The sequence below is a fragment of the Entelurus aequoreus genome, linkage group LG02 (genome assembly GCF_033978785.1).
Source record: "Entelurus aequoreus isolate RoL-2023_Sb linkage group LG02, RoL_Eaeq_v1.1, whole genome shotgun sequence".
Lineage (NCBI taxonomy): Eukaryota > Metazoa > Chordata > Actinopteri > Syngnathiformes > Syngnathidae > Entelurus > Entelurus aequoreus.
The window spans coordinates 73049256-73193434 of record NC_084732.1 but is presented as its reverse complement, the minus strand read 5'-3'; the positions used below and the strand labels follow the sequence as shown (position 1 = coordinate 73193434).

Below are 144179 nucleotides of genomic sequence, written 5' to 3'. Positions count from 1 at the left end.
GCTACGGAGCGGCGGCGGCGGCGGGCGTTGTAGCTTTCGAATACACCCCGGCCGCCATCAGAGTCGGCAAGAAACATATATTTCCCCAAAGTTACGTACGTGACATGCACATAGCGACACGCACGTACGGGCAAGCGATCAAATGTTTGGAAGCCAAAGCTGTACTCACGGTAGCATGTCTGCTATGCATCTCAAAGTCCTTCTTGTTGTGTTGCTGTAGTCCGCCGCTAATACACCAATCGCACCTACAGCTTTCTTCTTTGCAGTCTCCATTGTTCATTAAACAAATTGCAAAAGATTCACCAACACAGATGTCCAGAATACTGTGGAATTTTTCAATGAAAACAGAGCTTTTTGTATGGTGACACATTGGGTACCAATACTTCCGTTGCCGCCGTGACGTCACGCGCATACGTCATCATACATAGACGTTTTCAACCGGAAGTGTGGCGGGAAATTTAAAATTGCACTTTATAAGTTAACCCGGCCGTATTGGCATGTGTTGCAATGTTAAGATTTCATCATTGATATATAAACTATCAGACTGAGTGGTCGGTAGTAGTGGGTTTCAGTAGGCCTTTAAACAGTAGGCCATCTGTGACATCACAGATTGACGGATGTACTAATGTGGCCATTTCTAAGCACCTCTTCTATTGTGCCAAGATTGTTTACCAATGCCTGGAGCCTCCAGTGTCTTCCCTTCTCGTTTAATGCTTCCCGCCTGCTCTGATGTCTATATAATAAATAAGTTTGTGTTTGCTTAGTTGTCCACGACATTCTACACAAGACTGTTTTGTCAACATGGATCTATACTGTGCCATTGGGACATTCCTACTTGGTTTGAGGAAACGCAAGATGGGTTATGAGAAAGTATTATTTCGTATCATGTGCATATTGACAGTGATGGACGCTCTGACCTCCCTCCCTCCTCAACAACACCAGAGAGTTAAACTTTGCTTGCACTGCCTGGAGAACGGCTCCAGGCCTATAGACACAACAACACTACACCCTGGACAATGGGCATATGCACACACACACCCCTAATCCCCACCCCACGTCTTCACCATCACTTCATTCCCCTTAGGGGCAATGGACGGCTGAGTAGCGCTTATACAGCAGCAGCCAGTCTCCGTAGCTCCCACTCCCTCCCCTCTGTTGCAAGTTGTGTTGATTCTATGTAACACACATTATATGTGTGCTATGGCTATGAGGTTTATTTCCTTGGCCTCAGTCTGGACCCCCTTACTGGAGTCCAGCCTTTTACTGTTTCAAGGGGCGCTGGAAGTTGGCAGACCCGTCAGCGATCCTATTTATGTCTCCCTGTAATGTTTGTCTGATCTTGAATGGGATTGTGCTGAAAATCTCAATTTCCCCTCGGGGATTAATAAAGTACTTCTGATTCTGATTCTGGTGTCACCAATAAGAAGATAAATGCTGGCTGTTTTTTTTAAGCGGCTCTGTTTCCATTCAAGAGTGTGCAGGTATACTTAATGTTGTGACCAGCAAACCTATATTATAAAGTTTATTTTTCGACTGTGACCGGAAAAAAAAATTGCGATGCCGTTCGTCTTTTAGATATATATTTCAAAAGTGTACATTTTTAAAAGATAAATAATGATACTTTTGGAGAAGGTGGAGCGTGTTTTCATTTGCAATCTGGGACCGCCTCCACGGATCATTCGTTTGCAGACATACACCAAAAACGGGTTTTAAATGTGACTATGGAGCAAAATTTAAACCAAAGCATATCTAATAAATATTAATAATAATAATGGATTAGATTTATATAGCGCTTTTCTATCAACTAGATACTCAGAGCGCTCACAGAGAAGTGAGAACTCATCATTCATTCAATCCACATTCACACTTAGGTGGTGGTAAGTAGGGCTGGGCGATATGGCCTTTTATTAATATCTTGAGATTAAAATCATCATTGGTCGCCCTTAACAAGAAGATAATGATAATATCCTAAATTAGCGATTAAATAAACATACGGAAAGCAAGCTACCAATTCGTGTAACAGAAGAAGGGAAAACTTGCAGAAAGTTACACGTGGTAGAGTAACAAAATGACATCAATGAATGCCCTGTGAATGAATGCACATCAGTTTAGGCATAAAGTGTAAAACCTGCCTGGTGTCATGACCAATCATGACAATTATTATCAGTTTCTTGTATTTATTTAAAAAAAAATTCCTCCCTTTTGCCACTACTCCTGCCAGATCGCTGGTTCGCTCACCTGTCCCTAACTGGCAATCAAGATGCACCTGTTCTTCATTGGCAAACAGGATACACCTGTTCTTGGTTGCCAATGATGACGTACAATTGCAGCAACTTAAATACAATAAAAATACTGTTGTAGTGAGTAACTTGGACCAGTGTAAACTAGGGTTGTACGCTATACGAGTATTAGTATAGTACTGCGATACTAATTAATCATTTTCGGTACTATACCGCCTCTGAAACGTACCGGTACCATAACCACATGAGGACTTTGAATATGACCAATGTATGATACTGTACTACTTGGTATCATTCATTCATTCATTTCATTTATTTATTTATTTCAGGCAAGACATAAAAAAGTACAAAGTTGACAACACATAATAATTGATTGATTGTCCAGTTTTGCCTGAAAGGGAGTGCGAAGAAGATATCGGATTGATACCCAAATATGTGGTATCATCCAAAACTAATGTATAGTATCAAACAACAGAAGTGATTATTACATTTTAACAGAAGTGTAGATAGAACATGTTAAAAGAGAAAGTAAGCAGATATTAACAGTAAATGAACAAGTAGATTAATAATCCATTTTCTACCACTTGTCCCTAATAATGTTGACAAAATAATTGAATGAGAAATGACACAATATGTTACTGCATATGTCAGCAGACTAATTAGGAGTCTTTGTTTGTTTACTTACTAATAAAAGACAAGTTGTCTTGTATGTTCACTATTTTATTTAAGGACTTAATTACAATAAGAAACATATGTTTAGTGTACCGTAAGATTTTTTGTTCAAATAAAGCCAATAATGCAAATTTTTTGTGGTCCCCTTTATTTAGAAAAGAACCGAAAAGTATCGAAATAATTTTGGTAACGGTACCGGTACCAAAATATTGGTATCGGGACAACACTAGTGTAAACACAGTGTTAGATCCTTGCATTAAGATGTTTACCTCTTAAAGGCCAGTGTCCACTGCAGTGAGCATCTGTATTTTGCATAACAGGGTTGTTTTTTTCAGAAATGTGTAACTCTGACAGAAGAAATAGATGGAAAACAATTGTCCACTACAGATAATTATGGTTTTGAAAAGAGGAATAATTGTGAAGGGAGAGTCCGGCTTCCTGGTTCTTAGCTTTTTGGAAATGTGGCCCCCAGAACAATTTAACAAATAGTCATGATATAGTGATATTATTGTAGTATATTAATATTAACCTTGATATGTGGGGATTTTGATTCAATTGTCCATATAATTTGCCAGCTCTATTGGCCTCCTCATCAGTACATCCTGTGTAATAATGAGGATGAGACAATAAAAATAGATTAATAAAAACAAATCATATTATAAAATTTCACTAACGGTCTAAATAGCAGAATCTTCCAGTCAAAAATCCCAGAAACTTGTTCCTGTGGCAAAATAAGAACTATTGCAGCCAAGCTGCGACGCTTCCTGTGGAAATGAACAAGAAGCCAATTTCCCACTGAGAGAACATTTGGCCGAAAGAGAAAGAATGTCTTTCTTTTTGTGAGATCTGCTCCTCGCAGCGGTGGGAAGTCACAATAAATGACTGTCTCGTGTCACAGTGAGGGGGACCAGGAAAGAAAAAAACATGACAGGATGGCTTGACTGGATCTTTCTGTCTTTATGTGGCATGAATTGTAGCCGCCCTGTGGATTTGAAGATGAATGTTAGCCCAAAAGGGTCCATGTATTGAAATAGCTTGACACTTTTTTGTGCCTGTTAAATGAGCCAATCGAGTCTATTAAGCGTATACAAACCTACAGTATACAGTACCTACAAACATACACTTATCATTAGAGATGTCCGATAATGGCTTTTTTGCCGATATCCGATATTCCGATATTGTCCAACTCTTAATTACTGATTCCGATATCAACCGATACAGATATATACAGTCATGGAATTAACACATTATTATGCCTAATTTTGTTGTGATGCCCTGCTGGATGCATTAAACAATGTAACAAGGTTTTCCAAAATAAATCAACTCAAGTTATGGAAAAAAGGAGAGGGTAGCGGGGGTGTATATTGTAGCGTCCCGGAAGAGTTAGTGCTGCAAGGGGTTCTGGGTATTTGTTCTGTTGTGTTTATGTTGCGTTACGGTGCGGATGTTCTCCCGAAATGTGTTTGTCATTCTTGTTTGGTGTGGGTTCACAGTGTGGCGCATATTTGTAACAGTGTTAAAGTTGTTTATACGGCTACCCTCAGTGTGACGTGTATGGCTGTATGCCTTGCAGTCACTTATATGTGTGAAAAGCCGTAGATATTATGTGACTGGGCCGGTACGCAAAGGAAGTGCCTTTAAGGTTGATTGGCGCTCTGTACCTCTCCCTACGTCCGTGTACACAGCAGCGTTTTAAAAAGTCATACATTTTACTTTTTGAAACCGATACAGATCATTTCCGATATTACATTTTAAAGCATTTATCGGCTATAAATAATAATATATATATATATATATATATATATATATATATATATATATATATATATCGGATATCCCTACTTATCATGGCTGCTGTCAAATGATTAATAAGATTATTCATGAATAATCACAGTAAATTACTTGCTTAAATAACGTGATCATGCAATGGACCGTACATTTTTGCCCGTTTTCATCGCCGTGTGGTGGTCGGTAACCTGGGGTGTAGGATCATTTGTCTGGTTTTGAATTTTGTATTATTCTTATGTTTGTTGTCTATCTGTTGTCGGCGTGCCTTCATTTGTTTACTGTGCTGGTCTCGGAGCGCAATTGATTTTACTCCTGCCTCTGATTAGTGATCAGGACACTCAGTTGCTCCTGATCGCTAGTCAGAGAGCTTTATACACCCGTTTCACCCTGCCTGCCTTTGCGAGGTCATTTTACGCTGTTGGTGACAATTTATCATCAATCAATGTTTATTTATATAGCCCTTAAATCACAAGTGTCTCAAAGGGCTGCACAAGCCACAACGACATCCTCGGTTCAGAGCCCACACAAGGGCAAGGAAAAACTCACAACCCAGTGGGATGTCAATGTGAATGACTATGAGAAACCTTGGAGAGGACCGCAGATGTGGGTGACCCCCCACCCTCTAGGGGAGACCAGATGCAATGGACGTCGAGTGGGTCTAGCATAATACTGTCAAAGTCCAGTCCATAGTGGATCTAACATAATAGTGAGAGTCCAGTCCATAATGGGGCCAGCAGGGGATTTTTTTTAACACTATACCGTATAGTGTTCTGTGGTTACTTTTTGGTTGGCCAACGGTTTACGTTGTATTGCGCACCCCGCCTCCTCTCCCCTCCCCTCCCCTTCCCACACCCACACCCAGACACACACAGAGCGCGCCTCTTGTGACACAAGAGATTCAGAAGGACGACACTGCAGCGCTGCAATAAAACACACTCAGATCTTCTGTTTCTAGCCGATACTACATAAAAAATTACGTAAAATAACGCAGTAACACATCATGTAGTAACGGTAACTGAGTTACTGAATATAAAAAATAACGCGTTAGATTAATAGTTACCGCCGAAACTAACTTACTTTGTAACGCGTTAGTCCCAACACTGGTCTTGACCACCGCGGCGGAGGCTCCGCCGAACCCCTGAGGCCGAGTCACCGAACCCCTAGGGTTCGATCGAACCCAGGTTAAGAACCACTGATCTAACCCTATATTTACAGTTTACAATCTTGTCAAATGATATGAAACCATCTTTTAATCACAAAATAAATTATTAATTTTAACACATAAGCCTAAGGCTGAGGTCGACTGATTAAAAAAAAAAAGTACTAACCAAATATACTGCATTAAAAGGGACTCATAAATACCTGACAAAAAATTAATTTACATACAATTATGTTGCACTACAATATATAAACCAAATTAGTAATGAACATGTTTAACTAAACTGTCAATAAAATTTAAGTGTACATGAAAATACAGCTTCACCACTTCCGTCATAATTTTTGCGCTTAAGAAACCTCTCTGACTTTAGCTGCAGACCTCTTCTGTTGGTTTGATATTGTCATTACTGCTACGAGCGGTCAAAAAGTGTATTACTGATTACCGCTGCGGCCCATACGGACCAGAGCTGAGAAAAATATTTTGTTGGCGTCCTTTGAGGGTGCGCTCGCGGCCTAACAATGGGCCAACGGTCAATAAACACTATTAGCCATACCCCACTGCTTCCGTGTAATTCTATACTGTGTATAGAATCAGTCTGTGTGAGAGTTGGTCTCATCTCTAAATATGTGTGATTTGTTTTGTCCTTTTTGTATCTGTGGTTTTGATACCTATTCAGTGAAAAATGATAATTCACTTACATTTTGGAAAAAAATTGGAATTTCAGAAGTGGGGGCACAGAGTTGGCTTTGCATACAAGGGGGTGTGGTTTGAAGGGATTAGATGCGTGTTGTGGAGTAATAAGAATGTGGAACAAATTGTTCAAAAATCAGCTGGGATAGGCTCCAGCCTCCCGCGACCCCAATTAGGACGAGCAGTAGGAAATGTATGGATGGAAGAATTAATTTTTTATACGAAATAAAAGGAACAATAAAATATGTAACTTCGCTTTGGTTTTTGAAGATTGCATTCTGATTTGATTTGATTTAACTTAATGCTTACTGCATATGTGTCACGACGGGGAGGTCGCAGCTTGCTGCGAGGTTTGTTCTTCCAGGATGCAAACGGACTATTCCGTACAAGGCGTGCAGGTAGGAACATATTTATTCCCCAAAACTCAAAACGGTACAAAAAACAGAAAACAACCCAAAGGCAAGCGTGCCTATCGCACGCGGAAGCAAAGGCAAAAACTTTGGACATGAAACTATAGACATCAACCTCACGAAACTGTGGCATGAAACAACTAGCATTAACTATGGCATAGAACAAACACAAAACTGTGGCATGAAACCAATAAGACTTACTTGGCAATGCATGAGACAAACAACTAATGACGCCAGGACGACTGACTGGCAAAGGCAGGCTTAAATAGTCCTCTGATTAGCAGCAGGTGCGCGTCCCGAACACCAGAGGCAGGTGAAAATCATAAGTAGCCATGGTAACTAAAACAAACTCAGGTGTCAAACAGTAACTAAAAGAGTCCAAAACTAACAGAAAATAACAAAAACATGATCCGGACCACGGATCATGACAATATGTCCTGGTTAGGAATCAAACAATGTCTGCTTGAAAAAAGGAATAGCAAAGACTTTGACTATGCAAGTCTTACTCAAAAACATAACTACCTTTTTGAATGGAGCACTAGACTTCTTTTGTTTTTATTTGTCTTACTTGTTCATAATTCATATTGCCGTGTGGAGGCCAACTTGCTCCTATTTCGCATCTGACCGCTGATTAGTCAGCCGCTACATGCTGTCAATCATTAAGAGAGAAAGCCAATCAATGAGCTTGTGGGCGGTCATAAAGGTCAAGCTTAAGCCCGCGCGACCGTTTTCCGCTTGATGCTAGTGTTTGACTTGTCTCTATTTAATATCGAAACATTATTTTTGGACATTCAAAAGTGCAGAAGACAAAAAAACTGCTTCCCAAATTGCATCCATGCCTACATTCCCTGACAGTAACAAACCTTTAGGAGTAAAGGAGGTAGAAAGGGAAAGATTGCGTGTTTGAGAAGAAGTGTTACTCTTGAGGCAAGTTATAGAACAACACTGTTAAAACAAGCCTCATGCTCTCTAGAGCAGTCTGCCTTACAGCCATCAATGCTGTTGTGAAAAAATGTTTCCCAGGGGTCCAGACACACTTTAAACACACTAGACCAGGGGTGTCAAACTCATTTTAGCTCAGGGGCCGAATGGAGGAAAAACTGTGGACACGCGGGCCGGACTATTAAAATCATGGCATTACAACTAAAAAATAAAGACAACTTAATATTGTTTTCTTTGTCTCCGAAAATATAACATTCTGAAAACATAACAATAACAATATAGAAAAAAATACAGGCAGCGGCAAAGTTTAGATCCATGAAGGAAAGAAGAAAGTGAATGAATGTGTGTAACTAAATACATTTACATATGCATAAAAATGTGTTTTCTTTTGTATTATTTTTTTTTTAATGAATTAAGTAACGTTTATGACAACCTTTTTCCAAAACACAATATAGAATGTGAGATACAACAAGATAATGCATACATTTATCATTTGTTTTCCAAATGGTTACAAAAAAGTGGGACCCCAAAAATTTACTGTGGGACCCCATGTTAATGACTTGATGGGGTCCCTGGGACCCCATTTTGAAAATTCCTAGCGCCAACACTGATGGAGTATTGGTGCGTGCAAAACAGCAGCAGACGGCTGTGGCCTGCGGGCCGGTTCTATAACTATATATTTATATACATTTACAATACTATACAATACTATACTTTATTGATATATATATCATCCCGGGGGCCATAGATAATTCATTCGCGGGCCTTGACTTTGACATCACTGCACTAGACAATCATTTGGGGATGGTGTTTTTTTGGGGGGTTTGTTTTATTCTATTTACCAGCGCCTGCTTCTACAACACTATAACCGCAGGTTGAATTTTAAATATTAATAAAACAGAGTAATATGTAATATGTCACTAGGATAGCAAAATAATATATATAGCTTTTTGGTATTTTCATGAATATATTTACATTTATTACAAATAAATCTGGGGTGCCTGAGTTTTAAGACAGTTTTTTCCAGGTTTTGAAGGGGCTTTTATAGGGGTGTAAAAAAATAGATTTCCGAATGAACCACGATTCTTACTTATAACGATTCTAAATCGATTAAACAAAAATCGATTAAAATATATATATATATATATATATATATATATATATATATATATATATATATATATATATATATATATATATATATATATATATATATATATATATATATATGTATATATATATATATACACATTTTAATTTAGTCATTTATTTATTTTTTTATCAGTCCTGTCCAGTCACTCAGGCAAATCACACTGTTGACTTAGATCCCCATATCTGCTGTACATATTTGGCGAAGTTGGTAGAGTGGCCGGGCCAGCAATCGGAGGGTTGTTGGTTACTGGGGTTTAATCCCCACCTTCTACCATCCTAGTCACGTCCGTTGTGTCCTTGGGCAAGACACTTCACCCTTGCTCCTGATGGCTGCTGGTTAGCGCCTTGCATGGCAGCTCCCGCCATCAGTGTGTGAATGTGTGTGTGAATGGGTGAATGTGGAAATACTGTCAAAGCGCTTTGAGTACCTTGAAGGTAGAAAGGCGCTATACAAGTATAACCCATTTATCATTTATTTACTTTAGGAAAGAGAAGTGCGGGATACTCCTCGCGTTGCCTTAATTGTATTTGACTTTATTAAATATTTGAATATAATTTCCATCAAATAAAATTTATATTTTTTTAAGTAATATATACATTTATCAGAGCGGTTATCTCTTTTATGGAGAAATGTAGTTAATTATAGAAATGACACCCAATGTTATTTTTTTTTAAAAGTATGGATTTTGAATCAAGAATCGTTTTGAATCGAATCATTACCCCAAACAATCGAATCGAATCGTGTGGTGCCCAGTGACGTGCAGTGAGGTTTGAGGTTGGGGAGCCACTGACCCACTAGTCAGATTTACAAACATACAGTATGATGCTAAGTCGCTAACTCACAAGTCAGATTTACAAACAAACAGTATGATGCAATGGCACCGGCTCAAAATCACAAAAACACACAGTATGATGCTAGAATAAAACATTTCAACACACTTAGCACACAATTAACACAGCAACTGCAAGCAGACAACTTTTTGACTTGGGGGTCGCATTGGGTTAAACAATTTGGCCGGGGGCCGGGCTGTATGTATATGTATATATATATATATATATATATATATATATATATATATATATATATATATATATATATATATATATATATATATATATATATATATATATATATTCCTCACGCACTAATTGACTAAAAGAGTGTGCACTTGCTGCATGCTTGCCCGACACTGCGGCGCGAGCGCGATGATGTCACGTTATCGATGGGAAAATGCATTTTTAGACAACATGATTTGCCTCAGCGGCTAGGACCCCCCCCCCCCCCGAGAGTAACAAGCAGTAAAAAATAGATTAGAAAGGACAGTTTTCCTTCCATGCGGCCCCTGATCTAAAATGAGCTGGACACCCCTTATGTACAGTATAACAGTATATGTAACAGCTGCAGCAAACAAAAAAAATGGCAGCATAAAATCGAGAGTAGATCCAGCAGAAAATAGACATTATAAACAAAGAGAGGTAGCTAACATAGAAGCGGTTGGACAAATAAAAAAATTAAAACTTGAGACTTCCCGCGGGCCGGATTTTTGTAATATTTTCAGAAGGTGTTTGTTCTATTTTTGGCCAAAGACAAAGAAAACAATCTGAAGTTGTCTTTATATTTTTAGTTTTAAGTTAAGTTAAAGTTAAGTTAAAGTACCAATGATTGTCACACACGCACTAGGTGTGGTGAAATGTGTCCTCTGCATTTGACCCATCCCCATGAATTACCATGAATTGATTAACTTTGACCTCGACCTAAACAAGTTGAAAAACGTATTCGGGTGTTACCATTTAGTGGTCAATTGTACGGAATATGTACTGTACTGTACAATCTATTAATAAAAGTTTCAATAAATCAATCAAACCCTTGTTCACTCCCTGGGAGGTGAGGTGAGCAGTGGGCAGCAGCGGTGGTCCCGCCCGGGAATCATAATGCCATGATTTTAATAGTCCGGCCCGCGTATGCGCAGATTTCCTTCCATGCGGCCCCTGAGCTAAAATGAGTTGGACACCCCTTATGTACAGTGTAACAGTACATGTAACAGCTGCAGCAAACAAACAAAAAATGGCAGCATAAAATAGAGAGTAGATCTCTATTGTAACATCGAAGCGGTCGGACAAATAAAAAAATTTAAACTTTAGACTTCCCGCGGGCCGGATTTTGGACGCTGGCGGGCCGCATTTGGCCCGCGGGCCGCAGCTTGGGGACCCCTGCACTAGACAGTATATCTTACCTTTACTTGTAAATGAAGTCCATTCGCCTTTCCTTCTGGACGAAGATCTCTATGACTTTGTTGTCGAAGTCCTCCCTTTTTCTCTTTTTCTTTTGAGTTTTAAAAGTCTCTCTTTCTCAATTGAGATAGTTGCCAGCGAAGAATCTTTAATGTCATTTCTGATCACATCACCTCCTGCTTCTATCGAATCATTCTGTATTCTGTTTGATGTGCCAGTGAACACAGTGGATGTTTCCAGGTGTTTAGCTAAACCTTCATCTTTCTCTGTATAAAATATGCAATAGTTCCACATAATTCCCACGATTGGAGAAGCATGGTTACCACCCAATGCAAGCTTACTTCCTCACAAAGCAAGTGGCGTTTATCAGGTATTTTGATATCTCACCATGTTCCTTTACATCGGCAATGTGGATGCTGATATTTAGTCTCATTTAGAGCCAGATCAATACGTGATAGTCTAAACGTTTTGAAATAAATCTGACCTTGAATGTGGGCAGATGAGCTTTCATGTTTTTCGAGGCTTCTTGGCAGCTTTTTCACATCAGTATATCCCATTTGGGTCCAAACTCGTTGAGAATAAAAGGCAGGGAAAGCAATAAAGAAGTTTTTTTTTTTGTAGCACAGCCACAAAGTCATTTCTTTCCAGTATGTCAATCTTTTTGAAATGGACGCGTTATTTTCTGTCCTCGGACCACACACCTTTGAATCAAATCTGGCAGCTCTGGCGTTGGTCTCCTAGTATTTAATGACTTCTAGCTTTGATTGAAAGTCCAGTCTTGAAAAATTCCTTATTTTAGAAATCAAATCCTCCATTTTTAAGGCAAAAAAAAAGTGTCACAGTGTGCGGGAAGCTTAGCAGTTATTGTCTGTTGTTTTCTTCTTCTACTTCTCAAGGGTTAACCAGTGTTGGCAGTTCATGAACTTTTGATGTATCGCCCCCTACCTTGAGGCGGAGGTACTTGCTGCCTCATGGCCTGCCTTTTCCCCTCGCACCACTTGTGTTTTTTTTGATTGATTGAGACTTTTATTAGTAGATTGCACAGTACAGTACATATTCCGTACAATTGACCACTAAATGGTAACACCCGAATAAGTTTTTCAACTTGTTTAAGTCGGGGTCCACGTTAATCAATTCATGGTAAATTCATGGTGCCTGCCTCACTTCTCGTTCGCCGCGTTATTTTTATCAGGAAACACGGAATTTCTGCGATTTTGACCATGAAAATGATCAAAATATACAGGAACCACAGCAAAATCACAAAGACCAAAAGAGATATATTAAAACTTATTTTATTTTGTTACTTCGTTTTTCAACATTTCATGGTTAATTAAGCCTGGCAGCACAACGGAGGAGGGGTTAGTGTATCTGCCTCACAATACGAAGGTCCGGGGTTCGATCCTGCGCTCGGGATCTTTCTGTGTGGAGTTTGCATGTTCTCCCCGTGACTGCGTGGGTTCCCTCCGGGTACTCCGGCTTCCTCCCACCTCCAAAAACATGCACCTGGGGATAGGTTGATTGGTAACACTAAAAAATTGGCCCTAGTGTGTGAATGTGAGTGTGAATGTAGTCTGTCTATCTGTGTTGGCCCTGCAATGAGGTGGCGACTTGTCCAGGGTGTACCCCGCCTTCCGCCCGAATCCAGCTGAGATAGGCTCCAGCACCCCCCGCGGCCTCAAAAGAGAAAAGCGGTAGAAAATGGATGGATGGATGTGGAACTAAACAGCTTAAATGCCCAGAGTTTGTGTAATGTGTGAGGATGTTGTAACAGCTCGAATCGGTTAAGAAAAGTGGCGATTTTTGTACATTGTCCACTAATTTTCAATGGGGCGATGATTCCTGGTAATTCCGGGTAATCGGGGAATATTCTGAACCGAGAAACATGCTGGCTTGAATGTCCAAGGCGAGCGAAGTGTGTGGATGTTGGAACAATTCAAATCGAATGAGATTTTATAATGCCCATTCATTGTCAATGGGGAGAAAATTCAGGGAAATTCCAGGAATTTTGCGATATGGAAAACATGTTTAGCGTTCGATATATTGGAAGAGTAGTGTGGGGGGATTGTTGAAAGGTCGGAATCAGGTTTAAAAATGGCGCAAAATTTTGAGAATATAGGGCATTGCAGAACTATGAATATGTCCATTATTTTGAATGGGATTTTCCTGGAAATTTCGGGACTTGTCCAGGGTGCACCCCTGGACAAGGCTGTATAGCTTGGTTGGTAGAGTGGCCGTGCCAGCAACTTGAGGGTTCCAGGTTCGATCACCGCTTCTGCCATCCTAGTCACTGCCGTTGTGTCCTCGGGCAAGACACTTTATCCACCTGCTCCCAGTGCCACCCATACTGGTTTTAAAAACTTAAATATTGGGTTTCACAATGTAAAGCGCTTTGAGTCACTAGAGCAGGGGTGTCCAAAGTGCAACCCGGGGGCCATTTGCGGCCCGGAGCTAATTGTTTACCGGCCCGCCACACATTCTGCAAAAATTGCAAAATTGATAATATTGCAAAAATTTAAAAAAACATTTTAAAAAAGTGGAATGAGGTGAAATCTAACAAGAAAAAGTTGCAATGTTGACACAAAGCTGCCATGCAGGCTGTTTTTTTTTCTTTTGTCTTTGTTTATTTTTCTTTTTTTTGCCATTGCTAAAAAAAAAAAAAAAGACTAAAAATCTATGTTATAATGAATTATTACTTAAAAAATATCACTTTAAAATGTTTTATGTGGAAAAAATATTGAAGGGAATAAGCGGCATATATTGTGTGGTTGCCATAAAAAAAACATCAAAGTTTTTTTTGACAAAAGAGCATAATACAAACAAAATAATAGTTCAAACGTAAAATCGACAGATACATCTGAAGTTGATCTCGTAATTTAAGTGTTAAAAGTTAAAAAAAAAAACTAATAAAAATGTATCACTTTATGAGTGGGGGACCTTTTGGATCCCAAATATATTTAGTTGGATTTTATTTAACATTTCACTGTGATTACTCAAAAATATTAAAGAATTAAAATCAGTGGTGTCCTGCATTATTGATCTTTTAGGGCTCTAATTACTAAATACTGCATATTTCAGTTTTACTATAAAAAACAAAGTTGTCTTTGACAGAAAAGGCATTTTTTTTTTTTACTTTATATCAACCTGAAGTTGATATAGATATTTACTGTAAGCGTTAAATAAAAAATAATAATAATTTGACTTATTTTTTACATTTTAATGACTGAGACCCTTCATGGTCCCCGGGAGCCCTAAAGGTTAAAAAAAAAAAATCCATATATTTTGTTAAGGTTTGAAAATGAAAAATATCAAAATGGCCCCCGCATGCTTAAATTCTTCTGTGTACGGCCCTCAGTGGAAAAAGTTTGGACACCCGTGAACTACAGAAAAACGCTATATAAAATATAATTCACTTCACTAATTCACTACCCCCCGAATGCAGCTGAGATAGGCTCCAGTGACCCCAAAAGGGACAAGCTGTAAAAAATGGATGGATGGATGGATGGTTAAGCCTTTTACATATTCACATTATGGGGGATTGAACTAAGAACCACAAATCATCAATCTCTCTTTCCAGAGAAAAATGTGACAAAATCTCAGAATTCATTAGGATTCATGCAAAAAATGCGATGTGCTGAAGGAACTGCATCGTTTAATACCATTTTAATGGAGGCATTTGTTTGTGGACGTCTGGTAATTGGAAGATTAGTGGTTCATCTTTCCGATTGAGTGTGTCATTTTGAAGTACCAACCCACACATGCCATGAAATTTAAGAAAAAGGGTTGGACTGCAGAGTGATGAGAAGTGAGAAAACACTTGGTACTGCAGTGGTATCACAACAAGGCAAGCAGCAGAGAGGGTGAAGACCGGGTAGGAGCAGGAAGACAGAGGGTGTGACAACACGCTGAGTGCTGACTGAGGATGGGTAAGTAGAAGGAGGGTGGGGGTGTTGTCTTTCATAGTCTTACAGCTGTCAGTGGGAGGGGAAGGAGGGAAGTGTGAGTTTACAAGCAAGGGATGGCAACAAGATGAGAGGAGAGGAAGGATGGAGGCAGGCTTTCTGCTTAGATGTGGATGGGAAAGGAGGGAGTGAGGATATCCTGGTGAGTCTTTTTTTTTTTTTTTAAAGGTGATTATCACAGCAGCTCTAAGACGGCAGTGTCACTGGAGGGAAACCACCACTATGTAATTATGACCTCATCATCATTGTGAGAACACAACCTCCACACAAATGGTCGATTCCTTGTGGTGGCAGCAAACCCAGCATGGAACGTCATCAAAGCTCACCTTTGAGGCTTTCACACACAGCGCCAACGTTTTGGGGAACCAGGGTGAGGCGATAGAAGAAGAAAGGTCAAAAATACGATTCATCTATTTGTGGCAGCATCGAACAAAATGATGTTTAGGTTTCCCGTTTGCGTCTCGTAGCACATAACTGTGGTGCATTCAAGGAACCTTGGTTAAAGTTCGAAACAGACGCATCTAAGGCTGCAACAACTAATCGATTAAATCGATTAAAATCTGTCATGATCCGTGGGCCGGATCATGTTTTTGTGTTTTCTGTTAGTTTTGGACTCCTTTTGTTATTACTTGTGCACCTGTGAGTTTGTTTCGTCACCATGGTTACTTATTATTTTCACCTACCCCTTGTGTTCCCGACGCGCACCTGTTTGCCATCACTGACACTATTCAAACCTGCCTTTTTGTTCACTCGTCCTGTTCTCCTTGTTTGCGGTAAGCATCAGTCAGGTTTTTTGTATTTCATGTTCCCGACTCTTGTGCTAAGTGTTAGCCTTAGCTTCCCGTGCGTTCGGCACGCTTTTCTTTTGCTTGTTTTTCTGTTTGGCTATGATTTATGTTAATTAAACCATCTCTTACCTTCACGTTTTTGTCCGGAGTGTTCGTGTTGCACTGGAGGAATGATCCCGCACAAGTATGCGACCCCCACGTGACAAAATCGATTATAAAAATAGTTGCCGATTAATTTAGTCATCGATTCGTTGGATCTATGCTATGCTCATGCGCGGAGGCTATTTTTTTTATTATTTTATTTTATTTTAATTCATTTTTTTAAACCTTTATTTATAAACTGCAACATTTACAAACAGCTGAGAAACAATAATCAAAATAAGTATGGTGCCAGTATGCTGGGTTTTTTTTCAATAAAATACTGTAAAAGATAGAAATGTAGTTTGTCTCTTTTATCCGATTATTAATCGATTAATCGAAGCAACAATCGACAGATTAGTCGATTATTAAATTAGTTGTTAGTTGCAGCCCTAGACGCAACATTCGTTTTTTAAAATCAGGGGAGGCGTAATCCCCAGTGGATGTTTTAATCATTTTAGATGTAATAATAATAAATGTATTATTATGATTATTATTATCCACTAATGATATTAATCAGACATATAGATAGATGTAACATTTTGGAAACATTACAAGCTGAATGCATGTGTTTTTTAAAAGCTAGTTTCAACTGATTTAAGTCAATTAGTTTTTGAGTGAATTCCCGCATTCTTATTATGCAAACCCTCATGAGATGGCATTAGTGACCTAATGCAGTGTTTCTTAACCATAGGGCAGGGGCCCATTGTTGGGCCAAAAGGGGGCCCTCTAGAGCAATGTTTTTCAACCTTTTTTGAGCCAAGGCACATTTTTTGCGTTGAAAAAATCCGAAAGCACACCACCAGCAGAAATCATTAAAAAACTAAACCAAAAAACGAAACTCAGTTGACCGTAAAAAGTAATTGTCGCAATTGTTGGATATGACTTTAAACAGTAACCAACCATGCATCACTATAACTCTTGTCTCAAAGTAGGTGTACTGTCACGACCTGTCTCATCACGCCATGACTTATTTTGAGTTTTTTGCAGTTTTCCTGTGTGTAGTGTTTTAGTTATTTTCTTGCGCTCCTATTTTGGTGTTTTTTTTCTCTTTTTTTGGTATTTTCTTGTAGCAGTTTCATGTCTTCCTTTGAGCGATATTTCCCGCATCTGCTTTGTTTTAGCAATCAAGAATATTTCAGTTGATTTCTTCCTTCTTTGTGGGGACATTGTTGATTGTCATGTCATGTTCAGATGTACATTGTGGACGTAGTCTTTGCTCCACAATAAGTCTTTGCTGTCGTCCAGCATTCTGTTTTTGTTTACTTTGTAGCCAGTTCAGTTTTAGTTTTGTTCTGCATAGCCTTCCCTAAGCTTCAAAGCCTTTTCTTTTCTTTTGTTTATTTTCGATTTAAGCATTAGACACCTTTTTACCTGCACGCTGCCTCCCGCTGTTTCGACACCTATAAAGCAATTAGCTACCGGCTGCCACCTACTGATATGGAAGAGTATTACACGGTTACTCTGCCGAGCTCTAGACAGCACCGACCACTCAACAACAACACATCATTTGCAGACTATAATTACTGGTTTGCAAAAATGATTTGAACCCAAATAGGTGAAATTAGATAATCTCCCACGGCACACCAGACTGTATCTCATGGCACACTATGTCGCGGCACAGTGGTTGAAAAACCCTGATGTAGAGGGCAGCCAAAAAAAAAAACGATTCTCTGCTGTGGCCCGTATGGGCCGCAGCGGTACTCAGTTGTAATACACTTTTTAAACCACTTGTGACAGTAACGAAAATGTCAAACAAAAGTCTGGAGCTAAAGTCAGAATTTTCTAAAGCGCAAAAATGATGACTAAAGTGGTGAAGCTGTGTTTTCATTTGCACTTTAATTATATTGACAATTTAGATAAGATACATGTTCATTATTAATTACGTTTATACATTTTAGCACAACATAATTGTATGGAAATTAATTTTTTCGTCAGTTATTTGTGAGTTCCTTCTCATGCAGTATATTTATATTTATATATATAATCTCAGAGGGGACAGAGCCTTCTCTGTTGCGGGTCCCAAACTCTGGAACGATCTCCCTCTCCATGTGAGACAGGCCCCTTTTTTGGCTATTTTCAAGACCCTTCTTAAAACCCATTTTTATTCACTGGCTTTTAACCCAGCATGAGACTTTAAACTGTTTTTAACTTTTAACTTTTTTAATGGTTTTTAACTTCTTAACTGCTTTTTATCTAACAAATTGTTTTTAGGGTAATTTGAATTTACTTTTTGAATGTGTATTTTACTTCTGTTTTAAATGTTATTTTTTAGTCTGTCCTTTGCCTGTATTTCTTTGCGGTGCACAGCCCTTTGTTCTTCAACTGTGCTTGTTTTTAAAGGGCTTTATAAATAAAGTTGGTATGGTATGGTATATTTCTTAAGTACCTATTCAGCCTGACCTAAGCCTAGGTTTATATGTTAAATAAATAATATATTATTTGTGATTAACACATGGTTTCATATCATTTGACAAGGTTGTAAACTGTAAAAAGGTTAGATATAATTACTTAAAACAATCAAAATCAAGAGTTAGATTACTAATTCAGTGTTAATATTTGCACGGGCCCCGGGAAAAATTGGGTCCTTAGGTAAAAAAGGTTAAGAACCCCTGACCTAATACATGAGCATTCTTGAAAAGAAAAGCTCAAAGCAAATGAGTCTCTCATGCACCCTCTTCTACACATTTGAATATAAAAAATAACAGAAACAAACATTGCGTTCAGTTTTGAGATTAGGCTGACGTGACCTTTTGTAAAATTATTAATTCGGTGTGTTTGTACTATGTCAATAATAGTTGAATCAACAATAGTGTCAGGCAGTAAGTGCACGGTGATACTGGTGGATACCATTTCCTGTCTGGTATGAGACCAGGCTTGTGCACAGACAAATTATTCAAAACATTATTATTATGGTAAAAACGACAGCATAATATTTTGAATTTATATGCTAACCAATACAAACCCAAATGATCAAATGGGTACTGTACACACATGATTGTACTGTTTTCTGAAGCTGTTGAAGCTTAAGAAGTAAAGATGTCAAAAAAATGTTTTTTTTAAGGAATCGCCACACTTATTTGTAACAATTATTAATCGATCAAAAAAAATCAAATTGATTTCAACTTTTTTTGTTTTAATCTGTCCTGTCTAGCCACTCAGGCAAATCCTATTGTTGATGTAGATATTTACTTTTAAAAAGTGAAGTGTTGGATACTTCTCTTGTTGTCTTATTTGTATTTGACTTTATTAAATCCATCCATCCATTTTCTACCGCTTATTCCCTTCGGGGTCGCGGGGGGCGCTGGAGCCTATCTCAGCTACAATCGGGCGGAAGGCGGGGTACACCCTGGACAAGTCGTCACCTCATCGCAGGGCCAACACAGATAGACAGACAACATTCACACACTAGGGCCAATTTAGTGTTACCAACCCACCTATCCCCAGGTGCATGTCTTTGGAGGTGGGAGGAAGCCGGAGTACCCGGAGGGAACCCACGCAGTCACGGGGAGAACATGCAAACTCCACACAGAAAGATCCTGAGCTCACGACTACTCAGGACCTTCGTATTGTGAGGCAGACGCACTAACCCCTCTTCCACCGTGCTGCCCACTTTATTAAATGTTTGACTTTATTAAATGTTTGGTAGTGTTGTCCAATATTTTGGTACTGGTACCGGTACCAAAATTATTTTGATACTCTTCGGTACTATTCTAGATAAAGGGGACCACAAACAATTGCATTATTGGCTTTATTTTAACAAAAAATCTTAGGGTACATTAAACATATGTTTCTTATTGCAAGTTTGTCTTTAAATAAAATAGTGAAATTACTAGACAACTTAGCAAACAAAGGCTCCTAATTTAGCTGTTGACATATGCAGTAACATATTGTGTCATTTTCCATTCTATTATTTCGTCAAAATTATTAAGGACAAGCGGTAGAAAATGAATTATTAATCTACTTGTTCATTAACTGTTAATATCTGCTGACTTTCTCTCTCAACATGTTCTATCTACACTTCTGTTAAAATGTAATAATCACTTATTCTTCTGTTGTTTGATACTTTACATTAGTTTTGGATGATACCACAAATTTAGGTAACAATCTGATACCAAGTAGTTACAGGATCATACATTGGTCATATTCAAAGTCCTCATGTGTCCAGGAACATACTTCCTGAGTTTATAAACATAATGTAAATAAAAAAAAAACGAAAGATGTTGTGATGCCAAAAAATATTGACGTAATCATAGTAGTATGGACTAGATACGCTCATGTACTTGGTATCATTACAGTGGATGTTAGGTGTAGATCCACCAATGGCGTTTGTTTAAATTTTGACATTGAAACATTATTCAGAACTGTTTATTTTATGGAGGAAATGTGGTTAAACATAGAACTGGCACCAAATGTTATTAAAAAAAAAGTATTGATTTTGAATCGTGAATCATTTTGAATCGAAAATCGATTCTGAATCGAATTGTTACCTCTAAGAATTGAATCGAATCGTGTGGTGCCCAAAGATTCACAGCTAGAGGTGTAACGGTACGTGTATTTGTATTGAACCGTTTCGGTACGGGGGTTTCGGTTCGGTTCGGTTCGGAGGTGTACCGAACGAGTTTCCACACGAACATATTAAGTAGCCGCCTCCGCTTCCTTCTGCTTCTGTCTCTGTCAGTACTCTACACAGCACCCAGCATTGTGCCACCCACACAACCATCTGATTGGTTACAAACAGAGCGGCAACAGCCAATCAGCAGTGCGTATTCAGAGCGGTAACAGCCCATCAGCAGTGCATATTCAGAGCACATGTAGTCAGTGCTTAGCGTTTAGCAGGTAAACATCAGGCTGCGGACTCTCCCCAAATTATAATAAACTCCTCCCAGTCAACTACTAGTAACATTACTATGAGCCCGTTGACCTTCTAGAAATATAAAAGGCAGCTCAGCTCGCTCGCAGTCCTGGCTTGAGGTGAAGGTTAATTCGCTTTTAGCGTAGCGTTAGCTCATTTTGTGGTGTGTGTGTGTGTGTGTGCGTGTGTGTGTCTGTGTGTTACGGACAGCAAAGCCCTGTCTGTCTGTTATTTCACTTTACCTTTTTCTGTGTTGATTGAGCTGTGTTGAAGCAGCAAAAAAAGGACATTATGTTAAATGAAGAGTTTCTGTCTCTGATAGTTGATATAATAATGTAACTGCATCATTAAGCCTACATGAACTCCATGGTGTTCAGGGATGAATAGTCTCTCCTATTGCTATTGTACCATTTTTGCAGCTATAGTTACATTAATCATTAGAAATGCAGCAGCCTATTTTTGAATGGCAGGGTCCCTGCTATCACATGTTGATAAAAATATAACATTTACATAATAAAATTCAACTACAGGCTTCCCAAATGCTGTAATAAATTAAGCATGATGAGTTGACTTGAAACTGTTTAATGTTGCACTTTTTATGTGAAGAAGAAAAGTTTTGTCATTTTATTTAATCTGAGCAACAACTTTAGGCAGTTTAATGTTGATTTAACGTGGGCAGAATTATTATAGTGTTCCCAATGTTAAAAGTATAAAGCCATTGTTTACAAATTTGGTATATAAATAACCCAAAAATGTATATTTTGTTGTTTTCTTACTGTACCGAAAATGAACCGAACCGTGACCTCTATACCGAGGTACGTACCGAACCGAAATTTTTGTGTACCGTTACACCCTTATTCACAACCCTAATAAAAAGCATTACACAATACACAATACAGTTGTCCCTCGTTTATTGCTGTTAATTAGTTCTGGACATGACTGCGATAAATGACCTTTCGCAAAGTAGGAATCTTTAATTACAAATCAAATATGTCCATAGCTAGAGCAGAACATGAAGAGAGAAAGCCAATCAATGAGATTGTGGGCGGTCATAAAGGTCAAGCTAAAGCCCGCGCGACCGTTTTCCGCTTGATGCTAGTGTTTGACTTGTCTCTATTCAATATCGAAACATTATATTTGGACGTTCAAAAGTGCAGAAGACAAAAAACTGCTTCCCAAATTGCATCCATGCTTACATTCCCTGACAGTAACACACCATTAGGAGTAAAGGAGGTAGAAAGGGAAAGATAGTGTGTTTGAATAGAAGCAGTACTCTTGAGGCAAGTTATAGAACAACACTGTTAAAACAAGCCTCATGCTCTCCAGAGCAGTCTGCCTTACAGCCATCAATGCTATTGTGAAAACATCGTGGTCAGGAGGCTGCAGGGGTCCAGACACTTTTTAAACACACCAGACAATCATTTGGGGATAGTGTTGTTGGTTTTTTTTTGGTTTGTTTTATTTTATTTACCAGCGCCTGCTTCTACAACAGTATAACCGCAGGTTCTATTTGAAATATTAATAGAGCAGAGTAATATGTGTGTCACTATGTTAGCAAAATTATATATATATAGCTTTTTGGCTTTTTCATGAATATATTTACATGTATTACAAATAAATCTGGGGTGCCGGGGTTTTTAATACAGTTTTTTCCAGGTTTTGGAGGGGCTTTTATAGGGGTGTAAAAAATAGATTTTCGAATGAACCACAATTCTTACTAACAATTCTAAATCGATAAAAAAAAAAAAAAAAATCGATCATAATATATATATTTTTTCATTTAGTTATTTATTTACAGAAAATGTTTTTCAACATTATGTGAGCACTCTAGGCATGAAATAACACCCTTTTAGTCACCTTTACGCCCTTTTAATCCAACATAGTAATGCTGGATAAATATATCTGAAAATATCTGATGGGGCGAAGCCGCAATATTTAAAGTACCTCAACTGACAACCTACATTTCATCTCAATAACTAAGATTTTAAATGAAACAATAAAATAAAATACATTTGCGGAATGGTAAAATTGTCGTTAAAATGATTTGCTTGCCTGAGCAGCTCTGACTCAAAATGGATAGTTCAGTAGTTATGGCGCTTATTTATGAAACAAGGCACATGGGTTCGAAGCCCGGCGATGTCAGGGAGTAATGTGTATTCTTGAATGAATAAATGCGGAATAAAAGGGCAGGTGCTTGAGCATCACGAGTGATCCGCAGAACGAAAGCAAATTAATAGTTGCCTGAAGTCATCCACTCAACAGCAAACAAAGGTAATAATCCTGGACAGGAGTGCCCATTCATTAACATGTACATGCTAGTAGCAGTTGATTAACAAATTCCTACCCACTTCCATCACTGTCTCTCTGTCCCAGTGTCCAAAACACTAACGTTTCACTCCTTTAAATTTGAAAGTTCATAACATGTCTCACCACTTCATGTGTGACTTTCATCAGTCATGTAACAGGGGCTTTGTTCGATAGAAATGTGACCCAAAAAAAAAAAATGCTTAATTCAGCCTGCCATGTCCACTGAGACGTAATTTTCCAAAAAGAGTTGCATTAAAAGTTCTGGGGCAAAAAAAACAATATGCATGCATGTCACCTTTAAAAAAGAACCTATGGTCATTTAAATCTGCATTTCAAGTTTCAAGTTTATTATTCTTCGGTCAATCGTCAACAAAATAAACAAACAGTTGTACATTCTTAAATTGAAAATGAAAATGTTGCAGACCGAAAGGGTTTAGGCTGAAGTTGAACACTTATTGCGCCTAACCCTATAAACAATGTCAAGTACAAAATAAACTTCCGAAAATTATTGAATGTCCATTGTACAACATATTATAAATACACATTATACATAACATAAACACAGTTCAATTATATACACAGTAAAGGCATGTGAAATATCCTTGTAGACATGTTAAACCTTTGTACCAATTTATATACTATATACAAACAATTGTACTTCCATTATTATTTATAACCCACATTTAGTATTTGAATTAACATTGATCATAGTATTAACTACTGTGTTGATTCTAGAGTGATATATTTTTTCAAGACATTGGTCTTAAAGTGTTTTTTAAATGTGTGAATAGAACTGGAACATTTTAAGGAATAATCCAAGCTGTTCCACAGTTGAACCCCCCTGACAGAAACACATCTACTTTTTAAGCTTGTTCTTATCTTAGCTTTCTGGAAGACAGCTGAACCTCTGAGGTCATAGGGATTCTCTCTGGGTTTAAACCTCTCCTGTAGACACCCAGGCAGCATGTGGTTATGAGCTTTGTACGTCACAATAGCAGTGTTGAGGTCAACAAGATTGTGCAGTTTTAATGTTTTTAATTTAATAAACAGAGCATTGGTATGGTCATGATAATCTGCATAATTTACAATTCTAATCGCTTTCTTTTGAAGTAAGAATATAGATTTGATGTGTGTTTTGTAATTGGCATTTAAAACAACTTTCTTGTGGTCTAGATTAGTGATTCTCAAACTCCTATATTTTCCTATATATTTAAACACAGTGTCACTGATCAAACTGTGTGTAATGTTATAGTGGCTAAAAAGATTATATGAAATAAAACCTCTGAAATTTTTTTAATGAATACTTAGGCCTAATACGCTACTGTATTTTCATGTTGGTCATTATGGTGGTACTTGGAGAGCCAGGTGTTTTATGAGGTGGTACTTGGTGAAAAGAGTTTGAGAACCTCTGGACACTAATATGTATTGGGTATGCTTTGGTGTAAATTTTGTTTCACAGTCACTTATATCAGCAGTTTTTTGAGTCTGCGTGCAAGACGTTTTATACCCGCATAGCAAATGAAACCACGCCCCATCCTCTACAAAAGTATCATAATTAATCTGTCGAAAATGTTCACTGTTTAAATATATATCTTGAAGCTATTTTTTGAAGGACACGGTTGAAAATAAACTTCATAAACATTATATAGAGTCACCCGGTCAAAAAATTAGGTACACCTTCACACTCTTGAATCGATTCAGAGGCTGCATAAAAACACCTTTTTTTGTGTTTCCTCAAGTCTCCCCACCAGGCTGGTTACCCACACACTAAATCAGGGGTGTCAAACTCCTTTTAGCTCAGGGGCCGCATGGAGGAAAATGTATTCCCACGCGGGCCAGACGGGTAAAATCATGGCATAACTTAAAAATAAAACTACGACAACTTCAGATTGTTTTCTTTGTTTCACTTCGGCCCAAAATAGATCAAGCACATTCTGAAAATGTACATATCATATATAATGCTCTTGACAAAACACAAAAGTTGAAAATTCTGAGGGGAAAGTTGGTGCAGTTTCAAAAACACCATGAGAACACAATGAATTTAGACTTAATCTCAGTGTATCTACAAAGCAATTACACTTTAAGTCACAGCCCATCTAGGATTGAACAAAAAACTAATTAAAGCATAAATAAAAACTCTTATCTATCAACTACTTAATTTGTCATTTCCACATATTAATCCTGTGCTAACTCAGCAAACTGTCACGGGATGCGTCGTGGAAGACGACGGGACTTATATTGATTTTAAAATGCAGACGAACGAGGTGGCAGCGTGCAGTAAAAAAGGGGTATTTATTGATTAAACGAACAAAAAAAATAGCGAGCGCAAGAGGGAAGTGCTCTGAACAGACAGACTATGAGAGGAGCAAAAAAAAATGCTGGAACACAGCAAAAACACTTACGGGGAAGGTGGAGCAGACGGCGTCCAAAGTACGTGCGTACTAGAGCTCAGCATTGAAAGAATCCTCAACAGTCACCAGAGAATCGTGACACCAACCAATGGTGTCGAAAGCTCAACTTAAATAGTGGTAATTACAAATAGGAAACAGGTGAGGGGAAAAGTGCTCAAAGGAAGACGTAAAGCTGCTGCAGGAAAGGGGAAAAAATTAATTTGGAAAAACCACAAAATAAGAGCGCAAGACAGAACTGCCCCATGTACCAATGGTTGTAAAATTGCCATTGAAAGTTGTATTGACTATTTGTGAATTGGTGTGCATTACAGATCAAGATACTCTATATATAGAATGAGTAAAAACTAAAGAATTACAATATAAATTGTTTGAATACAACATTATTGCATTGCATGTTTTTAATGTTTATTACTTTCATTGTCAGATGTCATGGCGCCCGACCTACCGAAGCTCCAAGTTTCGAAATGTCTATGGGAAGGTGGCCAACCGGGAGCACTGCTACGACGGTATCCCCATTACCAAGAACGTCCATGACAACCACTTCTGTGCCGTCAACTCTAAGTTCTTGGCAGTGGTCACGGAGAGTTCCGGGGGTGGCTCCTTCATCATCATTCCTGTTTCTCAGGTAATACTTGTTGTAAAATATTAAAACTACTTCTAACAAGTTATGTAAAGATTTGTATTTACTATAAATAATTACATATGGACGTATCATCCATCAAAGTTTATTTATATGGCCTTTAACCAGAAGTTGTTTTACAGTAGTAAACGTTTTCCTTGCAAGAAATTAAACTAAAACAATTTGTTTTTCCTTTTAAGAAACAAATTATTTTCTTTCTTTGCAAAACATTTTTATTCAAGCTGATGTGTTTTCAATCCCATTCCATTTTTGTGAATAATCTGTAGAATGTAATAATCAGTTACTTGTTTCAAAATTATACAAATATTTAGATAAAAGCTTAAGAGAGCAATAATTGTGCATTTGAAGTAGAAGGTGCAATGAAACATGACTTACCGTATTTTTCTGACTATAAGGCGCACTTATAATCCTTTTTTTTTTCTCAAAACTCGACAGTGCGCCTTATAACCCGGTGCGCCTAAAGTACGGAATAATTCTGGTTTTGCTTACCGACCTCGAAGCAATTTTTTTTTATACATGGTGTAATGATAAGTGTGACCAGTAGATGACAGTCAAACATAAGAGATAAGTGTAGGCAACACCAAAACTTTAAATGTGCCATTGAAAATATAGAACATTACACACGGCGCTCAAAAATCTGTCAAAATGTTTTTAGTATGACTTTGGTAAGCTATGAAGCCACACCGCTTGATGGATTGTCAACACATTAAACATACGAGTATTATTATGGTGTGTGTATAAGGTAAGACATATTATCTGGTGTTTTGTTTCGCAACATTATGCAAAATCAACTTTTCTTACCTTCTGGTACCTGCTGATCTGTATTTGGGATATGCATAAATCCTGAAAAATTGCGCGCTTCCGCCTTTGTAGTCCGTGCCGAAAACGTAGTCAATAAGCTTCTTATTTTTCGCTATCTTCTTGTTATGGGGTATTCATCCTCTGCTGTTGCCATTTCCAATATAAAGTAGTGTAAAGTTCTTACTTATGCCCGTCAGTAAACTTACCATGAAAGCGCTAAAACATACCGGCGTGGTGAGTTTACATTATTCACCCAAGGAACTTTAGTTATTAGAGAGTTCTGGCGGACGGTTTTTCACGGGACATATTGTTGTTTCCGGATGAGAAGATGCTGCTCCGTTATTGATTTAAGTAAAGTCTGAATGTCAATAAAACAGTTAGCGCCATCTTTTGACATTTTTTCCACTCCCGTCCTTGCACGCTACACCGCTACAACAGAGAAGACGCTGCCGAAGGTGAGCCATGTAAATAAGACCGCCCACAAAACAGCGCATCCTGAAGCGACTGTCAGAAAGTGGCTTGAAGATGATCTTTAAAACATAATCTATGCAACATTTTGACCAAAGAACCACCATTACATGTTATGTAGACCACAAGGAAGTAATTTCCATTTAGAAAAAACAAAATTATAATATTACTCCTTTAATGAGCCCTATAATCCGGTGCGCCTTATATATGAAAAAGATCAAAAATAGACCATTCATCAGCAGTGCGCCTTATTATCCGGTGCGCCCTATGGTACGGAAAATACGGTAGTTTTTGTCAAAATTGCTTGGCCCTACTGTGGGCACTAGTACATAAAATATGCCCAACATTAAGAGATAACACTATCTTGCAATTAGGTTCCGATTGTGCACCTCCAGGCAGATCCAAACCTTGCATGGACATCCCAACAAATGCTATTTCTGCTTTGTTCTTCACCATACTTTGTGGTTCCAACTTCTCGTACCATCGACCACTGAATCGCTCTCTTCTGTGAGATCCATTATGGTAAATGTAAATGGTAAATGGGTTGTACTTGTACAACGCTTTTCTCATTATCTCATTATCATCCAAAGGACGCAACCGGCTCCAAGTGGCGCTTAAAAGCATTTCCTGGCTGCTATTGAGTCGATGACATCAGCGTTTACTTTAATCCCGTGTCTGTGCAACGCAGGCGACGACCTCTGTCAGATGATGGCGGCTTTGCGATGCTAAGCTCCAAAAAAAAAAAAAACATTGGATATGAATTTTGCTTGAATAATATGTTTGCTATTTCTGTTGTTTTGTGACATGCCCACTATTTTCTGCATAGCGTGCAGAGTGGCTGTCAAAATTAGTATGAATAATCAAATTAATCCAGCATCATTATTAAGATGATTTTTTTAAATGATGCAACAGCACAGATTGACTCAAAATCCTTGAAAGGAGCATTTTGTCCCTGCAGGCCTTATCAGTGCATCTCTAATATCATCAGTCCCTCCAGGAACTTGCTATTCACGGAAATGCCACCAAAGCCCTGTGAATTACTGTATTTTCCGGACCATAGGGCACACCGGATTATAAAGCGCATTAAAAGGAGTCATATTATTTAAAAAAAATTCTAAAATAAAAACACTTCCTTGTGGTCTACATAACATGTAATGGTGGTTCTTTGGTCAAAATGTTGCATACATTATGTTTTACAGATCATCTTCAAGCCGCGTACTGACATTCGCTTCAGGCTGCGCCGTTTTGTGGGCGGTCTTATTTACGTGGCTCACCTTCGGCAGCGTCTTCTCCCCGTCATCTTTGTTGTAGCGGTGTAGCGTGCAAGGACAGGAGTGGAAGAAGTGTCAAAAGATGAAGCTAACTGCTTTAATGACATTCAGACTTTACTTAAATCAATAACGGAGCAACATCTCCTCATCCGTGGCTCACTAGTGCAACAACAACAAGGCCGGAAATGTCACCCGTGAAAAACCGTCCGCCGGAACTCTCTAGTAACTAAAGTTCCTTGGGTGAATAATGTAAACTCACTACACCGGTATGTTTTAGCGCTTTCATGGCGAGTTTACGGACATATATATGTTAGAACTTTACACTACTTTATATTAGAAATGGCAATAGCGGAGGATGAATGTCCCATAACAAGAAGATAGAGAATAAGAAGAAGCTTATCGACTACGGCGTCGACACAGACTACAAAGGCGGACACGCGCAATTTTTCAGGATTTATGCAGATCCCAAATACAGATCAGCAGGTACCAGAAGGTGTCAAGACGTGGTCTATGGGTTGTTTGTTTTCCCGAGTTACAAGTAAGGTTGGAGTGGACAAGACGTGCAGGTAAAGACATATTTATTTTAACACTAACAAAAGGCGCGCACAAGGCAGAAGTACAAACTTGGCTAAGAAACAAAACTAGCACTTGGGCAAGAAACTATGAACATGAAACAAACACTTACTGTGACAAGAATACACAAAACTCACGTGGCAAGAAACGAGCAGCATAAAAACGATGGCAGCATGGCAATGGCATGAGTAGTAAGGATATCAGATAGCATGGGTGTCAAGGAGGTAATGTCGCCAGACAGACTGCCTGGAAACTGCAAGCTTAAATAATACCGACATGATTAGTGACAGGTGTGCGAGTGCAAAACGCGAGACAGGTGAAACTAATGAGTAGTCATGGAAACAAAACAAGCAAGAGTGCACAACCAGGAACTAAAAAGAGTCCAAAAAACAAACAGCACATGGCCAAACAAAAACATGATGAAAAGACATGACAGAAGGTAAGAAAAGCTGCTTTTCCATAATATTGCGAAACAAAACGTCAGATAATGTCTTACCTTATACACACACCATAATAATACTTGTATGTTGAAGCACAGTACAATCCATCAAGCTTACCAAAGTCATGCTAAAACATTTTGATAGATTTTTGAGCGCTGTGTGTAATGTTCAATATTTTCAATGGAACATATAAAACGTTGGTGTTGTTTACTTGAGTCATATTGCAGTCTACACATATCTCTTATGTGTTACTGCCATCATTTTGCAGTCTACACGTATATCTTATGTTTGACTGCCATCTACCGGTCACACTCATCATTTCACCATGTACCAAATAAAATAGTTTCGAGGTTGGTAAGCAAAACCAGAATTATTCCGTACATTAGGCGCACTGTCGAGTTTTGAGGGAAAAAAAGGATTTTAAGTGCACCTTATAGTCCGGAAAATACGGTATGTGTGGCCTCGTAACGTTGTCCAAGCCCTGCAACTTCCTCAATCAGCATTATTCTCGCCAATTGAATTTGTCCCTGAGCGGGGCTCAAACCCGCACGTCAACTCTCTAATCAAAACTTCAGTTTTTGTCATGTGTAGACGGATGAAGAACAGCATAATGTAACAATAAATAAACTATTTATTACTGCTTAACTTACACTTATTTCCGGATCCTGTCTACTGCACAAAGTCTTTTACGTACCATATTGTAGTTTATAAACATTTAGCAACACACCAGCGTGCTCACGTCCCAGTTTACATGTACTTATATGTTTATTTACCTTCAATTAGTCAGGTAAGCCAATTAGAACAGAAAAAAGCAAAAAGGAAGCATTTACATGACAGAGACGTTGAGGAGTGATTGCATTTCAAATCTTATTTCTCACTTACCAGCAAAAATGACCGCGATAGATCGCATAATGAATGTTTAAAACTTTTCAAGCATAAAACATACACAGAGAATGTCTGCAACTTGTGGGCAACAGAGCAGACAGTTTCTTGCTGTAATAACAGTTACTTGGGACGGCCTGGCTCAGATGGTAGAATTAAAACGAATTAGTAGACTAATCAGGAAGATAGTCGATAACTATTTGACTATCAAAACAGTTACAGCAGTAACTTTTATTGCACATGTTGACCGAAATAGGAGGAGAAAGCAATGTGCTGTATGCATGCTGACACAGTTGTATACAGGTGTTAATGTGCTACATCCGACCAATCACAGGCTTTGTTATTTAGATGTTTTTGGAGTTTTGATTGATTAATTAATTGAGACTTTTATTAGTAGATTGCACAGTACAGTACATATTCCGTACAATTGGCCACTAAATGGTAACTTTTCAACTTGTTTAAGTCGGGGTCCACGTAAATCAATTCATAGTACAAATAAATACTATCAGTCATCACACAAGTTAATCATCAGAGTACCGTATTTTCCGCACTATAAGGCGCACCTAAAAACCTACAATTTTCTTAAAAGCTGACAGTGCGCCTTATAATCCGGTGCGCCTTATATATGGACCAATATTGAGCCACAACGGGTCTCGCAACTACGGGATGCATAAAGTAACCCCAGCCTCTACTGTAGCATCTATTCTATGCGCCTTATAATGCGGTGCGTCTTATATATGAACAAAGTTTTAAAATAGGCCATTCATTGAAGGTGCACCTTATAACCCGGTGCGCCTTATAGTGCGGAAAATACGGTATATACATTGAATTATTGACATTATTTACAATCCGGGGGGTGGCATGTGGAGGGGGGGGGGGGGGGGTCGGACGTGCGGGTTAGGTTTGGATGATATCAGCACTTCAGTCATCAACAATTGCATCATCAGAGAAATGGACATTGAAACAGTGTAGGTCTGACTTGGTAGGATATGTACAGCGAGCAGAGAACATAGTGAGTTCAGAAAGCATAAGAACAAGTATATACATTTGATTATTTACAATCCGGGGAGGTGGGATGTGGAGGGGGGAGGGTGTTAGTCAAGGGTTGAAGTTGCCTGGAGGTGTTCTTTTAGTGCAGAGATGCACGTAAATCTCCGCAAAAGGAGTTTGGAAGGGGGAGCAGCGAGCCAGTGTAGCATAAACCAGGCTTTATGTGATGCCGAAACAGCAATATTACTGTGAATAAGCCGCTACTTTTTTCCTACACTTTGAACCCTGCGGCTTGTAAAACGAGGTGCATAAATTATGGATTTGTCTTCGCTGACGGCATTAATACAAATATTTGTATTTAAAAAAAGTGTTATTGTTTGTGCTATGGCGCTATCTTTTGGATGTATTCACTCACTGCAGGTGCTGCAGTGTCCCATTTATTGGTACTACTTTTTTTGTGTTGTTAAATCTTCCATAACGTCCATAACGTATTTACTTGTATGGATTCTTCATTCATCACTCCAAGCAACAGTTTTAGTCACTGTATAACTAAAACTGTTTATACGTACTAAACCGTCCCATGCGTGATGTCTGTAGGAGTGTTTTCATGCATATTTATACGTGCTATCGTAATGTAATGACGCTAACGTGGTTAACATTAGCTAATATGCTAACACGTTTACGCGTGTCTGCGTTAGTATTATTAACTTACAACCCCATTTTTTTTGTATTGTTCCAGTTTCACAAATACCTCAGTAAATTCCCCAAAACATGATCGTGTAGTTGAGTCTGTTTCGCTGATTGGAGAGCTAGCTTCCGCAGCTAGTGGGTCCATGACGATGACTTCTGTTTTGTTTGATCAGCCGTTTTACTGCCGTTTGGAAACAATTATGGTATGAAAATTAACATTTACAGAATCGTTCTGTTTGAATACCTAATTTTACAACGTATATGTCTGTGGCTTATAGTCCGGTGCGGCTAATATATGGAAACATGTTTTCTTTAGTGGGTGCGGCTTATATCCTGGTGCGCTCTATGGTCCTTGAAAATACGGTATATCCGTTTGACAGTTTCATGCTTTCGCAATCCCGATGATGCCGTTGTATACAGTCATGCGTACATGAAATATGTGACATTGGGAATACAATACAAGAAAAGGTACCCCCCGCAACCCCGAAAGGACAAGCGGTAGATAATCGATGGATGGATGGATGAAAAGCCAACATACTATATATGAGAGGATAAAACTCGAAGTTTGGATGAGATTTTCTATTTAAGTTTCAAAGAAATATTATTTAGAAATATAATAATACGGGGGCAGCACGGTGGAAGAGGGGTTAGTGCGTCTGCCTCACAATACGAAGGTGCTGAGTAGTCTGGGGTTCAATCCCGGGCTCGGGATCTTTCTGTGTGGAGTTTGCATGTTCTCCCCGTGACTGCGTGGGTTCCCTCCGGGTACTCCGGCTTCCTCCCACCTCCAAAGACATGCACCTGGGGATAGATTGATTGGCAACACTAAATTGGCCCTAGTGTGTGAATGTGAGTGTGAATGTTGTCTGTCTATCTGTGTTGGCCCTGCGATGAGGCGGCGACTTGTCCAGGGTGTACCCCGCCTTCCGCCCGATTGTAGCTGAGATAGGCTCCAGCGCCCCCCGCGACCCCGAGGGGAATAAGCGGTAGAAAATGGATGGATGGATGGATAATAATACGGATAGTAGCTTGAAGGTACATGTCTCATTTAGACAGCAGCTCTCTTTCCTTCCCTGATGCCTCCAATACACCAAGGTTAGATCCTCGGTCACAGCTGACATATTACAGTGACGGCTACACGACTGCCCCCGGACAAAGCTATACTAGCAGGGGGAAGAGCTACCGCCGGTACCACCTGGCACACAGACGGGCCTATGACACATGGCTTCACAAACACCTCAGACACAGACACTGAGTCTTTGTGATTCATCGCTGCTGCCTCTCCCTCTGTCTTATAATGTATCTGAAATGGAACGTGCATACAAAAAATATTCCAAACAGAATACGAGTCTGCTCTGTACAATGTAAAAAAAACCCAACTATGCACAAAGTGAAACTACCGTGTCATCAGCCAGCACGGAATATCATTCCACTGCTATGCCGATGACACTCAACTCTACCAAAAAACAAACCCAACCCCCTCTGCAGCCCTGCCATGATCCACACTTACCAACTGCCTGGAGGAGATAATTGCGTGGATGAAACACAATTTTCTTCAAATGAACAGCTCCAAAACCGAAGCCATTCTAGTCGGCACCCCACATCAGACTCAGTCATACACCATCACCAGCATCACCTTCTCCGGCCACGACATTCACCTCTCATCCTCAGTCACTAATCTGGGTGTTAGAATGGACCCTCACTTGACCTTTGAGGCTCAAATAAAACAACTGTGCAAGACCTCCTTCTACCACCTCAGGAACATTGCTAAACTCTGCCCCTCACTCACTCTCTCTGATGCCGAGAGGCTCGTCCAAGCCTTTGTCTCCTCCAGGCTAGACTACTGCAATGCACTTCTTGTCGGGATCCCCAGCAAGAACATCCAGAAGCTACAATACATACAGAATAGTGCTGCTAGGATCCTGATGAGAGTGTGGAAATATGACCATATCACACCAATACTCAAATCCCTTCACTGGCTTCCTGTTCCACATACAAAGTCTCCCTACTAACCCACCAGTGCCTCCATGGAAATGCCCCTATCTACCTCAAAAAACTACTCACCCCCAAATCCTCCACACGACACCTCCGCTCCGGACAGGCTAACCTCCTCCAACCTCCGAGGACAAAGCTACAAACAATGGGAGACCGGGCTTTCTGCTCTGCCACTCCCAGTCTGTGGAACGCTCTCCCTGACCACCTGAGGGCACCACAGACTGTGGATGATTTTAAAAAAGGCTTAAAAACCCTTCTTTTAAAAAAAGCCTTTTTTTAGATATATGCATACTAGTTCTAGCTATTTGGCTGTTCTAATTTTTATTTATTTTTTGTTATCTTTTTATTTAATTTTTTTAATACACTGTAGCACTTTGAAGTTGTTTACTCAATGTAAAGTGCTTTTTACAAATAAAATCTATTATTATTATTATTACTGTCGGTAGAAAAGCAGCTGGTGCTGCATGCATGTGTCTGTCTGATAAACTACACCAACAGAATAGCAATTAGCATACATAACGATGACTCAGCATGTTGTATTGTGTCTAAGGAGTAAAAGGCTGGCCATGTGGGAGAATGGGCAACAGAATATTTATAACCTGCTCTGTAAAAGTTGTTCCTCTTTTGCAGAGGCGTACGTAAAAACATTAGATTGCTGCTGTTTCATAGAAGAACCTGGACCACTGTAAACACATTGGCAGATCTTTGCATTGACATTTTAAGCTTTGTTCGCAAACATATAAACACTGGGTGTCACGACCTACCTGTGCAGGCCGGACTTTGTGTTGAGTTAGTCTCAGTGCTCCTTCCTCCTTGTTCTTTCCACCTCCTGTGCTTTTCTCCTCCCTCGTCAATCAGAGTGGAGCACTGAGCCATGCTAAAAAAAACTCATACTAAATGATAAATGCAGTTTATATGTCCAGAGGCCCAGCACCAAATTCTAGGCCTCCATTCTGAAGGGCCACTCTTCCCACCCCTTAATCCAACGTCGCCGCCCCATACATACACTTTTACATGCAATGAAAAAACAAAAAAACAATTGCATGAATTTGGTTGAACCCATCTTTTTAAAACACATGTAAAAACCTTAATTGGGTTGTGGATTTTTATAAATGGGATTAACATATCTAGACAAGATTATATCTCGATAAACCACCCTAAACAATGTTGTCGTTTTTTTAATGGTTTGATTGTCATGACTCGATTTCCCGGGTCATGTCTTGTTTTGGGTATCTATGCAGTTTAGTGTTCGGTTTTGTCCTCCGCGCGCTTCTCTTTGTTGACTTTTGTTGCCATGGACACGAAATTAACACACCTTCAGTTTACGATTAGTAGTCCCACTCCCTTTTATATTCCTCAGTGACCCAGCATTAGTCGTTGGATCAATGTTTGCTACACGCGACATGTTACGTTCTTGATTTGTTTGGTTTGCCTTTAAGTGTATGCTATGTGCTACAGCCTTTCGTTATTTTTTGCCTCTCGTAAAATTAAATATTCTTACCTGCACTTTGCCTCTTGCTAGTCCTGAGAAACGCAACCTTTGTAAACGCGACCAGATTGTGACATTGTTTGTTTTTTACAAAAAAGTGCCAACAAATACATTATAAAGTATAAATCTAAATAGTCATTATTCACTTTGATAAAACTACAAATCCGTCAAGTTTTCCTTTTCTTCAGAATGTAAAGTAGAGATTTTCTTACTCATGTACAATTATCATAAGCGGGTAATACGAATCCTAATAGTACATGAATATTACTATGAACATATTATCGTGTTACTTGTGCATCTCTTGGACGTTAAGCTCCCCCTGTCTTTAAAAGTTAGTGACTGTTTCTAACTTTATCGAGGGTCCTTGAATGCACCACAGTTATGTGCAATGGAATGCAAACGTGAAACTTGTAAATAACTTTCTCCTATGCGGTCACTTTTTTTCTCATCACTTCATCCTTATTCTTCACATCCTTGTGAATGTTTAAGTGAGCCTTTGATGATGCTATAACGTCCGTGTTGAGTGAAGTGTCCAAAGTTAGGGTTGCCTATCCAGCTCGAACGAAACATTTCAATTTGTTTTCACATTGTTGATTTGTTTCAAGCAATCCCATTATTTAACTTTCACAACTATATTTATTTTATCTCAGCATTTCTAATGTTTCTGTGTTGTTGTTTTTTAAGTCAAATATCAAAATTTTACAAAAGTCCAATAGAATATCCCCACTTTCCCTTCCAATGTGTATGAAGTACACTCTATTTACAGTACGGTATATTGAATTCTATGTCCTCAGATTTGCTCATGTTTCCCGATATTATTTAAGCCTACATCACTGCTCATTTCAATTTTTTCAACATTCCATTAAGTACTTTTTTTCTAGGTGCAGATCATTGTCTGGTTCTCGAGTGCTTTAATCCATTCATGTGTCAGAAATAAGGGGCACAGGAAGTCTTCATCTTTAGAGTTGACTGAGGACGACAAATTAATCAACGCACACATTAACCCTGAACACATAGGGCGGAATTCACAGAATGTGACGTAACACAAATCTCTTAGGCATTAAAAAAAACGAGGTCATTGAACTGAAGTGACATCAAACAGTCATGACATCATAGTTTATTACTGTTTGTTATTGTGAGACAGCACCCCCATGTGGACAAATGCGGTTATTGCAACAACACTCCTCTGGTGTTTTTCTTTCTCTTCCATATTGGTTTAAATATGAACAATAACCTAATTTTCCTGCAGTTAATCTGTTTTAAAGTTGTTAAACGGTCCATGTGTATGCACATATCCTTTTTTAAAGACTTTAAATTTGATCAGACTTTTGGACAATGCATACAAATCCGGAAGAGAAACAAATGTGCATCTGTCTCTATTGCAGACAGGCCGTCTGGACTCTCACTACCCAAAAGTATGTGGCCACCAAGGCAACGTGCTGGACATCAAGTGGAATCCCTTCTTCGAAAACATTGTAGCTTCCTGTTCGGAGGACACTTCGGTAAGTGACACCATCGACCTTCATACCCCAGCAGGTTGTCATTTTGCAACAAACGCACTCCTGTCCAGTCAACAAAAGTCCTGACGGAAGCCACTGATCTGTTTTAGGTATTTTACTTTAGACAATGTTTGATCTATGCCAAGGTTGTCCAAAGTAAGGCCCGGAGGCTATTTGCAGCCCGCAGCAAATATTCTACTGGCCAGCTGCACATTCTCAAAATACAAACCCCAAAACCAGTGACGTTGGCATGTTGTGTAAATCTTAATAAAAACAGAATACAATGATTTGCAAATCATTTTCAACCTATATTCAATTGAATAGGCTGCAAAGACAAGATACATAACATTCGAACTCGAAAACGTTTGTTATATTTAGAAAATATTAGCTAATTTGGAATTTGATGCCTGCAACATGTTTCAAAAAAGCTGGCACAAGTGGCAACAAAGACTGACAACGTTGAGGAATGCTCATCAAAGACTTATTTGGAACATCCCACAGGTGAATAGGTTAATTGGGAACAGGTGGGTGTCATGATTGGATATAAAAGCAGCTTCAATGAAATGCTCAGTCATTCACAAACAAGGATGGGGCAAGGGTCACCACTTTGTGAACAATCAATCAATCAATGTTTATTTATATAGCCCTAAATCACAAGTGTCTCAAAGGGCTGCACAAGCCACAACGACATCCTCGGTACAGAGCCCACAAATTGTCGAACAGTTTACGAACAATATTTCTCAACAAGCTATTGCAAAGAATTTAGGGATTTCACCATCCAAGGTCTCTAATACCTGTCTCGAGTGAAGGTAATGTAACCTTTGTAAACCGGACTTTCAAACCAAGGATGGCAAAGCACGCAGTTGTAAACGGTTTACAAACATTTATTTAAACCCCAAAGTGTCAAAGGAGAACAATACTCAACAGGAAACCAAGCACCAAAATATGCAATATTAATAAATTAGGTAATATTAGTATAGTATATATAGTAAATATATGTATTCTAAATCAAATTCAAAGTTGCATGCATTAAATCAAATATGGGCCTAAATAATTAATCAAAATAAGCATATTCAAATTTAATCAAATAACTTCAATAATCAAATCATTAAAAAGATAAATCATCCATTATAACAAATGTATTCACAATCCAATGTCAATAGTCAAATATGTCAAAGTAAAGAATTTAATAATCAAAACAGATTTAGCAAAATCAATTAGCAAAGCAACCAAATTCATTTAACCGGTTATAACACAACAGAATCTCATTATCAATATAATCACCTCAGTAGATGTTTGGGGGGTCAAACTGTCACATCGCCTCCCTCCTCTCTAGCGACAGCAAGTTCAGGGAGACGAGACATGGAGTTGATCCAGTTCAATGCCTGGTGGGCCATTTCCAGATCAAAGGTCTGTCCGAGAAGGCAATAACATAGGCTGTCCAACGCCCACTTGATGGCATGACATTCCTTTTTGATCGCAGAATACCTAGTTTCTCTGGGATGCAGTTTACAGCTCAGATTGAGAAGCGGTTGTTCCTCGACCTCCTTTCCTTGGGCCCACACCGGAGGCATCAACTTGAACAAGGAATCTCTGGTTGAAGTCAGGACTTTGTAAGACCGGGGAAGAGCATAGAATAGCTTTGACCTTCGTGAAGGCAGTTTCACATATTTTTGTCCATTTGACTGGATTAGAAGATGCTTTGGTTGTCAGTTCGACAAGAAGAGCTTTGATGGTAGAGAAGTGGGGCACAAATCTTCTGTACCACCCGGAAAGCCCTAAGAATGACCGGACTTGCTTCTTTGTCCGGGGTCTAGGACTGTCTTGGATAGCCTTCACCTTGTCCACCTGAGGATGTATCTGCCCATTGCCAAAGTGGTAACCTGGGTAGCGCACCTCAGTTTTGGCCCACTCACATTTCTGGGTGTTAAGAGTGAGCCCGGCAGAACGGATCCAGAGCAGGACTTGACGCAGGTGAGAGAGGTGGTCTTCCCAGGAAGTGCTGAAGACCACCACATCATCGAGATAGGAAGCAGATAACTGGCCACACCCCTGCAGAGCGCGATCCATTAGCCGCTGAAATGTTGCAGGGGCTCAGTGGAATCCAAACGGCATAACCATGTAATGATAGAGACCCTTTGGGCCACGAAAGGCAGTGTACTCCCGTGACTCCTTCTCTAAAGGCACTTGCCAGTAACCCTTACACAGGTCAAGGGTGGTGCTAAACACAGCTTTGCCCAGCTTGTCAAGAAGTTCATCAATACGTGGCATAGGATAAGCTTCAAATTTAGAAACTGCATTCACTTTGCGTAGGTCATTACATAGTCGTATCGTGTTGTCTTTCTTAGTAACAAGGACAATGGGGTTACCCCACTCACTGTTTGAGGGTTTGATTACTCCTAGATCCAGCATGGTTTGGATTTCATGGTTGAGGGGCTCCACCTTCCGCTCAGGCACTCTGTATGGGCGCTGACGGATAGGTGTTGGGTTCTTTAAGCGAATGACATGCTCAATTAGTGGAGTTTTTCCTGGCTTTGCACTGAACAAAACTGGGAATTCTTCACATACTTGCAAGAGTTCAAGCGCAGAGTGTGCAGACAAGTGACTCACATCAGGTTTCTGTGGTGTAGTGAGCATGGACAGATCAGTCTCCTCCACAGCATCCTTCATTTCCACTTCACGTGCCACATCACCTTTTCCACTCACAACTCCTTGCTTTGAGTAGGTACTTGACTGGCCTGGACATCTTTTCCTTCCACAGAGGATTTCCTCTCCTTCCATTCCTTCAGAAGGTGGATGTGGTACACTCGGGATGCCTTTCTTTTATCCGGATGTGAGATCTCATAGGTGACTGGACCAGCTTGTCTGGCCACGTAAGGACCTTGCTATTGGGCCAGCAGTTTATGGCTTGAGGTTGGAAGCAAGAGCATGACCTTTTGACCTGGCTGTAGCACCCTTTGATGTGCTTTCTGGTCATACCAGGTCATCTGTTTCAGCTGGGCCTTTCCAAGATTTTCTCTTGCCTTAGCTCTGTATTGCTCTAGCCAGTCTCGCATCTGCAGCACATAAGAAAGAACCCTTTGTGGTGCAGGTGGTTTAGATTCCCAGGATTTATTCAAGAGGTCCAAGGGACCTTGAACTGGGAACCCATAAAGAAGTTTAAAAGGTGAAAACCAGGTAGAGGCTTGGGGTACCTCTCGATAGGCAAAGAGCAAGAAGGGAAACCATTTCTCCCAGTCTCGGCCGGTGTCATCTGCAAACTTTCTCAGCATGGACTTCAGCGTTCCACCAATCCGTCGGTTTGTGGATGATAGGGGGTGGTGTGAATGCAGTGTCATGGAGCTACCTGTGTCCAACAGTGCTTGCACTGGACGGCCATTAACACAAGCTGTCACTGTATGTGTATACATATACATGTATATGTATGTATATACATATATATATATACATATATATACATATATACAATATAATTTTTCCAAGATGGCCGCGCTCCAAGGCAGCGGCTTCTTGCGAGCGCTCCTGGAAGTGTAGACCGATTTGGCAAAAACACCCGTCAATTCAGTCAATTTCATGGCTGGCTCACAGCGTGTTCACTCCGTGATCACTTACGACCGACTTACGATTCTGGATGTGGAGAGATTGGGCCATTTTGGGCTGAAAGATGCGTGTACGGTGGACCTACTCGCTAGCTTGGGAATTCTTCGCGAGCTACATCCAGCAGTGGCCTTTGAAGCAGCGGCGTCCACTACCAGCGGAGACCGTCAACAAAAGAGACGTAGGCGATGCGCTCGGAAGCAGAAGCGGGGGTGTCGGGCGGGGCTAACAACAAAGCTAAATGCGTTGTTGTTAGCGGGGCTAACGAAAAAGCTAAATGCTAATCCACAAAGAAGCGCTAATAAGGAGTCTGTTAAGCTAGAACTAGCCAGCGCCAAGCTGGATAATCCCTGCACACATAGCAATTCTCTTAGAATAATATACAACTCACATAATGTTTTTTCTGCGTCAGAGGTGGACATGCATTTTACTGAGGTGGCAAACAATCTAAAAATTCCTGTCATATCAATTCCTAGATATAGTCGAAATTATTTAAAGTGCACTACGCATAATAAACGTAACATTATTAATATTGCTACTACGGATACTTTCAACAAAAACTCCTCAAAACAGCCCACTACCTATAATATGGGCTTTTTAAACATAAGGTCATTGTCTTCCAAAACGTTATTAGTTAATGAAGTCATCAGAGACAACAATCTTGATGTCGTTGGTCTAGCCGAGACCTGGCTCAAACCAGACTAATTTTTTGCGCTGGGTGAGGCGTCTCCTCCTGGCTATACGGGAACGCATATTGCCCGTCCCATTAAAAGGGGTGGGGGTGTTGCACTAATATACAACAAAAACTTTAGCCTTACCTCGGACCTAAATAATAAATATAACTCGTTTGAGGTGCTTACTGTGAGGTTTGTCATACCGCTGCCTCTGCACCTGGCTGTCATCTACCGCCCCCCAGGGCCCTATTCGGACTTTATCAATGAATTTTCAGAGTTCGTTGCTGATCTAGTGACGCACGCCGACAATATAATCATAATGGGAGACTTTAACATCCATATGAATACCCCATCGGACCCTCCATGCGTGGCGCTCCAGACTAAAATTGATAGCTGTGGTCTTACACAAATAATAAATGAACCCATGCATCGCAACGGTAATACGATAGATCTAGTGCTTGTCAGGGGTGTCACCACCTCTAAAGTTACGATACTCCCGTACACTAAAGTAATGTCCGATCATTACCTTATAAAATTCGAAGTTCTGACTCATTGTCAACAAACTAATAATAATAATAATAACTACTATAGCAGCCGCAACATTAATGCTGCCACAACGACGACTCTTACTGACCTACTGCCTTCGGTAATGGCACCATTCCCAAATTATGTGGGCTCCATTGATAACCTCACTAACAGCTTTAACGACGCCCTGCGCGACACCATTGATATTGTAGCACCGCTAAAGCTAAAAAGGGCCCCTAAAAGGCGTACCCCATGGTTTACAGAAGAAACTAAAGCCCAGAAATTATCATGTAGAAAGCTGGAACGCAAATGGCGTGCGACTAAACTTGAGGTTTTCCATCAAGCATGGAGTGATAGTTTAATAACTTATAAACGCATGCTTACCTCAGCTAAAGCTAAATATTACTCAAATCTCATCCACCTCAACAAAAATGATCCTAAATTTTTGTTTAGTACAGTAGCATCGCTAACCCAACAAGGGACTCCTCCCAGTAGCTCCACCCACTCAGCAGATGACTTTATGAATTTCTTTAATAAGAAAATTGAAGTCATTAGAAAAGAGATTAAAGACAATGCATCTCAGCTACAACTGGGTTCTATTAACACAAATATGACTGTATATACGACGGACACTGCCCTCCAAAATAGTTTCTCTCTCTTTGATGAAATAACATTGGAGGAATTGTTAAAATGTGTAAATGGGACAAAACAAACAACATGTTTACTTGACCCAATTCCTGGGAAACTTATCAAGGAGCTTTTTGTTTTATTAGGTCCATCAGTGTTAAATATTATAAACTTATCACTTTCCTCTGGTACTGTTCCCCTAGCATTCAAAAAAGCGGTTATTCATCCTCTACTCAAAAGACCTAACTTCGATCCTGATCTCCTGGTAAACTACCGGCCGGTGTCCCACCTTCCGTTTATCTCGAAAATTCTCGAAAAAATTGTCGCACAGCAGCTAAATGAACACTTAGCGTCTAACAATCTCTGTGAACCTTTTCAATCCGGTTTCAGGGCAAATCACTCTACGGAGACAGCCCTCGCAAAAATGACTAATGATCTATTGCTAACGATGGATTCTGATGCGTCATCTATGTTGCTGCTTCTTGATCTTAGCGCCGCTTTCGATACTGTTGATCATAATATTTTATTAGAGCGTATCAAAACGCATATTGGGATGACAGACTCAGCCTTGTCTTGGTTTAACTCTTATCTTACTGACAGGATGCAGTGTGTCTTCCATAACAATGTGACCTCGGACTATGTTAAGGTAACGTGCGGAGTTCCCCAGGGTTCGGTTCTTGGCCCTGCACTCTTTAGTATTTACATGCTGCCGCTAGGTGACATCATACGCAAATACGGTGTTAGCTTTCACTGTTATGCGGATGACACCCAACTCTACATGCCCCTAAAGTTGACCAACACGCCGGATTGTAGTCAGCTGGAGGCGTGTCTTAATGAAATTAAACAATGGATGTCCGCTAACTTTTTGCAACTCAACGCTAGAGAAAACGGAAATGCTGATTATCGGTCCTGCTCAACACCGACATCTATTTAATAATACCACCTTAACATTTGACAACCAAACAATTAAACAAGGCGACTCGGTAAAGAATCTGGGTATTATCTTCGACCCAACTCTCTCGTTTGAGTCGCACATTAAGAGTGTTACTAAAACGGCCTTCTTTCATCTCCGTAATATCGCTAAAATTCGTTCCATTTTGTCCACAAGCGATGCTGAGATCATTATCCATGCGTTCGTTACATCTCGTCTCGATTACTGTAACATTTTATTTTCGGGCCTCCCCATGTGTAGCATTAAAAGATTACAGATGGTAAAAATGCGGCTGCTAGACTTTTGACAAAAACAAGAAAGTTTGATCATATTACGCCTATACTGGCTCACCTGCACTGGCTTCCTGTGCACCTAAGATGCGACTTTAAGGTTTTACTACTTACGTATAAAATACTACACGGTCAAGCTCCTGCCTATCTTGCCGATTGTATTGTACCATATGTCCCGGCAAGAAATCTGCGTTCAAAGAACTCCGGCTTATTAGTGATTCCCAGAGCCAAAAAAAAGTCTGCGGGCTTTAGAGCGTTTTCTATTCGGGCTCCAATATTATGGAATGCCCTTCCGGTAAAAGTTAGAGATGCTACCTCAGTAGAAGCATTTAAGTCTCATCTTAAAACTCATTTGTATACTCTAGCCTTTAAATAGACTCCCTTTTTAGACCAGTTGATCTGCCGTTTCTTTTCTTTTCTTTTCTTTTCTACTCTGCTCCGGGGTGGACCGCTAGCCTGTTCATCGGATGGGGACATCTCTACGCTGCTGACCCGTCTCCGCTCGGGATGGTTCCTGCTGGCCCCACTATGGACTGGACTTTCGCTGATGTGTTGGACTTTCACAATATTATGTCAGACCCACTCGACATCCATTGCTTTCGGTCTCCCCTAGAGGGGGGTGGGGGGGTTACCCACATATGCGGTCCTCTCCAAGGTTTCTCATAGTCATTCACATTGACGTCCCACTGGGGTGAGTTTTCCTTGCCCGTATGTGGGCTCTGTACCGAGGATGTCGTTGTGGCTTGTACAGCCCTTTGAGACACTTGTGATTTAGGGCTATATAAATAAACATTGATTGATTGATACATACATATATATATGTATATATATATATATATATATATATATATATATATATATATATATATATATATATATATGTGTGTGTGTGTGTGTGTGTGCGTGTGTGTGTGTATGTATGTGTGTATGTATAAATCAAAGACTCCGCTGCTCCTGTAGGTATTTCATCAGTTGAGTGTCTACGTATGAAACACACCCACAGTTTCTATTTCTATGTGTACTGATTGGCGTGTTTATAAGTGTACATGTGAATTTGTCAGGTGCGGGTATGGGAGATCCCAGATGGCGGTCTGAGGCGTAACATGACCGAGGCGGTGCTGGAACTGTACGGCCACAGCAGACGTGTGGGTCTGATTGAGTGGCACCCCACTAGCAGTGGCATCCTCTTCAGCGCTGGCTACGACTATAAGGTAACACTTCAGTAGATATCTGCTTCACTTCCTCCAACAGTCAAAAAACATGAACGTTTGGCAATTGTAGGCTCTGAATTGTCCACAGGTGTGAATTCGGAATGGGCGAAATGGCCTAAAATCTATATCGCGATATGCATTGCAGCCTACTGCGATATCAATATATATCAAAATATATTATTTGGTATATAAATGATAATACAACCATTTCAAAATGGGTTACAAAGGCTCCTAATTTAGCTGCTGACATCTGCAGTAACATATTACGTCATTTACAGTTGTATTATTTCCTCAAAGCTATCATTATTCTACATGTAATTTTACTGTTTATTTCTGGTTACTTTTTGCTGTAACAGGTTTCTATCTACACTTCTGTTAAAATATAATAAGCACTTATTCTTCTGATGTTTGATTCTTTAAATTAGTTTTGGGCGATACTGCACATTTGGGTTTTGAATATCAATCAAGTACCAAATAGATACAGGGGCAGTATTGGCTATACAAATGTTGATACTGATAATTCAAATTTTCTAAATCAGTGAATGATTACATTTTTATCACAATTCTAATCAGACAAAAACACACGATGGCAGTGTAGCTATCAATATCTATGGAATATTTGAATTATGTTGTACTATTGCTCTGATTTAAATCCTTTGGTTTTTGCCCTCCTGTGTCCACGGACTTATCTCCTGAGTTTGTAAACAATAACAAAAACGGCAAAAGATTTTTTGATATTAAAAAGTATCGATCTAACCACTGTAGCATCCACCTGATACTTTACTACCGTACTTGGTATTGATACTGATAATATCTGAATCGATCCGCCCACCTTTGTTTACATTCAAGAGCTCTAGCTTAGCGGTTAGCATATCCTCCTATAATGTGTAGTGTAGCATGCTTAGCTATTCTTCATCATTATAAAACATCATTAGTTGTTTATCAAACTATGCACATGTGTGTGTAAAAAGGCATATTTTGTTAGATATGTTAAAATTATGTTATTTTTCGGGATTAAAGTTACAAAAAAAATTAATTGATAACAAATTCATCAAATATCAAGCAGATGCAATGTTATCGGAAAAAGGCTTCAAAACATCACCACTTCTTTTTTAAACACTGCTAAATCAGTCCTTAGTCTGCAACACTCACAAAAAACTGCAAAATTCTGGAGTGATTTTAAAATACATTTTGTAGATATTTATCTGTGTAGACTAAAGTTGGCTGGGATAGACTGTAGATTACCCGGGACCCTGGTCGTAGATGTGTTGCTTTAACAAAACCCTCTCCAATTTTAGCCATTCAAAATGCAAATCACTGAATAAAATGTTTTTCAATGTTTTTGCAGATCTGCATGCCTATAAAACTGGAAGAAAAAAAAATGTCACTTGGGGCACATGCAGACAAAGGAAAAAATGCAAGGGGCCACTCTGATACATTTTGCACACTAAAGATTTGCTAAAACCAATCAGGTCAATACATGCTAAGCTATACTGTAGTAGACACCACTGTCCTGGACAAACATTGAAGACACTTCATTTGGTCTTTTGCCTAATGCCGAGAATTCAACAACAAAAAACTAACAGCTCCACTCACAAAACCTCTCTTTTTAAGGTCCTGATTTGGAACCTGGAGATCGGCGAGCCGGTAAAGATGATTGACTGCCACACAGACGTCATCCTCAGCATGTCCTTCAACACAGACGGCAGTCTGTTGGCCACCAGCTGTAAGGACAAGAACCTGCGAGTAATAGAGCCACGTTCTGGGAGAGTCCTTCAGGTTAGACACAAATACGTTTCTGATTCTCGTATGCGATTTGAAGCATAATTTAAAAAACGTTTCATTGCATTACGGCATAAAGCTGTGACCTAAATTACTTCTTGGACTTCAGGTATGATCCAGGATCAGATCTCTCTGACCATCTTTAATAACGTATAATAGTGGACTTCGGTAGTAGTATCTTCAGCAGTCAGACTGTAACTTTTTCACTTTTAATACAATACCGATATTGGAGCCGTTTGTTGTATACAGCAGGGGTGTCAAACTCATTTTAGCTCAGGGGCCACATGGAGGAAAATCTATTCCCAAGGAGGCCGGACTGGTAAAATCATGGCATAATAACTTAAAAATAAAGACAATTTCAGAGTGTTTTCTTAGTTTAAAAACAGACCAAGCACATTCTGAAAATGTACAAATCATAATGTATTTTATTTACACTTACATGCTGCGGTTAATAGTATTCTATCTTCCATTTGTTGTTATTTATACTTTCTGAATAAATTATGTGATAATGTTAATCAGTCAAATGGGTGCAAGTGAGTCTGGCAGAGGTTTAAAATGCTCCCATTGGTGTTCATTTTAATCTATCAGAAGGTGAAATAAATAATATCTAAATCAAATTACAGGATATCATTCATGTAATTTGCCTATTTTCCTCAACTGATGTACTAACATCATGTGGTTTATTCTGTACAAATGCTGCATCTTCTCTAACAAAACTTGTGAATATGGCATACTTGCCAACCCTCCCGGATTTTCCGGGAGACTCCCGGAATTCAGCGCCTCTCCCGAAAACCTCCCGGAAGAAATTTTCCCCCGAAAATCTCCCGGAAGTCAGCCGGAGCTGGAGGCCACGCCCCCTCCAGCTCCATGCGGACCTGAGTGGGGACAGCGGCGACAGTCTGTTTTCACGTCCGCTTTCCCACGATATAAACAGCGTGACTGCCCAATCACGTTATAACTGTAGAATGATCGAGGGCGAGTTCTTGGTTTCTTATGTTGGTTTATTGTTAGCCAGTTTCATTAACGTCCTCCCAGCACGGTAACAACACACAACAACAGCAGTCACGTTTTCGTCTACCGTAAAGCCGTTTGTCTGCCGTAAACAGCAATGTTGTGCCACTCTTAAACAGGACAATACTGCCATCTACTGGATAGCCTCCGAAACACTGAAATTCAAGTATTTATTTTATTTATAGGTATAATAAAATAAATAAATATATATATATATATATATATATATATATATATATATATATATATATATATATATATATATATATATATATATATATATATATATATATATATATAGCTAGAATTCACTGAAAGTCAAGTATTTCATACAATATATATATATATATATATATATATATATATATATATATATATATATATATATATATATATATATATATATATATATATATATATATATATATATATATATGAAATATATATGAAATACTCGAGTTGGAGAATGTGTCCCCAGTCATAAGTACAACACACAATGTACAGATTATCAAAAGCATTTTTGGGAGGGATAGAAATGTCACAGGTTACATTACCAACAACATCTTTGACAATCAAGGTATGAAAGTAACAATCCACATGTTGTATACTATCACTAATAAGCAGCTTAAGTACGTGGTGTCCAAACATGGAAGTGATGCCTCTATTTTAACACAGCACACAGTTCCGCCCCCTCTGAGGTCATGCGTGCTCTTGCCGCAAGGGATACAAAAAATTGTTATTGCGACATCCAGTGGACATATTTAGGACAGCAGTTTCTTTCATTCCAAATTTTCTGATCATTTTTATACTTGGCAAACTCATCTCGCAGGCCGGATAAAACCTGCCGTAGGTTTGACTTCCCTGGTCTAGAGGAACTTGGACCATACATTGGCAGATCCTCGCATTGACATTTTTTAGTAATGTGATGATTTATGAATGTAAGGCAGGGGTGTCAAACGTCCGGCCCGCGGGACGGATCAGGCCCGCAAACAGGTTTTATTTGGCCCGCGGGATAAGTTTGCTAAGTATAAAAATGAGCCGAAATTTTTTAATGACAGAAACTGCTGTTCTAAATGTGTCCACCAGATGTTACAATAGCAATTTGTATCTTTGTAGATGATGCTACATATGTAAATAAAAAATAAAATGCACCAGTTGAGGAAAATGAGTAAACTACATAAATAACATCCTGTACTTTTTATATTATTTATTTATCTTGATAGATTGAAAATGAACACCAATGAGTTGAATGTTGTCAGTCTATCTGTGTTGGCCCTGCGATGAGGTGGCGACTTGTCCAGGGTGTACACCGCCTTCCGCCCGAAGCAGCTGAGATAGGCTCCAGCACCCCCCGCGACCCCGAATGGGACAAGCGGTAGGAAATGGATGGATGGATGGATGGAGTTGACTGATGAACATTATCACATAATTTATTCAGAAAGTATAAATAATGACAAATAAAAATAGAATACTATTAACCGCAACATGAAAGTGTAAAAAATTCCCAACAACATTATGATTTGTACATTTTCAGAATCTGCTTGTTCCATTTTTAAACAAAGAAAACAATCTGAAGTTGTCTTTATTAAGTTATCCTGCCGTGATTTTACCAGTCCGGCCCACTGGGAGTAGATTTTTCTCCATGTGGCCCCCGATCAAAAATTAGTTTGACACCTCTTATCTAAAGTGTTGCTGTAGCTTGTTCAGATGCAGTCAGTAGTCATGTTTTCAACCTCTTTACTTATACTATTGGTGTTCCTCAAGGTTCCATGTTAGGTCCTCTTTTTTTTCATAATTTGGGCTTTTCAACTAGTGGCCCCACAAGTTCAGTTCAACAAACTTGTAAGACATTTACATTTTTGCAACAGACTCTTAAAGGCCTACTGAAATGAAATGTTGTTATTTAAACGGGGATAGCAGATCCATTCTATGTGTCATACTTGATCATTTCGCGATATTGCCATATTTTTGCTGAAAGGATTTAGTAGAGAACATCGACGATAAAGTTCGCAACTTTTGGTCGCTGATAAAAAAGCCTCGCCTGTACAGGAAGTAGCGTGACGTCACAGGTTGTGGAGCGCCTCACATCTGCACATTGTTTACAATCATGGCCAGCAGCAGCGAGAGCGAGTCGGATGAGAAAGCGACGAATACCCCATTAATTTGACCGAGGATGAAAGATTTGTGGATGAGGTAGTGAGAGTGAAGAATTAGAGGGCAGTGGAAGCGATTCAGATAGGGAAGATGCTGTGAGAGGCGGGTGGGACCTGATATTCAGCTGGGAATGACTAAAACAGTAAATAAACACAAGACATATATATACTCTATTAGCCACAACACAACCAGGCTTATATTTAATATGCCACAAAATAATCCGCATAACAAACACCTCCCCCCTCCCGTCCATATAACCCACCAATACAAATCAAACACCAGCACAACACACTCAATCCCACAGCCCAAAGTACCGTTCACCTCCGTAAAGTTCATACAGCACATATATTTCCCCAAAATTACGTACATGACATGCACATAGCGGCACGCACGTACAGGCAAGCGATCAAATGTTTGGAAGCCAATGCTGTACTCACGGTAGCGCGTCTGCTATCCAACTCAAAGTCCTCCTGGTTGTGTTGCTGTAGCCAGCCGCTAATACACCGATCCCACCTACAGCTTTCTTCTTTGCTATCTCCATTGTTCATTAAACAAATTGCAAAAGATTCACCAACACAGATGTCCAGAATACTGTGGAATTTTGCGATGAAAACAGACGACTTAATAGCTGGCCACAATGGTGTCCCAATATGTCCACACAATCCGTGACGTCACGCGCAAACGTCATCATACCGAGACGTTTTCGGCAGAATATTTTGCGGGAAATTTAAAATTGCACTTTACTAATCTAACCCGGCCGTATTGGCATGTGTTGCAATGTTAAGATTTCATCATTGATATATAAACTATCAGACTGCGTGGTCGGTAGTAGTGGGTTTCAGTAGGCCTTTAAAAACACTAGACTTCTATTATAGAGATGATTTTTGAGTAGACTTTTTCCAGAAGGTTCTTAAAAATAGCAGAGTGCTCTTGTAACTGAAAAAAAATAAGTAGACCAACATCAAATGTCTACTGTATGGGTCTACGGAATATACAATATGAGACTAATAGTGAAGCGAGAAGTCCTGCCTTTCTGGACATGTGCCCCCCCAAAACAATTGAGTTGAAATTCCCTGCAGTACATGAATCTATTTTAGTTTGAGCATCCCACTGAAGCTTCACTGTCTTTGTGTCACTACGCCAGCAAGCCAGCTACAAAAACCACCGTGTAAACCGAGTGGTTTTCCTGGGTAACCTGAAGCGACTACTCACCACAGGCGTCTCTCGTTGGAACACACGTCAGATTGCCCTTTGGGATCAGGTCTGTTAACTCCTCAGCGTGGCACGTTTCCATAACGCCGAAGCAAGACCGTGTGTTTGTGGTGCGTCAATGTGGTTTTGTTCGCTCTTTTCCAGGAGGATCTGTCCATGCCAATAGTGGAGGAGGACATAGACGGTCTTTCAGGGCTGTTGTTCCCCTTCTACGATGCTGACACACACATGTTATACCTGGCAGGCAAGGTCAGCTATACTCACATTTTCAATTGAATAACTATCATAACATAGGAATATGACAATAGAAACACAAATAATTCCGTACTGTACTGATTAATATTTTGACACTGGTCACATATACTACTCACAATATTTTCAGGACTATAACCACATTTTGGCTGAAACTTCAGGATGGAGCAAAACTACACTTTAATTTGTACAGGTGAACGTAGCTGTTCAATGTGTTTTACTACTTTTTACACAACTTGCTTCTCTCCAACAATGTACTGAATAGCAAAATTCACAACAGATGTGTGTAGGGATGGCAACTTTTACATCTGAACCAATAGCTTGTATTCAGTCACGTGACTTTTGATTGGAAGTGAACAAAGCGATGGTCAACCAAACCAACATGGATACTGTGCAGCAAATAGCGTGCAAACTACGGGGGGCCTAACTAAGGGGCTTTGATTTTACCTCTAAAAGCAAATATCAATCAATCAATCAATGTTTATTTATATAGCCCTAAATCACAAGTGTCTCAAAGGGCTGTACAAGCCACAACGACATCCTCGGTACAGAGCCCACATACGGGCAAGGAAAAACTCACCCCAGTGGGACGTCGGTGAATGACTATGAGAAACCTTGGAGAGGACCGCATATGTGGGTAACCCCCCCCCCTCTAGGGGAGACCGAAAGCAACGGATGTCGAGTGGGTCTGACATAACATTGTGAAAGTCCAGTCCACAGTGGATCCAACACATCAGCGGGAGTCCAGTCCACAGCGGGGCCAACAGGCCAAATACGAGTAAAATAACATCTAACTACGCAATATATTCTATCCCTGTACGTTTAAAAAAAAAAAAAAAGATTTATCGACTGATCTCGAGGACTATCTGATGCTCTTGCGAGGACGCGTCCTTGTAAGCAAACTCAAGTAGCACTTGAAAGCTTTGATTCACTGTTTCTTTTTCCAATTATGTTAACCACTCAAGGGTAATCTGAGACATCACTGAAGACCTGGTTTCGGCCCTGTTGCATTGATCTTGTTGTTGCACGCGTCGGAACAAGTACGCACCGTTTTTCACGTCTTAATATCAAGATATAACTAGAGATCTCAACGTTGTGTATGCGCTGAACGCTTCATTTATGGTTATGGTAAAAGCTTAACTCTTTTACGTTTTTCTCACATTTGATTTATTTTATTTAGACTCGCAGAGTTGGTGGATTATGAAACACTCTTAGCCAAAACGAGTTTTAAGAATTTTGAAACAAGATAACATACAAATACAATACTTAAATTGGAACTATTAAACGTTATATTAAACAAACCTTTAACAAAATGATCACTAAAAACTTGCTCGTTCGACTCTACTCCCTTTGGTCTGGAGAGCTACTGTGTATTCAAGACCCACTACTGTCATAGCTTTTCCGAAAATCTTGACATCTTTCGCCCTTCTTGATTACCTCTCGAGGAACTCCAAATAAACGTTTATTCTTTTCGCGATTTGCACGGTTCCAACAGCCTAAAACAACACAAACAGAGAATTTTTCTTAGAGAAAGGCAAATATGTCGCCTCGAGCATTATGTCAACAGATGCTCGTTTTACCACCACCTCGAGCCTCGCATATTTAATGAGCCAGACATGACGTCAAGTGAATACAACCTATTCTCGGTACCTGGGAATCCATACAGCTATTCAATGGTAACACTTTTTGGTACTTTGGTGTGTTTATGTGTTGAATGATACAATTTAATTCTTATTTACCAGTTAAAGGGGCTGTTTGCAACTTGCTTACAGTTACATTTCTCAAATCCAAAAATATAACAAGAACACCATCGGCTAGCTTAAGTTACCATTTGTAGTTTAAAAGAACACAGTTGTTTGAAAACTGTTTTCCGGCCTTAACAAAAATAATTAGTGCTTATTACTGTCACTCAGAATACAAAAGCAGTCCGAGAGAAGCAATGATCAATTTGCAGTCATGTTGTTGTTATGAATGAATGGATAGATGTGTTGTTGTTATGATATAATACATTACATTTTAATGACAGCTAATGTTAAATATCCCAATTGCTATTATTAGCCATTAAAACCCAAAGCTAACGTGCGTGCAGATGATACGTACATACGTAGTTACGTCATTACGTCTTAGAAACCGTAAGTGGGAGGGCTATAACGCTGAAACTACATTGGAAAGTTAGCGCCCTCTAGGCACCTGTGGAAATGTTTTAAACATCCAATTTAACAGTTGTTATATCATGATTTCTTACATTTAAGAGTCTCATTTGCAAGTATTATATTGTAGACTTTGAATGCAGTTGCAATTCCAAGACGTTAGATGGCAGTAGTGTATAGGCTACGGTGTGTTGCCTAGTCAAGAAGTAGTCTTTTCCATTAAGCTGAGTCTAGTCTTTTGTTGTGCCCTAAGCAGTGTTTACACTGTAAGTATTATACTTGTTACACACCAGCTGTTTGATTGTAATGTGGACCTTAGTTGTAGTTTAAATTTTGAAACTACAATTTGACAATTGTAGTTGGAGATTGTGAAATTGCCACGTAAAATAACTAATGCTAATCAGAAGCATGTATATGGCAAAACCAATGTAAATTAGCATCAAGCTAGCACATTTTGGAAAAGTGGAGCCTTGCTATACATTTAAGTGTTTTTTAGACTTAGACAAACTTTAATGATCCACAAGGGAAATTGTTCAACACAGTAGCTCAGTTACAATGATGGAAAGGACAATGCAGGTATAAATAGACTAATATAGCTATAAAAAAATCTAACATATATACGAATATATACATAATAAGTGTACAGAGTAATTTATATACAGATATATTATATTATGTCTATAACATATATACAATATAAACCAATGACCATGTACAGTATATACAGTCTATATGACAGCAGCAGCATAAAATAGAGAGTAGGTCCAGCAGGAAATAGAAAATAGACATTACAAACAAAGAGAAGTAGCTAACATGTCAGGTGTCAGGTAATAGGCAGATGTCATCTATTGCTGTATGGCGAGTGATTATACAGCTGGATGGAGTGTGGAATGAAGGAGTTCTTGAATCGCACAGTGCGGGAAGGAAGTTGAAGGAGCCTGTTGGAGTATGAACTCCGCTGTCCCTTAATTGTCAGGTGGAGTGGATGGGCAGGATTGTCTACGATGGCCAGCAGTTTGTCCAGTGACCTCCTGTCCCTCACTGACACAAACGCCTCCAATTGCGTGCCAATAGTTTGGCCGGCTTTCCGGATCAGATTATCAATTCGGTTTGAGTCCCTTTTGCTGGTGCTGCTCCCCCAACAAACCACTGCGAAGTACAGTGCACTGGCCACAACAGACTGATAAAAGATCTCCAACAGCTTGCTGCACACATTGAATGACCTAAGCTTCCTCAGGAAAAAGAGTCTGCTCATGCCCTTCTTGTAAACAGCTTTGCAGTTGTCCTTCCAGTCCAGTCTGCTGTTCAAGTGGACTCCCAGGTACTTGTACTGCTTCACTACTGCCACCTCCCGGCCCTGGATCTTGATGGGCTCCACCGGGGTCACTCTCTTCCTGAAGTCGATGACCAGCTCCTTGGTCTTGTCCACATTAAGGACCAGATGGTTCCCCTGAGACCACTCCACAAAGTCAGCGATCAGTGTCCTGTACTCCAATTCCCGTCCCTCTCCGATACACCCGACCACAGCAGAGTCGTCAGAGTATTTCTGCAGGTGGCAGGACCTAGAACTATACTGGAAGTCTGAGGTGTACATGGTGAACAGGAAAGGAGACAAGACGGTCCCCTGTGGAGCACCTACACCACTGACCACAGTATCCGACACGGAGCTCCCCAGTCGCACAAACTGGGGCCTGTCAGACAAGTAATCAGTGATCCAGGAGACAATGGATGAACTGACACCCATCCTGAGCAACTTGCCACTCATCAGAATTGGCTGAATGGTGTTAAAGGCACTGGAGAAATCAAAAAACATGATCCTCACAGTGCCCTTCCCACCATCCAGGTGAGAGTGAGCATGATGCAGCAGGTAGATAACAGCATCGTCCACTCCTACATGGGGCTGATATGCAAACTGTAGAGGATCCAGGGAAGGAGCCACCAGTGGCCTCAGCTGATCCAGCACAAGTCTCTCGAGGACCTTCTTTATCAGGCACACTTGCGATGTTGGCATGGAAAACTGTCCGAATGGGTCCGCTCTGAGTACTGCTTGAGTGCTTGTTTCCCCGCCAAGTGTTTGAGCTGGCTGAAAATGCAAAAGTATCAACATATTGATTTTAGGTGAATCGATACCCAGTAGTACTGACAGAATTTGCTGAGTGCTTATAAAATCATCTACGCATCATCATGCGTAATCATTGAATGGTTCAATAAATAAAGTTCCTAGTGCAACTTGAAATGGTGTTCAAACAGTCCTCTTAATCCCGCTGTTTACATTACGACATCAATAGACCAGGACAAGACCTAACGCAGATTATCAGTATCTTGCCATTGTGAGGCTTAAAACAGGATGTTCTCAGAGGGAAGTGGCCATTGAGCTTAGTGTCATCAATAGGTTGCAACAACAATGCGGAGAAACTGAAAGAGTCGCATAAATGCATACCGTATGAACTTTGGAAAAAAAGTTTCCTTGTTAGAGAAGAGTAAGTTGTGTAAAATGTTGCGAAACATTGAACAAGTTTAGAGATGGTCAAAGTGGATAACGTTTATGGTGTAGGAGAGTGAAAGCTTCACAATAACGACACAGGAGGTTGTCTTTAGCTGAACTCAAACAACACCTTTTTTAATTGAAAAGCTATGACATAGTAGTAACTAGGGATGGGTACCCAATTCTGTACTTTTATAGGCACCAACCGAATTCCATCGGTACTACCGGCTATCGATTCCGGTAAAATCAAACTGTGCCATATTTTGATACCTTAGTTGCACATGACATCATATGCGGTTGCAGACTCGGACGACGCAAACACTTGGCGGGGAAACAAGCACCCAAGCAGCACTGAGGCTCTGACACTCTCGAAGTAATGTTGCTATTTCCAATGCCAACAAATGAAGAAAGTGCTCACAAGTACAGTAAAGGCCTACTGAAATGAAATTTTCTTATTCAAACGGGGATAGCAGATCCATTCTATGTGTCATACTTGATCATTTTGCGATATTGCCATATTTTTGCTGAAAGGATTTAGTAGAGAACATCGACGATAAAGTTTGCAACTTTTAGTCGCTGATAAAAAAAGCCTTGCCTGTACCGGAAGTAGCGTGACGTCACAGGTTGAAGGGCTCTTCACATTTCCCCATTGTTTACACCAGCAGCGAGAGCGATTCGGACCGAGAAAGCGACGATACCCCATTAATTTCAGCGAGGATGAAAGATTTGTGGATGAGGAACGTGAGAGTGAAGGATTACAGTGCAGTGCAGGACGTATCTGTTTTCGCTCTGACCGTAACTTAGGTACAAGGGCTCATTGGATTCCACACGGACTCCTCCCAGTAGCTCCACCCACTCAGCAGATGACTTTATGAATTTCTTTAATAAGAAAATTGAAGTCATTAGAAAAGAGATTAAAGACAATGCATCTCAGCTACAACTGGGTTCTATTAACACAGATACGACTGTATATACGACGGATACCGCCCTCCAAAATAGTTTCTCTCTCTTTGATGAAATAACATTGGAGGAATTGTCAAAATGTTTAAATGGGACAAAACAAACAACATGTTTACTTGACCCAATTCCTGGGAAACTTATCAAGGAGCTTTTTGTATTATTAGGTCCATCAGTGTTAAATATTATAAACTTATCACTTTCCTCTGGCACTGTTCCCCTAGCATTCAAAAAAGCGGTTATTCATCCTCTACTCAAAAGACCTAACCTCGATCCTGATCTCTTGGTAAACTACCGGCCGGTGTCCCACCTTCCGTTTATCTCGAAAATCCTCGAAAAAATTGTCGCACAGCAGCTAAATGAACACTTAGCGTCTAACAATCTCTGTGAACCTTTTCAATCCGGTTTCAGGGCAAATCACTCTACGGAGACAGCCCTCGCAAAAATGACTAATGATCTATTGCTAACGATGGATTCTGATGCGTCATCTATGTTGCTGCTTCTTGATCTTAGCGCCGCTTTCGATACTGTTGATCATAATATTTTATTAGAGCGTATCAAAACGCGTATTGGGATGACAGACTTAGCCTTGTCTTGGTTTAACTCTTATCTTACTGACAGGATGCAGTGTGTCTCCCATAACAATGTGACCTCGGACTATGTTAAGGTAACGTGCGGAGTTCCCCAGGGTTCGGTTCTTGGCCCTGCACTCTTTAGTATTTACATGCTGCCGCTAGGTGACATCATACGCAAATACGGTGTTAGCTTTCACTGTTATGCGGATGACACTCAACTCTACATGCCCCTAAAGCTGACCAACACGCCGGATTGTAGTCAGCTGGAGGTGTGTCTTAATGAAATGAAACAATGGATGTCCGCTAACTTTTTGCAACTCAACGCTAAGAAAACGGAAATGCTGATTATCGGTCCTGCTCAACCCCGACATCTATTTAATAATACCACCTTAACATTTGACAACCAAACAATTAAACAAGGCGACTCAGTAAAGAATCTGGGTATTATCTTCGACCCAACTCTCTCGTTTGAGTCACACATTAAGAGTGTTACTAAAACGGCCTTCTTTCATCTCCGTAATATCGCTAAAATGCGTTCCATTTTGTCCACAAGCGATGCTGAGATCATTATCCATGCGTTCGTTACATCTCGTCTCGATTACTGTAACGTTTTATTTTCGGGCCTCCCCATGTCTAGCATTAAAAGATTACAGATGGTACAAAATGCGGCTGCTAGACTTTTGACAAAAACAAGAAAGTTTGATCATATTACGCCTATACTGGCTCACTTGCACTGGCTTCCTGTGCACCTAAGATGCGACTTTAAGGTTTTACTACTTACGTATAAAATACTACACGGTCAAGCTCCTGCCTATCTTGCCGATTGTATTGTACCATATGTCCCGGCAAGAAATCTGCGTTCAAAGAACTCCGGCTTATTAGTGATTCCCAGAGCCCCAAAAAAGTCTGCGGGCTATAGAGCGTTTTCTATTCGGGCTCCAATACTATGGAATGCCCTCCCGGTAAAAGTTAGAGATGCTACCTCAGTAGAAGCATTTAAGTCTCATCTTAAAACTCATTTGTATACTCTAGCCTTTAAATAGACTCCCTTTTTAGACCAGTTGATCTGCCGTTTCTTTTCTTTTCTTTTCTACTCTGCTCCCAACCCGGGGTGGACCGCTAGCCTGTCCATCGGATGGGGACATCTCTCCGCTCGGGATGGTTCCTGCTGGCCCCACTATGGACTGGACTTTCGCTGATTTGTTGGACTTTCACAATATTATGTCAGACCAACTCGACATCCATTGCTTTCGGTCTCCCCTAGAGGGGGGGGGGGGGGGGGGGGGTTACCCACATATGCGGTCCTCTCCAAGGTTTCTCATAGTCATTCACATTGACGTCCCACTGGGGTGAGTTTTCCTTGCCCGTATGTAGGCTCTGTACCGAGGATGTAGTTGTGGCTTGTACAGCCCTTTGAGACACTTGTGATTTAGGGCTATATAAATAAACATTGATTGATTGATTGATTGATATTGTGGATCACGGATTTGTATTTTAAACCACCTCGGATACTTGAAAATGAGAGTCGAGAACGCGAAATGGACATTCACAGTGACTTTTATCTCCACGACAATACATCGGCTAAGAACTTTAGCTACGGAGCTAACGTGATAGCATCGTGCTTAACTGCATATAGAAACAGACGAAATAAGCCCCTGACTGGAAGGATAGACAGAAGATCAACAATACTACCAAACTCTGGACCTGTAAATACATGGTTAATGCTGTACCGCCTGGCGAAGCCTAGCAATGCTGTTGCTAACGACGCCATTGAAGCTAACTTAGCTACGGGACCTCGACAGAGCTATGCTAAAAAGATTAGCTCTCCACCTACGCCAGCTCTCATCTGCTCATCAACACCCGTGCTCACCTGCGTTCCAGTGATCGACGGCGCGACGAAGGACTTCACCCGATCATCGATGCGGTCGGCGGCTAGCGTCGGATAGCGCGTCTGCTATCCAACTCAAAGTCCTCCTGGTTGTGTTGCGGCAGCCAGCCGCTAATGCACCGATCCCACCTACAGCTTTCTTCTTTGCAGTCTCCATTGTTCATTAAACAAATTGCAAAAGATTCACCAACACAGATGTCCAGAATTCTGTGGAATTTTGCGATGAAAACAGAGCTTTTTGTATTGGGATACAATGGTGTACCAATACTTCAGCTTCAACCATTGACGTCACGCGCAAACGTCATCATACATAGACGTTTTTAGCTGGAAGTTTCCCGGGAAATTTAAAATTGCACTTTATAAGTTAACCCGGCCGTATTGGCATGTCATGCAATGTTAAGATTTCATCATTGATATATAAACTATCAGACTGCGTGGTCGGTAGTAGTGGGTTTCAGTAGGCCTTTAAGGCTCCACTTTTCGAAATACGCTTGCTCGATGCTAGTTTATATTGGAGTTGCCATAGACATTCTACTGATTGCCATTAGCACAGCGATTTCAACACTTTTAAATTTGGTAATGAAAACTATAACCAAGTTGCACGTTACAATCAACAGCTGGTGTTTAAGTACAAGACTTAATGAAATACTTTTAATGCGCAACAAAAGACTAGTTTTTAGACTACTTCCTGAGTAGGCAACACACCATAGACTATACACTACTGCCACCTAACGTCTTGCAATTGCAACTGCATACAAAGTCTACCGTATGATACTTGCAAACGACACTCAGAAGTGTAAGAAATATTTAATATTGAATCCCAAGGGAACTGGAAATTGGTAACGTATAGTTTCAAATGTAAAAGGTACCCATCTTTAGTAGAAAAATAACCTCTTGTTAGTAGTAAATATGTCAGACACACACTGAAAACATCCTGTGCCCTTCACATTAAAGGTAATAATAATAATGGATTAGATTTAATATCGCGCTTTTCTATTGTTAGATACTCAAAGCCTATCTCCGGTATGTCCAAAAATATCGGCCTGCCGATATTATCAGTCAATAAATGCTTTAAAATGTAATATCGGAAATTATCGGTATCATTTTTTTTATTATCGGTATCGGCTTTTTTTTTTTTTTTTTTTAAATTAAATCAACATAAAAAACACAAGATACACTTACAATTAGTGCACCAACCCAAAAAACCTCCCTCCCCCATTCACACAAAAGGGTTGTTTCTTTCTGTTATTAATATTCTGGTTCCTACATTATATATCAATATATATCAATACAGTCTGCAAGGGATACAGTCCGTAAGCACACATGATTGTGCGTGCTGCTGGTCCACTAATAGTACTAACCTTTAACAGTTAATTTTACTCATTTTCATTCATTACTAGTTTCTATGTAACTGTTTTTATATTGTTTTCTTTTTTATTCAAGAAAATGTTTTTAATTTATTTATCTTATTTTATTAATTTTATTAAAAAGGACCTTATCTTCACCATACCTGGTTGTCCAAATTAGGCATAATAATGTGTTAATTCCACGACTGTATATATCGGTATCGGTTGATATCGGTATCGGTAATTAAGAGTTGGACAATATCGGAATATCGGATATTGGCAAAAAGCCATTATCGGACATCCCTACACATAAACAATATGTTTTTTGTACCGTTTCTATTCAAATATCTTTTCCCACGATTAAATATTGATACTACCAATGTCACATTAATACAAAAATAAGTCACAACATATATTGCAGTTTATGCCCATCCGGACCTGAAAGCCGAATGTCCCCAACGTTTTTTTTTTTTTTACAAGTAGTGCATATCTTTGACATGACCACATTTGCACAGTCAGCACACTTTTGCTATTACAGTCCAACTTTTAATTCAAACACCAAGACATTTTACCCTGTCGTGCCACTTTCACTAGGGAGACGGCAACATCCGTTACTTTGAGGTCACCACTGAGAAACCATTCATTCAGTACTTAATGGAGTTCCGGTCCCAAGCCCCTCAGAAAGGATTAGGTAAGTCAGCTATACATCATCACCTCTGACAGGGGCTCAAAGACAGCCACTGCCCACTTTTTTTTAGTCTGTAGTCACAGGTTAAAAAGCCAGTGTTTCACAATAGAAACAGGTTCTGCTTGCATGGCAAATAGGATTTGAACTGAAAACATTCTTAAGTAAAACAGAGTCTATTGCTATTCTAGTGCTTGTTTGTTTAATAAGATCCTCATAAGCTGCTGCAATAGCAGTCCTGTTCTTCCTGGGGTTTAACATTTAAAACGTTTGTATGTACAACATTAAGGCAAAAGGGATTCATATGGCCCCATTCGTCACGGTTTAATTGACAAATGAAACGTGACGATATTAGGGGGTCAGGGGGTGCACTATCCACTTTAGCCACCAGACGGCAGTGGAGTGTTGAATATCTTAAAATGTGTTTTGTGGCAATTCCAACTTTGACCACAGCGTCAGCGGCTAAGTAGAGTGGCACTTTCCATCATTTTTAGCAGACTGCATTGCAAAATGATTAACCCCCCACCTACCTCTCACGTGACATCCATACAAAAATGGGGCCAAATGAATCCTTTCCCTACCGTACATGACAAATGTACGGTAGGGAAATAAAATGATTTGCACTCAATCCAGTTGGAAACTAAAATTAGATCAACTAGAAAATAAAAGAATCATTTTGTTTTAAAGTCTTAATATTTTACAAAAAGTTTCTGAAAACTAATGATTCAACTGAAGTTGGCATGACACTATTAGGTATACATTGTTTACAGTGCTTTATTACTGCCATACTTTTGCCCAAATTAGTAAAACTCCTCTGAAAACTCCTGTCAAATTTAGCACGAGTAATTATTTTAAAATATATTTGGAGCGTAACAGCATACATGCTCTGTGCAATATAAATAATTCTGTTTTCTTTCATTCAATTTTCAATCAATTTTAGTTCAGCATTTAAATGTTAGGTTCGGCAGAGTTGAGTAAATAGTAGAAACATCAGCGTATAGAAAGATTAGGGTCTTTAAAACTAAAGGCAACATTTTTGTGAAAATCAAAATCAAAATTGGCCCAAGGCAACTCCCTTGCGGCACACCACAATAAAGAATGTGTACGTCAGAATTACTTCCATTAAACATTACAGTACATTCCCTATTGGTAAGATCGCCTTTCCAGTAAAATGTCATGATCAAGTACAGTTCCAACAATCATTTTATTTTTAATATAATTTGAACCAGTTATCTGAGCCAAATATGTAGTTTGTTTGTACTGAAATACATGATACAATGATTTTTTTTATATTCAATTACTTACTCAAAATATTTAAAACACTTATGAGCCTAGTGTGTTGTTGGGTTTTTTTTTTATCAGAAAAGGTTTCCTTCTTATTTTTAAATAGCGGCGGCCCAATTTAAGCTATTTTCCAAGTAGAAGGACAGATGCATTTTTGTAAACTTAAATTAATTACATAACTTATCTGCACAACAATCACAACAGCTACAGTTGGTCAAATGTTTTCGCATTCATCCATTTCAATAAATTTCCAACTTCAGATGTACTAACTCTTTTTCATTTAAATTTACACATTTATTTTTAATTATTGTATTACTTATTCTACTATTCAGATCACTTTTGTTTTACCTTGTCTTAACTTGTATACATTTTTTGCTAAAATATGTTTTTTTCCATTATTTATGTGATCCACTGTAAGTCTGACAATATTAACTCTCCTCTCCAGGTGTGATGCCAAAGCACGGGCTGGACGTGGGCGCTTGCGAGGTGTACCGCTTCTACAAGCTGGTCACCCTGAAGGGGATGATCGAGCCTATTTCCATGATTGTGCCAAGAAGGGTCCGTGTGAAATAAGCTTCTAATAAACTGCAGCATCTAAATACATAATTTGTGTTAGGAAGTATTTTCAGCCATGTATCCCTGATTAAAAGTCATTTTATTTTGCAGTCAGACTCATACCAGGAGGACCTCTACCCCATGACATCAGGGACTGAACCAGCTCTTTCCGCCAGCGAGTGGCTCAGCGGTGTTAACAGAGGTAAAAAAAAAAAAAAAAAAACACTTTACATGTAACTAAGATAGACAAAAGTGTCCTACAAGTGACACATCTCTGTCATGTAATTTGGGGTATGAGAGGGAAGACATTTGTTACCTGCACTTTTAACGTCCAAAAATAACGTTACGCTATTGAATGGAGACAAGTCAAACACTAGTGCAGGGTGGAAAGGCATGTCTGTTTAGACTGCCCACAAGCTCAATGATTGGCTTTCTGGGGCTGTTGACAATGATTGACAGCATGCAGAGGCTGACTAATTATCAACGGTCAAATGCGAGATAAGAGTGAGTTGGCCTCCACACAACAAGATGAAGCACGAAAAAGTAAGATAAATAAAACAATCCAAAAAAAAAAGAGTCTAGTGCTCCACATAAAGGTAGTCATGTTGTTGACAAAGACTTGCGCTAAGCAAATAAGAACGCAAATTGCTTCTGGATTATTTGGAATTAAGTACGGTGTGGCGTAAAAATCAGTCTTTTGTTTCAGCAGATATGGTTTGATTCCCTGAGAGGTAAACATTAGACTAAATCATAATGCAATTTAGAAAAACCGAAGTAAAGTTTTATATTTTTATTTTGTTATTTTGTACAAAAAATAAAATGATATGACAATTTGTTTCTCATTCATACTGCTCCAAAAGCACGAGTGTTTTCAGCCTGAATATAAGGAGGAGCTATAAGTTATTGAAACTGAGTGATAAGCAGATCCAGCAAAGGAGTATTGTTGCTAAGTGCTTAACAAGAAATACAAACTACAAACACAATCACTTGCTGCTCTCACTGGGATGCCGACTGATGGGATGTGCATATCTTCCCATTTACATGAAAAATAATCATAATCCTCACGCATGTAAAAAAAATTTAACGAAAAAAAAAAGTTGGCCGCCAAAGTGTCTTTATCGCAATTTTCGGGTCTAAGTTGAATGTCAAAATGTACCAACTTCTCAGTTTATGGCAACAACTTTCCACTATACAAGTAAAAAAGGCATGATTTAAAATCTGTAATTTAATGAGTTAATTACTGAATAAGCTAGTTCCCGCTCTGTGATCATGGCTAAAAGTAGTTCTATGGCGTTAGCGCTTTTAATAGCAATATCACTAATACTTGGTTAATGTACAGGTTACAATGTATAAATGCAGTATTTGTTGGCGGTTTGGAATGTTTTTTCCTGAGGGCTTTATTGGCATAATAGATGATTCCCATTAGCTGAATTGTTGGCCACTATATTTCGACTTAGAATGCATAAAATAGTTTAAATAAAATACTTGTTCTTGTCTTACAAATGGATTGTGATTAATGGGAAAAATTCCAAAAAAGTTAAGAACATGCAAAAAAAAAATAAAAAAATCCATGGATATGCTAAACCATCCATCCATCTTCTTCTGCTTATCCAAGGTCGGGTCGCGGGGGCAGCAGCCTAAGCAGGGAAGCCCAGACTTCCCTCTCCCCAGCTAAACCATTTTGTTCAAAATAAAAAGACAATCATTTTTAAGACAAAACGTGTCGGTTTTGTTTTTTTTAGGTGACAATGCATATTATTATTAGTTATTAGTATCAAAATGTCAGCTTTTTCTCATTGCATTGTCTTTTTTCAAACCGTACATTTTACTAGTGCTGTCAAATAATTATTCCTAAAAATCAAATTAATCGCTTGAATTATGATTAATCATGACTGTACAGCCCTTACCTTTGGGCTGGTACCGAGGGCGACTGTGTTGACCAGTTTGACGCGTGTAAATGATAGAATGTCCAGTACTGTAGAACTGTGTTTGGATATGACAATCCGTTTATTCCAGCTATCTAAATTAAATCAAATGTAAGTTATATAACTTAAAGTATGCTAACCTTGAATGGCATTGTCACAGCATTGTCACGGCAAAACACGACACGTCACGTCACAAACACGAACACGACCACGACCACGACCACGATCAAAAACTGTTTGTCCTCCAATCGCCCTGCCCATGCTCACACCTGAACCCAATTTAAAGGAGGCTACCATGGTAACCACACCATGGCAACAGTCCCCTCCCTGTCAACACTTCCTGGTTCTTAACAGGAAGTGGGCGGAGCAATCTGCCGCAAAGGAAATTCATCATGCTGAACCCAACAATCAATTAGAGAAAATAAAAACAAAAACAATATAAACAAATAAGGAATTTTGGCTCCAACAATGACTATTCACATTAAATGATTTGCATGATTTAAAAAATGTCCCACTATTTTGACACCAAGGCAATTTTATTGTCGGAATGTCGACAAATGGTCCTCGAACTGCACTTTGGACACCCACGCTCCAAAACATGCATCTAATCCCTTCAAACCGTGCTCTCCTGTGCACAAGTCGGTTGTGTCCCCCCAACTTTTGAAATCCACATTTCGTCCCCGCTGTTATATCGCTAAACGCTCCAGTGTACACATGCTGTATTATTTTTAGTGGATGATAATTACAACATATGTTCTGTAACATTGGGATCGATGGCTTCTCTGTTTGGCTTGTTTGTGCACACAGACCCAGTTTTAATGTCCCTCAAGGATGGCTACCACCGACCAAACAAGCTAGTGTTCAAGGCTCCGGTGAAGGAGAAGAAAAGTGTGGTCGTGAATGGCATCGACTTACTGGAGAACGTACCACCCAGGACAGAGAACGAGGTACTACTGTAGGAGATAACAATTTAGATCCAAAGCTAAATATGTACTGCTTCAAAGGCAACATGTACAGTACTCATGACATCAGCATATATTACAACAACTTACTCTATTAGTTCGTATAAAAATTCATACTGTATGTTTCCTGGTAAATGCCTGAGTGTAGAGATCTGTGAGGGAGATCTGGGGGGGGGATCCAATTAGTCTGTTTGTGATCTGTCTGTCCATCCACATAATGTCAACATCTTTTGAGGTGGATACACATTAGAAAGTTAGAAAGAGTAAATGGACTGTATTTATGTAGCGCTTCGCTATACCTGAAATGGTACCCAAAGCGCTTAACATTATACATCACGTTCACAAATTCACGCACATTGACAAACTGATGGACCCTCAAGGACTTCCTATCCACGGATGAGTTCCCATGCAACACAATCTCCAACTGATTAACAAGATGATGGAGAACAAACATTGGTGAATGAGGTCCAAAAAAAAGACAAGACGAACAGTTAAGTGTGGTCTTCTAGGTCAAAAACTGTGTACCGTATTTTCCGGACTATAAAGCGCACTTAAAATGTTTATTTTTTCCTCAAAACTCGACAGTGCGCCTTATAACCTGGTGCGCCTAATGTAAGGAATAAGTTTGGTTGAGCTTACTCACTTCTAAGCTATTTTGGTATAGTATGGTACATGGTGTAATGATAAGTGTGACCAGTAGATGGCATTCAAACATAATAAATAAGTGTAGACAGCACTATGATTGCAATATATCTTAAGTAAACAACACCAACAATGTAAATGTTCCATTGAAAATATAGAACATTACACACAGTGCTCAAAAATGTATCAAAATGTTTTACTACGACTTTGGTAAGCTATGAAGCAGCACCGCTTGAAGGATTGTACTATGCTTAAACATACCAGTATTATTATGGTGTGTGTATAAGGTAAGACATTATCTGGCATTTTGTTTCGCAATATTATGCAACTTTTCTTACCTTCTGTATTTGGGATCTGTAGAAGTCCTGAAAAATTGAGCATGTCCGCGAGTCGATAAGCTTCTTCTTTTTCTCTATCTTCTTGTTATGGGACATTCATCCTCTGATGTTGCCATTTCTAATATAAAGTAGTGTAAAGTTCTTACTTATATTTGTCAGTAAACTCGCCATGAAAGCGCTCAAACATACCGGTGTAGTGAGTTTACATTATTCACCCAAGGAACTTTAGTTATTAGAGGACGGTTTTTCACGGGACACATTTCCTGTGTTGTTGTTTCCGGATGAGGAGATGCTGCTCCGTTATTGATTTAAGTAAAGTCTGAATGTCATTAAAACAGTTAGCTCCATCTTTTGATACTTCTTCCGCTCCCGTCCTTGCACGCTACACCGCTACAACAAAGATGACGGGGAGAAGACGCTGCCGAAGGTGAGCCACGTAAATAAGGCCGCCCACAAAATAGCGCGTCCTGAACAGGAAACAATACGTGAAGCTAGGCGAACACACGTCTACAACGCTAAATATATCCTGTGGTGTACCTCAGGGATCAATACTAGGACCTAAATTATTCAATCTCTATATAAATGACATTTGTAAAGTTACAAAAGATTTAAATTTAGTATTATTTGCGGATGATACAACAGCGTTTTGTTCAGGAGAGAACACACAGGAGATAATACAAATAATAACAGAAGAAATTAACAAATTAAAAAGATGGTTTGACAAAAACAGACTATCGTTGAATCTTAGTAAAACTAAAATAATGCTATTTGGTAACAGTAGAAGAGAAAGTCAAACACAAATACAAATAGACGGAATAGAAATTGAAAGAGTAAATTAAACCAAATTTCTAGGTATAATGATTGATGATAAATTGAACTGGAAATCTCACGTAAAAAATATACAACATAAATTTGCAAGAAACACGTCAATAATGAATAAAGCAAAACATGTTCTAGACCAAAAATCCCTTCATATTCTCTACTGCTCACTAGTGTTACCATATCTGAGCTACTGTGTAGAAATATGGGGAAATAATTACAAAAGTACACTTCATTCATTAACGGTGTTACAAAAAAGATCAGTTAGAATAATACATAATGTTGGATATAGAGAACATACAAATCCTTTATTTATTGAATCAAAAATACTGAAATTCCACGACATAGTGAATTTGCAAACAGCTAAAATTATGCACAAAGCAAACTATAACCTGCTACCCAAGAATATACAACAATTCTTCTCAAAAAAAGAGGAGAAATATAATCTTAGAGAAAAACGTAATTTAAAACATTTGTTTGCACGTACAACACTTAAGACCTTCAGTATATCAGTATGTGGAATTAAATTATGGAATGGATTAAGCAAAGCAATCAAACAATGTACTAATATGATACACTTCAAGAAACTCTTCAAACTTAAAGTGTTTATAAAGTACAAAGAAGAAGAACCATGACAAACATTCTCAATTTATTTCATCCATCCATTCATTCATTCTTAAAGTACTCTTACTTATCTCATCATATGAAATATGACTTACTTGACCAATTATTATTATCGAATTCTTACTATTATTTATTTTTATTGTGATTACTTATGGAGTTTATTGTGAATAAATTGTGAACAGGAAGTGAACAAAAAGTTTTGCAACTGTTATGTAAAGAAAAGGGGTAGGATTAAATAAGCTCTGCTTCTTCCTACTCCTTTTCGAACATGTTGAAAAGAGAAACTGGAAATTGCGATGTATCATGTTGTATGCTTGCATGTTCGAAATAAACTCAAACTCAAACAGTCAGAAAGCGGCTTGAAGATGATCTGTAAAACATAATCTATGCAACATTTTGACCAAAGAACCACCATTACATGTTATGTAGACCACAAGGAAGTGATTTACATTTAGAAAAAAAAAAAATATATATAATCCGTGCGCCTAATATATGAAAAAAAGAGCAAAAATAGACCATTCATCGGCGGTGCGTCCTATGGTCCGGAAAATATGGTACACTTATTTTCGAATGAAAAGCTGAAACTGTATTCTTCGTTAAATGTCTTAAAAACAACAGTCTCTCCATGTTACTATTTGTTGATGCACATTTTCTCTTTCCTGATGCAGCTCCTGCGAATGTTCTTCCGGCAACAAGACGAGCTGCGACGGCTGAAGGAAGAGTTGACCACCAAGGACGTGCGCATACGCCAGCTCGAGCTGGAACTTAACAACATGAAGAACGTCAGCCCCAACAACATTTAACCTCTGACAAATAAGCCACCTGCTTTTCCTCCAGCACGGACCTCCGATGACCTCCTCCTTGTTTAATAGAAACTACTGTCCTGACACATGTATTTTGATTACTGCAATATTGTATATTTCATTATGGAGCATTGCATCGATGGGGGAAGATGTTAATGTTATTTTAAGTGTTGTGATGAATTACTGCACATTTTTACCTCAGCATTGGCCACTAATATTCAAAAAGCTTTTTTTTTTTTTTAAAGCTTTCAAATTTACGCCCATTATGAGGTTAAAAAAACAACCGACTGCTATTTTTCTTCCTCGAGGCCTTAAACTGTACTGTGGCGTGTTTGCAACGACCTACACACTCATCTCAAAATGGCCCACATGTTAATTGGGCGGGGGGCACTGTCACATTCATGCTGAATTTATAATTGTACTTCTGTACTCCGATACCACTGCACAACAGTTAACAAGAGGAGGCTGGGAACCCGTGCTGCAGAGCCTTAAGGGAATATTTGGTTTTAGGGCTAATTTTGAAGAAGGGGGTTACAGTGTGTACATTTGCTTCTATTTATTTCTTTTTTTCTATAAACATTTCTGGTGGGCAAGTAATGATTGTGATGCTTGATAGATTCTGAATGTTTACACTGTTGTTGAACCTAACCTCACACATTCAATATTAAAAAGTCAATTTTTTTCATTAAAAAAATGGGCGTACATTAAAAGGTTGCTCATTTTAAAAAATAACTACTGCTAGTAATAAACTTTACAATGGGGGTTTGATATTTTGTCAATGACATCCTAACTGCAGATAAGGTGTGTACAGTATATATAATATATTCCCAATAATCACTCTTTTAGTTAACTACATCACTGTTAATATAAACCATGTTATGTTATTCACTAGTAACTGTAATTTTGCGCTGCCTATGATAGTATCAAAGGGATATCACCTGTTTTACAGCATACTGTAAATATTTTTTCCTTTAGAAACTGAATAATTACAGCCCTGACAACAGAAATTTAGAGACATTTTCAAACTTGGAATTGTAGATTTCGAAAGAAAATATTGTCAGCTGTATGTGTAGAAAATGAAATGAATTTTAGTAAAGGTTGATTTTGTTCAACGGTTTGTATTTTTTTTTCCAGTATTTATTCATCAGTTTGTACACTTTTTCATCAATGGTTTTTCATAACATCTCCAAAATCTGTTGTTTTAAAAGCCTCTCAAGGCGTTTGCGCTGCTTAAAAAAAAAAAAAAAAAAAAAGGTGTACAGAAACTACATTTAAAAAAACCTACATACGTTAATCGGTTATTGCTATCATTCTTGGGAAGCAGGAAGTCGTATCTGAATCCGCTTAAAAATAAATATTGTGCAATATCATTTTAACATTCACCCCTTAGATTTGCTATTTCATTCTTTTTTTTTGTAATAGTATTTTTAGAATTGACACTTTGTTAATACACATTGATTTTGTTAGGAATAATGAAACTTTAGACTTTTCCAAAACTTCGGAGAAAAAACTAAACTACTGGGGATTGCATTTTAAAAATTCCAAAACTTTTCCATGTTTTTCAATGACCGTACAAACCCTGATTTGAGTCTGTAATAGACTGATTGATTGATTGATTGACTTTTATTAGTAGATTGCACAGTACAGTACATATTCCGTACAATTGACCGCTAAATGATAACACCCAAATAAGTTTTTCAACTTGTTTAAGTCGGATCCACGTTAATCAATTCATCGTATAAATATATACTATCAGCATAATACAGTCATCACACAAGTTAATCATCGGAGTATATACATTGAATTATTTACATTATTTACAATCCGGGGGTTGGAACGTGGAGGGTGTTGGGGCGGGGGGGTTAGGTTTGGTTGATATCGTCACTTCAGTCATCAACAATTATATCTTTTTAGAAATGGACATTGAAACAGTGTAGGTCTGACTTCGAAGGATATGTACAGCGAGCAGTCAACATAGTGAGCTCAGAAAGCATAAGAACAAGTATATACATTTGATTATTTACAATCCGGGGAAATGGGATGTGGTGGGGGGAGGGTGTTAGTCTAGGGTTGTAGTTGCCTGGGGGTGTTCTTTTAGTGCGGTTTTGAAGGAGGGTAGAGATGCACTTTCTTTTACACCTGAGACGGACAGGTTAAGGAAAACTACTGCACAGTACATATTTTAACCTGTAGGGTGTTTGGAAAACTGTGTAGTCGGGGGGAGAAGCATGTAAAATGGCAAATTATGCTTCCAGATGTAAAAATATGCCATTCTCATAGGGATGTAACCATAAATAGTAATAATCGCGTAAAACTCCCGGCAGTTAGTATGGCCGTATTAAATTAAAACCATCGAAAAACCGTGATTGATAACCACACATATATAATGTTTACTGCAGATCCGTGAGTCTTTTGTAGGCTTCGAGTCCACCCACTTGTTATTAGCATTCTTAAATTTCCTATTAACGGCCTTAATCCATTTTATTTTCATGTCTGGATCTTTTGGAAACAGGTACATCTTCCTAATATATAGGTATAGCTTGGTTGGTAGAGTGGCCGTGCCAGCAACTTGAGGGTTCCGGGTTCGATCCCAGCTTCTGCCATCCTAGTCACTGTCGTTGTGTCCTTGGGCAAGGCACTTTACCCACCTGCTCCCAGTGCCACCCACACTGGTTTAAATGGAACTTAGATATTGGGTTTCACTATGTAAAGCGCTTTGAGTCACTAGAGAAAAGCGCTATATAAATATAATTCACTTCCTAAGATTTAAGATTAGTGTTATTTTGACTTAGGACCTAAGTGAAAATAACACTCATGAATGTCACACATAGTTTGTTCCATCTTGTGAGGTGATATGTACTATTAGAACATCCCACAATTGCACAAATTGTCTTCGGCATATTCATACTTGCCAACCCTCCCGTTTTTACCGGGAGACTCCCGGTATTCAGCGCCTCTCCCGATAACCTCCCGGCAGAAATTTTCTCCCGACAAACTCCCGGTATTCAGCCGGAGCTGGAGGCCACGCCCCCTCCAGCTCAATGCGGACCTGAGTGGGGACAGCCTGTTTTCACGTCCGCTTTTCCACAATATAAACAGCTTGCCTGCCCAATGCGTTTCTTATGTGGGTTTATTGTTAGGCAGTTTCATTAACATCCTCCCAGCGCGGTAACAACACACAACAACAGCAGTCACGTTTAGTCTACCGTAAAGCAGTTCGTCTGCCGTAAACAGCAATGTTGTGACACTCTTAAACAGGACAATACTGCCATCTACTGGATAGCCTCCAGAACACTGAAATTCAAGTATTTATTTTATTTATATGTATAATAAAATAAATATATATATATATATATATATATATATAGCTAGAATTCACTGAAAGTTAAGTATTTCATACATATATATACATATATATACATATACATATATATATATATATATATATATATATATATATATATATATATATATATATATATGAAATACTTGAGTTGGTGAATTATAGCTTAAATATATTCCCCTCTTAACCACTCCCCCAACCACGCCCCCCGCCCCACCCCCCACCTCCCGGTATCGGAGGTCTCAAGGTTGGCAAGTATGGGCATATTAAAAAATATACACAACGCGGAATAAACAATAATTCAGAAATATATCTACTACTATTCACGCTAAAGAGTAAAAACAAACCACGAACTGACGAAGTTTACTAAAAAAGTATGGAGTCCCTTAGCTTGGTTTATCCCTCACGACCTTTGACCCCGATAAATTGGACATGCGCAGAAGCCAACTTCAAACTGGTCCATTATGGAGCGACTAGCGTCAACTCGCTAACTAGCCTAAATGCGAACATGGAGACAAGAGACGAATAACGTATTTCCCCATTGAAAAATGTCATACGCCAATATGAACTTAAATGAACACATTACTGTCTGAACAACTAAGATACTCACATTAAACATAAAAGGCTGTCCTGTCTTCGCATAAAGTGATGAATCTATACAGTCGACAGACGAAGGGGCTTTAACCGGAAGCAACGTCACTAAGACCGGAAGTGAAACAAAGTAAATACCCAATTTAAATGTATTAAAAAAAATAAAATAAACATTTTCTAAAGCACATTAAATGGAAGAAGATGAACGTTTGAACACAAATACAAATAATATTGATTTTATGAAGCCAGAACAATATTTACTGTTTCTTCTGCCAAGAAAGTATATGGTGTGCCTGTTTTATTATTTTGTAAAACTTGGTTAAAAGATTTCAGCGTGTGTATAAGTACACTTTGAGCACATTCAACAATACCACAATAATCACCATGATAATTTTGACCACTTTAATCGTGATATGAAATGTTTCCATTGTTACATCTCTACATTCTAGTTTCATATAAATTAAGAAGTTAACAGATGACTTGGTGTTATACAAAACCCAAAACCAGTGAAGTTGGCACGTTGTGTAATTTGTAAATAAAAGCAGAGTACAATGATTTGCAAATCCTTTTCAACTTCTATTCAATTGAATAGACTGCAAAGACAAGATATTTATGTTTGAACTGAGAAACTTATTTTTTTTTTAGAGTGTTAGAGGGTAGCGGGGGGTGTATATTGTAGCGTCCCGGAAGAGTTAGTGCTGCAAGGGGTTCTGGGTATTTGTTCTGTTGTGTTTAAGTTGTTTTACGGTGCGGATGTTCTCCCGAAATGTGTTTGTCATTCTTGTTTGGTGTGGGTTCACAGTGTGGCGCATATTTGTAACAGTGTTAAAGTTGTTTATACGGCCGCCCTCAGTGTGACCTGTATGGCTGTTGATCAAGTATGCTTGCATTCACTTACGTGTGTGTGTGTGTGTGTGTGTGTGTGTGTGTGTGTGTGTGTGTGTGTGTGTGTGTGTGTGTGTGTGTGTGTGTGTGTGTGTGTGTGTGTGTGTGTGTGTGTGTGTGTGTGTGTGTGTGTGTGTGAAAAGCCGTAGATATTATGTAACCGGGCCGGCACGTAAAGGCAGTGCCTTTAAGGCACGCCCACAATATTGTTGTCTGGGTGGAAATCGGGAGAATAGTTTCCTCCGGAGATTTGCGGGAGGGGCACTGAAATTCGGGAGTCTCCCGGGAAAATCAAGAGGGTTGGCAAGTATGCTCGTCAGACCACGGAACACTTTTCCACTTTGCATCAGTCCACCTTAGATGAGCTTGGGCCCAGCGAAGCCATCGGCGTTTCTGGGTGTTGTTGATAAATGGCTTTTGCTTTGCATAGTAGTGTTTTAACTTGCACTTACAGATGTATCGACGAACTGTAGTTATTGACAGTGTTTTTTTAAGTGTTCCTGAGTCATGTGGTGATATCCTTTACACACTGATGTCGCTGGTTGATGCAGTACCGCCTGAGGGATCGAAGGTCCGTAATATCATCGCTTATGTGCAGTGATTTCTCCAGATTCCCTGAACCTTTTGATGATATTACGGACGGTAGATGGTGAAATCCCTAAATTCCTTGCAATAGCTTGTTGAGAAATGTTGTTCTTAAACTGTTCGACAATTTGCTCACACATTTTTTTTCACTAAGTGGTGACCCTCGCCCCATCCTTGTTTGTGAATGACTGAGCATTTCATGGAAGCTGCTTTTATACCCAATCATGGCATCCACCTGTTCCCAATTAGCCTGTTCACCCGTGGGATGTTCCAAATTACTCAACTTTCTCAGTCTTTTTTGCCACTTGTGCCACCTTTTTTGAAACATGTTGCAGGCATCAAATTCCAAATGAGCTAATATTTGCAAAAAATAAAGTTTTCCAGTTCATTTGGTAAGTATTTTGTCTTTGCAGTCTATTCAATTGAATATAGGTTGAAAAGGATTTGCAAATCATTGTTTTCTGTTTTTATTTACGATTTACACAACGTGCCAACTTCACTGGTTTTGGGTTTTGTAGATTGATTACATTGTACAAATCACAAAGCTCCAAAATTATATCAAAAATGGTTTTATTGAGGTAAATGGGATGGGGGGAAAGAACATAATTTGGAGGGTTGACATAGGCCAATTTGACCATTACGTATAATATTGAAAATCTGAATAATTAACAGTTCATTGCGCACATTTGAAGTCATAACTTAAGGTCCACACCCACTCCCGGCACATTTTCAAACCGAAAAGAACACAGACAAAGCCAGAGAGAGTTCTTAGGCTGAGTCTTTATGGTAATATGCATATAAAGTCCAAATCCAAGATATATCACACTGACCCCATTTCAGGTATAGTAGCATACATCATCCATATCTTATTACAATGTATAGTTTGACATTAGTTATAATGTTCAATATCTGCTGCCGTCAAGAGAATACAAAAAAATAGATTTGGTCATTATTTACAAGAAACACGTAATATCTGAACTATCAAAGCTGAGGATTAGACGAGGGTAGAGTTTTTCTGCGATAATTGAAAAACATGCCCTTAAGATGGTGTCAGCATGTAGCATGTTCATACACACGATTACATCTGGACAACCTATGACACAGAACTTGTATTTCTAGTAAATACAAGACAAGGGGTGGACATATACACATTCACCTGGATTTGATGTGATTACTGGTATGTTACTTGCAGCAGTCACAGCTGTGACAACTTGACATGCACTTTTTCCTCTCCTTTGACTTTTTATAGTGCGGGGCTTAAAATCTAGAAGTCTTCACAAACTGGGTTCTTACAAAGAGTGAGAAAACAAAATATCTTTTAAAAAGGTTGACCCTTGCCTTGTTTTGTTTTACAAAAATGTCGTGTCTGCAAAGTCGTTAAAAAGTGGACCGTAAAGAGCATCAAATGCGCTCCCCTGCTGCAGGAAAAGACACTGGGAAGAGATCAAGGATATAGAAATTCAAACCAAACAAATTTTGCCTCCAAATGACTCAATCATCATCATCGGGTTCATCTTCTTCTCCTTCTTCATCCAGTTCCCTTTTTCTCTTCTGACCCCGCTCGTCCTCTATGGTAGGAGAGTAAAGATCAAAAAGATGCCAGCAGAAGCTTCTCATTTTATCAAAGGAGAAGTGCACTTTTTAAAAAATAATGTTGCCTACATTTCCCAATCCTCATGTAAGACAAGAAAACATTTGTCTCTTTTTTTAATCTTTCTATTTTGTAATGTACGGCTAGTATGAGGTGGCTAACAATGCAGCTCATGGGTGTAATCTTTTACGCCCATAAAACCTTTTAAAGAACATTCAGAAATCGCCAACAATACTCCATTTACATGTCATGACCTGCATATTAATATCGCTAATACTTGGTTGTTATTCTAAGTGCTGACGCAGAGGAACTACTTTTAGCAGCGCAATGATCACAAAAAGGGAACTACCTTATGCAGCTGCATTGGCATACTAAGTACTAATACTTTAGTATTTTGTTCAATCTCAGATTGACTTAAAGTTCAACCATAGTTGTGTAGATAGACTGAGACAAATTCTAAGTTCAAGGCCTACTGAAACCCACTACTACCGACCACGCAGTCTGATAGTTTATATATCAACGATGAAATCTTAACATTGCAACACATGCCAATACAACCGGGTTAACTTACAAAGTGCAATTTTAAATTTCCCGCCACACTTCCGGTTAAAAACGTTTTATTAAGCTGAAGTATGCGTGTGACGTCACGAGGACAAGGGAAGTATTCGGAGCCCGGAGAATCCTATACAACAAGTTCTGTTTTCATTTCATAATTCCACAGTATTCTGGACATCTATGTTGGTGAATCTTTTGCAATTTGTTTAATGAACAATGGAGGCTGCAAAGAAGAACGTTGTAGGTGGGATCGATCGGTGTATTAGCGGCTGGCTGGAGCAACACAACAAGGACTACTTACTTAGCAGACGCCTAGCCGATGCTAGCCGCCAAACCCACGGATGAAGTCCTTCGTCGCGCTGTCGATCGCTGGAACGCAGGTGAGCACGGGTGTTGATGAGCTGGGCAGATGAGGGCTGGCTGGCGTAGGTGGAGCGCTAATGTTTTTATCATAGCTCTGTGAGGTCCGGTTGCTAAGTTGCTAAATTAGCCTTAGCGTCGTTAGCAACAGCATTGTTAAGCTTTACCAGGCTGAGATCTATTAACCGTGTAGTTACATGTACATTGTTTAATAGTATTGTTGATCTTCTGTCTATCCTTCCAGTCAGGGATTTATGTATTTTGTTTCTATCTGCATTTGAGAACCATGCTATCACGTTAGCTCAGTAGCTAAGTGTGTCACCGATGTATTGTCATGGAGATAAAAGTCACTTTGAATGTCCATTTCGCGTGCTTGACTCATTTTCAAGAGGTGGTTTAAAATACAAATCCGTGATCCACAATAGAAAAAGGAGAGAGTGTGGAATCCAATGAGCCAGCTTGTACCTAAGTTACGGTCAGAGCGAAAAAAGATACGTCCTGCACTGCCTCTAGTTCTTCACTCTAACGTTCCTCATCCACGAATCTTTCATCCTCGCTCAAATTAATGGGGTAATCGTCGCTTTGTCGCTCCAAATCTCTCTCGCTCCATTGTAAACAAAGGAAAATTGTGAGGAATATTACCTCCTGTGACGTCATGCTACTTCCGGTACAGGCAAGGCTTTTTTTTTTTATCAGCGACCAAAAGTTGCGAACTTTATCGTTGATTTTCTCTACTAAATCCTTTCAGCAAAAATATGGCAATATCGCGAAATGATCAAGTATGACACATAGAATGGATCTGCTATTCCCGTTTAAATAAAAAAAAATCATTTCAGTAGGCCTTTCATTGTGTCCTTTGTTGTGTTTTGGAAACTGCATACATTTTTCCCTCAGAATTTTCAACTAACCTGTTATTTGTGATATGTTCATATGTATACAATGTGCTTCTTCTATTTGTGGCCAGAGTAAAACAAAGAAACCAATCTGAGGTTGTCTTTATTTTTAAGTTATTGTGCCATGATTTTACCAGTCCGGCCCACGTAGGCTGAACAGAGTCGCCACCCCTGCCATAAACCGAGAAGTTGGTCAACATTCAACTTAGACCTGGAAAGGGCTCGTTTGTGCCCATTTTTTTCACCTGCGTGAGGATTTTGATTAATTCTTCATCTAAATGGGAAGATATAAAGATCCCATCAGTCGGAATCCCGGTGAGAGCAAACATTGTACAGTAAAGGAATATTTTTTTAAATGTTCGTAGTTTGTATTTCTTCTTTAGCATTTGGCTATAGTGCTAATTGCTGGATCTGCTTATCACTCAGCTTGTAAAATGTGTAGCTCATTCTCCTAAATTCAACCTCAAAAATATAAGGTTCTGGATAGTCAGTCGTCGTTGGCTCTCATAAAGTCTGCCATTATTAGTAGTTGTTGTTGTTGTTGTTGTTAATGAAGGAAATCGCATACGTTGTGATGAGTCTGTGAAATTTGTACGCTGCCGTATGCTTAAAATGCATAAATATCAAATTTAGAATGTGCCGGTTACTATATATATATATATATACAGTGTATATACATAAACATATATATATATATATATATATATATATATATATATATATACATACATATATACATATATACACACACACATACATATTCTGTAAATATACACATACATATTCTGTAAATATATATATATATATATATATATATATATATATATATATATATATATATATATATATATATATATATATATATATATATATATATATATATATATATATATATTTTTTTTTTTTTTTTTTAGAGCGCTTTATAGGCGGAATAGAGCAAATCTCAATACCATCATTGTTAGCTGACTTTTGCTAGTGTTTATTGAGGAATTAGAATGCATTAAGAAAAGCCATACCTGTGCTTGTCTCACATAAGGATTGTGAATGATAGGCAACATTCCAAAATAAGTGCAGTTCCCCTTGAAGTTAGTCAACTCCACTCACCCTCCTCCTCATCTTCGTCCTCATCGTCCTCCTCCTCGTCGTCGTCATCATCTTGGTTATTGACATCCACCTTCTTTGCTTCCTCCTGATTATTACAAAGTCATGTCCATGAATTGTTATTTGACGTTTGTACCATTAATTGAAATATACTTTGCCGTACACCGTGACAATCCCTTAATACCTAGGTTCCCAAAAATCGGGTTATGTCTAAAAACTATATATCACGATATAAGATGCAGCCTACTGCCCTAACGTTATAAATAATATATTATGTGTGGTATATAAATGTAAATGTTAGAAGCATTTCAAAACAGTTTGCAACAGCTCCTAATTTAGCTGCTGACATATGCAGTAATATATTGTGTCATTTCCGGTTGTATTATTCTACTTGCTATTTACAGGTAATATCTGGTTACTTTATGTTGCACCATGGTTCTTTCTACGCTTCTGTTAAAATCTAATACGCACATATTCTTCTGTTGTTTGGATACTTAGTTGTGGACGATACTCCAAACTTGGGTATCAATCCAATACCAAGTAGTTACAGGGACAGTATTGGTCATACCTATTCTGATGCTAATAATTTAATGATCTTGAAAAACACAAGTATTTTTGGATAGTGGTGTAACAATATCAATTAAATATTCAAATTATTTCCAACTACAGGCTCTGATTTAAACATGGGCGCAGAGTGTAACTCCACCCTTTTTAATAGGGTCCGTGTAAGTCAAGACCATCCATTTTTTGTTTGGAATAAAAAAAATGTTGTAACACAAACATCTACTTTCCCCGTTTCTTGGTTTAATAATAAAAAACAAAAAACGGAAAGTTATCCATTATCCGTTATATATTGTCCTACAAATTGTTGTATATTTTCGGATACTGTTAGATCTGGACATCTGTCCTTCATAATGGTTGACGCAAAACAAACAATGTTATTGTCAGCATTATATCAAAACCAAATTAAGCTCTGATTAGAATATATATAATAATAATCCATCCATCCATCCATTTTCTACCGCTTGTCCCTCTCAGGGATGCGGAGGGCTGTAGCATATCACAGCTGCACTCGGGTCGAAGGCAGGGTCCACACTAGACAAGTATCATGCAAGTATTCCTTTCAAACGCAATAAATAAGCAGGTCTCCTTAAAAGCATCCAAACTCCCACAAAGCAACATTTTAAAGGAAGAGGAAAAAGCAATAAACTCACAAAAAATTGACAAATCAATAATAATACTCCCAGCAAACAAAGGGCGGCCTACAGTCATCATGAATGCAGACACATACCACAAACAGATTGAAACCATGCTACAAGACAGCGACACATACTCACTGTAAATATGGAACTCGTAAATAAAGAACTCCAAAAATACACAAGAAAAACATACCATTACAACTAATAATTGACAGCATAGTATGACCCAAATATAACTTATCAAAAGCTTTGGTTGAAATCATCAGCTCCTTCTTCAGTAACAAAACACCACTGCAAGAACTCCCAAAAGCTGGCAGAGGAAGTGAAAAAACATAACTCTTAAAAAGGATGAAACATGCATATATCATTATGTCACCTCATTATTAAAGAAAACTCTCATAGATGTAACCCTTCATATTGTCACAGAATAACTTAAACAAAACAGAACCCTCAAGACATGCACAAACTTAAAAATAAATGACATTGCCACTTTACTGCAATTTGCCTCCAAATCAACATACTTCCAATACAACAGTGATTTCTAGACAGAAGGAAGGTTTCGCCATGGGAGATCCACTATTACCCGTCATGAGCAATTTCTTCATGGAGGACTCGGAGAAAAAATCCATTCAAACTGCACCCCCTTTGGAAGCATTACTGTATGTAGACGACATATTGGAAATAAAGACTGGACACACAAAGTTTACAGATCACAAAGACAATAGACAGCACTGGTAACATAACATTTACACATTAAGAAGAAACAAACCAGACAATAGCATTTCTGGACATGAACGTACGCCACAAAAAAGATGGCAACATTAAAACCTCAAAACCCACACATACGGACCAGTACTCCCTGGACATCAGAATCTCCTACAGCACAAACTCTCGGTAGTCAGAACCCTTTACAACCAGATTAACGGATTAAAAAGGACAGGCAAGAGGAAGAAAAACATATACAACATGCTCTCACATGCTGCCAATATTCAAGATGGGCCACAGAGAAAAGAAAACAACAAGCGAGACAGAAAAAAGACAGAATAGCAAAACAAAAACAGGAAACCGACACAAAAAATAAAGATACAATAACACTACCAAACATCAGAGTGATAACAAAAACCATACAACAAACCATGAACACATTTCAAACAAGCACAGCAGTAACACCACACAGAAAACTACAACAACAGCAACGTGTACACCCAAAAGATAGTATAACACGGGATAGGAAATGTGACAATCTACGAAATCACAAGCAAATCATGCAATAAAACATATTGGAGATACCCGACACACTTCCAGCAACCGGAAAAAGAACACAAAAATGAATGCAGAAATGCAGAAAACAGTTTCAAAGTTTACCAGAACAAGAAAGCAAACAAAACAAATCAGCTATAACAGACAACTGCAGGAGGAGCAATCACCTCATGGACTGGGACAAGGGAAAAGTCATAAGATCAGAAACAAATACAACAGATGGATGAAGGAGGTTATGGAAATCAGGAAGCGAGGGCCTGACCTCATTAACAGCGATGGGGGCATACATGCTTTTGCACAAATGAGACACTGTCCTTCATCGGTGACCCCAGGGCAGAGAACAGATATGGCCGGGAACATTATTTTGAAAGTTTTCCCGACCCAGTCAGCTGTTTTTAGACACTTCAGACCAGAAAGCTAAAACAGCTCTGCCAGAGGCTGAAGTGTTAGCAGAAACTGTCAGCAGGTAAGAAAACCTCTTACACAAAAAAATGTTGCCTGAACACAAGAGTTTTGCACCTTTCTATTTTAGAAGACATCATGAATGCAATCGATGACGCATTTAACGTCTTAATAAGTCCCCAACACACACTTTTAACTATTTCAAACATGATGTACACACACCCCAATGTAAGTTTAACATGAAACTTCAACAGGTACTAAAATCTCAACATTCTCAATTGTACTATAAAATTTGCAATGCACTGAGGCTGCAGTAAATTAACCGCAAATTGGCGAGGGAACGCAAACACTTTTTCTATAACACATGATTCAAGTCTCACCTCTCCACTAAGGCCCTCCTCTTCATTCTCCTCGTCATCATCTTCTTCGTCGTCTTCCTCATCCTCCGTTGCGCCATCTTCATCACAGTCCTCCTCGTCTAACTCTGTGTGAAACGATTGGTTTTCAAATGAATGGTGTACACTCGATATGTTCCCATCAAGATTTTATGTTGCCGATTCCGATCATCCACGAGTGAAATGGGCAAATACCAATACCGATCACATGTATTAGATGTACATTTTTTCCACTTTATTTTTAGTGAGTGCTATTGGCAGTTTAACAATATTGACACAATATTTAAACTAGTCCCTTATTCTCTTTTATTACATACAATTGTTTGAGCAAAACCAAGTTACTAGTACACAATAACTAAACAAAAAAACTACCATCTACTACTTATTTAAATCCCTTGGTTCAAAGTCCTCCTGTGTCCAGGGAAACAATTTGTAAACAATATGAGTGCAACGGATAAAAAAATAAATAAATAAAAATAAAAATCACAGTTTGAATCGTATCACAGTTTTGAGTCACGGATCGGATAATTTTTTTGGAACAGCGAAAGCAAAAAAAAAAGACAACAAATGTTAATGTGTCCTCTATTTATTCTGTAAAACCCTTTTTGTCCATTAAATAATAACATTTAACTCAAATGTCCTAGAATTCGCCAACATTTTTTTTGTTCCTGCTCAAAGACTTTGCATCCCACTGAAATGAGTGTGCGACATAATTTAAAATAACAGGGCTCAATCACATTCAGCATACTTCTTTCTGGCTGTGACAATTGTTATATTATCCTCTCTCTAGATTCTTATTAATCTATTTGTTAAACTGCTTACTTTCTGCTGCAACGTCGTTACATCTACACATGTCTATTGTTGTTCTTTAAAGCGAGCTTAACTTAGCTATTATCATGTCAGCTCTTGGCTTTCTCTCAGTGTTTAAAAAGTTTGATCATATTACGCCTATACTGGCTCACCTGCACTGGTTTCCTGTGCACTAAAGATGCCACTTACGTATAAATTACTAAACGGTCTACCTCCATCATATCTTGCTGATTGTATGTCCCGGCAAGTCTGCGGGCTGTAGAGCGTTTTCTATTCGGGTTCCAGTACTCTGGAATACCCTCCCGGTAACAGTTAGAGATGCTACCTCAGTAGAAGCATTTAAGTCCTATCTTAAAACTCATTTGTATACGTGAGCCTTTAAATAGACCCCCTTTTAGACCAGTTGATCTGCTGTCTCTCTTTTCTGCTCTGCCCCCCTCTCCTGCGTGGAGAGGTTATCAGGTGACCACAGATGTTCAATAGCTGTTCAAAGTCAGGACCCGCGGTGGACCACTCATCTGTGCATCAGTTGGGGACGTCTCTGCGCTGCTGACTTGTCTCCACTCAAGATGATCCCATGCTGGCCCCACTGTGGACTGGACTCTCACACTATTAATTATATCCAGTCAACATCCATTGCATCGGTCGCCTCCAAGGTTTCTCATTGTATCCCATTGGGTTGAGTTTTTTATTGTCCTGATGTGGGCCCTGAGCCGAGGATGTCGTTGTGGCTTGTGCAGCCCTTTGAGACACTTGTGATTAAAAGGCTGTATAAGTAAACTTTGATTGATTGATTGATTAACATGTTTAGCCTCGTCCTCCAGTGATAATAAATAATACATGATAACGATACTTGAGAAAATAAGAAATGCAATTTATTTGCCGTAATGGAGGTGAACATCATTAGTTTAAGAGAGTGGCTGCACGCTGTGTATGAAGATACATAATTAGCTGCAAGCAGCTGTCAGCCAGACAGGATCTGCGTTTGTGACCTGCACTTTTGGCAATCCTTACGAGAGACAAGCAGACAAACGGGTTTTTTTGCATTCTACATGTAAATATGGACTCGTTCTCTGTAGCTAGCAATGCAGCTAATGGGAGCAATCAATTCTACCTCTTTTAAAAAGCATTCAAAACCTGTCAAAAATACTTTGTTTACATTCCGTAACCTGTATAATAACCAAACTGTGGCAACATTGTTATTGTAAGAGCGAATATTTAGGAACTTAATATCGTGCTACGATATTAACCGTAAAAGCCAACTACGGCAAGAGATAAGCTAGCTTCTACGTCAGCACGAAACACGTTTTGAGTTTGTAATGCACAACACACTGTGATAGGACACCATTCTATACTGACTGAAAAATTAACAATTATATTACAGTTATCTGTTAAGTATTAGCCCACATTTCATGGTTTGTTTGTACACAGGCATGACGTGCTGCGTGTATCATGATCAAAATCAAGTGTGACTCACTCGATAGATAGTTGTGCGTTTGGTCCAGCTGGCCAGGGACGTTTTTTACAGTTTTATTTGGGTAAGCACTATTTATGTCGAAATAACTTGGCTTCAAATTCCACATTTTGCAGCTTCACGTCACTTTCACCTCACTCTCTCCAACTTCTCACCCTTCCATCGTGCTCGCTTCTAGAAGCAGTAGTTCATCTTCCATGTATTCAGATTCAAAAATATAACGTTGTGAATCCTCATTTGTTTGTTACCGAGTCTGCCATGATTAGAAGACCCGCACGTCTTTGTTTCTGGAAATAGGAACACACATTTGTTGCCAGAAGTTGTACATGCGCTGCTATGGAAACAGAAAAAATGTGCAGAGGAATTGGTTTCGGCAATGACTAAAATTATCAAAATACGGTAAATATTGAACATAATACCTATTGTTATGAAGTTTTTTTTTAGAGGGCTTTGAATGCTACAACAGTGACTTCCATTAGCCACATTTTCCAAGTGTTTTTTATCATCTTTACACCCCCCCAAAAAAGACATGTGTTCTTGTCTCTCATAATGATTGTGGATGAGAGGCAAAATTCCAAAAAAAGTGCAGTTCCCCTTTAAAAAGCATTAATCGGCCCGAAAAGCAGCACATCTGTGGCGGTGTATACATAAAAAATAATGGATGCAATCATTAGAATTAATGTAAGAATGTATGAAAAATCAATGTTGCCGTTCAACCTGAAACGTGTCAAACTTACCATCCTCATCTTCGTCATCATATTCCCAGCCTTCGGAGTAAAACTCGGTGTCCGAATCCGGTGCCTCTTTGTCGTTTTTGTCGTATCCGTCCAAATACATGAGATGTGGTATCAGCTTGAAAACACTTTCTCTGTAGTCGCTCAGGTTTGTTACTTCACAGTTCCAGAAGTCGAGGCTTTTCAGGGTCCTCAGTTCCTTCTGTCAGAAGAAAGACTTATGAACAATCACTTTATATACTGTATACATGCATTGCTTCCCATAAATTGATTTACAAAGACAGAAAGTAGGGCTTGGTAATAATGGCCTAAAATCTATTTTGTACGAACATATACATTATTGTAGCCTCCTTTTTTGGTATATAAATGATCAAATGGGTTAAAGGGCTTCTAATTTAGCTAGTGATGTATGCAGTAACTAAATGTGGGGGAAATAATCAACCGGCTGCCGGTGGACCTCGTGTCTCTGCGCAGTCTGCGTTACCATGCGACGGGTGGCGGGTGATTATCGATTAGTAAAAGTCAATAATCAATCATTTTTTTATTTATCGTAAACAAAGTAATGCAGACAGTTCTAAAATTTGGTTGACTGCAGCGAGCCACATCACCAAGTGATCTTACCAACTCCTTTATATTAGTGCACTACTTCAGGTTTTGCACACATTTCCATTAATTTAGTAAATAGTAGAATTCATTTAACTGTTTCTTATTTTGTTTTTTAAAGTTGCAAGTGATAAACACTTATTTAGTGAAACGAAAAGAATGTAAAACTGCTTTAATACATATAATTTATAGAAGCATCAATAATCGATTTTTAATCGATTTGTACCGGTAGTTCCCGAATCGTGAAGTGCCCAAATATTCCCACCTCTAGCAGTAACATATTACATCATTTCCTGTTATTATTTTGTCACAACTATTATTAATCTACTTGCTAATTTACTGTTAATATTTGGTAACTTTCTGTTGTAGCATGTTTCATCTAGACTTCTGTTAAAATGTAACAAGCACTTATTCATCTGTTTTTTGGATAGTTTATATTAGTTTTGGGCAATACTACCCACATTTGTAGTATTGTAGTAGTTACAGGGGCAGTATTGTTCATATCAATGCTGATACGGATATTTCAAATTTTCAAGACCATTGAATCATTACACTTTTGATCACAATTATAAATCAGACAAAAACACAAGATGGCGGTGCAACAATACAAAATAAATATTACAATTTATTTAAAGTATTCTCTCATATTAGATACAATATGTTGAGCAAAATAAAGCCAACAGTGCAAAAATAACTAGACATACCCAAAAACTTCCATTGGCTCTTATTTAAATCCTTTGATTTTTTTTCCCTTAAAAGGGAACTTATTATGCAAAATCAACTTGTCTCACCTACTGGTACGTGCTTTTGTGTTTGGCCCAAAATTTTGAAATCAAACCGGGGAGGCATTGCAGGGATATTTATAAAATAATATTGCCTTCCGTCATACTTCCTTTCAAATGAGTCGTTTAAAATTTGCGGATATCACCATACATGGTAGAAATTCACCGGAAGATCTTTGCGTGAGTCTGACACTAAGCCATAAGCGCCTTCTTTTTACCTATCCTCTTGTTAAGGGGCAGATTGGCTCGTACATGCACATGCATCCTCCGCTGTTACCATAGCGTATAGTTCTAACTTATATCTGTCAGTAGACTCCATATGGAAGCGCTATAAACTACAACATGATAAACCGGGCGAAGACGCAGTCGAAATGGAGCCACGTAAATAAGACCGCCCACAAAACGGTGCATCCTGAAAAGACAGTCAGAAAATGGCTTGAAGATGGTCTGTAAGACACAATTATTGCAAAATGTCAACCAAAGAACCCCCATAACATGTTATGTAGACCACAAGGAAGTGTTTAAAATGTAGAAAAAAATAATAATACTAGGTCCCTTTCTAGTCCTCCTGTGTCCAGGAATTTATTTCCTGAGTTTGTAAACAACAACAAAAAACACACAAAAACTATTTTGTGATAATGAAAAAATATTTCTAATCACTGTAGTATGGACCATATACTGAAAATATACTTGGTATTGTTACAGTTGATATATTTGTATAGATCTGCACACCTTTATTTACAATTTACATTCATGAGCTCTAGCTTGCGATTAGCATGTCCTCCTCCTCCAGTGTGTACTCTGGCATGTTTATATATTCCTCATGCTCCAGTGAAAATTACATTTGTATGAAACGTTTATTTTCTGCCATGGATTAGTGACTCATAGGTGACTTTGGACTGTGGAGGGACATTAGCGGCCAGCGAGAAAGCTACATTGCATTGACGACGTGGTTGTTCGCTTCACACTGACAAATTTGCAGGACACAGCTATAATGTGTCATCAATATGCATTATCACAATAGTTTTAAAAGCTCTATCGTGGGCCCAAATTCATGTCATTTACACTGTGAATCGTCTACAGTATATTGCGTAACCCTGCTGTAAACAAATAATGGCAGAACGTGACTGTTACAGAGGTGTGGCTTTTCCGTGATGTGCATGTGTTAATCACACAAAATAAAATTAGTTACCACTGTTAACATTTTTAGAGCCAAAAATATACAGTATGTAGAACTTGAATCATTACATGCACATGCGCCATTGCCAATTATGCAAATTATAGGAATTTGCATAATTCAGCGAATGTCCCCAGAATTTACCTGAAGTCAACTGTACACAAGTCAGCTAGGTGAACCACTACAAAATGTCTCAACATTATACAGTGTAACCTCGATTTACGAACGCCGGTATTTGCAACCTTTTCGGTTTACAAACGTTTACATCGCGCCAAATATGCCTGTGTGTGCAAACCATGTCTCGGCGTATGAACGCTATATTCATTCATTTTGCATGCCGCTTGAAGCCATCGGTGGCTGTCATTTTGATGACATCACTTCCTGTACACGTGGGCACAGACATTTTGAAAAGGCGGGGCCCCCTACATCACATACGGATTACATCCTGTACACACAGGCATGGCCATTTCTAAGATTTTCGAGGGTGAGCGGCACTTCTGACTAAGGCTGAAACGACGCGTCGACGTAGTCGACGTCATCGGTTACGTAAATACGTCGACGCCGTTTTTGTGCGTCGACGCGTCGCATATTTACGTCACACTACCGTCATGGCGAAGCGCAAAGCAGACGATCAAAGCAGACGATGCGAGCGGTGCGAGCGAGGGGGAAAAAGCACGCCAAAAGTCGTCAAAAGTGTGGGAGTATTTCAATAAACGGCCTAATAATGTTGTTGTATGCACACTGTGTCGAGCGGAAATGGCCTATCATAGCAGCACAACGGATATGAACGAACATTTGAAAAGAAAACCATCAACCATCAACTAGTCAATCGTCCGCGTGAGCATACGTTGTCATCATTACACAAAAACATGAATGTGTCATTTGTATCTGCTAGGGGTGTAACGGTACGTGTTTTGTATTTAACCGTTTCGGTACGGGGCTTTCGGTTCGGTACGGGGGTGTACCGAACGAGTTTCTAAGCTAAAGCTAAAGTCCTAACAAGCTGCTTTGCGCCTTCTGCTTCTGTCTCAGCACGCAGCATTGTCCCACCTACACAACCATCTGATTGGTACACACAAAGCGTTATCAGCCAATCAGCAGTGCGTATTCAGAGCGTTAGCAGCCAATCAGCAGTGCGTATTCAGAGCGCATGTAGTCAGCGCTTCAGCGTCGAGCAGATAGGTGTTTAGCAGGTGAGCATCAGGCAGCGGACTCTCCCCAAATGATAATAAACACCACCCAGTCAACTACTAGTAACATCACTATGAGCCCGTTGACCTTCTAGGAATATAAACTGGAGCTCAGCTCACTCGCAGTCCTGGCTTGAGGTAAAGGCTAATTACCTCTCAGTTCCAGCCACATCGACCCCTTTTGAGCGCCTATTTTCAGCTGCTGGGAATATTGTAAACATGAAAAGAACCAGAGCATGTAGACATGCTAACCTTTCTTCATTACAACTGTTAGTCACTCACTGGAATGAGTAGAATTGGTTATTGTGTACTGTGTTGGACTGGATGTTTATTTTTCACATTTTAAAAGCAATACTTAATGTTTACAGTGCCCCAGAATATTTAGATAGGCACTTTTTTGTATTGGATGTTTATCTTTATTTTTGCACATTTTAGCAAATAAGCAATACTTTCACTTTTGTTGAAATGTTTACACTGTTGTTACAGAATATTTAGTTTTGCACTTTTTTGTATTGGATGTTTATCTTTATTTTTGCACATTTTAAAGCAAAATAAGCAATACTTTTAATTTTGAAATGCTTATACTATTACAGAATATTAGGATTTGCACTGGATGTTGACTTTTATATTTGCACTATAAAAAGCAAATAAGCTACTTTTAATTTTGTTAAATGTTAAAAGTTTTAAATGTTTACATTGTTACAGAATATTTAGTCATGTTGTTGTCAATGTTGACTGAGTGGCCATACTTCTTTTTTTTTGTAAATAAAAGCCATGCCTTTTGAAAAAACTGGCCTACATTTATTTTTTCATCTTCATTTTGAATAAAAAAATAATCGGTAAAAGGAAAAATAATCTATAGATTAATCGAAAAAATAATCTATAGATTAACCGATTAATCGAACAATAATCTATAGATTAATCGATAGAAAAATAATCGTTAGCTGCAGCCTTACTTCTGACTTGTTTTTTTTTTCACAATTGTCATACCTTGTGCCAGTCAGAGCTGTGTCAGCCTGTCTTAGAGATCACCTTGTGTGATCAGAAACGCTTTAAATGTGTCCAAACGCTCAGTCTCGCAGTATAGCTTCAGGTTTCTAGGCAACTGATTTGAGCGAACATTTTTAGCTAGTTGGCCTGCGGCTTGTGGCTTCAGTTCAGGGATTTTATCAGTGAAGGTGGATTTGTTACGCAGCAAGTCTTTAATTGTGATGAGACCGAAAAAGATGCCACAGCGGACCTTTATTACACCGAAGGAGAAGGCACTACCGGCTCACAAGCTAATGAAGGATCACTTCACATTGCTAGTTTGTGCTAACGCTAGGGGTCATTATGCAAAACCACTGCTCTTGTATCACTCCGAAACTCCCAGAGTGTTCAACAATGCCACAAGTATTTGCAGACACAAGGTAAAAAGGTTTTCCTTTTTTTGTTTTTTGAGCGCACAAACAAGACTTGTGTGTTGACATTTAAGCTTGCTGTAATGTTGTTTGGATAAAAAATAGATTATTGAGCCATTAACCCCTTAATATGTTGGTTTAAAATATATATGTACAGTATACTGTACACAAAAAAGTGTCTTCAAAGTGTGCAGTTTTACAAAAATAGGGACTTTGTTGTCGAGGCAAGAACTATTTATGTTTACACTGTTTATTATGGGGAACTCTGCTTCACTATACAAACTTTTTAGTCTGCAAACAATGTTCAAGAACCAAACAAGTTTGTAAATCGAGGTTCCACTGCACTAAATACTACATAACCACAAACAAATTACAACTTCAACTGTGTCTTATGGGTGACAAAGCACATTTACAGTTGCAGTGCTTTTTGAATAGACGTGTATTGAGGTGTATACACAGGTTAATTATGTTTGATATCTAGTGGAAGAGCATTTAATTGTCAATATGCTGTACTAAAAAATCTAAACTAAATTATTTTTTTCATTGTAAACAATTTTCGGACCAATGAAGGTAAACTGGATAATTTCCTGCAGCACAGCTGGTCTCTCACAGCTCAACATGCATAGAAAATTATGTTTAAAACGAAAGAGCGCAAACAGTAACAATAACAACCATTCGGCTGCATGTTTCAGCCATGTTAATGTCAAAACTCACCAATGGTTCAATGGAGCTGATGTCTTTTATCTTGTTGGCACTGAGGTTAAGATGTGTGAGATTGGGGCATTTCTCTGCCAACACTTCCAACCCTCCGGAGATCATATTTTCGCTGAGTTCAAGCTGGGGATAACGTAAGCAATCAAAACATGTGCACACCCTCTCACAGCATTGGTGTAACCAGGAGAAAAGCAAACCTTCTTGAGTTTTTTGAGCTTGGGAAAGTGGGCCACTGTCGTCAACCCAACCCTGATTGTGCTCAGCAATTCCAGCTCCTCAAATTCATCCGTTAGACCTTCGATTTTGCCTTCATTGGAGAGACAATAATCCAGCACAAGTTTTTTCACCTAAAGAGGAGACAAATTAAAATTGTGTCAAGTGTTTTTTGGAGCGCTATTGCTCAAGCAAGCACAAGGAGAACATGCAAACACCACACGCAAATGTTTTAACGACGATTCCCTCCTGGTTCTCCTGACTGTAATGCTAACTACTACATTTTGTGAACAAACAGCGAAGCAAAGACAGGACGCTTCTGCTTAGTGTGGAAGAATACAGGTTGATGCTGCAATGCTTTTATTTAGCATTGTACAGGGCACACGTTTTACTGTTAAACAACCTATTCAACTCATATTATTAGTGGGGGGGGTTTTAAGCAAGTATAGTGATACATGGTTGGTTATGGCTTAAATTCATAACCAACGACTGTTTATTGTCAATATTGAGTTTCATTTTTTAATGATTTCTGCTGGTGGCGTGCCTTCTGATTTTTTCAATGAAAAAAATGTGCCTTGGCTCAAAAACGGTTGAAAAACACTGCTCTACAGGGTGTAATTCTAGTTATTTGTATGTCACATGACCTTACAAACTGCTGTTTGTAAGTTGGGCAGATGGATATTCACATGGGTGATGCGCCCTTGAGCATGACAACCAACCAGCTAAGAGAACCGGAACTTAAAAAAAAAAAATAGACCTGCATATCATTACTACGCGGACAGCAGTCATTTCGTTCCGAAGCGATATTTGTAATTTTGCATTATATAAATCTCACCTTTATATGGTTGCTCGGGAACGTGGTCACATTCGCCCGAAAAAATCAAAGAGAAAGAGGGATCATTTGTGGTCGTTTGTGATATGAAATGTTGATATTGTTACATCTCTAGTGTATAGTTTTAGTGACATTCTTGGGTTTGTGTGCAGTGAGATTTTTTAATGGTCTGGAGATATTTGATTGTAATCATCCTCAAAGCCAGGCATAAAAGTCCTTAGGTTTTTGAAAGGTGTAAAAACAAGTTGGATTTTTTTTTCTACTTTTTGCTCATAGCAACTTCCGTCACAAACAAATCACCAAAATGATTCCCGAGCGTGGCCACCGCTGCTGCTCACTGCCCCCCTCACCTCCCAGGGGGTGGAACAAGGGGATGGGTCAAATGCAGAGAGTAATTTCACCACACTTAGTGTGTGTGTGACTACCAGTTTTTTTTGGATTGATTGATTGATTGAAACTTTTATTAGTAGATTGCACAGTACATATTCCGTACAATTGACCACTAAATGGTAACACCCGATTACGTTTTTCAACTTGTTGTCCACGTTATTGAATTCATGGTACAAATATATACTATCAGCATATTACAGTCATCACACAAGTTAATCATCAGAGTATATACAGGACTGTCTCAGAAAATTAAAATATTGTGATAAAGTCCTTTATTTTCTGTAATGCAACTAAAAATATGGAAATGTCATACATTCTGGATTCATTACACATCAACTGAAATATTGCAAGCCTTTTATTATTTTAATACTGCTGATTATGGCATACAGCTTAAGAAAACTCAAAAATCCCATCTCAAAAAATTTGAATATTTCCTCAGACCAAGTAAAAAATAAAGATTTATAGCAGCAAAACAAAATCAAACATTTGAAAATGTCAATTAATGCACTCAGTACTGGGTTGGGAATCCTTTTGCACGGATTACTACCCCACAAATTCTCTATAGGGTTCAGGTCAGGTGAGTTGGCAGGCCAATCGAGGACAGTAATGCCATGGTCAGTACACCAGTTACTGGTGGTTTTGGCACTGCTGGATCATCATCTCCATAGAGCTTTTCAACAGATTTTTTTTCAGAATTTGTGGGGTATTGTAAAGAAGAAGCTGAAAGACACCAGACCCAATATTACAAATGAGCTAAAGGCCGCTATTGAAGCATCCTGGGCATCCATAACACCTCAGGAATGCCACAGGCTGATTGCCTCCATGCCACACCGCATTGGTGCAGTAATCCGTGCAAAAGGATTCCCAACCAAGTACTGAGTGCATTAATTGACATTTTCAAATGTTTGATTTTGTTTTGCTGTTATATATCTTTATTTATTACTTGGTCTGAGGAAATATTCTAATTTTTTGGATGGGATTTTTGAGTTTTCTTAAGCTGTATGCCATAATCAGCAATATTAAAATAATAAAAGGCTTGCAATATTTCAGTTGATGTGTAATGAATCCAGAATGTATGACATTTTCATGTTTTTAGTTGCATTACAGCAAATAAAGGACTTTATCACAATATTCTAATTTTCTGAGACAGTCCTGTACATTGAATTATTTACATTATTTACAATCCCGGGGGTGGGATGTGGAGAGGGTTGTGGGGGCGGGGGGTTAGGTTTGGTTGATATCAGCACTTCAGTTATCAACAATGATATCATCTGAGAAATGGACATTGAAACAGTGTAGGTTTGACTTCGTATGATATGTACAGCGAGCAGTGAACGTAGTGAGCTCAGAAAGCATAATAACAAGTATACACATTTGATTATTTACAATCCGGGGAGGTGAGATGTGGTGGGGGGAGGGTGCTAGTCTAGGGTTGTAGGTGCCTGGAGGTGTTGTTTTAGCACGATGTTAAAGGAGGATAGAGATTAGGGCTGAACGATTTATCGTTTTCAGATCGAAATTGCGATTTCAGAAGTCTCAATCTTGAGATCGTGAAGGCTTCGGTTTTAGACGAACGTTATTTAGCTCTCCTGGCTGAAATGTCTGTTGTGTATATGCAGCCTGCTCGTGCTACTCTCATGCCTTGTCAAACTCACCAATCAGAAGTGGTAAACTACTTGTGAGCAGGGCATGCCGTCACGCTAACCAATCAGAGGCGGCCATTGACGAGGCTACCGCGTACACGCCCACTAACAACTTTGGTGAAGAAACAAACGTCCTGGAGGAAATGGCTGCTGCCGCCGGGTCAGAAGTGGAGGAGGATTTAGTTTTAATACAGAAGAAGAGCAGCACGTCTGTCATTTGGGACTACTTCGGTTTCGAAACTTCAGATGTGCATCAGAAACAGGTACTTTGTAAAACTTGTCGGGCCAAAGTCGCCACATCCCAAGGCAACACGACTAATTTATTCCGGCACTTGAAAAATCACCACCGGCAGTTACACGACGAATGTATGACCAAAAAGTCCGGTGAAAAGTCAACCCCGAGCGATTCAGCCCATTGTAGCAAACATACCACAATTACAGCGTCGTTTGCCAGTATAACTCCTTATGCTAGTTTTCAGGAATATTATGTTCTATTGTTAACAGAATAGATGTGCAATATTTGGGTGCTGCTAAGCGGTAAATGAATGACCCACCTATTTTAATGTCTGACATATTTTTCAGAAGGGCAGAGGTTGGGTCATTTTGTTTTTGTAATAGTATTTTCTTTATTACCATTACTTTTCAATTTCACTTTAAAATATTGTTCAGGTTTCTTCCAGGGTTGAATAAAGTACTTGAATTGCTGCTATAGATGTTGATAGGCTAGCTCTCTTGAGCCATAAAAGACTGACCTACCTACTTGAGTATAAGACTGTTTACATAAGGTCAGGATCCTTTTTTTCCTTTATTGAAGTTGTTGAATTTTGTTTTTCTTATTATATATTAAGCATTGCTTTTTGTGTTGGAATTGTTTTGTATTTTATTTAACTTAAACTTTTTTATTTATCTTAACATAATTAAGGTTTTTGTACTGGTTTTAGTTCTTTAGTTTTAATAACTGCTGTTGGTCAAGAACTTTGGAGAATGTACATGCATGTTTCTTAATAAATACATGTTTGAAGCAATTCTTACCTTTTAGTATTCATCCTTGCATTACATAGCATTTAATGTTTTCATGGTATATCATTTTTTGTCATGTTTTAAATCTGTTACTGTTACTGAAGCTTGATTTGAAAAGAAATCGTGAGTCAAAATCGAAATCGCAATTTCTGTCAGAAAAATCGTGATCAGATTTTTTCCTGAAATCGTTCAGCCCTAATAGAGATGCACTTTCTTTTACACCTGTTGGGATAAATAAATGATAAATGGGTTATACTTGTATAGCGCTTTTCTACCTTCAAGGTACTCAAAGCGCTTTGACAGTATTTCCACATTTACACACTGATGGAGGGAGCTGCCATGCAAGGCGCTAACCAGCACCCATCAGAGGCAAAGGGTGAAGTGTCTTGCCCAAGGACACAACGGACGTGACTAGGAAGGTAGAAGGTGGGAATTGAACCCCAGTAACCAGCAACACTCCGATTGCTGGCACAGCCACTCTACCAACTTCGCCACGCCGTCCCTAGTGCATTCCATATTGATGTGGCATAGAAGGAGAACGCGTTAAGTGAGTGGTACTTTAACTTCAAACAAAAATATTAAAACATGTTTATTTTTTACCCTTTTTGAAGGGTTAAAAAATAAAAAACATTGTTGCATCATCAATAGGGCACAGGATTGACAGAGATTTGAGCAAAAAAAGTTCAATTTAAAGACACTAATAGGGCGGCATGGTGTAGTGAGTAGAGCAACCGTGCCAGAAACCTGAGGGTTGCAGGTTCGCTCCCCGCCTCTTACCATCCAAAATTGCTGCCATTGTGTTCTTGGGCAGGACACTTCACCCTTTGCCCCCGGTGTCACTCACACCGGTGAATGAATGATGAAGGTGGTGGTCGGAGGGGGCCGTAGGCGCAAATTGGCAGCCACGCTTCCGTCAGTCTACCCCAGGGCAGCTGTGGCTACGAAAGTAGCTTACCACCACCAGGTGTGAATGAATGATGGGTTCTCACTTCTCTGTGAAGCGCTTTGAGTGTCTAGAAAAGCACTATATAAATCTAATCCATTATTATTATTATTATTAATAAATCTAACATGAAAAGAATCATTTTCTAAACAAAGACTAATAAAAGGTTGAGAAACACTGCCCAACACTACATGGTGCAATTCTACTTTATTTGTATATCACGTGACCTTACAAATTGCTGTTTGTGAATTAGGCGGATGGATATTCACATGAGTGATGCGCCCTTGAGCATCACAACCAACCAGCTATGAGAACCGGAACTTTAAAAAAAATAAAAAAAATAGACCTGCATATCATTACTACGCGGACAGCAGTCATTTCGTTCCGACGCGAGATTTGTCATTTTGTATATATAAATCTCACCTTTATTTGCTTCCTCGAGAGACAACTGGGTTATTATTGCGATAAAAGACGCGCTTGTGAGCGACGCGCAGAGCCACGTTCGCCCGAGAAAATCGGAGAGAAAGAGGGGTCATTTGTGAGTAGGAAGGGAAGCTAAAGCCGATTAGTAATCTTTCTTTCTTCTTTTACGACGAACCGACAAAGACAGGGTCGATATTCTTCTACTATAATATTTTTATATATATTATATATATCTGTCGTCGTTTGTGTCAAAACAACGCGGCGTTCGAAGTGCCTTTGCATGGCATTAAAATGGCGGCGTGTCCTGGCTGAAAATAAACAGTGTGTTTAGCAATGGCTGATGTTACGTACTTAAAAAATACCAAGACGTACACGGAGGACACCCGCCTGTTAGTACCGATAGAGGACGATAATGTGGACTGATAATGTCGCTGTTTTGACGGTGTGAGTGCTAAGTTACACGATGTTTACCGTTATAAGAAACCCCAAGACAGGACTGTGGAGGTGTCGGGTGGTGCTAGCCAGAGGGCACTTTTAGTTTTATACGCAATATGGACTCTCGCAGAAAAAAATAAAAGTTACTAATATGGCTTTTCATGCTGCTCGCCTTGTTTGTACGGCGGACGGTGCTCCACACTTTTAAATAGTCCCTTATGACCGGCGCACCTGTCACTTGTCGATGTAAGCAGACGTCGGCATCACTCTCACACTTGACAAACTTTGGACCGCCACCACGACCAAGGTATAACACAAGAACGCTGTCCCCCAAGCCCCCCTCATTCGGGTGAGACTCGGATGTTAACTTACGTCTTTCGGTGTGCGGTTCCGCAGTTCCAGAAGGATTCTTTTCTTCATCTCCATCCTGGATCAGGGCGCCCCTTTGACACACACTTGGAATAATTAGCGCTAAAAAAGCTCCCTGGCACCTCCAGAGCGAGGCGGCTGCGCTTCATTCAAACTTGATCCGCGAAAGTGGGCGGGAACGCGGGGTTTGGATTGTCGTCACCGCCGACCAATGAGAGGCGTTGACTCTAGCGGGCGCTGAGCGACGCGCGGACGAGCCAATGACGTGGCCGCTATAAAACTGGGTGGGGTGTTTGTTGACACTGAAACGATAGCCCAAGTGACAATGGAATGCTTCTTTTAAAATTAGTAATTATTTTAAAAAGTGTGACTTGCTGTCTGACATGGAAATCTCATATTGCACATGTACGGAAAAAGATCTCTAAGAGTATTTTTATATTAAATTAGGTAAAATGTGTTAGATTATAGGGCAATGCGTTTTTGATTGATTGATTGATTGAGACTTTTATTAGTAGGTTGCACAGTGAAGTACATATTCCGTACAATTGACCACTAAATGGCAACACCCGAATAAGTTTTTCAACTTGTTTATGTCATGATACAGATATATACTATCATCATAATACAGTCATCACACAAGATAATCACATTGAATTATTTACATTATTTACAATCCGGGGTGTGGAGGGGGGTTAGGTTTGGTTGTTTTCATCAGTCATCAACAATTGAGAACAGAGAAATGGGTATTGGAACAGTTTAGGTCTGACTTGGTAGGATATGTACAGCAAGTAGTGGACATAGAGAGAGAGAGATCAGAAGGCATAAGAAAAAGTATCTGCATATGATTGTTTACATTTGATTATTAACAATCCGGGGAGGGTGTTAGTTTAGGGTTGTAGCTGCCTGGAGGTGTACTTTTATTGCGGTTTTGAAGGAGGATAGAGATGCCCTTTCTTTTATACCTGTTGGGAGCGCATTCCACATTGATGTGGCTTAGAAAGAGAATGAGTTAAGACCTTTGTTAGATTGGAATCTGGGTTTAACGTGGTTAGTGGAGCTCCCCCTGGTGTTGTGGTTATGGTGGTCATTAAGTGGTTAAGGAAGTAGTTTGACATGTAGTTCGGTATCAGGGAGGTGTAGCGGATTTTATAGACTAGGCTCAGTGCAAGTTGTTTTACTCTGTCCTCCACCCTGAGCCAGTCGACTTTGGAGAAGTGGGTAGGAGTGAGGTGTGATCTGGGGTGGAGGTATAGAAGTAATCTGACTAGCTTGTTCTGGGATGTTTGGAGTTTAGATTTGAGGGTTTTGGAGGTGCTAGGGTACCAGGAGGTGTATGCGTAATCGAAAAAGGGTTGAACGAGAGTTCCCGCCAGAATCCTCATGGTGCTTTTGTTGACCAGAGAGGAGATTCTATAGAGAAATCTCGTTCATTGGTTGACCTTTTTGATGACCTTGGTTGCCATTTCATCACAGGAAAGATTAGCCTCTAGAATGGAACCTAGGTAGGTGACCTCATCCTTCCTGGTGATAACAATGTCACCCACTTTTATAGTGAAGTCATTGACTTTCTTAAGGTTGATGTGGGACCCAAACAGGATGGATTCCGTTTTACCCAAGTGTATGGATAGCTTGTTGTCAGCGAGCCAGGTGCAAGTTCTACAGAGTTCAGCACTGAGGATTTTCTCCACCTGTGACTTGTCCCTGTCTGATACCAGTATATTGTATTGTGCTCTTATATTGCCATATATCAGCTACTGTGTGGAAGTGTGGGGGAACAGATATAAGAGTAACATAAAGGCATTGTATCAACTACAGAAAAGAGCTATAAGGATTATTCATAAAGTAGATTACTTAGAACACACTAACATATTATTTATTAATTTGGGTTTATTGAAATTACAGGAGCTAGTAAAGTTACAGACATTATGTGTCATGTTTAAGGCTAAAAGTAAAACCTTACCAGCAAATTTACAAAAAATGTTTGTCATCACTTCTGAGAATGAAGAGCCTAGAAGAAAAGTTAATTTCCAACGTCAGTATTTAAGGACAACTTTAAAATAAATATGCATATCAGTGGTGGGGGTTAAACTATGACATTCTCTTTACAATGAGATAAAAGATTGTAAAAATATATTCCAATTGAAAAAAATATATAAAGACAGAACAATAAGATCATATGGACAGTCATAAGTGTTTACATTTTGCTTTATGTTTATTATTTTACTTATTTTTTGCCTGGTTTTGTATTTGTTTTGTATCATCCCGTGAGGTGTATATTACTTCTTTTATTTTTTTTTGTTCAGTTTGTACTTCATGAAGTTTTGCACTAGTTGTGTTTTTTTGTTTGTTTTCGTTATATTTGGATGTAATTGTTGGTTTATATGATATCATTAAGTAAGACTATGTATTATGTTGAAGGGGGCAGGAAAATATAATAATTTTCTTCATCCTGCTCCTTCTCAGGCATTGATGTGTAAATGTATAATTGAATAATTGAGGTATAATTGTCTTATCAATCAAAGATGCACATCAATGAAGGAGGTAAATAAAAATGAAATGAAATAAGTCCAGGCTTGTCCCTTTTATACAAGAGCGTATATTTATTTTAAAGAACAATTTCAAAGTTTTCACCGTGACCAGCCACATATGTGTGATACTGCAAATGTGTCTGTCTGATACCAAGTAAGTATAGATCCAGTATTGCCGATACTTTTTACCTGGGAAATGATTATTAAAATAGTTTAATCTTAAAATACTGAGCAAAAGTTTTAGCCAAACAAAAAACAGTCAACGCACTTATTTGTAAACAATTAGATGTGGACCGCCAAAAGCTGGAAGTAATATGAGTCAATAAAAAAATATTTTCTAAATGTATTTGTTCTTTTCAGTTAGACAGAAAAAAATACTGCATATTAGTGACATTTGATACCACACATTTTCTTTCCGATCCGATACAGAGGGAAATTCATGCTGGTATCAGCGATACAAATTCTATGTGCAAACATACTATGTATGGTCTAATTAAAAAAGTTGTGTAATTCAAATAACATGTGTAATAACATAAATAATACAAGACACAGTTATTTATTGAAGTAGTGGCGTGAGTAACAATACAGTCAAGCTAAGAAAACAGGACAAAATCATACAAAATACACTAATAATGCTTCAAACCATGAAAAATAAAAGCATTAAAATATATGTATTATACCATTAGCACACAAAAAAATTCACAATTCAGTTACATGAACATGTAAAAGTGAAAATAATGAACATGCAAACGCTCTACAAAAGCATGTGTGATACTGCAAATGTTGGTATCTGTCTGATACCAAGTAACTATGGACTCAGTATTGCCGATACATGGGAAATTATCATTAAAACATTTTGTGACTCGTGCCTTTGATCTTAAAATTCTGAACAAAAGTTTTAGCCAAAGAAAAAATAGTCAACACACTTATTTGTAAAAAAAAAAATTATATTATAATATACAGGCGTCGAACTCAATGCCGGAGGCCTGATGTGGACGCCAAAGGCTGGAAGTAATATGAGTCAATAAAATATTTTCTAAATTAAATGTATTTGTTCCTGCGATGAGGTGGCGTCTTGTCCAGGGTGTACCCCGCCTGCCGCCCAAATGCAGCTGATATAGGCTCCAGTACCCCCCGTGACCCCGAAAGGGACAAGCGGTAGAAAATGGATGGATTTATGGATATTTTTTTCAATTTGACAGAAAAAAATACTGCATATTAGTGACGTTTGATACCACTCATTTTCTTTCCGATCCGATACCGAGTGAAATTCATGCTGGTATCAGCGATACCAATTCTTTGTGCAAACATACTATGTATGGTAAAATAAAAATGTCTTGTAGCATAAATAATACAAGACAAGAATTTTTGGGTTTTTTTCGAACTGAAGTATATTGAAGTAGTGGCGTGAGTAACAATACAGCCAAGCTAATAAAACAGAAGAAAACAGGACAAAGTCATACAAAATACACGGAAATCGTGCTTCAAACCATAAAAAAAGGAAATGATCAAACTAATAAAAGCATTAAAATACATGTTCTTGACTCTCATTTTCAAGAGGATATAGTATCCGAGGTGGTTTAAAATACAAATCCGTGATCCACAATAGAAAAAGGAGAGAGTGTGGAATCCAATGAGCCCTTGTACCTAAGTTACGGTCAGAGCGAAAAAAGATACGTCCTGCACTGCACTCTAATCCTTCACTCTCACGTTCCTCATCCACGAATCTTTCATCCTAGCTCAAATTAATGGGGTAATCGTCGCTTTCTCGGTCCGAAACGCTCTCGCTGCTGGTGTAAACAATGTGCAAATGTGAGGAGCCCTTCAACCTGTGACGTCACGCTACTTCCGGTACAGGCAAGGCTTTTTTATCAGCGACCAAAACTTTATCGTCGATGTTCTCTACTAAATCTTTTCAGCAAAAATATGGCAATATCGCGAAATGATCAAGTATGACACATAGTATGGATCTGCTATCCCCGTTTAAATAAGAACATTTCATTTCAGTAGGCCTTTAAAAGCTTGCGCTGGATATGACAGCTTGGGCTTTTAGCTCGGTGCCTAGCGTGCTCATCTCTTAATCAGGTGGACCCAGGTTTGAGTCCCGGAATGCACAGAGACAGGCAGATTATGCATTATGGCGGCGTTAACACAGTATTATCACAGTTCTTGGGGTGCAAATACGGAAGGTGATGTTCTTCACACCGCGAAAGGCGCTTTGAACACGGCCTCTCTTAAACCGGCAAGGCCGCCATTAAAAAATTAAACATTTTTAATTGCTTTATTAGGTCTCTGCGGTTTTCAGGGTTTATGGCGGATGAATGACAGATGACAAAGGTCGGTGTTCGGGGTTAAGACCATCTTCGGCGAGGTTGCAGTTTCACTTTCGTAAAACTGTAAAAATGCCCTTGATGAGAGCAATTCCTTCGATTATATTTTGTTTGTGTGCATCCTTCTCATTGCTGACAAACAACCACAATCTCTTGTGTTTTTTGTTGTCTTTTGGGATTTTCCGTCAGGAGTCGCCACAGCCAGTCATTCTCATATTTGTCAGGCTTAGTTTTTATGCCCAATGCCCTTTCTGACCCAACCCTCCCATCCATCCGAGGTTGGGATCGGCACTGGACTTTCTCCAGTTGTTTGGTATTAGGGTCCTAGAATTGAACCCACGCCATCTGCACAAAAGGCAGCAGTGTGTACCTCCATCGATCATAAAGAACCAGTTTTATTGGTAATGACAGCCGAATCCGTTTTTTTCTCGATGAACAGAGTCATGGATTTAACCGAGGGAGTTGTATCAATGCTCGATGTAAATGTAACACCTTAACTTATTTACGGTGGGACTGTTTTAAACGTCATCAAGTGTGAGCAAAATGTACCAAATGAATGGTTTGTTTATAGTACACGATTGTACTGATTCCCAAAGTATGCTTTTGATTGATTGAAGCTTTTATTAGTAGATTGCACAGTACAGTGCATATTCCGTACAATTGACCACTAAATGGTAACACCCGAATACGTTTTTCAACTTGTTTAAGTCAGGGTCCACGTTAATCAATTCATGGTAAATGAGAATGAAGATAAAATGGCACTGCAACGTCCTATGCTCATGCAAAAGGGTTAGTGTACCACAAGAGGGGGATATATATTAAGAAGACAAAACATGGTGTTTTGTGTTGTTTTGGCTGTAGAATCAGCTAAAGCAGAAATATAGCTTATGAAAGTGATGAGAAAAAATTAAGTCTTAAAACAGATCAGCCAATCTCAAGACATAAACTTCAGTAATAGGATTAACCTTTAATGTTGTGTAACTTTTATACTTGCTTAATCACTTAGAGAAGTAGTTTGACACAATTATTAGGAAAATGTCATCCACTCTGAATAACCTCAGCAAAAAAAAAAAAAATTCTAAATTGTGATGTTAAAAGAAAAACAATGATGTACATCAGGGCTATTCAACAGGCGACCCGGGGGCCAAATCGGGACCGGGAATGACACCACATAGTTCAGTTCAAAAGTTGTGAGACAAATATGTTTGATAATATACAACAAATACCTACAAACACAAGAGTGCCCCGTTTCGTGTAGAGCAGGGGTGTCCAAACTTTTTCCACTGAGGGCCGCACATTGAAAAATCAAAGCTAGCGGGGGCCATTTTGATATTTTTTATTTTAAAAACCAATACAATATATGTATAAAAAAATATACATTTAGGCTTCCACTCAGGCTTGATCCCGGGGACCCTAAAGGGTTTTGGTCCAAAAAATATAAAAAAATGTGTCATTATTCAGTATTATTATTTGTGTTATTATTCAAGTTTTTAAATCTCTAGATCAACATTAGGTCTATCTGTCAATATAAAAAAATTTAAAGATTTAAATTGTATGCTCTTTTTGTCAAAGAAAACCCTTTTTTTTTAATGAAAAAAACACAAAATAGGCTATATTTTCACCCAATAAAATTTTTAAGTGGGATATTTGAGATTATATAATAATTGAGCCCTAAAAAGGTCAATGACTCATAACACCATTGATTTTAATTTATTATTATTTTTTGAGCAATGGCACTTAAAAACTAATCACACTAAAATTGTAGGGGATCCAAAAGGGTCCTACTCATTAAAGTGTTAAAAAAATAAATTGTAATTATTTTTTTTTTACTGTTTACTTTTAACACAATAATCTCGAGATCAACTTCAGATCTATCTGTCAATTATACGTTTTATTGTTGTTTATGTTTTTTGTTTGTTCGTTTTAGGCCCTTCTTTAAAAAAAAACTGCTCGTTATTTTACATGGCAAACACAAAATATGCAACATTTTTCCCCAAAAATATCTCAAAATATTTCACGTGATGTAATTGGAGCCTTGAATAGGTCAATAATTCATTGACCTATTCAACGGCATAATTGCCGTTGTGTCCTTGGGCAGGACACTTCACCCTTGCCCCCGGTGCCGCTCACACCGGTGAATGAATGATGAATGAATGATAGGTGGTGGTCGGAGGGGCCGTAGGCGCAAATTGGCAGCCACGCTTCCGTCAGTCTACCCCAGGGCAGCTGTGGCTACGAAAGTAGCTTACCACCACCAGGTGTGAATGAATGATGGGTTTTTAACATGTAAAGCGACTTTGGGTACTTAGAAAAGTGCTATATAAATCCCAGGTATTATTATTATTATTATAATGACATTGATTTTGATTCATTATTATTTTTTAAAGAAAGAAACAGCCTACATGGCAGCTTTGTGTTATTAGAGTAAACATTGCTACATTTTCTTGTTACATTTCACCTGTTTGCTCTTTAAATACCACTTTTAATGTTTTTTATTTTTTTCAATCGTATTTTTAAAATGTGCCGTGGGGTCGTTAAAAAATGAACCGCGGGCCGCAAATGGCCCCCGGGCCGCACTTTGGACACCCCTGCTGTAGAGGATCTTGGACCGCTGTACACACATTGGCAGATTCTTGCAATGACATTTTAACACTGGTGTCCAAACTTGTGATTTACATAACTGAGGCGTTCCTTGAAGCACTCCTTTAAGTCCTCTCCTTTTTGGCAGTTACAATTTTTTTTTTCCCGCAATGTGACTTACATAACCAACAGAGGTGGGACCAAGTCATTGCTTTGCAAGTCACAAGTAAGTCTCAAGTCTTTGCCCTCAAGTCTCGAGTCAAGTCCCGAGTCAAGACAGGCAAGTCCCGAGTCAAGTCCAAAGTCAAGACTGGAAAGTCTCAAGTCAAGTCCCAAGTCCTGCATTTTGAATTTCGAGTCCTGTTAAGTTCTTTTAACCACAGACTAATATATTTACACAGATTGTGTATGCTTTTAAAACGCTGTATTTATTTATTAAAACAAGTGCATTTGAAATTGCAGGAAAAAAAATAGTGCTGACATTGCACTTCATAATAGCACTATTATCCAGTCATTTTAAACATTTAACTCATTCATTTACAGAATAAACACATTTGAAAAAACAAGTGCAACTGTACTTATTTGCACAAAAGTGTTAACATTGTATTTCCTTGGCACATTGCATTGTAACTACCGGTAGTTCCACAGCAGTTTCTATCCTGTTCTTACCTTATCTCATTGATCTCATCTCATACTGTATGTGTGTTGATGTGTGCGTACATATGAAAAACATAACAAAAACATGAACAAAACAATGAACAGAGTTGTACTTTTTAGATGTCAGGGCCCTATGCAATATGTTCACATATTCTTAATATAGTATACATTTTAACTGACCTTTATTTGACTATGTTTGTGTTTTTGTAGGTGGCTAAAATACGCGGTGCTGCTGATCGGCGTCTAACGTTACGTTACTGTGTGTGATACATTGACTAACGTAACGTTATGTTTAGGTACCTCATGCAACCCTGCTTAAAAAAAATCACTTGACAAAAAGTATGAATAAGGTAGCGAACTGCAGTGGACGCAACATATTGCCGTGTTTGCAATGACGTTATAACCATAGACATCTTATAAGTAGACGCAGCATTGGCTGCTGTGACACGAGCAATTTGGCCGCCATCTTGAAGTGGTGATGAGGAGCCGGCGAGCAGCCTAAACTGACAGTTGACAGGTAGAAAACAAAGATGGTGTTCAGCGTTTTCCAACTCAAATGAGCGGACTGTTGAAAATAGAAATCGGGTGATTACTTTTCACAAGTAAGATTTAACATTAATGTACTATTGGTTGTATTTTATGAAAATAATATTACCACAGAGTTGAGAAGGAGCAAAGATCTTTAATATTTGTATGTGAAAATCACAAAGAAATCTTCTGGGGGAGGATGACCCCCCTACATGGGTTTGCTTTACAAACTTTCAGCCCCACCTAAAACAAAATTCACCAGCCGCCACTGATTATAATGCATTCTCATTTTAGGCAAAATACAAGACAATACTTTCTTAACAGTATAATTGTAACCAGGAATAAGTCTTCAAGTAACAATATTCAAATACTAACATTGTTGGGTAAGACAGAATTTGGTTTTATTCTGAATCCAGTGAAACAGATTGGTGGTTTTAGCTGATATAAAGACTTTCAGGTGTTTATATATGTTTATGTTGAAGTATTTGGCAGACGCTTTTATCCAAAGCGACATACATAAAAAATACATATAAAACAATGACTGTAAACATGATCATTTAAGGGAAGAATGTAATACAAAATATCAATACAAAGTGTCAAGACAGAATAAACTCTCTGCTGCTGCAGCAACAGAGATACAGTCTATAAGATATATAGATATCTAATGTATTCATACATTGTTTATGTAGGATATACGCATGTATATATAACCTAATCATATTGTTTCTTCAATTTAAAAATAGCTGACCGTTTTTTTCCCCTTTCTCTGGGATTATATTCCCAGTTTTGATCTCGGACGTCTGGTCACTTATAGCGTATAAGAATATTATATTACTGTTAAGCAAACTATGAATAATAAAACACGCCAAAACATGTGTCCTTTATCATAGCTACACATATAACAAAAAAGTGCGTGAAAATCAGTGGTATTCAGTGAGGTAAAATGAATTAAATGCGCTGACAGTTCATTGCTCCTGCCAAATGAATTGCACTAGTGGAGCGGATCACCACTCCAAGATGGCGGCCCTGCGTCTTGTCTGCGCCTGTAGGCAGTAGCGCGCGATGCTGCGTACCCTTATAAGATGTCTATGGTTATAACGTTAGCAGTGAGTTTACAGCCTCACTGATTTAACTACACAGCAAATAAAAGTCACGTTACTTAGCCAATAAACGTTAGCTTACATTCAAAACTTACCCTTCTTTGTGCATCTTCAAATGTCGAACGAAGTTGGAAGTTGTTACGTCTCCGTCTATAATATTCGAACTGCATGATTTGCATAGGGCTATTAGTTTTTTGTTGACCGAGTCGTAGTTTTAATACCCGATCGAAATTAACTTTGGCATAATTGTTTTTCACTGCCGCATTGTTTGACAATTCTTCTTCATTGGTTGTCCTGCAATTTGATTGGATGAGAGCTGTGGGATGAAAACAGCGTAGATCTAGTTCGATTGGCTGTTGTACTGAGAGCACACCAGCTGACAGGAACAACACGCTGATAGACACAGACGAAGAAAAGGAAAAATACGGAGCTGCGCGCTCCCAAATAACTTTTTAATCTTTGGGTTTTGGGGAAAGTAGCAAGTCATGTCAAGTCAAAAGGCTCAAGTCCAAGTGAAGTCACAAGTCATTGATGTTAAAGTCTAAGTTGAGTTGCAAGTCTCTTTACATTTTGTCAAGTCGAGTCCAAAGTCATCAAACTCATGACTCGAGTCTGACTCGAGTCCAAGTCATGTGACTCGAGTCCACACCTCTGGTAACCAAGGTTTTGCTGTATTTTGTTTACTTCAGATGCAGTCAGCAGTCATTTGTTCAACTTCTTTAGTTATACTAGTAGTGTTCGTCTGGGTCGGGGGTCAGCAACCAGCGGCTCTAGAGCATTAGCTCCGTCCTAGAGGCTCCCTGGAGTTTTTTCAAAAAATGCATGCAAATTTTGTTTTAATATGATTTCTTTAGGACAAACATGACACAAACCTTCCTAACTGTTAAAAATCCCACTATTTATATTAAACATGCTTTACTGATGAGAATATTTGGCGAGCGCCGTTTTGGCCTAATTTCAGCTGTTTTTGAACTCGCCGCAGTTTAATTACAAGTACAACTTTCTCTGACACGGCCACAGAAAGACGTGTTTTATGCCATTCCTTCTTTGTCTCATTTTGTCCACCAAACTTTTTATGCTGTGCATGAATGCACAAATGTGAGCTTTGTTGATTTTATTGACTTATGGGGAGTGGTAATCAAGCATATGTGGTCGCTGCATGATTGCAAGCTAACGTACTGTCTAGACTAGCTGTATGTAGATATTGCATCATTATGCCTCGTTTGTAAGTATATTTGAGCTATTTTAATTTCCTTTACTTATGTCCTCTGTGTATTTAATTTATATTTGCATGTCTGGTGACACATTATCTGTATGCAATATTGTCTGCATTTCTCATAGTTGTTTGTGTGCCATGTTGTTCCAGACAACAGCAAATGTTACCCAGCTTGCAAAGATTGTAATAAATCCATTAGAAGAAGACAGCCTGCCGTTTCCTTAAACTTAGACACACACATCTATAACTTTGGCCATTCTGAGCTAGTAATTTCCAGAAGTTATCTCATCCTGTGAGAAGCCTCCATTTTACTAATGATTTCCAATGTTGCATAAATGTGTAGAATAAAAATTAAAATACAACATTTCTGTCAACAAAGATTTGCTTCAGCCTTTGATAGTAGGCTAATATAGCTAATATAGATGCTTACATCATGTGTTGCCTTCATTATAATACTTATATAAGGCTTTTAATTTTTTGCGGCTCCGGACAGATACATTTTTTGTATTTTTGGTCCTATATGGCTCTTTCAACATTTTGGGTTGCCGACCCCTGGTCTAGGTCTTCTCTTTTTCATCATTTGGGATAATAAACCGGTGGTCCGCGAGTTCAGTTAAAAAATCTTGTGTGAGATTCATATGTTTGCAGCAGATTTTTACACTGGAGGCCTGTCACAGACATGATCTTTGACCAGCTCTTCTGCAGAAGGCCCTTTTAAAAACAGCAGAGCGCTCCTTTAAAGCGGATCTGCACTTTTTTTTTTAGAATGTTGCACAGTCATTATGAGAGACAAGAACATATATGTCTTCCTTTTATTATTTATTTTAGGGTGAATAAAAACACTTGGAAGATACGGCTGTCACCGTTGTAGCCTTCGAAGCTCTCTGAAACAACTTTAAAATCCTCCAGCAATGTTTTATATACACACTGCAATGTTTGTTTATAATGTAGTAACAGACACGTTCATAACAATATATAATATGTTCAATAATTACCAAATTTTGATCATTTTAATCATTGCTGGGACTGATTTTTTCAGCGCAATGATTTCTGTTTCCATAGCTGCACACTTCCAACTTCTGGCAACAAATGTGTGTTCCTACTTCCGGAAACAAACACGAGTGTGTTCAAATTATGACAGACTTGGTAACAGACAACAAAGACAAATGAGGATTAAAACCTTATTTTTTTTAAGCTGAATATAAGGAGGATGAACGGCTGCTTCTAGAAGCCAGCACAAAGGAAGGGTGAGACTTTGTAGGAGACGGAAGCCGGGAGAGTGAAGGTTGGCGTGTCCCGAAGCTGCAAAATGTGGAACTTGAAGCTATGCTATTTCGACATAAATTGAGTGCTTACCCAAATAAACCGGAAAGAACTAGAACCAACACACAACTGTCCATTGTGTGAGTCACACTCATGATACACGCAGAACATCACCATTCAACTACAGTGGATACGCTGTCTGGCTAGTTGTGTAAAAACAAAATACAAAATGTGGGCTAATACTTTACAGATACTGTAATATGATTGTCCATGTTTTTCAGTCAATACGGTTTGGTGTCCTATTGCATTGTCTCGTGCATTACAAACTCAAACGTGTTTTGTGTTGATGTATCTCTTTCCGTAGCTAGCTTTTACGGCAAATACCAAAGCATGCGGATGTGTTACCACTCTAGAAAAATACGACGAAGAGAAATTAGGATTTACAACCTTATCTTTTTGAAGCTGAACATAAGGAGGACGAGCTGCTGCTTCTAGAAGCCAGCACAAAGGAAGGGTGAGACTTTGTAAGAGACGGAAGCCGAGAGAGTGAGGTTGGCGTGACCGGAAGCTGCAAAATGTGGAACTTGAAGCCATGCGATTTCAACATAAATTGAGTGCTTACCCAAATAAACCGGAAAATTGTCCTCGGCCAGCTAGAACAAACACACAACTGTCAGATACTGTAATATGGTTGTTTATGTTTTTCAGTCAATACAGATTGAGGTCCTATCGCATTGTGTGGTGTATCACAAACTCATTGATTGATTGATTCATTGAGACTTTTATTAGTAGGTCGCACAGTGAAGTACATATTCCGTACAATTGACCACTAAATGGTAACACCCGAATAAGTTTTTCAACTTGTTTAAGTCGGGGTCCTCAAACGTGTTTCGTGTTGACGTAGAAGCTAGCTTATCTCTTTCCGTAGCTGGCGTTTACGGCATATAGGAAAGCATGCGGATGTGTTACTACGCTAGAAAAATAGTTCCTCAGTGTTCGCTCTTACAATACGAATTTCGCTACAGCTTGGTTATTATACAGGTTATGTATAATAATGAAGTATTGTTAATGGTTTTTAAATACATTTTTACCGTGATTTAGATGTAAAATTGATTCATTCCATTAGCTGCATTGCTAGCCACCAAGAATGAGCCAATTATAACATGTTAGAAAGCGAAAAAACAAAACAAACTTTTATTTTCTTGTGTCTCATAATGGTTGTAAATGATAGGCAAAATCCAAAAAATAAAGTGCAGTTCCCCTTTCAGTATGTCAAAACAAATAGACCAATATCATATACCTACTTCAGAGGGTTCTACGGAATATACAAAATAAGACTAATTGTGAAGAGAGAAGTCCAGCCCCGGGGTTCGTAGCTTTCTGGAAATGTAGTTTAGTATCCCTGATGTACATTGTGTTAGATACACACTAAAAAATGTTAGGTTAAAAAATAACCCAATTTTAACCCAACTGCTGGTTCAGAAAAGGACAAACCTCTTATTTGAGTTATTTCAACTCAACATTTTGGGTTAATGTTTTCCAACCCAACTTTTGCGTTGAATTATTTAACCAAAAAGTTGAGTTATGATAACTTAATGTTGGGGTTTTCCCAACCAAAATATTGGGTTGAATTATTTAACCCAAAAGTTGAGTTATGCTAACTCAATATTGGTTGATTCATGACCCAACTATTGGGTTGAATGTATTTAACACAAAAGCTGAGTTATGCTCACTACAATGTTGGGTTATTCCAAACCCAACTATTGTGCTGCGCAATTTAGCGCTCCTTGACCCAATAGTTAAAAAGTATACATTTTACTGCTGGTTTGTCCTACTCCTTCTCAACTACTGATCAAAATTATTCTTATTCCATTAAAATATACTCAAAAGCAAGATATGAGTGACATTTTTTTTTACAATATTTGCTGTAGATCAGGGGTGCCTGCACTTTTTCTGCAGGAGAGTTACTTTTCAATTGATCAAGTCGTGGGGATCTACTTCATTCATATATATATAATTTATATTTAGTTATTTATGAATGATATGTTTTTGTTAACAAGTTAAAGGTGTTTAATGATAATGCAAGCATGTTTAACACATATAGTTAATATTGTTAATAAATTAAAGGTGTTTAATAAAAATACAAGAATGTTTAATACATATAGTTAATATTGTTAGCAAGTTAAAGGTGTTTAAAGATAATGCTAGCATGTTTAACACATATAGTTAATATTTTTAACAAGTTAAAGGTGTTTAAAGATAATACAAGCATATTTAACACATATAGTTAATAAGTTAAAGGTGTTTAAAGATAATACAAGCATGTTTAACAAATATAGTTAATATTGTTGATAAGTTAAAGGTGTTTAAAGATAATGCAAGCATGTTTAACACATATAGTTAATATTGTTAACAAGTTAAAGGTGTTTAATGATAATAAAAGCATGTTTAACACATATAGATTCCTTTCTTTCATGAAGACAAGAATATAAGTTGGTATATTACCTGATTCTGATGACTTGCATTGATAGGAATCAGACATTGGTGCTGATAACGTCCACATTTTCAAACGGAGGAGAAAAAAAGTCCTCCTTTCTGTCCAATACCACATGAAAGTGGTTGGTTTTTGGCATCTTATTTGTCCAGCTTCCGTACTCCTTTGTATACACTTTACAAGAAATACATTGGCGGCAAACTCTGTAGCTTGTTAGCTTGTGCACGCCAGCTCTCTGAGACTCTTATTTTGTTAGCGCAGACAGGATGAAGCAGAGCTTTTATTGTGCAACTGTGCAGTCGGTCTTTGGAGTTTTGACGACAGGTACGGCGCCAGAGTCTGTTGAAATAAAAAGTGTTTCTCGCCTTCCTGTCGGTAATTTTTTCTTAATAATGATCTGGCAACAGCCAGCGTCATCTCAGAAGACCCTCGGGTGCCGTGAATGTCAATCAAGTGACGAAAGTGATGTCGTAGTGAAGATTTTTAGGACTATTTTTTTTATGCCTGGCTGGCGATCGACTGACACACCCTCCGCGATCGACCGGTAGCTCGCGATCGACGTAATGGGCACCCCTGCCGTAGATGGTCATAGGAGTTCTATACAGCATGCTCAAATATTTGCATATACATAAGATGTGTGATTGTAAATAATGTTAATGAAATGAATCCTTAATAAAATTCCCTTCAAGAAAAAAGTACCTTTTTTTTTTATAAAGAAAGCCTTTTACCCAAAAATGTGTTACTCATTGAAAAACAACCCAAAAATGGTTCGTAGTTTTGAAAACCCAGAAATTTAGTTAAAATAATACCCTTATAAACAAAACAAAAAAAAGGGATTGCGCTTCATAAAAAGAACTCCCAAAATTTAACGCGACACTCGCAACTCATAAATTGAGTTATGAAAATAACCCAATATTTTTTAGTATGTAGAGGGCCTGAATTGTTCATGTTTAACTAAGTGCATGTTTATTGAACCGTATGCCTTTCTTTTACCAAACTAATTCCCTTTCTGTACCTATAAACAGATGTGCAAGAATAATGTGAGCTCTGACAAAATAAGTCAGCAGACATTCATTATTCACGATAATTGATTGTGGCAGGTTGGAGACAGTTCCTTGTAATGCAGCACCCATCAAGGACAGGCGCACGATAAACACACACTAATCTCCTCTGTCGTACATGTGAAAAACACCTTGGTCTGCTTTTATAACTGATGGTGGACTTTGATGTGTCTTCTCAACATTGTATGTGAAAGTGTCAAGTGCTATCATTTGCATGAAATAACAACAGCATAATGATGCTGTTGGTGCGTTGGCCTTTAACAAGGAGAAGGGCATTACCGATTTTAGTGGTTTAGAAGTGGTGCCTAAGGGCCAATCCAGTGAATCTGTGCCATTTGTGTCCCCAGGAAGTACATGTATAATTGATATAATTAACTGTAAAACAGTGTTCTTTATTAGGTAATGTGTGTGTTCCTTTGTACCCACTAAATGTTAAAATGAATTCTTGAAGATGTATGTCAGGAAAGGGTTTAAGGTCATGGTTCGATAGCTATACTATCATTATATTAAAATATCTTGGTAGTCAATTAAAAACATAATTGATTTTAGATATTTAATATTAATTAGATGTGTTTGGAATAAAAAACGTACTGCAACAAACATAAATGTACATTATTATTATGATAATATTATACAATCTATGCTTCATCCTGCTAGGAAAAAAACTGAAATATGTTTCTTTACCTTGATTTCAGATAATTATTCTGACTTGGTTGTAATTGAATATTATTCTTATTTCAAGAAGTATATTTAGCATAAATTGGTCACTGAAAGTGCCTGGTTAGAAAAACAAAATGAAAAAATGTTATGTATGTATATATACAGTATACATACACACGTATAAGTATATACACACCTATAATAATATATATTTAAAAAATATATATAAACATATATACACACGTATATACATATATACACGTGTATATACATATATATACACATATATACATATATATATACACACACGTATATAAATATATATACACACGTATATACATATATATATATATATATTTATCTATATATATACACATATATACATTCACACATATATATATATATGTGTATATATGTATGGATATATATATGTGTGTGTATATACACATATATATTTATTTTACACACACATATTTACATATACACATATATACATACATACATACATACATATCAATATACATACGTGCATAATATCAATACCTACTATGGTATCATAAACGATACTAAAGTGATTCTAAAGATCTTTTTTTTTTGGGGGGGGGGGGTGTTATTGTTTACAAAGTGAGGGAGTACGTCTCTGGATACAGATCGGAAATAATCGGATCAGAAAGAAAATCAGTGGTATATCGCACACTACTAGTAGTTGATACAGCTGTCGATACCTAGTATGGTATCATAAACGATACTAAAATGATTATAAAGATGTTTTTCTTTTCTTTTTTGGGGGGGGAAGGTAATGTACTACAGTAGTAGCACAGTATTATTACATCACTTCATAAAAGTAGAGTAGGCCTAGTTATTTGGAGTACATTCTATTGTATGTTATACTCTATTTATCTGATCTAAAAGTTTATTTTATTTTAAAAAGACATGATATATGTTACAATTGGGCTGTTTTGTGGGCCCAAGCACCAACTAAATATACATTAATTTCTGTCAAAATGCTGTTTTGGGGAATAGGAGTGCTTTGATTTATGAGCATGAAACATGCTTCATCATTCATCAAAGTGTCTTACAAAAATAATGATGTATTTTAAAACACCCCTTTCAAAGCCCTGATGCTTTTATGACGCTTGTATTTAGCCCAATAGCAAGGTTGGTACAACCAGTAGACAAAAGAAGGGAAGCCTAGACAAACTGGTCTGCAACATCTAGTGTTGGCTCGAAGGTAAGTTCAGATGTAAAAAAAAACTGTTACAAGCTGTGTCCCAATTCAGCGGCCGCAACTTTCCAAGGACCCAGATGACGAGAAGATGAGAAAGGATAGACTTAACAAAAGTATTAAGATAGGAAGCAAAACTTTTTTTTCAGATGTATGAGTGTTGCTGTCGGCAGATTTATTAAATATTATATTTTTAAACTATGAATTACACTGTGGAAAAGCAAATGGAAAATAGTAACAGTAAAACACTGCAAAATCCAAAATAGTTTATCACAGTAGTAAATGCAGTGGATTCCTGCAAACTAATAACCTGAATGACTATGGTTATAATACGTACAAAACACAACACTTTACTGTAAAAATAATGCATTTACAAATACTGTAATGTCACAAGCAAACAAATACTCTTAAGTCACGGTATTATTATTATGTCTAAATCAAAGATTTTGTGTGTTGTCCAGTGAAAGGTTGTACAAATACTTTCAAGTTAAAATCCGCAAATTTTTACAGTTGGTAACTGATTTTGCTTACGGTAAATTACTATGAAAAAAACAAATTAGGGCCAATTTTAGTTTTGCCAATCAGACTATACCCAGGTGCATGTCTTTCGAGGTGGGAGGAAGCCGTAGTACCCGCAGAGAACCCACAAAGGAACGGGGAGAACATGCATACTCCAAACAGAGTTTTGAGACATGTGAGCGGTACATGAGGAAATTGTGTTAGATGTAAATATAAACGGAATACAATGATTTGCAAATCCTTTTCAACCCATATTCAATTGAATGCACTACAAAGACAAGATATTTGATGTTCAAACTCATAAACTTTTTATTTTTTTTTTGCAAATAATAATTAACTTAGAATTTCATGGCTGCAACACGTGCCAAAGTAGTTGGGAAAGGGCATGTTCACCACTGTGTTACATGGCCTTTCCTTTTAACAACACTCAGTAAACATTTGGGGACTGAGGAGACACATTTTTTAAGCTTCTCAGGTGGAATTCTTTCCCATTCTTGCTTGATGTACAGCTTAAGTTGTTCAACAGTCCGGGGGTCTCCGTTGTGGTATTTTAGGCTTCATAATGCGCCACACATTTTCAATGGGAGACAGGTCTGGACTACAGGCAGGCCAGTCTAGTACCCGCAATCTTTTACTATGAAGCCATGTAACGCGTGGCTTGGCATTGTCTTGCTGAAATAAGCAGGGGCGTCCATGGTAACGTTGCTTAGATGGCAACATATGTTGCTCCAAAACCTGTATGTACCTTTCAGCATTAATGGCGCCTTCACAGATGTGTAAGTTACCCATGTCTTGGGCACTAATACACCCCCATACCATCACAGATGCTGGCTTTTCAACTTTGCACCTATAACAATCCGGATGGTTCTTTTCCTCTTTTGTCCGGAGGACACGACGTCCACAGTTTCCAAAAACAATTTGAAATGTGGACTCGTCAGACCACAGAACACTTTTCCACTTTGTATCAGTCCATCTTAGATGAGCTTAGGCCCAGCGAAGCCGACTGTGTTTCTGGGTGTTGTTGATAGTTTTAACTTGCACTTAAAGATGTAGCGACCAACTGTAGTTACTGACAGCGGGTTTCTGAAGTGTTCCTGAGCCCATGTGGTGATATTCTTTACACACTGATGTCGCTTGTTGATGCAGTACAGCCTGAGGGATTGATATATTCAACTGAATTTTGGTTGGAAATGATTTGCAAATCATTGTATTCCATTTATATTTACATCTAACACAATTTCCCAACTTATATGGAAACAGGGTTTGTAGTTACTATCGTAATCTAGTTACTATGGTAATCTGAGTCGCAGCAGCTCAGACGAGGCACCAAGCAGTGTGGGTGGGGAGCGTTTCCACAGTGTGTTTCAAGAGCGGCCAGCCTGAAATGCGGGTGTCAGAGACAGACGCGGAAGGAGATTTTTACAATAAAGTTCTAAAGCTTAGTGATGTATCAGATGCATCAGATTGTAGGTGGGGATTTTTTTACCCTTCGCGTTCATATTTTGCTGTGTTTGTTGCGTTTTGCTTGATTATAAAATATGTCGATCGAAAGGGGGTGTGACGTTCATATGTTGTAAATATTCAGTGTTTTATTATTCATAGTTACAAATGTTGTAAATCCCACATTCTTTATTTTCATGTACATTCTGGGTGTCTCGTTCAGTAAAAAAAACTTAATATTTCATTCTCTTTTTTAAGACGGTCTCATAACTTTTTTAGCATTCAATCAGACATTATTGTGAGGTTTTGTATTAGTGTTCCTAAAAATCAGATATGCCGGCCCCCAGCTACATTTTTTACTCTAAATTTGGCCCCTGAGGTAAAATAATTGCCCAGGCCTGACCTAGACTATTTTTCTATACATTCTAAATAAGCAAGGAAAGGCAATGTTATTTATAGGGCACGATTTGTACCCTAATGCAAAGTGCTTTACAAGAAATTAAAAGAAGGAAAAATTAATTCAATTAAAATCAGAAAATACAATCATAAACACAATCATAATTAATTAAGATCAATCAAAGGCTGTGGATACAATCATTTCAGTTGTCATATGCACAATTAAGTGTTTTCAGGCTGGATTTGAACATTGCCAACGTTGAGGCCCGTCTCACATATTCAGGAAGACTATTCCAGATTTTAGGTGCATAAAACTGAAACACCTGACTCTGGGCACCAGCGGGAGACCACTCCCTGAGGTTTTCGGAGCTGGAGATGGTTCATATGGCACAGGTGTCAGCAACCCAAAATGTTGAAAGAGCCATATTGGACCAAAAAAATCTAATGTCAGGAGCCGCAAAAAATGAAAAGCCTTATAAGGAAAGCAACACATGATGTAAGTGTCTATATTAGCTATTATTGACTGCAAACTTTTATCTATGAGGCGGGTGCGGTATTTGGATTTGATGTTCATGTTTGGGAAAATCTGCTTGCACAAGTATTTGTGGTGTTTGCAACAGCCATCTGCTTGGCACCACGGCATGCTGAAAGAGAGGCAAATCTTCGTTGACAGAAATGTTGAAATCTAATATTTATTCTACATACTTTACAACATTGGAAAACATTAGCAAAACGGGAAGCTTCTCAGAGGGTGAGATAACGGCTGGCTTAGAATGACCAAAGATATAGATGTGTATGTCCATGTGAAAGGAACCGGCAGGCTGTCTTCTTAATATAGAATTATTACAATCTTTGCAAGCTGGGTAACGTTTGCTGTGGTCTGGAACAGCATGGCACACAAACAACTATCAGAAATGCAGCCAATGTTACATATAGCCAAAGTGTCATGAGACAGGCAAATATAAATTAAAAATACAGAGGACATAACTAAAGGGAATTAAATGACCTCAAATATACCTGCAAACGAGGCATAATGATGCACTGACCAAATATGCCTGATTAGCACTCCACACAAGTCAATAACATCAACAAAGATCACATCTGTGTACTCACGCACAGCATAAAACATTTGGTTGTCAAAATGAGACAAAGAAGGAGTGGCATAAAACACGTCTTTCTGTGGCAGCGTCTATTCTCTGAGCAGCAGGAAGCCAGTGCTGTGACCCAAGCACTGGACTAATATGGTCGCATTTCCTAGTTTTAGTCAGGACTCGAGCAGCAGCATTCTGGCTATACTGCAGCTGCTTTACAACTCGTTTTGCAGAGCCCCCAGTGAGAAGGCCATTACAGTAGTCTAACCTGCTGGAGACAAAAGCATGGATCAGTCATTCGGAGCCTGATTTAGTGTCACACCTGGGTAAAGTCTTGTCTGGGTTTTGTCTGGTTTCATGTTGTCTTGTCATTTCCTGTTTTATTTTGAAAGGTTAACTCTCCCTCTCGTTTCAGGTCACTTGCCTTTCCTCCTGTTTCACTGGTCTGATGTCTCTCCTGATTGCGTCCACCTGTGTCACCCACCCCCATGTGTATAAATGGCTAGTCTTCCTAGTGTTTTCGTATCTTTTGTGCAAACCTCCAGCGTTCCATGTCCACAGCCATTGCCACGTTCTTTGTACCCTTTTTGTCAGGTAAGATTAGTTGTATAGCATTGCCTCCCTTGGAGCGCCTTTTGCATATTGTTCTCTTTGCAACCCTTTTCCCTCCGCAACTGGAGCGTTTTTGAGTTCATTGAGATTTTGTCAGTTTAGAGGTTAGGTAAGCTCGGCTTTTGATGGCCTGTTAAGTTTCTCCCCTTTTTGACCCTTTCCCTTGTTTGGAATAAATATTTGTTGTCAAACTCCTGCATCTGTGTCCAGAGTCCTGTTCTGGTCGTGACAGTAGGGAGACTAGCCATTTATACACATGAGGGTGGGTGACACAGGTGGACACAATCAGGCAATCAGAGACATCAGACCAGTGAAACAGGAGGAAGGGCAAGTGACCTGAAACGAGAGGGAGAGTTAACCTTTCAAAATAAAACAGGAAATGACAAGACAACATGAAACCAGACGAAACCCAGACAAGACTTCACCCAGGTGTGACAGAAACTGTCACGACCGGAACAAGACTCTGGACACAGACGCAGGAGTTTGACAACAAATATTTATTCCAAACAAGAGAAAGGGTCAAAAAGGGGAGAAACTTAACAGGCTATCAAAAGCCGAGCTTACCTAACCTCTAAACCAGGGGTCACCAACGTGGTGCCCGCGGGCACCAGGTAGCCCGTAAGAACCAGATGAGTAGCCCGCTGGCCTGTTCTAAAAATAGCTCAAATAGCAGCACTTACTAGTGAGCTGCCTCTATTTTTTAAATTGTATTTATTTACTAGCAAGCTGGTCTCGCTTTGCCCGACATTTTTAATTCTTAGAGAGACAAAACTCAAATAGAATTTGAAAATCCAAGAAAATATTTTAAAGACGTGGTCTTCACTTGTTTAAATAAATTCATTAATTTTTTTACTTTGCTTCTTATAACTTTTAGAAAGACAATTTTAGAGAAAAAATACAACCTTAAAAATGATTTTAGGATTTTTAAACACATATACTTTTTTACCTTTTAAATTCCTTCCTCTTCTTTCCTGACAATTTAAATCAATGTTCAAGTAAATTTCTTTTTTTTATTGTAAAGAATAATAAATACATTTTAATTTAATTCTTCATTTTAGCTTCTGTTTTTTCGATGAAGAATATTTGTGAAATATTTCTTCAAACTTATTATGATTAAAATTCAAAAAAAATATTCTAGAAAATCTGTAGAATCAAATTTGAATCTTATTTCAAAGTCTTTTGAATTTCTTTTAAAATTTTTGTTCTGGAAAATCTAGAAGAAATAATGATTTGTCTTTGTTGGAAATATAGCTTGGTCCAATTTGTTATATATTCTAACAAAGTGTAGATTGGATTTTAACCTATTCAAAACATGTCATCAAAATTCTAAAATTAATCTTAATCGGGAAAAATTACTAATGATGTTCCATAAATTATTTTTTAAAATTTTTTCAAAAAGATTTTAATTAGCTAGTTTTTCTCTTCTTTTTTCCGGTTGAATTTTGAATTTTAAAGAGTCGAAATTGAAGATAAACTATGTTTAAAAATGTAATTGTCATTTTTTTTGTGTGTTTTCTCCTCTTTTAAACCGTTCAATTAAGTGTAAATATCATTAATTATTAATAATAACATAGAGTTAAAGGTAAATTGAGCAAATTGGCTATTTCTGGCAATTTATTTAAGTGTGTATCAAACTGGTAGCCCTTCGCATTAATCACTACCCAAGAAGTAGCTCTTGGTTTCAAAAAGGTTGGTGACCCCTGCTCTGAACTAACAAAATCTCAATGAACTCAAAAACGCTCCAGCTGCGGAGGGAAAAAAGGTTGCAAAGAGAACAATATGCAAAATACAACAAAAGGCGCTCCAAGGGAGGCAATGCTAAACAACTAATCTTAGAGTGTCCGCCCTGAGATCGGTAGGTTGGAGTTCAAATCCCAGCCGAGTCATACCAAAGACTATAAAAATGGGACCCATAACCTCCCTGCTTGGCACTCAGCAACAAAGGGTTGGAGTTGGGGGTTACATCACCAAAATGATTCCCGGGCGCGGCGCCGCTGCTGCCCACTGCTCCCCAAGGGGATGGGACAAATGCAGAGGACAAATTTCACCACATCTAAGTGTGTGTGTGAATCATTGGTACTTTCATCTTTAATCTTTACCTGACAAAAAGGGTACAAAGAACGTGGCTGTGGACATGGACCGCTGGAGGTTCGCACAAAAGATTCGAAAACACTCTGGCACAGGACAGAAGGAAAACTAGCCATTTATACACATGAGGGTGGGTGACACAGGTGGACACAATCAGGCAATCAGAGACAGCAGACCAGTGAAACAGGAGGAAGGGCAAGTGACCTGAAACGAGAGGGAGAGTTAACCTTTCAAAATAAAACAGGAAATGACAAGACAACATGAAACCAGACGAAACCCAGACTAGACTTCACCCAGGTGTGACATTTAGACATTATTCCTCTGATTTTGGTCATGTTTTTCAGGTGATAAAAAGCTGACGATGTTATTGACTTAATGTGGATGTTAAAGTTCAAGTCTAAGTCCATTATTACACTTAGATTTAGATCCCATGGTGCTAAAATATAGTATAGCAGTTGATTTTTTGTTTTAAATCACTACAGTCACCCCAGCTTCACATGTCTGGTTTTAGGTGTTTTAAATGAATAAATGAATAAAGCTATATTTACATTTGAAAGTCTTATTTTTCCGCGCCGCATAGAGCTGCCATGTTGAAGGTATTTTTAAGAGCAGGGCAAGCAAAGAATCTTGGGAGATGAAAGGACGCGAAGGATACAAAAGATGCACACTTGCTGCTAATAGGAAAAACGGGCCCATTCATCGGCCGGATCCGAAGGACACTAGGAGCTTTTTTTGAATTGTGACAGCCTTCACGCACCGCGATGACGTATTGGGACGAATTAGGACACAGCTTATGAACACTTAATATGTAGTCAGCCAAGCATTGAACAATGTTTGTTGTGAGTAATATTTGGATTGGAGCAGAGGTGGGTAGAGTATCCAAAAATTGTACTCAAGTAAGAGTACCGTTACTTTAGAACAAACCTGGGCAAATTAAGGCCCGGGGGCCACATGTGGCCCGTTAAGCTTCTCAATCTGGCCCGCCGGACATTCCCAAATAATGTTTTTAGATCTATAAGATGGAAACTGTAGCCGCCATTATGATGTGCAGTGATGTTTTTAAATTACTGTAAGTCTTGAATAATACAAAATATTTAAATGGTTGGAATCTGCGCTTCTGCATGATGTACTAGTTACTATGGTAATCTAATTAGTTACTATGGTAATCTAAGTCACAGCAGCTCAGACGAGGCACCAAGCAGTGTGGGTGGAGAGCGTTTCCACAGAGTGTTTCCAGAGCGGCCAACCAAGGAGATTTTTATGACAAAGTTCTAAAGCTTAGTGATATATCAGATTGTAGGTGTTTTGTTTTTTTAACCTTCGCGTTCATATTTTGCTGTGTTTGTTGCATTTTTGTTGTGTTTCGCTTGATAGTAAAATATGTCGATCAAGAGGGGGTGTGATGTTCATATGTTGTAAATATTCAGTGTTTTATCGTTCATAGTTAATATTGTAAATCCCTCATTCTTTATTATTTTCATGTACATTCTGGGTGTCGCATTCAGTGAAAAAAACAACAACATTCAATTCCAATTAAGGCAGTCTGTCATAACGGTTTTAACATTCAATCAGACATTATTGTGAGGTTTTGTATTAGTGTTCCTAAAAATAGATATACCGGCCCCCAGACACATTTCTTTCTCTAAATTTAGCCCCTGGAGTCAAAATAATTGCCCAGACCTGCTTTAGAACAATATGACTCAAGTATAAGTAAAAAGTAGTCATCAAAATAACTGAGTTAAGTTTAAGTATGTATTCTATGAAAAATTACTCAAGTATTGAGTAGCTTGTGAGTAACTTCTAATTTATTTAGTAACTATTTTTTAATAGATTTTGGACTACAATTGTAGTTGATGTGAGCGTGCGTGTGTAAAACATTAAAGTCATATATCCATATCCATCCGTTCATTTTTTCAAAATAATCTTACTCATCTCACCTTATGAAATGTAACTTACTTCCCCAAGTATTATTTATGTATTTATTTATTATTGTGATTACTTATGGAGTATATTGTGAATAAATTGAACAGGAAGTGAACAAAAGTTTTAGCAACTGTTATGTAAAAGAAAAGGGGTAGGATTAAATAAGCTCTGCTTCTTCCTACTCCTTTTTGAACATGTTGAAAAGAGGAACTGGAAATTGTATCATGTTGTATGCTTGCATGTTCGAACTAAACTCAAACTCAGACTCAATATATATTTATTGCAGCATTTTTTCTCTATTGATAATTGGAATTTCTGTAGGCTGAAATGTGAACTTTTCTACTGACACAGATGACAGCACATGATATGAATGTTCTTTTTACAAGATTGAAAGTAATCATTGAAGACTTGTGCTGCCTCGTCTGATGTTGTGTCACTTTTTTACCGTCAGTACGTTTCTATGTACGAAATAATCTGATTTGTTAAATATTTGTTTCTTCAATGTCCATGTGGAGTTGTAGTTTCCACGCTCTTATCTCTAATTTGTCTGATGGCCCTATGCAGTGTGCCTCTCGCACACTAGGGGGCGATTGTGGTTTCAAGAAAACATGCAACTTTTCTCTGACTACAATTAAACATTTTAAGTTTGCATTGATCATGCAAACTTTTGACCACAAACCCGGTGACATTTGTCTAGCGGTAGACGTGAACTGGGGCTGCCCGCCGTCATGCTCATCTAAATAAGAAGGTATTTATTTTGAATTTCAATTGAACAAATAATAGCGTTAATATGATAGGAGGTGTTGTTAGTTAGTACCAGTTGTATTCAGACGACGTGCTAGGTTTTCATTTATAATTATTGCATGCTCTGTTCAAATGTTTCAGCATTCTGCTAATTTTTAAATATTACAAGTAGCGATGTTCCAATCTTTTCTTGTAAAATGTTTGTTTCGCCCGGGCTCTGCCATTTTGGAATCTGATGTCACTATGCACGTTGCGTAATGGCCCGTCGTTTGCCGCTTCTTTTTAGTCATTGCACCTGTGGATTCTTCGATGTCTGGCAGAAGGAAGTCCGACAAGCCAAGCCAGGCCGCTCCAAGCCTCGTGCGTCTCCTGATCCGGATGTCATGGAGGTATAGGTCGTCGACTCTGTCCTTTTTAGGAGCATAAGTCGGAAGATGGATGAAATGCGACAAATCCTCGACAATCTTAAATCTGTAGTCAGAGGGGAGCTAGCGGCTGCCATGGAACCATTCGAGAGCATTCTCTCGTCCCAAAGCTGGGCCATCGCTTGCCTGGATCTTATTGCTAATTCTAATGCTAAAAAGTTGACCAAACTCCATGCTAGCGCTAACAACCTAACTGCCACCGTGGATTGCCTCTCAAAAATTGCAATGATTTCGAGAGCCACTTGAGGTGGAATAATATCCGAGTGGTGGGCCTCCCTGACTGCCGTGAGGGCCCCCCGTCCGACTGAGTTCCTCGCTCAATTTTTGCAGGAGGTCCTGAAACATGGAGACAAGCCCATGTCTGACCGCGCTCACCGGACCCTCAAATGGCAAACCCCCTCGGCCGTTCATTGTACGAGTGAATGTATTTAAAGTCTGGAACCAGGGTCTACAAAGAGGATTTTAATTTCCCCTGACTTCACCCCGGCTGTGGTGCAGAGGAGAGCTGCCTTTACTGCGGTGAAGAAGAGGCTGCATTCATGTCCCAACGTGAAGTTTAGACTTCTCTTTCCGGCAACGTTGCGGATCACTTTATCCAACAGCCAGACTCAGAGATTCAACAGAGGCGACAGACTTTGTCGACAAAAACATTAAAATGGGACTTTACCCAGATTCGTTCTAGTTGGCATGCTAACATACTAGCAGGAGCTAGAAAATACCGGAAGCGTAAGATATCATACCCTTTTTACCAATTGTGTTCAAATTTATTCAGCTGGTATAGTTCCTGTGTTCTGTCAAAATGACTAAGTATTTTTTGTATTATCTTATTGACTAATTTGCCGGTTGTATATCGGTCTTCTTATATGGACGCACATTTGATTGAAGGAATGGGTTTTGATGGGGGGCTGCAGTTGAACGGGTTGTTTGCATCTTTTTGCTATGACCCAACCTAATCTAACAGCGACGTCCAGCGGGTGTGACTTTAAGTTTACCAGTTTTAATTGCAAAGGTCTTAATAATCCTATAAAACCGAGTAAAATTTACATGATCTCCGCCATCTCCGTCCAGGTATTTTTCTTGCAGGAGACTCATTTCAAACTTTCTGAATACTTGAGGAGAGTATGCATTGGACAGACTTGCCAATCTTAATTTTCGGGCAAATCGAGGGGAGTTGCTATTTTGCTACATATATCTGTTCCTTTTGTACACTCAATTGTATTTCCGATCTTAATGGGAGGTTTTTTATTGTCACGGGCCAGATTTCCAACACCCCAGTAGCCCTTGTAAATGTTTATGCTCCTTTTTAAAACGTCTTTTTCTGAATCTCCCTGACTTGTCAATGTACTATTGATTACTAGGAGGAGACTTTACTGTCAATGTACTATTTAATACTAGGAGGAGACTTTTAACTGTTGGCTTGATCCCCAGCTTGATCGTCCATCACCCAAAACATTCCTTACCATCAAGGTCCTCTAAGGTAATTCAGTCTTTTATGGAAAAATGTTCTATTTCAGAGGTCTGGTGTTCCTTAAAGGCCTACTGAAATGACATTTTCTTATTTAAACGGGGATAGCAGGTCCATTCTATGTGTCATACTTGATCATTTCGCGATATTGCCATATTTTTGCTGAAAGGATTTAGTAGAGAACATCGACGATAAAGTTCGCAACTTTTGGTCGCTGATAACAAAGCCTTGCCTGTACTGGAAGTAGCATGACGTCACAGGTTGTGGAGCGCCTGATTCGGACCGAGAAAGCGACGATTACCCCAATAATTTGAGCGAGGATGAAAGATTTGTGGAGGAGGAAAGTGAGAGTGAAGGATTAGAGGGCAGTGGAAGCGATTCAGATAGGGAAGATGCTGTGAGAGGCGGGTGGGACCTGATATTCAGCTGGGAATGACTAAAACAGTAAATAAACACAAGACATATATATACTCTATTAGCCACAACACAACCAGGCTTATATTTAATATGCCACAAATTAATCCACATAACAAACACCTCCCCCCCTCCCGTCCATATAACCCACCAATACAACTCAAACACCCGCACAACACACTCAATCCCACAGCCCAAAGTACCGTTCACCTCCGTAAAGTTCATACAGCACATATATTTCCCCAAAGTTACGTACGTGACATGCACATAGCGGCACGCACGTACAGGCAAGCGATCAAATGTTTGGAAGCCAAAGCTGCGTACTCACGGTAGCGCGTCTGCTATCCAACTCAAAGTCCTCCTGGTTGTGTTGCTGCAGCCGGCCGCTAATACACCGCTTCCCACCTACAGCTTTCTTCTTTGCTGTCTTCATTGTTCATTAAACAAATTGCAAAAGATTCACCAACACAGATGTCCAGAATACTGTGGAATTTTGCGATGGAAACAGACGACTTAATAGCTGGCCACAATGGTGTCCCAATATGTCCGTTACAATCCGTGACGTCACGCGCAAGCGTCATCATACCGAGACATTTTCAGCTGAATATTTCGCAGGAAATTTAAAATTGCACTTTACTAATCTAACCAGCCGTATTGGCATGTGTTGCAACGTTAAGATTTCATCATTAATATATAAACTATCAGACTGCGTGGTCGGTAGTAGTGGGTTTCAGTAGGCCTTTAAACCCATCTAGAAAGCAATATTCTTTCTTCTCTAACGTTCATCACACTTTCACCCGCATTGATTAATTTCTAGTTGATAACAAATTACTCTCATTTATATCTAAATGCAAATATGATGTGATTGCTATCTCCGATCATGCTCCAATTACAATGGATTTTTTCTTTTAAAACCTGACAACCACATGTGCACCTAATATACGCTTACTTAAAAATGAGGACTTTGTGGATTTTGTTTTGCATCAAATAGATTTTTTGTGCTCTTGAGGAAGACTCCCGGTATGTCGGCCTCTGTACTCTGGGAGGCGCTGAAGGCATATAGTGGGGGGGGTAGATAATATCCTATACAAGTTATGAGAAAAAAACTCAGGAAGAATAAATTGACGAATTTGACACAACGCATATCTCTGTTGGATAACTTGCACTCTACCTCTCAAAACCCAGACACTAAGCCAAGGCTCTCTCTCCACAGGCAGAACTTGATGTCCTTGCGACAGACCGTGCTACTGAACAAATACTCTGTTCGAGATCTCAGTTCTATGAACATGGCGATAAAGCTGATAAACTATTAGCTCATCAACTCTGCCAGATATCAGCATCCCATTATATCCCGCAGATTCAATGTGATTTAGGTATAATTATGGATGTTCTTGAGATCAATAATGTATTCAAGAACATGCGTCCCTCTACTCATCTGCTCAATGTATTACTCCTGAGCTTGATAATTTTTTTGACAATTTGGGCATCCCCTCAGTTGATCAGTCTGCTGCGGTAGAGTTAGAGAGACTAATTACTGCTGCAGAATTAAATGCGTTATCACTACAAAACGGGGAAAAACCCGGTATCAGATGGCTATCCTCTCGATTTTTTCAAAAATATTTGACATAAGCGGCAGGGCTTCCCCCTGAGCCCATTGCTTTTTGCTCTTGCCATCGAGCCTCTGTCAATAGCGCTTTGTACCAACCCTCTTATTACGGGCATATGTAGACACAATGTGCAGGTGAAGGCAAAGCAAGGCAACTTTATTTATTTAGGTGAAAGTCTCTCTATGCAGAGGACCTCCTTCTATATTTCTTCGACACCTCTGTCTCGGTACCGGCTGCTTTAAGTACTGGACATGTGTATGGTTACAATTGAACTTTGGGAAAAGTGAAATATTTCCTATAAATTCTGCTGCTAAGAAATATCCTCTGCATAGATTTCCCTTAAAGATTTCCTCACAAAGTTTCACATACTTGGGTATCCAGGTCATTGATACATTTTCATAGCTTTAAAAATCCAACTTTGTTCCACTGTTTTCCAGAATCCAGGCAGATTTTGATTGGTGGTCCTTACTTAATTATCTACAGTGGCTCTTGTCAACTGTTAAAATTAATGTACTTCCGCGTTTTATATGACTTTTTCTCCCTCAGTCCTTTTTCCGTAGATTAGATAGTCAGATTTTAGACTTTATTTGGAATAAAAAGACTCACAGGTTACATTAACATTATTTGCAGACAACCAAATCGTCGGGAGCATTAACACTACCAAACTTTAGATTTTACTACTGGGACACCAACATTAGAACTCTTAAATATTGGCTGCAATATGAAGCATTTGATCCCTCTCCGTTATCACTGGTTATGGAGGGTAACTCAACTAAACCAGTATCTCTTAGGGCTCTGGTTCACTCTCCCATCGACTCTTGTACTTCCGCTTTTACGAGAAATCCAATTGTAAAAACCTAATTCAGAATGTGAGTTCAGTTTAAGCGTTATTTTGGCTTACAGACTATTTCTAGTCTTGCACCCGTCACTGCTAACCATGATTTTCGTCCCTCTCTTGTCGATAGTGCCTTTAAATCAAATCTGGGGATCAACAGCATTTAAGATTTATACATGGACAACAATTTTGCCTTTCTCTAAACTCAATAAACAAATGTTAAAAATATAGATTTAACATTTAGATTTAACATTAGGTTTACACAATGTGTTTATTTTAGATTAAAATAAATTATTGATTTACTTAATTCTGTCCCATTTGACATCTGGACATTATATATTTTAATAAAAAGTATATCTATAAATAACATTTGATTGTAATGTGATTCTGCAAAAAGAACCGACCTTTCTGTTAACCTACATAGCTCAGGTCAATGATTTTGAATTCGACTGGAGGAATATTACCCTTTTTTTTGCAGAATAAGAACACTCTAGAAATCACTATAGCTTTGGCCTTGGTTCTGCTCGAAGAGACACAAAAGATGAGCTCACCCTGTTATCTATGCACTCTCACACACATATATTATTATCTCCAGTTGAATGTGTCATGAAGTACCAGGTGAGGGAGACAGTTGAGAAGATGTGTGCTCTCCAACAAGGCGAGGCAAGCAAGGAGGCATAGGCACAAGAGACGGACAACCATTTTACCAAATGCTCCGACCTTTAGACAGTTCGGTTCGCTCTCCAGCACTGGTACTCCTTTATCTGTGGAATAAATTGTTAAACTTCATTTCTAGCCTCAAAATAAAAAGATCTGGGTGGACTCTTCCCACCCAAAGGGAGGGTCCTAAAAATTCTGACGATGACTGACATGTAAAAAAGGCAATGAAATTGTGGAAACACAAATAAGACATAGCATATGTCATAAAAGCAAGGGAATCCTCCATAGTGGTGGTGGAACCCCATTATAGCATGAGGAATCTAGCAAGCACGAGGAAAGAATTGTATGTCTTGCTATTAAAATGAGCTCTATGGCTCATTCAGTATTTGTCCATGCAATATATAATATATTGCATGGACAAATACTGAATAGGTGGATTAATGACCGGGCCTACCGGGCCCAGGCCCAGGGGGCCAGAGGCCCCAAGGGGCCAGGCCAACTTGGCCCCGCGGCCGCGACCCAAGCAAAACTACTTTTGCAAAAATAATAATCTTAAGCCCCAAGGGGCCAGGCCAACTTGGCCCCGCGGCCATGATCCATAGAGGGTAAGAGGCCCCAAGGGGCCAGGTCAACTTGGCCCCGCGGCCGCGACCCACAGAGGGCCAGAGGCCCCAAGGGGCCAGGCCAACATGGCCCCGCGGCCATGATCCATAGACGGTCAGAGGCCCCAAGGGGCCAGGCCAACTTGGCCCCGCGGCCACGATCCATAGAGGGTCAGAGGCCCCAGGGGGCCAGGTCAACTTGGCCCCGCGGCCACGATCCATAGACGGTCAGAGGCCCCAAGGGGCCAGGCCAACTTGGCCCCGCGGCCACGACCCACAGAAGGCCAGAGGCCCCAAAGGGCCAGGCCAACTTGGCCCCGCGGCCGCGAGCCACAGAAGGCCAGAGGCCCCAAGGGGCCAGGTCAACTTGGCCCCGCGGCCACGATCCATAGAGGGTAAGAGGCCCCAAGGGGCCAGGTCAACTTGGCCCCGCGGCCGCGACCCACAGAGGGCCTGAGGTCCTAAGGGGTCAGGCCAACTTGGCCCCGCGGCCATGATCCATAGAGGGCCAGAGGCCCCGAGGGGTCAGGCCAACTTGGCCCCGATCCATAGAGGGTCAGAGGCCCCAAGGGGCCAGGCCAACTTGGCCCCGCGGCCACGACCCACAGAGGCCCCAAGGGGCCAGGCAAAATTGGCCCCGCGGCCATGATCCACAGAGGGCCAGAGGCTCTCAATCATTATTATCAAAGCTAATTCTCAAATTGGATGGATCACACAACCTCACTCACATATTCTTTATCAATTATTAAAGGTTGTTTCTGAATTTTGATCACAGAACTTAATGCAAATATTCTTGATTGATTGACAAAGCTCATTCTCAAATTTTGATTACACAACCTTACTCTGACAAATTATCATTATCAAAAAGCTCTATCTCGAATTTGGATCACAGAATCTCACTCAAGTATTCTTAGCTGTGCCCCTCCCCCATCAAGTCTTTCATAAACCGGTCTGTTCTTTTAGAATCTCCTCATTTGGTATTTTGAACTCGTGAGAGACTGCTCAAAATTTGGTTTCCTTTCCCTCAGTTCAGACTCAGAGATAATTTGAAATCATTCAACAAGAAGTTTAACGCGCGCACACACACACACACACACACTTGAGTTGAGCATTACTTGGAAATTCTTATATTTTCCATTTTGCTGTTATTATCAGCATCTTCCCATTTTGTCCTTTTCTTTCGAGAAAGTTTACAGTCTGACATTTGTCACTGCTGTCAGTTAATAACTTTTTGGTCTTTGACCCATTTTGTCATTTTCTCGATTCGATCGTCACTGACCACTCTCTCCTGTCTGGCAGACATCGTTGCTGCCATCATAGCTAGCAAGCTGCCTGCAGCGGGTCATCCCTATGTTCCCCGTCCCTATGTTACCCGGGTCCTATGTTCCCCTCTACCGGGGAACTAAGGACCCTTTTTAAAAAAAAGGGTTCTATGTTCCCCGCTGCGGGGAACGTACAACACTTTTTCCAGAAAAGGGTTCTATGTTCCCCGCTGCTTCCAATGCGCGACTAAGTAAGACGCACGCAGACACGCATGACAGAGACGCGTTTAAGTTGTCGAAGGAAGGAAGTTCGCGTTTGAGTTGCTCTATCTGCTGCCGCACGCCCTGTGACAGGTTAGGTTTAGGGATGGTTTTGGTCAGGGCACAATTTCGCCAAAAAAGTGCTCCACAACGCCCTGTGACAGGTTAGGTTTAGGGATAGTTTTGGTCAGGGCACAATTTCGCCAAAAAAAAGTGCTCCACAACGCCCTGTGACAGGTTAGGTTTAGGGATGGTTTTGGTCAGGGCACAATTTCGCAATTTCGCCAGATACAATGCAGGGAACATAGGACCCTTTTTTAGAAAAAGGGTCCTAAGTTCCCCGGTCGCATACAAAGACCCAGGAACAACCGGGGAACATAGGACCCGGGGAACATAGGACCCGGGGAACATAGGCACGCTCCCGCCTGCAGATAGCAACATTTTGGTGTCCTTTGGGAAAATATTTAGAAAGAAGACAAAAGTACACACAGTTGTACAACTATTATCTTTATGATCTTTTTTTTGTTAGTTTCTCTGTTACTGTGTGTGGCCAATTAAGCGACTTTTGGCCATACCTGGCTGGTGACATTTAGCGACTTTCTGGTTGATGTTAAGATTAATAATAACAACAGTTCTCTTCATCTTAATGCAATTTATTGTGTCTGTCTCTCCACATTTTGCCATTAGGTACTTTGAGCTCTTGTTGGTCAGTCACTCTAAGGTACATTGTTGCTGCCATCATAGCTAGCAAGCTGCCTGCAGATAGCGACATTTTGGTGTCCTTTGAGAAATATTAAGAAAGAAGACAAAAGTACAAGACATTGTACGATTACTATCTTTTTAAAATTATTTGTTTCACTGTGTGATTGACCGACTTTGCCGCTAGATTTCGCGTCTTTTGGCCATACCTGGCTAGCGACTAAAAACATCATTTAGCGACTTTTTGGTTGTGAAGATAAGTGGTAAAAGCAGATCTTCCTGTTGGTCTTCCCACATTTTGCCATTTGGTACTTTGCACTCTTCTTGGTCACTCCAAGGCATTTGTCCCTGCCTTCAGCTAGTCACTTGGCTCTTTTGGAATATATTTCACTGTAATTGGCTCTCTCTCTCTCTTTCTCCTCAGTACAAATCAGCCTGTTCCCTTGCCATTCATCACTGACCACTCTGCTCTCCTGTCTGTCAGACATTATTGCTGCTTGCAGATAGCTTGGGGTCCTTAGAGAAAATATCAGAAGAGAAAAGTACACAATTATCTTAATTATCTTTTTTATTCAGTCAGTCCTTCAGTGAGTCCCAGTGTGTTGGCGATTAAGCAACGTTGGCATTCAATTAGCGACTTTTGGCCATACATGGCTGGCGACTCAAAAAACTAGAAAAAAAGTACAAAAAGTTGTACAATTAATATCTTTATTATCCTTAATTCCCCTGAATCCTAGAGTGTGTTGCAATTAAGCAACTTTGCTGCTAGGTTTAGCGACTCTTGTTTTGGGCATACCTGGCTAGCGACTACAAACATTATTCAGCAACTTTTTGGCTGTTAAGATTAACGTTAATAAATTAAATCCTAATACAATTTATTGTGTTGGTCTCGCCATCTTGCTATTAGGTACTTTGAATTCTTGTTGGTCTCTGCTAAGGTATCTGGCTGTTGTCTTTGCCTTCAGTTAGTCACTTGGCTCTGGAATATATTTAACTGTACTTGGCTCTCTCTTTCTCCTCAGTACAAATCAGTCTGTTCCCTTGCCATTTAGACATTTTCTTGATTGGATCATCACTGACCACTCTGCTCTCCTGCTGTCTATCAGACATTGTTGCTCCCATCATAGCTAGCAAGCTGCCTTGGTGTCCTTTGTGAAAATATTTAGATAGAAGACTAAAGTGCACAAAGGTGTACAATTATTATCTTTTCAAAATATTTGTTTCACTGTCAGTGTGATTGACCGACTTTGCCGCTAGATTTCGCGTCTTTTGGCCATACCTGGCTAGCGACTGAAAACATCATTTAGCAACTTTTTGGTTGTGAAGATAAGAGGTAAAAGCAGATCTGCCTGTTGGTCTTTCCACATTTTGCCATTTGGTACTTTGCACTCTTGTTGGTCACTCCAAGGCATTTGTCCCTGCCTTCAGCTAGTCACTTGGCTCTTTTGGAATATATTTCACTGTAATTGGCTCTCTCTCTCTTTCTCCTCAGTACAAATCAGTCTGTTCCCTTGCCATTTAGACATTTTCTTGATTCGATCATCACTGACCACTCTGCTCTCCTGCTGTCTATCAGACGAATCAGTTGATTCTCTGCTCTCAATTGTCTATGCTAGTAAGCTGTTATTCTCTGCTTTGGAGTGTTGATGCTGGGTTGCCAGTTTTCTAAATCACCTCACACACTTGAAGGAAGCAGCACCGATCATAAACACACAAACAAACTCACACACACACACACACACACACACACACACACACACACACACACACACACACACACACACACACACACACATAGTTGGTTTATCTGTTGTGATAGGCAAAGAGCCAATGTGCAAAGAAAGAAGGGAAATATGGATCATAAACGTTTAAGTGGAGGAGCTAGAAAAAAAATTCAGCAAGAAAAGAAAAAAAAGGAATCAGTTTTACTTGAGAGTGTTCCAAATATCTCCAGCTTCTTCAGTACAAAGACATCTGCTGAAAGCAATTCTATAAATGCTACTGCAAATTCAGCTAAGGTTAGCAATGCACCTGAGCTAGCATGTAGCTCCCAAGATCCTGAGACCACTACAAGTGTAGACACTGAACCAAATGCTTCTGATGCTTATGATTCAACCAATTCAGCAGTAGCCAGTTGCTCGGATGAATGTGAGGTCACTGCACCTCTGGACAGCATAGAAAATGAGCTGAATCTTTCTTCAACACCATCTACAGTGACAACTCTACCTAGTGATCCCGCTAAATGGGCTGAGACCCTCACTGAGTCAATGAAGGAAGTTCTTATTCAAAGAGGTGCAAAATCATTTCACAACCGTCACAGCCATTATCCAGCTTCTGTGAGGAACAGTGGGCTAGGAGGCAAAACCCGATGCCTAAACAATGAACATTTTACTTCACACTTGCCCAATGGACAACGAGTACAAAGAGAGTGGCTGATGTACTCTCCCTCTACTGGTAATGTTTACTGCTTTGCATGCAAACTGTTTTCCCCAAAAACGCATTCTTTTGTGACAGGCTATTGTGATTGGAAACACTCAGAAAGATTTGGTGAACATGAGCGAAGTGCTGAGCACATAACCTGCATGCAAGCAGTCTTGAACCGCGCCAAAGGTGCCACAGTTGATGCAGACCTGTTCAAACAGTTTCAGGCAGAGAGCAGCTATTGGAGGCAGGTGTTACAAAGAGTTGTTGCAGTCATTAAATTCCTTGCAGAAAGGGGCCTTGCATTTAGGGGTAAAAATGAATCGTTAGGGTCTCCTCTCAATGGGAACTACCTTGGTATTCTGGAGGTCCTGGCTGAATTTGATCCCTTTCTAAAGGATCACATCAGAAAGTTTGGGCAGATGGGTCGAGGTAATACCTCATATCTGTCCTCCACCATTTGTGAGGAATTCATTGAATTGATGGGTGCAAAAACCAAACAGGCTATAGCAGATGAACTGCAAGCAAGCAAATACTACTCTATCATTGTGGATTCAACCCCAGATTTATCTCATGTGGACCAATTGACATTCATATTCCGTTTTGTTAGCAAAGAGGGCAGTGTTGTTGAACGCTTTGTGGGTTTTGAGCCCATTACTAGCCATACAGGTGAAAGTTTGGCTAACTGTGTCATGTCTGTGTTGGAAAATCTAGGGTTAGAGCTGTCAAATTGCAGGGGGCAGGCTTATGATAATGCCAGCAACATGTCAGGGAGGTATAATGGGTTACAGGCTCACTTAAAGAAAAGCAACCCATTAATACACTATATTCCATGTGCAGCTCACTCTTTGAATTTGGTGGGAGTCAACAGCATTGACAGATGTGGAAATGAAGTCTCTAAGTATTTTGACTTGATTCAGTCTATTTACAACTTCACAACTGCATCCACACACCGATGGGACAGGGTATTTGGCAATTCCAACATAGATCTCACACTTAAAGCTTTATCCAACACGCGTTGGAGTTGCCGTGCAGAATCTACCAAAGCACTGTGGCAGAACTACAGTAAAATAAAAGCAGCACTACAGGTTATTTCCACTGATGACACAGAGAAACGAGACACACGAACTGAAGCTGACAGTCTAGTGCGGAAGCTGGATTCACTTGAGATGGCCTTCATGGCAGGCTTTTGGGACACTGTTCTGTCCAGATTTCAGGCCACAAGTCTGCAACTTCAAAAAGCAGACATGGACCTTGGTACAGCAGTTAGATTGCTGGAATCTCTGCGCACCTTTGTTCTCTCCCAAAGAGATCTATTTGATCATTTTGAGCAGAAAGCCTTAAACATGTTGGGTGGCACCCCATCTTACAGGGCTGAACGGACGAGGAAACGTAAAAAGTTTGCTGATGAATCAGCATCCCCAGATGTTGTGCTTGAGGGAAGGCAACTGTTTCAAATAGAGACATTTATTGCCTCTATTGATCAACTGAGTTCAAGCCTTAATCACCGTCTGGAGGCCTACAAACATCTGAACAATTTGTTCAGTGTCCTTTTCTCTTTGGATACAGAGTCCAATGCTTCAGTCCTTCACAAGGCCAAGATTCTCACTGAATCATACCCATCTGACCTCAATGAAAGTCTTGGACAGGAGCTTATACAGTTCAAATCTTTTATACAGCTCAACAACACTGATGAGGAGAGGACCCCTTCAGGACTGCTCAAAACAATAATACATTTTGGACTACAGCCTACGTTTCCTAATACATACATTGCGCTACAGATTTTTCTCACTCTACCGGTCAGTAACTGTGAGGGAGAACGCTCATTCTCTCTTTTGTCAAGAGTAAAAAATGAGCTGCGCACAAGAATGACTCAGAAAAGATTAAATGCGTTATCTCTAATGGCAATTGAGAGTGAGCTGACAAGAGAGTTGGACTTCAATGATGTGGTGGATGATTTTGCAAAATTGAAAGCACGAAAGAAACCCCTTGCTTAAAGGTGCACTGTGTAAGATTTTTAGGTTATTTCCAGAATTCACCCATTCACTAATGTTAGGCTACCTGTTTTCATGAATACTTACCACCACCATAAAATTCTAAGTATCCATTATGACTTGGAGAATTGCACTTTTGCCATTTCTGGGAAGTGTCACCTGGATTGTGAAGATAGGATTGACTTTAGGCAGAAGCTTGGTGCTTTCTCTGGCAAACTGAACCTCAAGCTTCATTCTCTGCAGCTTTGCATTCTTGTGCAGACTTTCATCCACAAGGAACTTTTCAACTTCCCCACTATCGTGAAGGGGCCATCAAAAGATTTCAGTGTGTCCAGCATGTCTAGTCTCTTACTCTCCTTTCTTTGAGCCATCTCTTGTTTCTCATCTGCCCTACTCTCGAATTTTGCCTTCATGAATTTACTCCAGTTGAGTTCAACCTCCCTTTTTGCTTGTGCTGCTGCCTTGAAACCTCTGAAGCTCCTGGCTCTTCTGTAAAATTATTGACCTATTGACTGCGTTCAGTGTGCCCAACTTCTTCAGTTTGTAGTCCACCTTGCCACATTGTCTCTCCATCCCAATGTTGTGCACAGGGGTGCCATCAATGTTACTAGCCTGTTCACTGACAGGGTCCATTGGGAAGGTCTCCTCATCCATCCTCTGCCTGGCCAGGACAGTCTTCAGATGGGGCAGCATGAGATCTGTCAGCTGCTTCACTTCATCCAAGTATTCGGCAGCCACGTCTGACACTGAGTTCAGGACATGTCCAGTGCCTGTCCAGCCACTATAGCATTCTTGGAAATGGGCTATCTTGACCTGCATGCAGCCCTTGTACCATGAACTGGCCTACACCTTTCTTTGTGGTGCTCTCCGATGCATGTTATCATTTTACCTTTCTCCTTCTCCTCAAGCTTAACCACAAATAGATACAGACTTTGAGCCTCAATTTGCTGCACAGCTGCCGTTATGCCAATGTGTTTTCCTAAGATATTATTTTATTTTTAATGATAGAAGGGAGGAAAAGGGGGCAAAAATCATGTCCGATTTAGTTTTTTGGGTGGGTTGGGGGGTTTATTTCATGATAGCTACCAACTTCCAATACATAATATCTCTCAAATGACCCAATGCACCATCACTGAAGTGGGCGTAATCATTTTCAAAAATGTTTATTTTTAGGCCATTTATCCCCTCCCCCTGTGTCTGTGTGAAACCTGTGCTTGTCAGTGTCTGTGTGGTATACCTAATAGTGTGTGTGCAGTATGTGCACTCTTCTGTACAGTACAGTGTGCATGTCTGTTCACAGTATACAGTATTTCTTGCATAGTGCGTGCGTGTGTGTGCGCCCACACGCGCGGGGGGTTGAGGGGCCAAGACCATGTCAGGCCCAGGGGGCCAAAATTTCTTAATCCGCCCCTGAATATATTAGTCCGATTTCTCAAATAGTTTAGCTCTAAACAAGCCTCCTACAAGCCATGGAAACAACTTAATCTGAGTGTGTTTCGTTTTGGAAAAGTTGGACAAACACACCTGCATTATGCGATCTCTCGAGAGGGTTTGTGCCGCCAGAGAGGACTCTTCGTATCGTGAATGCGCCAGTCTCAGTGTCCGCTTAATTCGGACTCGCGAACGAAATAGGAATGAGAGGAAAGAAAATGAAGCAGATATATTAAAGGCAAATAATAAAGCGTATTCAAACCTCTTCACACTGCATTTGTGGACTCCCAACTGATTAGCAATAGCTCTGTATTCCACAGAATCTGCAAGATAGTCCGGAACATTAGCAACTTTCATCTGGAACAGTATCAGTCCGGGCACGAACAGTCTTTTCCTTCAGATTTAAAACTCCTTTCATCAATACACACAGCCTTTTGAATGAACTCCGAGACATTCAAAAGTTTTGTTTGCATGAATTCTCCTTCCGAAAGTTCCTTCGAAAAAAAACTCTCCCACAAGTGTTTCTTTCCTTTGGTCCTGGGTCTGCCCCGGCACATTCTTGGTAGTAGTGACATGTTCGTAGCACAGTACCAGATACTTCTTGATACTCTCTGCTATTTAACATCAGCAAAGCCATTCAAGACGTAATATTTGTAATTTGTGTCAATATTGTCATTGACATCAGGTACAACAATTCGTAAGGATTCGCGGAGGTCTTGTGTGACGTCATAGGTCAACCGGAAAAGAAAAACATGTATCCCCCCCCCCCACGGCGTATGACCAATAACCGCATTAGAGTGTGTGCATGGATACTTGGATTCACACGTAGGTGTGAAAATACATGAATGCGTGGAAACGTAGTGACTGTTTCTTTTGTTTTCAGGACAGTTCACAAAATAAGTTGAACCATGCAGAGCAAGACGCTGCTAATCATGGCCTACATCCGCTTGGCCTTCATCTTTGGAATCATTGCCATTATGACCTCTCTCCCCTCAGCCGTCATGATTGGCGTCATCTTCATCCCAGCATGCCAAGCTGGCATCATTCCGTCTTGGATGGAGAAATATTTCCCTTCATTTTATGTAAAACTACACTTTTACACTTCATTTGCATACATGAATGCTGAATACTGGACCAAGTTGACAGACAACCTTTCCTCCTACAGAATAGACAGGCTACTGAGAACTTGAACGAAATTGAGGTAAAGAAAAACACATTTTTACACTTGGATAATAAAGCTGATCCTGATCATTTTCTCCTAGAAATTCAGGCCTCTGATGAAGACTGTGAAACAACGTCTGGACAAGATGGACCATCAGATTGCGGAAGCTGCGAAGGAAATTGAGGTAAAAACAAATTTTTACACCTTATTTGATACATACATGAAAGAAATGGATGCAATTGACCATGAACATCTTGTCCTGCAGAGACTTGGACCAATTGTCGACACGCTGAACAAGAACGCCACAGACGAAAGTAAGTAAATGTACAAACCCCGTTTCCATATGAGTTAGGAAATTGTGTTAGATGTAAATATGAACGGAATACAATGATTTGCAAATCCTTTTCAACCCATATTCAATTGAATGCACTACAAAGACAAGATATTTGATGTTCAAACTCATAAACTTTTTTTTTTTTTGCAAATAATAATTAACTTATAATTTCATGGCTGCAACACGTGCCAAAGTAGTTGGGAAAGGGCATGTTCACCACTGTGTTACATCACCTTTTCTTTTAACAACACTCAATAAACGATTGGGAACTGAGGAAACTAATTGTTGAAGCTTTGAAAGTGGAATTCTTTCCCATTCTTGTTTTATGTGGAGCTTCAGTCGTTCAACAGTCCGGGGTCTCCGCTGTCGTATTTTACGCTTCATAATGCGCCACACATTTTCGATGGGGGACAGGTCTGGACTGCAGGGGGGCCAGGAAAGTACCACACTCTTTTTTTTACGAAGCCACGCTGTTGTAACACGTGCTGAATGTGGCTTGGCATTGTCTTAGATGGCAGCATATGTTGTTCCAAAACCTGTATGTACCTTTCAGCATTAATGGTGCCTTCACAGATGTGTAAGTTACCCATGCCTTGGGCACTAATGCACCCTCATACCATCACAGATGCTGGCTTTTGAACTTTGCGTCGATAACACTCTGGATGGTTCGCCTCCCCTTTGGTCCGGATGACACGATGTCGAATATTTCCAAAAACAATTTGAAATGTGGACTCGTCAGACCACAGAACACTTTTCCACTTTGCATGAGTCCATCTTAGATGATCTCGGGCCCAGAGAAGCCGGCGGCGTTTCTGGATGTGGTTGATTAATGGCTTTCGCTTTGCATAATAGTAGAGCTTTAACTTGCACTTACAGATGTAGCGACAAACTGTATTTAGTGACAGTGGTTTTCTGAAGTGTTCCTGAGCTAATGTGGTGATATCCTTTAGAGATTGATGTCGGTTTTTGATACAGTGCCGTCTGAGGGATCGAAGGTCACGGTCATTCAATGTTGGTTTCCGGCCATACCACTTACATGGAGTGATTTCTCCAGATTCTCTGAACCTTTTGATGATATTATGGACCGTAGATGTTGAAAGCCCTAAATTTCTTGCAATTGCACTTTGAGAAACGTTGTTCTTAAACTGTTTGACTATTTGTTTGACTCGCCCCATCCTTTCTTGTGAAAGACTGAGCATTTTTTGGGAAGCTGTTTTTATACCCAATCATGGCACCCACCGGTTCCCAATTAGCCTGCACACCTGTGGGATGTTCCAAATAAGAGTTTGATGAGCATTCCTCAACTTTATCAGTATTTATTGCCACCTTTCCCAACTTCTTTGTCACGTGTTGCTGGCATCAAATTCTAAAGTCAATGATTATTTGCAAAACATTTTTTTATCAGTTTGAACATCAAATATGTTGTCTTTGTAGCATATTCAACTGAATATGGGTTGAAAATGATTTGCAAATCATTGCATTCCGTTTATATTTACATCTAACACAATTTCCCAACTCATATGGAAACACGGTTTGTAATATGAATAAACTTGACCCATGACCTTGACCGCACATGTGTCATCCTGCAGCCAACGCTGCGGTGGTGTTCTCAGCATGGTTGGGAGATATTGGATGTACCTTTAAGGCCAGGAATGAGAATAGAGCATTGGTCTATAAGAATGTGCAGATTAACATGGGTGGCGGCTATGACGCCAAAACAGGTATGATGTCACCTCACTGCTAACTCGCGTAGTATTTCATGACATATGCTGTACTGTAAGAGTAGTGCTATAGACTATTCTGAAACACACCTACTGCTGACCTTTAAACCAGCAGCGCTAAGGGGCACCGATTCCACTAACATTTGTATGATTGTCCTCCTGCAGGTGTTTTCACAGTCCCCATCAAGGGCCTCTACTTCGTCACCTTAACCTGCGGCACAACTTCTAAAAAGATTTACGCATGGGTGGCAAAGAACAACCAAAACAGGATGGTCGCAGTGGAGATCAGCAAAAAAAGTAAATGGAGAAGCGCTACCAACAGCCGGGTGGTGGAACTTGAGGTGGGCGACAAACTCCAGGTTTACTTGTTAGTCGGCTGTTATATCTACGGCTACAATAAAGAGAGCACATTCAGCGTTTTTCTCATCAAGCGCACTTGAACTACAGGTGGGTGCATCGATCCTCATATTAGTATCATTGATATAGGGCAGTATCAGATGGATCGTGGAGGGATGACATATCATTCAGTCCTCCTCTGTGTGCCCTACAGGTTGGTGCTTGAACCTGTGGCCATGTGTACATGGGCAACATTTTATTAATCTGATAATAATCCGGATTTGAATGTTACTATGTACACTACCGTTCAAAAGTTTGGGGTCACCCAAACAATTTTTGTGGAATAGCCTTCATTTCTAAGAACAAGAATAGACTGTCCAGTTTCAGATGAAAGTTCTCTTTTTCTGGCCATTTTGAGCGTTTAATTGACCCCTTAAATGTGATGCTCCAGAAACTCAATCTGCACAAAGGAAGGTCAGTTTTGTAGCTTCTGTAACGAGCTAAACTGTTTTCAGATGTGTGAACATGATTGCACAAGGGTTTTCTAATCATCAATTAGCCTTCTGAGCCAATGAGCAAACACATTGTACCATTAGAACACTGGAGTGATAGTTGCTGGAAATGGGCCTCTATACACCTATGTAGATGTTGCACCAAAAACCAGACATTTGCAGCTAGAATAGTCATTTACCACATTAGCAATGTATAGAGTGTATTTCTTTAGAGTTAAGACTAGTTTAAAGTTATCTTCATTGAAAAGTACAGTGCTTTTCCTTCAAAAATAAGGACATTTCAATGTGACCCCAAACTTTTGAACGGTAGTGTACGTATGTGGACCCTGAAAAAAATGATCTGATTATGACATGCATTTTCTTGCATCACACCTTGATCCGGAATACTTTACGTTGACATGCGCACCATATGCTGTAATAGTAGAGGTGTGTCATTGCTTGTGGTCTGGCGCCATCTTTTGGACAGGTTTGATCACTGCAGGCGCAGAAAAAGCAGTGACTTCCGCCGTAAACAAACGTAGCTTTGTGCATTTGTCCGACCTTGTCACTGTATTTATTTATCATGCTTTTTTTCTGTTCACGACTTTTTTTTTACCTCTCTTTCTGAAATGGAGCTGTTCCGTGCCTTTTATGTTGCGATATGTACGGGTTGCCGCCCGTCTTCATGTTACCACATTCTGTGTATGTGTCTGAGGCTCGCAGTTAGCACTTTTAATAGCTGTAAGGTCGTGAATAAAACAGCGCGTTAAGATGAAAACCGGATCCCCCTTTTTTGTTACATCGACACATGACACTCAAGGACATCCCAGCAGGCCCAAGACATTGATACAACGTTGATTATACATACATATCCTTTAGAAATGACTTTGAAACAACGTTGCAAAACAGTTGTAGTTGTAAATTGGGACAACGTTGATGTCTTTTATTTCGATTAATTGTGTCCATGTGCGCATAGCTAGTGTGTTCACCAACATCAGGCAAGACTGGCCCTGGTGAATGCCGGCTGAGTTGATTTTCTACTCGGCACTCACTTCGCCCTCCTTGAGTTGAGTTGCGTTATTGCATGTGTGTGTGTTCATGCAAGAGTTCCAACAGCGTATGATGCAATGAAACAGGGAGCATGACAAGCGACATAGTGTATTGTAAGCTGTCCAACACACTTTTATTAAATAACATGTTGCAATGTTCTGTTTTTACTGTTTAACTGTAGTTACTGTTGGACTGTTGAATAATTACTACTAGTAGTACAAAACCCGTTTCCATATGAGTTGGGAAATTGTGTTAGATGTAAATATAAACGGAATACAATGATTTGCAAATCCTTTTCAACCCATATCCAATTGAATGCACTACAAAGACAAGATATTTGATGTTCAAACTCATAAACTTTTTTTTTTTTTTGGCAAATAATAATTACCTTAGAATTTCATTGCTGCAACACATGCCAAAGTAGTTGGGAAAGGGCATGTTCACCACTGTGTTACAT

The 144179-nt window shown here is 39.1% G+C and overlaps 3 protein-coding genes across 10 annotated transcripts in view; 2 read left to right on the top strand and 1 right to left on the bottom strand.

Moving 5' to 3' along the window:
* Positions 1–70073, top strand: part of coro2ba (coronin, actin binding protein, 2Ba) — a 117082-nt gene extending 47009 nt beyond the window's left edge. For 2 of the 4 annotated variants that reach the window (XM_062032003.1, XM_062032009.1), the window contains exons 2-12: positions 26168–26368; positions 37368–37484; positions 45187–45336; positions 46951–47115; positions 51428–51544; positions 51640–51744; positions 61743–61839; positions 63563–63675; positions 63784–63874; positions 66405–66544; positions 69651–70073. In XM_062032003.1, coding sequence (XP_061887987.1) covers positions 26168–26368; positions 37368–37484; positions 45187–45336; positions 46951–47115; positions 51428–51544; positions 51640–51744; positions 61743–61839; positions 63563–63675; positions 63784–63874; positions 66405–66544; positions 69651–69785 — 1431 coding nt within the window. In that variant the 3' untranslated portion in view covers positions 69786–70073. Of the gene's footprint in view, positions 1–15192; positions 15209–15412; positions 15615–26167; positions 26369–37367; positions 37485–45186; positions 45337–46950; positions 47116–51427; positions 51545–51639; positions 51745–61742; positions 61840–63562; positions 63676–63783; positions 63875–66404; positions 66545–69650 lie in introns of those variants that run through there. The other 2 variants (XM_062031997.1, XM_062032016.1) reach the window with 2 other exon arrangements.
* A 5669-nt stretch (positions 70074–75742) lies between these two features.
* Positions 75743–98282, bottom strand: LOC133638911 (acidic leucine-rich nuclear phosphoprotein 32 family member A-like). The gene is made up of 7 exons (XM_062031955.1): positions 98101–98282; positions 92027–92176; positions 91830–91952; positions 85967–86165; positions 82931–83034; positions 79693–79777; positions 75743–76757 (listed from the first exon to the last, which is right to left on the bottom strand). Exons 1-7 carry the CDS (start codon positions 98152–98154, stop codon positions 76681–76683), a joined length of 792 nt encoding a protein of 263 aa, XP_061887939.1. The 5' UTR covers positions 98155–98282; the 3' UTR covers positions 75743–76680.
* Positions 97266–143840, top strand: LOC133638920 (uncharacterized). 5 transcript variants are annotated; one of them, XM_062031973.1, is made up of 8 exons: positions 115566–115745; positions 139512–139710; positions 139794–139829; positions 139891–139974; positions 140056–140104; positions 141714–141845; positions 142011–142292; positions 142396–143840. In XM_062031973.1, the coding sequence occupies exons 2-7, from the start codon at positions 139537–139539 to the stop codon at positions 142283–142285; spliced, it is 750 nt and encodes a 249-aa protein (XP_061887957.1). In that variant the 5' UTR covers positions 115566–115745; positions 139512–139536; the 3' UTR covers positions 142286–142292; positions 142396–143840. The 5 variants fall into 5 exon arrangements, with proteins under 5 accessions (XP_061887953.1, XP_061887957.1, XP_061887964.1 ...); XM_062031980.1 differs by having other exon boundaries at positions 142374–143840; XM_062031963.1 differs by adding an exon at positions 124839–124941 and having other exon boundaries at positions 142011–143840.
* Positions 143841–144179: the final 339 nt, after the last annotated feature.

Bases quoted from the DNA above. Each gene is read 5' to 3' on its own strand.
- LOC133638911 (XM_062031955.1), bottom strand. From the start codon at position 98,154: ATGGAGATGAAGAAAAGAATCCTTCTGGAACTGCGGAACCGCACACCG. The intron at 86,166-91,829 runs GTGAGTTTTGAC...TTCTTCTGACAG, and splicing joins TCAGCTCCATTGAACCATTG to AAGGAACTGAGGACCCTGAA. The intron at 76,758-79,692 runs GTGAGTGGAGTT...CTCCTACCATAG, and splicing joins GGACGAAGATGAGGAGGAGG to AGGACGAGCGGGGTCAGAAG.
- LOC133638920 (XM_062031969.1), top strand. From the start codon at position 139,537: ATGCAGAGCAAGACGCTGCTAATCATGGCCTACATCCGCTTGGCCTTC. The intron at 139,830-139,890 runs GTAAAGAAAAAC...ATTTTCTCCTAG, and splicing joins AGAACTTGAACGAAATTGAG to AAATTCAGGCCTCTGATGAA. The intron at 139,975-140,055 runs GTAAAAACAAAT...CTTGTCCTGCAG, and splicing joins AAGCTGCGAAGGAAATTGAG to AGACTTGGACCAATTGTCGA.